This window comes from Micromys minutus (assembly GCF_963924665.1).
Source record: "Micromys minutus genome assembly, chromosome: 2".
Classification (NCBI taxonomy): Eukaryota; Metazoa; Chordata; class Mammalia; order Rodentia; family Muridae; genus Micromys; species Micromys minutus.
Genome location: NC_137971.1, coordinates 726,756 through 870,934, shown reverse-complemented (window position 1 = coordinate 870,934; position 144,179 = coordinate 726,756). Strand labels below are relative to the sequence as shown.

Sequence of the window (144,179 nt, the reverse complement as noted above, 5' to 3'; positions counted from 1 at the left end):
TGGACCACCATCCCCTAGACCCTCAGAAAACAGCAGGCCTCCCAGGGACAACAACCAAACATGGTATAGAAATACCAGGCACATACCATCAAGGCTAGATGAGGCAACCTAGTAGGAAGAGAAGGGTCCCACAAACAGGCAAAAGAGTGAGAGACAGCTGCTACTCTCAGTGTTAGGAATCCCACAAGAACACCACACTACACAGCCATCACACATATGCAGAGAACCTTTATATTTAATGAGGGTTTATTTCTATTACCTTTAGATCTAATAGGTTCTGGAGCCATCTGTAGGATGTAGGATTATTAGGAAGGAGAGAAGTGCTGGCTCTATTCTGCTTCTCTATCCCTGTTAAATTATTGATTATAATCATAGCTAGGGAAATGACTCAGTCAGCAAAGTGTTTGCCTTTAATGCATGAGGGCTTAAATTCAATCCCCAGAACCCACATTTTGAAAATGTCAGGTGAAAGTGTCTAGAGAGAAAGCTCAGCAACTTAATGTGGTTTCTGTTTTTCCAGAATACTGGCGTTTGGTTCCAGGTAGTCACTTCCTGACTCAAAATTACCTATAACTCTAACTCAAAGGTATCTGACACCTTTTTCTGGACTCTGTGGGACTTGTGCATATGTGGAGAGAGACAAGAAAGAGAGAGAGAGAGACAGAGACAGACATAGTCACAGAAACAGAGACAGAAAATAAATATTTTTAAATATAGATTAAAAATAAACAGTGTAGTCACATGCCATTGTAATCCTTGTACTGAGGAAGCAGAGAAACATGAAGCATTATCCAGCCAGCTTAATCTACTAGGCAGGTTCTAAGCCAGTGAGAGACCTTGTCTCAAGGCAAAAACAAACAAAACAAAACACATAGTAATGGAGCCTGATGGACAATAGCCAAATTTGTCTTTTGGCCTCTACATACACACATGCATTCATACCCAGGTAAGTACATATGCACACATAGTTTTTAAAAATTTGCAAATCAACATTATATGACACAGGGTCATTCTAGAATCATGGAAGACTTACGCTTTCAAAGCAGGTTACAAAGGGGGAAATTCTGTACATAACAAACAATCCTGCTATTAAAATTCCCTTTCTATCTTTACATCTATAGCAATCTATCTATCAAGTGCCTACAAAAATGATAGTGTATGCTATATGGCAAATTTAGAAAGTAACTGTACTAGTGTCTGTTTAGAAATATTTACTATCAGAAATCTGTTGATCCTAATATGATATAAGCTCCTAAATTTATTTTTTCAGTTTTCTTCTGATTCAATTTATTGAAATCTTATGGTTTCTGTTATACAAGTCAGACCTGTGATCTTTTTAGTCTTAGAAATACATAGAATTGTAGTTTCAACAAAGTGTGTTCCCCAGCCACAGACTAAGCTGAAATTTGTACTTTGTGTCACCACCGTGAAAGATATTTCTGATCTTTATACACAGGAATTCTGTCTTCGTCATTTACAAACTGTCACACGCCATTGTGGGTTCTGGCGACTGCAATATGTGTTTTTCTGAACTTTGAGGCACTAATCATATTGTAAGAATGCCCCCACTACACATGCATCAAGGGGCATGTCTCAGATACTCTGTACTTAACAAAATCCCAGAAGTGCAGAAGGGGCTAGACAGTTCTGTCAAGATTGTTTGTTCTCCTCCTCTGCCATTTGTAGCCACATGGAGTCTCTTCTGTGTGAACAAAATGATGGTGAACAGCTCTGACCCCAGACACTGCCTTCAGAGCCATGCCAAGATGATGAATGAGTAGACCCTTTGGCATTAAGGAGCTGACTCAGAAATAATACATGAATTAAACAGCACTTTCCACTTGGCGATGTGTGTCCACTCTTGACCCTCTGTGTGTATGTATAATTTATATTTATATTGCTGCTGATGTTTCAAGATAAAAGTTCAGAGGACACTTTCTTTGCCGGACTTTGTGCTTTCAGCAGTAGCCAGATTGGGTATGGCTTTATTAAAATTACATAGGTCAGGAAGACACCATCCAAAGTCTCTGCCATCCTTCCCCACAATACATATTATGTGTAATCAGGTCCAATAAAGCTCCTGGCCCTTGCTGGTGATGATTTCCTGGACTTTCTTAGCAGATGACAGGTATCTATGGTTTTGCTTTTAGTCCATTGAATTTATATGTCTGGAGCAAGAAAGGGGATATTTTAAACCTATTTAACCAGGTCTTGAGTTTTGGGTCAGAGATGTATGGTAACTCCCACACCAGTCTACAAACATATGGTGTCCCAGATGGGAGTAATAACGACTCTCTTCTTATTTTCAAAACTGCATTATAGAAGACGTCTGCCAGCTTCCTCCTCAGTGAGTTTAATTCACACCAATATTTTAAGGAAGATTAGAAAAGGGGAGGGGAGGAGAAAGAAAACCTCTCTAACAGCACATAAAGTCCAGCTTTCATGTGCCCCTTGTACAAAAGATTCAGAGATAATTATAGAAAATGTTGGCTTATTTTGTGAATCAAATCAACTATGTATCGTGACCCGGGCAGAAGAGCAGCATGTGCCACAAAAATGCATATTTTAGCCCCAAAATAAGCATCACTACTGATCCTTCTCTTTTAATCCAGCTGCCAACACATCCCATAGTTTTCCATGTTTCTATTTGCCCTCACTTGGAATTTTGGCCTTGAGAGAGAGGCCAAATCTTCCCCATAAGCAGCAACTGAGCAAGGGAGCCATGCTGACAGCCATGACTTGGTATTGCTTGCTTTGCCTTGGAGATGGTTCTCACCACACTGACCAAATTTGCTGGGGTTGTTTGGCCTCCAAAAGGTAGCAAAAAGGGTAGAGACTCAGCTCCTTCCTGAAAGGAGCCCTTGAGAGACTGACCCCAGAATCACAGACCCAAAGCTGACAGGTGTAGAGCCATGCTGCTGCTGTCTCCATGCGAAGAGGGGAAGAGGAGCAGCAACCCACCCAACAGGACTGAGTACTGTACTCCTCAAAAGAGTGTTGGAGGGAATGAGGTGGTTTGGTGGGTAAAGGCATTTGCCGTCAAGTTGGTTAACCTGAATTTGATCTTTGTAACTCACTTGACAGAAGGAGAGAATCGGCTTCAGAGAGTTCTCTTCTGACCACCACATGCATGCCATAGCTCACACATGTGCACACACCCACACATATATACATAATAAGGGATAGGATGGGATAGGATAGAATTAGAATAGAAGCAAGAGCTGCTGGTTTTGTTCAGTTCTGGATATTGAACCCAAGGCTTCATGCATGCTAAGCAAGAGTTCTACCACTGAGCTCTAGCTCCAGATAGGACCAGGCATTTTGTCTCTTGTTGACTTATTTTCTGAGAGGTTCTGAGAACGAGCACCTGGCATGTAGTGGGCTCCTCCTAAATATTCACAAAATAAATGACTAAATAGTGTCCAGTTCTTATCAGGGTCCTAAACCAGCTGAGCACCAAATGATTCTGCCATATAATAGACACACACACACAAACACACACACACAGGCATACAAAGACAAACACACACAGAGACACACACACACAAGCATAAACACACACTGCTACCTATAGACACACAAAAACACACACAAACACATACACAGACACACACACACACAAACATATACAAACACTGGCACACATAAACAGACACACAAACACACACAGCCACTTACACAGAAACACACAGATGCACACACATACACACACACACACAAACACAGACACATACACAAACATAGACACACACTGACACACACGAACACATACAGACAGACACACACACACCCAGAGACACATACAAACTACACACACACACACACATAGAAGCATACACAGACAAACACACACACAAAGGCACAGACACAGACCCACCCCCCCACAGAGGCATACACAGACATACACACACGCAGAGACACAGACACACACACACACACACACACACACACACACACACACCAGTGATATCAGCTCAAGCTAATGAAAAGAGCAGCTATTATTAAATTATTAGTGCTGTGTGTATGTGTGTGTTTGTATGGTGTGCTGGATTATACATGTCATATGTGTAGTGTTCTGAGGGCAACTTTTTGAAGACTCTCTTCCTTTCACATGAACTTTGGAAATGCAACTCAAGTCACAAGATTTGTGGACCAAGAACTTTTTTTTAACCCACTGATTCATGCCAATGGCCCTGGAAACCCACTTTAAAAAGCCAAGTGTGTGGCACACACTTGTATCCCAAGACTTGAGGAGGTGGAGACAGGCAGATCCCTGGTGCTTGGGGTTCAGTGCTTGTGTGCGAGTCACTGTCTAAAGATCAATGGAAAGAGCGATTGCTTACTGCTTTAAAATAATTGTTTCTGTTGCAGAGGACCTGGATTTAGTTCCCAGCATCCAGATGTGAGCTTACAACATCTGTGTCTCCGGTTCTATTTGATCTGACACCTTCTTCTGACTTCCACAGGCACACAAAAGGTGCACATTTCTAGATGCAGACAAAACACTCATAAACTTCGGTTAAAAGCAGTGGCTGCTCTTTCAGAGGTTTCGAGTTCAATTCCCAGCAACCACATGGTGGCTCACAATCATCTATGAAGAAATCTGGTGCCCTCTTCTGTTGTGCAGGCATATATGCAGGCAAAACACTGTATACTAAATAAATCTTTAAAATAAAATAAAATAAGTAAAACTAAAAGTATTTTTAAGAGGATGGTATCTAGACAAAACCACTCTTAGGCTTACATATGCATGTGTGTGTGTGTGTGTGCGCACAAATAAAACTTAATTGCTTCCTTATATTACCTTAGTAGAGGAACTTAATGACTGAATTTCCAGGAGCAAATAGCTTGGAACATTAGCTTTCTCTTCTATAAACTGAGATAACCTTGGATCTATCTACTTCACAGGGCTTTCTCATACAAAATTAGGTTGGGGGACAGCAAACACTGCATGACAATAGGGATGACTTTTCCAGTTTGGCCCACTGATTACACCAATGATAATAACTGCAGTAAAGTTTAGACGGGGATGCTCTCTAGGAGAGTAGACATGCTCACAGAGATGAGCAAAGTGGGGTGGAAGAACATAGAGGAGCAGTCAAGAAGAAAGCAGGCCAGGCTGAGGCTCGTCCCACAGGCTGCACTTCCTATAACCAGTCCATGTAGAAGATTCTAGCGCAGCTTACAGAATTCTGAGGGACACAATTGTCGGTATCTAGAGAAGTCCAAAGCATGGGTAGATAAATCTCCTTCCAGCGTCAGGCACCTGAAATCTGGTAGTTTTAAGGAAAGGAGCTGGCACGTTCCAGGAGGGCTGAGATAGGGTTCTGTCGAGTGCCAAATATGCACTGGGAATCAGAGAGGGCAGAGACTGAAAGAACAGATGGACAGGCTTATCTGGATAGGAGAGCTCAGGACTCACTGGACCTGTGCACTCTAGGCATCAGATAGAAAAACCCACTAGATCCTCAGCAAGGCACTGAATACACAGGTTTCAACCACCCAACCTTGAGTCTCCTGCGCATCTTAGGTGGAGCACTCCCTTCAGGCTCTGACCTCTGACTATGCATAGCCTCTGTTGGCCCGACTGACCCACTCCAGTCTCCCAGTGGAAGAACACTAAAAGCAGCTTCCTTTCCTCAGCCTGTTACTTGAGGTCTCTCCAGCCACTGCTATGAAAGGCCTGAGGAGAAAATCTAGAGCTGTTCAGGGAACTTTCTAGAAGAGAACGGCAGGAGAAGGTTCTGACTCAGAAGGAACCCATCATGTACCCAGCATGCCCAACCCACAACACCTTAATTTTTCAACATCCTTTGAAAGACGCAAATAATTCTTTGAAAATTAGAAAATATTACATTACCCATACCCACTATAAAATACTTAAATATAAGGGCTTTTCCAAGGATTTACAAGGGATAAGTATGAAATTTATTAGATTGTCGGGTGAAAGCCATAATGGCTAGGATCTGAAAGGACTCCAAGGTTCCATGCTATAGACTTGGTCATCAGCCTGTGGCATTATGGGAAGATGACACTTTAGGTAACACCAGCCACTCTGGAAAATAAGTATAGAGGTGCCTCAAAAACCTAAAAGTTTACCTATTATATGACCCAATTGGGCATTTGCCCAAAAGAGTCCAAATCAGAGATACTTGCATGCCTGCCTTTATTACAGCACCATTCACAATAACTAAGTTATGGAACAGGCTAGGTGTCCCTCGACAGAGGAATGGACAAAGAACTCATGGTATCTGTACAACTCACAGACCATATGAAACTGAACAAGAGGAAAGACCATCATGTAGATGCTTCAAACCCACTTAAAATGTGAACAAAATAATCACAGGAGGCAGGGGGAGGAGGGGCCTGGGTGGGAGAAGGGATGGGGAGAAAAATAAGGAGGAATCAAACTAGGACAGGGCAAGAGGGATGAACACAGGACGTGGAGTTAAACCTGAGCTTCAGACAATGTGAGCTCATCATATCCACTCCATGGTGCCCAGAAAACAGGTTGCATGGGGTGGTTTTCCCCAAAATTGTTTGCTTAAACCGAATTAGACATCATTTCAACTCATCGATCAGTTTACTAAATTATGAAACACTTACAGAGCAGTAGCTAGGTGCTGGGCATATCTCTATGCGACTTGGAAAAATCCTACCTTATCCAAAAGTCATCAGAATCCATGAATATAAAAAAGTCACGCATAACAGTCTCTCATCAGAATTTTACAATTGCTACAGTATCTTTATTTTGGAGGGTCAACACAAACTGGATTGGGCAGTTCTCGGAATAAAGTTTTGTATTTATAATTTACTTTGAGTATGGAAGTAGAATGTGTCCAAGGTTTGTTTTTCTTTTTTAAATGAAAAATCAGAAACGTACAAAGAAGGCAATAAGATTACCCTCTGAAGAGGTAATCTTAAAGAAATATATGAAATAAGGAGCTTTAATGTCTGCTCCTTCTGGCAGATAACACCCAGGTCCAGCCACTCTCTACCCTGAAAAAGTTTAGGATTTTGTCTACATTTTAGTGACTAATACAATCTCTCCCAATTCTAAACAGATTAAAATAGTTGTAATAATGTTGCAAAAAACCCTTCAAAATGTAAGTGAGGTTTGCTGTTTTATTTTATTTTTTTTTAGTGGATTTATCCTCTCCTTCCTGAGACCTTCATGTGTAGAAGCTTGACAGTGTACATTTTACATGAGAACTAACTAGACCAATCATGAGATTTTCAAGTGTACTATAAGACCAAAGTTTCACCTTTCCTTTAAATGTTTGGTGCACCAGCTCTAGATATGGAAAATTCACCTTATTTTACCAAAATAGAATGCCTAGCCAGGTGGTTGTGGAACATGACTTTAATCCTAAAAAGACAGAGGAAGGTAGATAGATCTCTGTGAGTTCAAGTCTAGCCTTGTTTACACAGCTAATTCCAGGACAGCCAGAGCTACACAAAGAGAAATCCTGTTTTTTAAAACTAAAACTAAAACTAAACACACAGAGAGAGACAGAAACAGAGAGACAGACAGACAGAGTCTAGAGAGAGAGAGATTCTAGAGAAAGAGAGAGTCTAGAGAGAGAAAGAGATGGGATGTATGCTAAACAGTAAATGGTGTCTGATAAGATTTTTTAAATCATGGCTGTAGAACATATTAAGACACAAAGATGAATGCTTGATCTGGTTTGGCTTATAGATTTTTCATTAAATTACATCTCACTACATATATTCCCGCAATGCAGCCATAAATTAGATGACAAGAACACATATTGTTCTTCTACCACTACAAGATTAGAAACAGAAACCTCTGTGAAGTACTTGAGCTTCTATTGTCTGCCCAGTCCTAGGCTAAGTAAAAGGAGCTTATAGGTTGGGATAAGGGCTTAAGATGATAAACACTTCCTGCAATTAGAAAGAAAACAAAGCAAGCCATAGTGGCTTGTTGTTTATTTATCATTTATTATAGTTATCAACATTTCAGGTAGGAGAGTACTGTCCTAGCTTGGTTTTCTGTTGTTCTGACAAACCTCCCTGACCATTAGAAACTTAAGAGAAGAGAGGACCTCTCCCAGCTTACACTTCTAGGTCTCACTCCATAGCCAAGAGAAGCCAGGACAGAAGTTCAGGGCAGGATTGAAGCAGGAACTGGACCCAAGAACTGAAGTAGAAAACTTGGAGAATGTTATTTGCTGGCTTGTTCTTTGGTTCTCTGCTCTGCATTATTTTAATACAGTCCAAGACAATTTGCCTAGGGATGACACCACCCACAGTGGGCCAATCCCCCTCATCTCAATCATTTGTCAAGACAATTCATAGAAATAGCCATAGGCCAATCTAATCTTGGCATTTCCCAACTGAGACTCCCTACGATGACTCTGGGCCATAGAGAGTTGACAGCTCTCTCTAGTCAGGACAGGAAAGTGGCTGGGTTTAGGCAACATGAAAAAAATAATAGGCCCAAAGATGAAAGAGAAGCAGAGCGGTCGCAAAAGAGTTTACAAATCTGTTGTCTGCCAGGTAGCAATCTCAGGGGTGGTAGGAATTTCTGTGTCTCCTAGCAGGTCCTCCATAATCTCACAGGTGAGGAAGCTGCAGGCTACACTAACACTTCTCCAGGTCAGGTAAAGAGTAGTATCCAGGTAAGCCTTACTCTGGAGAATAACAAGAAGTCATAAAACCCTGGAATGTAGGGCTGGAGAGAGATCTCAGAGTAAGCCAGCAGGGAAGCTACCAGTTTCTTTAGGAGAAGAAACTCCAAAGACGTGAGTGTCTGAGAAATAAAGAAGCCAGTCTTTTCAGACAAAAATCTGCATCTAGTATCATTCCTTGAAAAGCCTAACTTTTCTCCCTTGCATCAAAATCAAAATTGCATCTCTGCTCAAAAATTGATCAAAACCAACTGAGCACAAACTGTGAATCTACTTTAGAGTTCTCTATTTTGTGCTCAATTGAGTTTTACTTAAGTCTTGTTATAGCTCCATGTTGTAAAATTAGGAAGTGGGAGCCTTTTACTCATAAACTTACAGCCTGCATGTGAGTGAAGACAATTATGAACAGATCTGATACAAATCCATAGACTCTCTTAAAACCTCATGGAGTCTTTCTTCCAATGTTAGTGAACAAGTCAGGTAGTCCTTGAACATTAACTTTAAAAATAATAACGTCATGTTGCAAAGGCAAAATCCTGGGGAACCCTTCTGAGTATTTGAGTTCCTTTGCTTTTCCTTATGAACATTAAAGAGCCCTGCTCTCTGGCCTAGGAGCAAAGGCTCTCCAACTTCTGCTCTGATATTGGAGTGTGAGACATCTCTCCATCCATTCCTCTTCTAATTTTCCCCTTTCGGTATTTTGCAGCTTTCAATTCATGGGTCTTATGCCTTGCGTCAAATACATGTTCAAGATTCGCTATTGCAGATTCTGAGAGGACTGCTGCTGGAATCTCGGGAATGGAAGCATAAAAGGCCTTAGTTTGTTTTCTAACAACTCAAATTACAGGGTAGGAATATTAAGGTATATTTTTAATAACACTGTGAAGGGAGGGTGAGGAGGAGAGAGAGCAGTAGGAGCCTACCCTATTTCAATTGAGAGGTGCTAGACAAATAGTGAGAGGGGAAAAAAAGAGGTGTTTTTTTTTCCCTAAATCATTTCAAAGGAAGGAAAGGCAGAATTGGTAATGGATTGGATAAAAGAGGATGAAAGGGCTGGGAGAGTCAAAGACAACTTCAAGGTTTCCAGCCTGTGATGTTAAATAGCTCGTCCATGGTGATTTTTATTTGGTTTACTTTATCATCTGGACACACAAATGGGATTTCCCCACATCCAGCTATTGTAGCTCCCTACATTCAGATTTACTATTGAAATTCCCTTCTATCTCTTCACACCCTGTTAGTGAACAGGTAGTATTTTGATGGATGTTACATGATCAGAGAAATCCCAGGTTTTGGTGGCATGTGGAACACAGCTCCCTCTAAATCCGCACTTTAATTAATCATCCTTAATATTTAAATTAAAATCTGTCTATACGATCATCTCTCAGAACACTGTATTTTTACGGCACTGTTTGTTCAGAAATTGCTAGCCCTCTACAGAATTTTATATTATTTATGACATTTAAATTTGTGATTTTTTTTTACCCTCTCTTTCTATCCTTTGGCTTTCTTTTGAAGTCCATTAAACCTCCTTAAAAATATTTATGTGTGTTTAGTTAACAAAAGCGCCTGCAAGTCGAATCCATGCTGGGAAAAGGTTCAGGTAAGCTCTCTATATAAGCTTACAGACAATTGTGTAAATCTTCAGCCATTAAAGAGAAAGGAGGAAAAAAACCACCCTCATTACACCACTGTCATTTGCTCTTCATTTCCTGCCCTCTTTAGCAGCATTAAGATGGGATGTAAATTTGCCAGTTAATGCTGTTAGAAAATGGATGGTTCAAGGAGGGCAGGAATTAGAGATCAGTATTAGGTGCCGATAAGCTCCTTTGCCACCGCAGTGGCGGCTGCTTAACATTCATGGGAAAATCATCATCAAACAGCGTTATCACAGCTCTGTTGATGGCTGAGGAACTTCATCACTATGATAATTTTTTTTATAGCTGTGAGCCAAAAAGCTCCCTTTTATTTCTGCTGTCTCGAGCTGTGATAGAAGCCTGTTTATATGGGGAGAATACAGCAGGCCCTGGGCTCCACAGCCTGGTTTGATTTCTTCTTCCCTCCCCTCTGCACCCTGCTCCTGTGTGTTGCACTAAACAGCCCTACTGATAAAAATACATACATAGAGAGGAAAATGGAAGTCCTCCAACAATCCTTCAAAGCAGAACAGATATTTTTATGATCAGTAATTCAAAGTTTGACAAGTAATGCCATTCTGTAATGAAACTGTCATCCATTTTATTGTGGGCAAAATGTTAAGTCTGTAAATGGAACGCAGAGGGGCTGGAGGCAGGTGAAAGGCAGGGAAAATAATGCCTGGCTTTGCCTACCTGGAAAGCAACTGTTTTTTACTAAGAAGCCCCCATGAATATATTTCACCAATGGGCTGAGTCCACCAAGCCTCTTTACCTGTAATTATTCCTTCTGGAGTCAAACAGAGTCATCTGGAGACCTAGTCTTTCTTGCTTCCTTTTGGCTCATTTCTATTCTTGGGTTTGCAGTGTTTGGGGACAACATTGGATGTGTTGCTCAAAACTTGCCAATTCATCCTGAGAACACATAATCTTAGCACACATTTGGAGATCTTCACTTATATTCAAGATAAAAGACATTTCTTTCTCGAAGTGCATAGGGGCCATGTTCTTCTCAGGTCGATAAGGAAACCATTCAAAGAATATTTAAATTTATTAAGGTGCTAAAGCTTATGCATCTTTGTAGCTCTGACCTCATTTTTTTGGAGGCTTAACTGTCTAAGTGTTCCCCATCCCCCTTGGGGATGCAGCTAGAAGATGTGGTGCTCAGAATCAGTCTTGTATTCCAGACAAAAAAGAACCATCAATTAAACAGTGTGGATTTGAATCTGGGATTTATTGAACTACTTTGGTAATTTACTTTTCACTCGAACTCATTCTATTTCTTTCCCTGAGAGCCAACTTCTAGTCCTGCCATGGTGGGCTGAATTATGCTTGGAGTTTGGAGATAAGGACTTTTGTCTATGAGGCTCAGCTTAGAAGTCCAAACTCATTTCCCAGAAGACTAGAGTTTGAATCCAGTTAGGATCCTGGAGGTGAAAGGCTACCTTCCTTATCACTTAAGTATAGCTATTTAAACATAAGTTTAAAAGAGATACTGCAGGATGGAAGGACATCGTTGTCCCTCTAAGGATAATCTTGGGGACAGCTGACTGGCTGTTCCCTGAAGATCAGATAACCCTCTTCATCCCCAAATAGCTTTGGCCACCTCTGACTTCTCAAGATCAAGAGCCAAGGATGCTTCTCCATTCCAAGATTTTCTGGTTCAAGCTTGTTTGGAAAAAAAAAAAAAAAAAAAAAAACTAAGAAGGTATTTAATTTTTATGAGCACATTCCTTGAGCTGACTCTAGGTTTAAGACTTAATACTGAGGGCTTCCCTTTGTTGTTGAGAAAGAAATCACAGATCTCCACTTCCCGAAAGCTCCTGGAGCTGCTTGGGATTCTGGCCTATAGCATGGCTTCTATACATAGCCCCTTCGAAAACATGCTGCATGACCCACAGGAAATATTCTCTTGTGACCACATCTGGAGGGATCCTCACACTCTCCCCCCAACCCATCTCTCCTTCGCTCCCTCCCCCCCCATCTCTCTCTCATGTTGATGAAAATCCTGTACACTTATCTTCTTCATTCTATGCCCATTTACTGCTGGTCTCTCTGCCATCATGTAAGTGCTATGAAGACCACATTTATGATTTTTTGGTCTTTCTTTTATTCTCCCCCACCCACCATCTCCAGTGTCTAGAACTGGGGTATGCAGAATAAACAAATTCTCATCCCAAGAATAAGCAATGCAATTTACAATGCAGAACTCAAATTCCAAGAGCAGCAGGGATATTTCAGGATATAAGACGTGACCTTTGTTTTCTGGGTATGTTAAGGAAAGGTGGAAGTTGGTTTAACTCTGAATATGCTCTTAAAGAGGCAGATTCTGAGGAAGATGTGCTCCACTTATTCTTGAAATGGAACAGGCTGAGGGGAGTCTATGGGCTTGGGGTGAAAACTGCATGCCAGCAGTTACAGGAAGTAACATGTATTTCCCTACTTTGTCAGTTGTTTCTGGGGATAAGTCATCAGAGACTCCCCATTGTGGTTATAAAGACTATATAACTAACCCATGAGTCGTCAATGACGTTTCTCTGGCAGATGAAGAAAGGGCTTTGTAGGAAGCCACCGCATTCGCCATTACAAGATGGCGCCCAGCCCAAAGGGAGGTTGGCCAGTTTTGAGATAAACAACCTAAGTACACATGCACATATGCCTGATTTGCTGACTCATGTTGACTCATTCTCTAGTCCCGAGTATGCTAATTAGGACACACAGAATGCACCAATCAGGTAGCAACACATTCCTCCTAAGCATGTATAAGGAGGGTTGATTTCTGGGCTTGGCGTCTTTTGCAACTGCAATCAAACCCACAATAAACACCTGTAGAAGGATCCTGTTGTGGTGCGTCTTTCTTGCTGGCGAGATAGGTGATCGCTACAGGGCTTCTGGGGAAGAGGGCAGGTGGGAGTGCCCACTAGCATGGTTGACAGGAAGTTGAGTTCCCAGAAGACCTGAAGTCCTTACTATGTCCCTTACAAAGGCTTCAAAGTGGCCCTTACAACAGACATAAACTAGGTGGTTTACATTTAGCAACACCGAAGTCACACATTTTCTGATTCAGCTCATTTTACACTGACAAGTATAAAAAAGGTTTTCAGTTCACAAGAACAAATGACAACAACCATCATTTCCTTTGGCTCTTTCAGCATCAGCAACTCTCCGGCTCTCCATTCACTCTTCTAAGTCTATTCATCTTGAACAATCTTCCACCCCCCCTTAGAAACAAAAAAATCACAATAATTAATGTATTAGTAACTGGGACCCATAATAAAGTTAAATGTATTTGCACAGCATGTAGGGCTGTGACTTGGTTGTTAATTAATGCACCTTACCTAATTTTGACTCTGGAATTAGGGATAGTAAATCTCCTAAGAATTTCATTTATTTACTAGACAAATTTGTGCAGATATGCATATGCACTGGACAGATTTATAGCGGATGTCAGCTTTAATTCAAACCTAAAATTTTACAAGTACACATACACACACACAAGGTATGATAAAACCTAGAGCCTCACAAACTAACCCAGTACTCACTCAGCCCTGATCTTTATTTTCAAGTTTCCTGTGGCTATCAGAACTTCTAAAAATCACAAAGATAATCTAACCAAACCTGAGTTTATGCCAACTGAAAATGAATATAATGAGTTTGCGTTCATTGAGACATTTTGATATGGGATTCTGGCATGGATTCTCTCACGTGAGTCTGTTTATTTTTGAGCCTTTAAGAAAATGAAAATGAAAATCATTATAACCTGACAACTACCTTTGTCTCTGGGGTGTGAGAAGACAGTTCACTTGAGGGAGGCAGCCACAGGCACAAAAATGATTGTTTGCAAGGGGAAACCTGAAGTGGTAATTTCTGAAATTTCTGGTTGTGTCATGTGATGCAGACTCATGTGATGTTTTGCTGAAGCAGACTCATAAAAGAACACATGATGTGTGTGTGTGAGGGGGGGTGTGGAGGGAGGGAGAGAGAGAATTTGTAGGATTCAAAGGACAGTGACTGTGCACTTGCATAGCTGTGCACCAATTCATTGGTCTCAAGACTTGGCTGATCTTCACTTCATTGAAAGAGTCATAGCTGAGGACTCCTGCATTCTGGCTGGTTCTGGTTGCTCCTGCTGACTTCTGCTGATTCATCAGAGGCTTGGAGGTTTCTGCTGGATCCTGCTGCCACTGCTGATTCATGCTTGGTGACACTTTTGAGCTGGACTATTGGTATCCTGACAAATAGAGATTGGAGTCAGCCCAAAGAACTATTTTTAAACAAATCCACACCCCCTTGTTTTATTTACCATCCTTTCTCCCCAACCTTTTGAAGGTGGGATGAAGGGTGGTTGAAGCATTTGAGAACCCTTATTAAAGTAAGTTTTGAAAAATCTAAGCCTACAGAAACCAGCTTTCCAGATTCAATTCTGTTTGGCCTGTTGCTTCACTTGGATCTTTAGGAAGATCCCTGGCATTTAGGGAATGAGTGTGTGAATTCACCATTGATTATTGAATGAACCATGTGTTTTGCTATTTAACCTAAGATATACAGGTTTGGTATCGCTCATTTGGCAAATGCTTACTTAGCATTCATAAAACTCTAGGCTCAATTCTACACAAACCAAGTGTGATGACAGGCACCTGCCATCCTATTTCTTGGTTGGTGGAGGAAGATCAGGGATCCAAGGTAACCCTCAAATACTTAAAAGTTCAAGGCCAGCCTGAGATGCATGGGGTTGAGGGGAGTGGCATACAAACAATTAAGATGTTTAAACAAAATGAGCTCAGAAACTCTCCCCTTTCTGATATTATATAAAATCTGAAGATATTCTCAACTGCTGCTAAGGTAGCAGAATAGGCTATCCAGAGTTTATATGTTATTTCTGAAAGTGGCAGTGTCAAGGGCAAGAACCTTTAAGAGTTGATTGGATCATGAAAGATCTGCCTTCTAGAATAGACTAATACTGTTATGAAGGAATAGGTTTATTATCACAGGAGTGGGCTCCTTGTAAGAAATAAATGCATTTCTTTTCCTTCTTTTACACACTTGTGATACAACACAAAAGCCTTCACTGACTATTGCATCGCTATGTCAGATGTTCCAATGAGAAATACAGTTCTTTTTCTTATAAATAATCTGTGTATTGTATTTCATACTAACATTTTAAGCCAGATGAAGACAGTTACATGGATATGATTCTGCTAAATCATTAGAATGATTTATGTACTTAAAATTTTTTTATTATTATTTTCATTTATGTATCTATTTGCTTGCTGGTTTATTTGTTTATTGAGGATGGATGTTTATGGTTCTTTATATTCTCTTACTACATCTTGCCATGCAGATAAAACATGTGGCCCGTGTAGGGCAAGTTCACTAGCCAAAGACCCTAGGGGCCATGAAAGCTGACTGGACAGCACACTGGATTACTGCACTGCACAGGCACATCTGCCCCTTGATGGAGCCAGAGACTGCTGCTCTCTCAAAGTTTTGCCTTTCACTCTGGGCCTCACTAGTCAGAGCCCAACCAGGCCACAAGAAAACATAAAAATATATCTGTCATCTCTCACAGTTCACAGAGCAGCTTCTACATTTCCTTTGTTACACTATGAATAATTCCAAAGCTTCTCCAGTTTTATTAAGAAGCCTTTCCCTCGGTTTCTCTTTGTTCTTCTCATCTAATCTCTTAATGGAAGTTGCTAATTAAATTCCTATAGCCATTTTTAACAGTGTTTTGAATAGCAAAGTCTGTCAACTGCAGAAAGTGTATATTCTTATCAACACGCTTGTTGCCTGGAGGAGCAAAGGCCTTGCTGACAGATGGCTGCCAAGGAAGGCCCAGCAGGCCTCACATCTGCAGCACCTGTCAGCAGGAGCAACCAGAGCAGAGCAGGACTGGAGAGTGAGACCTGTTTGGGCTCAATCAATGGAAGCCAGGTTGCTAGAATGTCTGTGAATCTCAAGTGGAATGCAGCAAATTCCAGCCAAGAATCCCGAGCATGCACTTGTAGGTAAGCATCCTCAGAAGCTGTCCCATTAGCAGCCATGTATCCCTAGAAATCTAAGTGGTGTCAAATCTCTAAAGGAAATGTAAAAAGTAGCTGAGCATCTGACATGTATGCCAACATGTTCTTTTATTGGACACAAGTTATCAAATTGAAAGGTCCATTAAATCTCCTTGTCACTCTCTGGTAGAAGGTTCTAGGGCTTCCAGGAATGTAGGGGGTGAGGAGAACTATCTTTCACATTGAATGTAGGGGGTAGGGAGAATTATCTTTCACACTGAATGTACATGAAAGTTAAGCATTTAAATGTTGCTCTCAAACCCATCCCAATTGTACCCCTATATAGATAGTTATCTACTACATAGTACCTTGCAGTGAAACATCCTCAAAAGTGATTCACAATAATATTACTACCAGACTGGAACTTTAAAGGAAATATTTGTGTTTAATAAAATATTGGTACCTGCCCAAAGCAAAACACACACACACAAACACACACAAACACACACAAACACACACACACACACACACACATACACACACACACACTTTTGCAATGAGGATTTTTTTCCATATATAGTGGTGATTACCTGGCTCCACAGAGCAGGCTAAGCTCACTATCATATTTCACAGGTCATCAGAAGTGTGTGTGCATATGCCTGCTCTTGATGGTATTAGAAAATAAAGAAGAGTGAACAGTGATTGGAGAAACTTCTGAGGAGAGAAAGGGACAAATCTATAGAAAAATAAACGTAAAGTTGAAGTAAAACTGAAGCTCAAAATAAATGCAAATGTGTCCCCCAAATAGAAGCAATTCCCAGAGAGTACTAAATGTAGAAGTAAAAGAAAGAAGAGTTTCTATCTAAATTACCAGGAGGGTTGAAATTTTAACTTAGTAACTATATCTATCAAGAAGAAATACATTTGTGTGCAAGTATGCAGATATGAAGATGTACCTTGCTCCCTGATTCATGACAAAAAACCCCACAGTGCCCACTAACAGTTATTGAGAAAGCATGGAATTAAGTCGATCACTGTACATTGTGTTGAAAAGTTCCTCAAGATATGATATTAATGAGTCAAAAGCAAATTGTAGAAAAGTCCTAAGTAAGGTGAAGGATGCCTGGATAGATGATAGATAGATAGATAGATAGATAGATAGATAGATAGATAGATAGATAGATGGATAAATGGATGGATGGATGGATGGATTGATAATGGGTCGATGGATACTAAGAATAGGTAGATTTTTTGATAGATAGGTATGAGTGGATGGATGGGCAGATAGTTGATAAGTGAGTAAATGGGTTAATGGGTAGATAGGTAGAATAAATGGATAGATAGATAGATTATGTATGTATGTATATTTGGATAGATAGATAGATAGATAGATAGATAGATAGATAGATGATAATATAGATGATGGACAGATGGATACATGATAAATAAGTGAGTAGGTGGATGTTTGGATGAATAGATAAGCATGGTGGATAAATAGATGGGAGTGTGGACAGAAAGTGTGTATGTATGTATGTGTGTGTGTGTATGTATGTATGTATGTATGTATGTGTGTATTTGTGAATGCACATACAGCTCTAAAATGAGACCTAGCAAATTGCTTTGAGATTTTGGACATCAAGTGATTGCATAACTAATTAGGGTACAGGTGGTTGTTGTATATTGATTTCCCCCAAGATAAAACTGTTCATCTAGAAGAGGAGTTTGTTAAGACATAGGTTGTTAAAAGGAATGTGAAATTACAGGATGTCCTAAGAACATTCTGTTCTGTAGGAACAGTAATTAAGCGCAGGAAATAAACAATTTAAAGACATCAGAAAGTCCCTCAAATGACCAGATTTGCTAGGTCCTTACCTCCCCAAGTATATCTAAGTAGTTAGAACTGCTGAGAGGTACTCTTAGCTCATACATGTCAATACCTAGAAGAGGCTTAGATAGACTACCTGTATTGCCTGAGAGGAGCAGAGACCAGACTAAAGGTCTAGAAAAGAGGCTCAGATGTACTGAGCCATCAGGAAAAGACACTTCAACTTGTTGAACTATCTACCAGTAGTGCAATGTGCTTCAGCTTTTCAGCTTTCATGAGCTGTTACCCATGCTGTGATGGGCTTTTGATTATTCAGATGTCTTCACATTATTTTAGCTCCTGTAAGTTACTCCAATAAAATTCAAAAGTTGGACATTTGTAATATGCTTCCTTTAGACTGCCGTCATGTTCCTATCTGAGTTGAGAAGATATTTGTTATTATATCTCTGGGACTGCTGTCACATGACAAGAATGGTCACATATCACACCCATCATGCACATATAATGGCTATTAATATGGCATGCATATGATTCCATACATTATTGCACAAAGAGTGAAAAAGATTGGGTAGGCATGCTACTCACCTTTGTGTTCACAAGAAAGAGAAGGGAAGTATGGAAAAGTAACACTGGCAGTTCAGTGTAGGAGGCACACTGATAGAACAGTGACAAGGCTAACTTAGCACCCTATCCCCTAGAAAGAGTCATAACCTAGATCATGAAGGGCTTCCCCAAAGAAGAAAGAACAACTAAGCTGAACTCTGCTTGGATGCAGGAAAGCAGAATTCAAGGGGCAGGGATCCAGATGGCAAATATGAGGTACAAACTAAGAGACTGACCAAGAAAGATCCTCTGATCAAGAATTTCCTTGTAAGCCAGGTAGTGTATTAGAGCTCCAGCTATCTCCAACTCTTTCCATTTCCAGTCAGAAACTGAGCACCCTGAGAATCCCTGACTGTCATGAAAGAGACTGAGAATCTCTTGGAAGGCTGAGTCTTGAGTTGGAAGCCTTCCCTGAACAGTCTAGCATGTACTCTGCATCCAAACCTCCTTCATTGTCTTTCTTTCTACCAACTATGCACCCTGATGACCTAGACAGGTGGCCAAAAAGACTGAGGTAAAGACAATAGAACAGACATCCCTGATTTATCTCTCCACAAAGTTCAGCCAACAAAGTAGTGACTCCTGCTAGCTAACCCAAAAGTGAACCAGTTGCCCTTCCAAATCAAGTATATAGATTTCCCAAATGCTATCAAGGGACAGGTAACACACCAGTAAAGCCAGGACACTCAAGCTACCTGACTCTGAAGTAGGAAATCTCATATTTCTAATAACACCGCAGTTCTCAGCATGTTTTAGACTTGGTTTTTTATACATGCTCACTGGTATCTGAGAAGTGGTGCTTTGGGCCTGACACATCTCTTGCAACTTGCAGATAAACTCTGCCTGTGGCTGTTTGTGGGAAAATAAGGGCAGACATACCAACACAGCCAGTTCCTAGACAACACACATTAACCAATAGCAATGAGGCTGAGTGAAGTGTGGAAGCCTGAAGATGAGTTGTCAGCAGGCTGTTCTTCCCTCCAAAGGTTCTCAGGGAGTTCTCTCTGCCTCCTGGTTTCGAGTGGCTCTGGATGCTCCTGAGTTGGTGACCTCATAACTGTGACCTCTGACTCACTTTCTTTCCTTCTGTGCTGTGGTCTGCTCACACTTCTGTCTCTTAAAGAGACACTTGTCATTAGAATTAGGAGTTACCCAGGTAATGCCAGACAATACCATCTTGAGATCTTTAATCATATCTGTGAAAATCTGTCTCCACATCTCTTGATTCTGGGGTCAGGATATGGCTATACCTTTCAGGAAAGCATAATCTGCCCTTCCAGCAGACACCTTCACTGGTTTTCCAACAACTTACATGTCGAATCTCTTCATGGGTTCAGTCAGTCTGAGATATCATCGGTGGCCTGCCATCTAGTTTTAATTAGAATAGTTCATTGATGTTTCTTTTCCATTCAGCAGTGGGGCTTTGAAAGTAAGGTTCTGTTCCCTGATTGGAAAATTGTGTGGGAAAATCTGTTTGTCCAAAGTCACAATGGAGGGGTCTCTAGGAAACAAATAGGAACTCCCACATAAGATTTTAGAGGACACATGTTTGAACTTAATTGCAGGCAAACCATTAGGTAGACAGCAATCTTATGAAGAAGGAAGTATCAGATTTATTATTTGTGTCTTGTAATTTCTGATTCAGTACAAACCATTGGCAACGTCACTCTCATTGGACAGAAGAGAAATGATTATTTATACCTCTTGGTATTCTCTGTTTACATTATACCTGGTTCAGTAGGCATTTTGCCTCTGTTTCAAAAAAGTATGATATACTGGTCTGTCATTGCTCCAATGGAAGTCAAATGCTCCATACATTTAAAAACAGAACATGAATTTGAACAAATTTTAGGAGGTGTTATCAAAAACATAGTTGAGCCTTCTGAATAAAGAAATAGAAAAGACAGGGCAGTGTTTTCCTTAGAACCTAGGTTAGAGAAGAATAGAACTGGGACAGGGCAAGGGAGGGTGTGTTATGTGTGAGATTTTGTGTGTGTGTGTGTGTGTGTGTGTGTATGAGGCTGTGTGGGTATATGTGAGGGTGTGTGTATGTGTGTGAATATGTGAGTGTGTGAGGGGGTATGTGTGTGAGGGTGTATGTGAGGGTGTGAGGATATGTGTATTTGTGAGAGTGGATGGGGTGGGGATGTGAAAGGTTGTGGGGGTGTGGTCTCTGTGTGTGTGTTTATGTGAAGGTATGTGGTGTGTGTGTGTGTGTGGTTTGTGTTTGAGGGTATGTGTGAGGGTGTGAAAGTATGTGTGAGGAGGGGTGTGTGTGTGTGTGTCTGAGGATATGTGTGAGGGGGTGTGTGTGTGTAAGGATGTATTGTGTGAGAGTGTATTCGAGTGTATGTGTGTGAGAGAAAGGGTGTGTGTGAGAGAGAGGGTGTGTGTGTGTGTGTGTGTGTGTGTGTGAGGGTATGAGGGTGTGTGTTGTGTGTGTGTGTTTGTGTGTGTGTGTGTGTGTGTGTGTGTGTACTCTAGACTCACAAGGTTTGGCTTGCTAGGTACTCTGGGTACCTGTGAAAATCTGTTATGTAACATACACCCCAAGAAATTGTGAAGTCATTCAGACAATGGTCAAGCTTGGGATGCTCCCAACTCATGAATATTCCAGATAGCCCATTTTCTTCACCTTCAGTAGAATCTGATACTTTTGAATAGCCTGTGAGGTGTCTGAGGCTTTATCTGAGCCAGAGCCGCTGAGCTGAAAGGAGCTGTGAATGAATGGGGAAATCATTCAAAAAATGCTTTCATTTGGTTTCAGAAACACTTTCTTTGTTTTGATGTGCTCCGAACACCATCTATTTGAAGTCTGGCTCCACCAGAGTTTTTATCTCCAAAGCAAAAGAGAGAGGAAGAGAGAGAGAGAGGTAATTTAAAATAAATAAGCCACCCCAACAAATATAACGGAAAGACATGACTGCAAAGATTTGCCCATTGTGAACACAAGCAACGCCTATATAAAGTCCTTGGCATGTAGATCTTAGCCATTGCTCAACTTCCTTTGTTCTTTAAGGAAATGTTCACATCTATCCAACTAAATTAACATATATTATCACGAATGTGCCGTTCTCAGATTTCCTGAGCTTGCTTATCACTCGCTGTCTTTCTGTTGCTTTTGCTCATGACTGTCTCTCTGAAAACAAAACAACCTTATTCACACCAATAAGTGTAACAGGCACAATGGGAGAAAGTGACTCCCTGTTCTTATCAGAGTGACCCTTCCTCCCTGGACCGGCCCCTCCTTCACTTCTCTGGAGTCAACATGTCTGAGAAGTTGATGCTCCATTAGTGTCCCTGCACCCATCTGTCCTCCTGTTTCCTTTGTGTTCTGGGGACATTTGGCGTCTCAGGAAAAAAAGTCTAGCTGTACTTTATCCCGCCCTTGACAACTGTGTATCTTGTTTAAAGAGACTCAATATCTCAAATATCACACTGTGGTGCCCACAGAATGAGATGGCTGAGGGGAGGGGGAGGGGGATACCCTACGCAGATGGTTCCTGATACTTAAATAAGGAATAAAATAAGCCCACTGAAACTTTCATTTCAAGCCAGAGCCCCTTTGGAAACGTTTGGCCAGATCCCAATAAATAGTTATTTGTAAGATAGGAGATAATTGCCTTTGCACACATCCCCACACTTGGGAATGGATCCATGTGATAAACACCTGGACGTACACAAGCTTGTGGTATCTGGTAGGATGCAGAAAATCTGAACCCATTCTAATTCAGGCTATGGAAAGATTCCTCTCAAAGGCTCCTTTTATTTCCAAGTTTAGGACCCCAAGTCTACACAGAGAAGACATGTCAGGATTTCCTAACTAGTGCCAATAAGATACTAAGGGGCTTGACTTTATTTTACTTTTTTCATTCTTTCATTCACTCACTGAGATCCAGATCTTTCTGTGTGGTTCAGGCCATCCTCCAACTCACAAGCCTCCTCTTCAGCCTTCTAAGATGCTGGGATTACATAGTATTTCCTGTACTCTCCAACACCCAACTAAGAGTATTGCTTCTAGATTCAGCACTTGAACCAACTTACTGCCAACAATGTTTTGATTTATGTGGAAATTGGGTTGTCTACTGGGATCAAGAAATTGTATAAGAACAACTTCATTTTCTGACTTATCTGGCAAATTTCTGTGCATTACTGGAGTGGCAGGTGCTGTACTCACTGCTTGCTAGATGATCCTTGATTATAAGAACAATCTTCAGATTTTCAATATCAAAGCTTACCATAAGGAAACTTACCTCTGTCTACTCTTAATTTTTCTTACAAATTTTAGTAGTCTTTGAAAAGCAAAATATTGGGATTTTTAAGACCATTGCATTTTAATGTACATCAAAAGCACATAAGGGACCAAATTCCATTTCAACAGGGACTACCAAACACCTAAGCTCTGTTAGAAATAACCATAATAAAAACAGACTTTGATATATACTGGATTTTTACTTTGCATTTTTAAAAGACTTACTTATCACTGGGCAGTGGTGGCACATGCCTTTGAACCCAGTATGCAGGAGGCAGAGACAAGCAGATCTCTGTGAGTTCAAGGTCAGCCTGAACTATAGACAGCCAGGGCTATATAGTGAAACTCTATCTCAAAAGGGGGGGGGGACTTTGTCATTTTTTAATAGTGTGTCTTTATGTGTGTCTCTGAGTATGGTGTGTGCATATGAATGTAGATGGCTATGAAAATCAGGGTGTTTGTTGTTTTTGTTGTTGTTTTTGGATCCCTGGGAGCTAGTTAAAGGCAGTTACAAGCTGTCCCTAATGGATACTGGGAACTGAACTCAGTAGTCTGCAAGAACAGTACACACCCTTAACTGCTGAGCCATATGACCAACCTCATCCATCTCTAACATCTTGGAGATACACCTGACCCCATTTATCATTTTCCCCATATTCGTTCCTTTCTTAGGAAATTCACAGTATTCCACTGGAGTTGGGATTCTCTGGTCCCATTTCCTTCTTTTCCAAAAGTTAGCTTATTCATGTGTTCAAATATAAGGGCAAGTGAGTCCTCCATTAATTCTGCCCAGTATTCACAGAACAACATTTGTTACTCTTGTTTAAAACTAGAAAGTCAGTTCTAGATGCTGGCTAAGATTCCATTAACAAGAGGGTACAAATCCCTGCTGGAACTAACAGGCAAAATGTTAGCATGCAGAACTAACAGTCTGAAAAATGACTCTGAAAACAGCCAGTCATCACTGCTTGGAGACTGAATCTCTTCCTCGGCGCGACTTATTTGTATAGCCTGTGTAGGACAGCTCGCCTGTGGGACAGTGTCAATGTCCCTCTGTTTCTTACCTGAACCCTTAAGAAGACCAGCATGAGAGCTGGGAAGGTTGTGCTGCTAGTAAAGTGTTGTTCTGGAGGCATGAGGACCTGAGTTTGATCTGCAGAACCCCTGACCCCTGTTGAAGAAGGAGGAGGAAGAGGAGGAGGAGGAGGAGAAAGAGGAGGAGGAAGAGGAGGAGGAGGAGAAGAAGAAGAGGAGGAGGAGAAGGAGGAGGAGGAGGAGGAAGAGGAGGAGGAGGAAGAGGAGGAGGAGGAAGAGGAGGAGGAAGAGGAAGAGGAGGAGGAGAAGAAGAAGGGAGGAGGAGGAGAAGGAGGAAGAGGAGGAGGAGAAGAAGAAGAGGAGGAGGAGGAGGAAGAGGAGGAGGAGAAGAAGAAGAAAAGGAGGAGGAGGAGGAAGAGGAGAGAAGAAGAAGAAGAAGAGGAGGAGGAGGAGGAAGAAGAAGAGAAGGAGGAGGAGAAGGAGGAAGAGGAGAGGAGAAGAAGAAGAGGAGGAAGGAGGAGGAAGAGGAGGAGGAGAAGAAGAAGAAAAGGAGGAGGGAGGAGGAAAAGGAGAAGAAGGAAGAAGAGAGGAGGAGGAGGAAGAGGAGGAGGAGAAGAAGAAGAGGAGGAGGAGGAGAAGGAGAAGAGGAGAAGGAGGAAGAAGAAGAGGAGGAGGAGGAGGAGAGAGGAGGGGAGGAGAGAAGAAGAGGAGGAGGAGGAGGGGAGAAGAAGAGAGGAAGAAGAGGAGGAGGAGGAGGAGGAGGAGAGGGAGGAGGAGAAGGAGGAGGCGGAGGAAGAGGAGGAGAGAAAAAAGGATACCAGCCAGCCCACCTAACTCAGCAAGCCACAGGCCAATGAAAGACCCAGAAGAGATCAAATTGACATTCAGAGGTTCTAGGTCCTCTGCATGTATGTTATGGCTGTGCAGCTTGGTGTTTTTATGCGACTCCTAACAGTTGGGGACAGGGGCTGCCTCTGACTCTTGCCTGCTTTTGAAACCCTTCTCCTCCGACTGGGTTGCCTCATCCAGTCTTAATGTGAGGGGTTGTGACTAGTCTTATTATAACATGATATGTCATGTTTGGGTGACATCTCTGGGAAGCCCTGCTGTTTTCTGTAGGGAACTGGGAAAGGGGTGGCTGGGAGGGTGGCTAGGAGGGGGGCTGGGAAGAGAAAGGAATTAAAAAACAACAACAACAAAATAAAAAAAAAAACAAAAATAAGGTGAACTGCAATCCTGGGGAGTAACATTTGAGACTAACCTCTGGCCTACACACACACACACACACACACACACACACACACACACACACACCACACACACACACACACACCAGAGAGAGAGAGAGAGGGAACAGTGGGATGCAGGGAGAAGGAGGGAGAGAGGAAAAGAGACCAAATTGGGGTTATTTTGGTGTTTGAACCCTGCAGAGACTATGCCTATGGCAGAAGCAACCATAGAGCATTCAAGAGAGCTTTGGTGTAAACCTTCTAATAAGTAAGGCTATGGGGGTGAAGGGAGGAAAGGGAGAGGGGAAGCAATCATGAGGATTCAGCTCACAAAGAGACTACAGTCTTCCACATTATCTCAAAAAGGGGGTGGGGTGCAAAGCAGAGCAGCAGTCTCCCTATCAAGCAGGCAGATATTAGAGTACATTAGCACAGCCATTTATGTGCCTGTAAATATCAATAAAGTATGCAGTTTGGCTTCACTTTCACCTAAAGAAGGGAGACTATCCTTTTCAGAAAATTTCACAGAGATACTCACCAACAAAAGTTCAGTAATTTAATCTCCCTTAAAGTTCAGTAATGTGAAGTTCAAAATTGCAGGTTTTAAACTAATGTAGCAGATAAGTGGCAGTGGCCAAAGCAAAGGGGCCATTATTAGGTAAGTCGATAGTCCGCGTTCCCGTTATCTGTAATGGAGAAGTGTCTCCTAAAATGCCTGTGATGGGTTCTCATCTGCATTAATCTCGAAAGTCAAAAAAAATAGAGGCATTCTTCTTAGGCTTTATCTGCTTCCAGTGTCTGTCTCTGTGAGGGCTGATTTCTCACTCCAGAGGCAGCTATGCAAATTTCTCTGATACTGATGACCAACAGGTGATATTTTGTTCGGATACGTGAGGTGAGGTGTTGTCTGTAGATTGGACGGGAGTTATAGACCCAGAGCCTGGCAACCTTCCTGTCTTACTTCTAGACAGCTCTAGGCCTGAGGCTGAGTGGGGGTGGGGGTATGTGTACGTGTGAGCGCATGCGCAGAATAGAAAGCAATTGATGGCAGGTTTCTCTCTTCTCATGTGTCACACTGTTCCCAACTTTTCCTCAGCACAAGTTCCCTCTTGCAAGGTGTCATGATGCTAATAGAGAGACTTTGTAGCACCTCCCTCTTTCAAATTTATTCGCGCAGGGCCACTTATCACTGCTAGTGATTTGAAACTTCTATTTTTTTTTTTTTTCCCAGCCAGAGTGGCAGTCTCTCTTTTCAGATTTGCAATAAACATGGTCTGCAGACTGTTCATTATTCAAAAACATATTAGGAGATAAAGGTAAAACTTACTGAAAGTGATGTGTTTCTTTTTCCCTCTTAAAACAACATTAACAGCTACTTTGAAAAATGTATATTTAGGTTACACTGCTTCATGTATTCTAATTTGACATGAAATAATTCCCTTTCTAAAATACATTGTTACAGCTCATGTCTAAACTGAGTGTAAGATCATCCCAGTGGGATCTAGTAGGCGGGCTGCAGGTGGATGAGGAGCTGAACTGACTGTCACTTCTCTGTAGCCCTGGCTAGCTCTGGTCTGGAAACATTTCCATAAATGAGTACACGAATTTGCAAATTGTCTTTTCCATATCCAACTGACTTAATCTAATGGGAATGATCTTTGGCAGATACATTCAAGCAGGATTTTCATGTTTCTGCAGGTGGAATGACTGTAGACTGCCAAATAAAACATTAGTTTCCTTTCACCAACTACCCAACCTGGGATAATTCCCCAAAGACGTCATAAGATAGAAGAGAAGGATCAAAATAAGGACACGCCCTCAAGAACTAACACTCTAATAATTTTTATGAGGCACTTAGGGTTCCATAATTTCTTGAATTCAAAAATTGTACCTTCAAATGAATAGAGAATTCTCCAAGACACAACAAGTCTTTCAGTTAATGACCATCCAAAGAAGGTACTTTTTTTTTTCTCTTTTAATACTGTGGCCAGCAATCCACCATTTACTCAGAATAGTTTAAGAATATTCATTCAGTCTCTTAAGTTAAGAGTTATTGTTCATATTATCTATAGACTACCACATTTGAAAAAAAACTCATTAACTTAGACCAAATTCTGAAACTAGTCAATAAACTCACCTAAAGTCCGAAATCTATCACTTTGCCAAGTTAATGCCGAATTCATTGTTTAGCATCACATAACCCTTTCATTGTTTAAAACGTGAGCTTGAACCAACCACATGCTGCATTTCTTAGGGTATACCTGAAGGAAGAAGATGCCTTTTTAAACAATCTGGAATTTTTGCTTACTATTGTCAACTGTTGCTTGACAATGTAAAAAATGCAGCAGGAGAGGGATCAGCTATACTGGAGGTGGAATGGCGTGAAGGTTGTGAGCTCCAGTAGACATGTGGAGTAGCACATATCTAAAGGGGAGACACCTCAGTGTTTGTACAGTCGAACAAAAAGAGGTCCTGTTGATACAGGGTGTGGGAACCAGCCTCAAGGATTCTGACTCAGTGGGCTCAGGATAGAGTCCAAACATTTGCTCTCTTCTCCTTCTTCTTCTTTCATGTAAACTCATGGAAATGGAGGCAGCATGCACAGGGACTGCACCACTATGCACAAGATGGGGTTCTAGAGCTGAAAAGAGAAGTTGACACATCTCCGACCCTTAACCCAGAAGCCATGTGTGCTTGATAAGCTACTTGCAAATGAATATATAGCTTTGTCAAGGGAGTCCCACTAGGGTTAGCAAACTACTCTTTTTTTTTTTTTTTTTTTTTTTTTGAAGATTTATTTTATGTCTGGGTGCTCTATCTGTATATACATCTGCATGCCAGAAGAGGGCATCAGATCCCATTATAGATGGTTGTAAGCCATGTGGTTGCTGGGAATTGAACTCAGGACCTTTGGAAGAATAGTCAGTGCTCTTAACCACTGAGCCATCTCTCCAGCCCCAACAAACTATTCTTAATAGTAATATGCACGACCATCAGTAGATGGCCAACAGAAGACAGACTAACTAGCATCTTTGGAGGTTCCTAGTCTCGTAAGATCATGTCAGGGCTTTGCCTGTTTTTTGTTGTTGTTGTTCTTGTTTGTTTTCCTTATTATTTTATTTTATTTTTAGCATTTTTTACCTCCTTTTACTCTATGGGTCCTTTGCATATCTAATGGCTTCTAGTTTAGTGTTTTTATGGGATTTCTGAGTTTACAAATGAGTTCTTCATCTATGTATGTTTATTGTGCCTTTTCTTGGGCTTCTTTCCCTTATGTTTGTTAGTTTTTGTTTTATCTTATCTTATCATTGTCTCTTAGAAGCCTGTTTTTCCTTTTCTAATGAGAGACAGAAAGAGGATGGCTCCAGATGGGAGGGGAGGAAGCTGGGAGGAGCAGAGGGGGGATAAACTATAATCAGAATATGGTATGTGAGAAAAATATATTTCCAATAAAAGGAGAAAAAAGAAAAATTGCATTAAAAAAACAATTTTCCAATGATACTGAATTTACTGGTCTGAAGGCTGTGTTTGTAAACCAGTGCTAGAGAGTTACATGACGGCAGGTAGTCTGTTAGGTAAACGCATTGGTTGGTTGGTATATCAGTCAACTTGACTAAATGTTTATAAACTCAATATTTCTGTTCACTTAAACTCCCTTTGTACTTCTATAAATACAGATTGGCTTGACTGAGCCTATTGATCAAATGCTTAAACATTTTTATTTTATATTGCACTACCTTGATAGGGAATTACACAATTTTATCCCACAACCACAGTAAGTATTTCAGTTACCCAGCCAGTGGTTAGCAGATGAAATTGAGTTCATAAACACCTGTATCTTTTACAGCTACCAGACATCAGACTGGTTCTTCAAGTCTACTAAATGAAGCTAATGATTCGAACCCCAGTGGATCATTGTGAGAATTATAAATATGCTATAAATATAATCCCTTTATTCAGTAACATTTTAATAAATATAAAAACTATAGATAACACTGAGAAAGCCACAGAATTTTTTATAAAGATTCAACTCCTCAATGTGAATATGATAACCTTTTGTGAAGTATCAGTTAATTAAGAATATGAGAATTGATTTAATTTTCTGATTAGCAAGATTTGAGTAATGCCTATCTCTGATTCTGGTTAGAGTTCTTTTCACACCTTGTCTTATGAACTTGCACCCATCTCCAAATATTCATCACGGATGCATTAGGGTCACGCCCTCTGCAGAGCCATCTCTTACCTTTGTTTGTTACCAGAGCCAACAAATTAACTTTAGTTCCAACTTTTTTTAATACAAAATTCTTATTTCATGGTGCCCTTTTTTGCCACATACAAGCAAAATCTAGCACAAGAAAAAATTCTAGTTAATAGGTGATATATTTAGTTAAAACCTAGTAAATTGTAAATGTAGAGTTCCGCAGGGAGCGTTGGAAACATACAGTTGCTGTTTGGTAAGCATAGAGTGAGTCCGGACACGGGCAGATGAATAGATAAGAAGACTCGGACCTTCCAGGGACCTGGAATAGATAAGACACAGGACCTATTACTGCTCCAATAGATTCTCATCTTTGTCTTTGTCAATGGCTTTACTAAGTGGATGACTTGAACTTCAGGTTATTTCTGACACAGGTCCATTTTTGGTTCCTAGATTCCATCCTAATTTTATGATTACAAGGAAGTGCTAATTATCCAGAGAACAGCTTATCTTTGACGCCTTTACTATCCTGCAGTATCTCATGGTCATGATCTTAAGTGAGCTGAACTCTGGAGAGCTGCCGAATTTCTGAGGTGATTCCAGCAGACAGATGGCTTATATTAGATGTGAATATATTCATGTAGGATATTTTTTAAAAGTCACTCTGGGTACATGGAAGTAGACAAAGTAAGCAAATAGATATGTGCCCCCCAAAAGCTGCATAAACCATATGTGTGTGTGTTTATATATGTGTGTGCATATATAAATTTTGAAAAGATTTTCTTATTGTATGTGTCTGAGTGATTTACCTGCATGTATGTCTGTGCATCATGTGCATGCCTGGTGCCTATGGAGGACAAACGGATGTCAGATCACCTGGAACTGGGGGTACAGATAGTGTGAGTTGCCATATTGGTTCTAGGAATCAATTGGCTCTGGTCCTATGGAAGAGAAGTCAGTGATCTTAATTGCTGAGCCATCTCTCCAGTCCCTATAATATTTTTAATAATGGGGAATCTAACAGACCAGTGGCACTTCCTGTCCCTTTAGAGGTCCAGTGTCTTCATTTTGTTTTGTTTTGCTTTGTTTTAAGATAGAGTTTCTCTGTGTAACCATGGATGTCCTGGGACTCACTCTGTAGACCAGAATGATCTCCAGTTTATGATATCTGCCTGCCTCTGCCTCCTGAGTGCTGGGATTAAAGGTGTGTGCACTACCGCTGCCCCAAAGTGTCTTCCTATCTGTTCACGTGGCGATTAGACCCAGACTCTTTTTGTGCTTGCTGAACATCAACCAAATGATTGCTAGTATTTGGTGACTCTGGCACGCACTCTCCCATAACCTGGGGGTACAGAGAGAAACAGATGAGATCTCTGTTCTCATAAAATCCTTCTTTTCTAATGTGGGCTGACATAATCAAATTGAGAAGCCAGAGAGTGACTCTGAATCTTCTGTCCTGTGGAGAAAACCAAATAGCATAATATGTCAGCTCAGAGGTCTATAAATTTGGCCTGGAGTCAAACCCAACCCACTGGCTGCTTTCACATGGCCATGAACTAAGGATGGTTTTTACATTTGAACTTCAATCTCTGAAAAGAATTCCTTTTCTTCCCGATAGTGGATCTATCTTGAAGAAGAGATGAAAAGTTCTGTTCTACACTGAATTTCAACAAGTAATCATGCATGCTTATGTCTGTGGTTGCCATGTACATACCTAAAAAATACCAGTCTTGCCTCTAGACCTACTTTGTGTATATAGTTATTCCTCTGTTGCTGTGGTGAAGCACCATGACCAAGGCAACTTATAGAAGGAAGGGTTTATTTGGGCGTATGTTCCAGAGGGTTAAAAGTCCATGGCCATCATGGTGAAGCACGGCAGTAGGCAAGGTGACCACTAGAACAACAACCTGAGAGTTCACTTACATCCTGATGTGCAAACATGAGTCAGAACGTGAAAACTAGAAACAATGTGAGCCTCTAAAACATGGAAGCCCATCCCAAGTGACAGACTCTCTTCAGCATGGCTACACTTTCTAGATTAACCCAAACTGCACCAACAATCAGAACCAAGCATCCAAAGGCCAAGACTATGGAGGGCATTTGTTCAAACCACTACAGTCATTTATTAAAAGACTGCCATGTTAATAACCAGCCCCAGCAGCAAAGGAAGGCTTCATAGAACAAGTAACATTAAAACTGTGGCCCACCTGATCAAAGGAATTATGGGTTCTTGTGTAATTTGGACAAAGTTATGGGGCCTCTAACTCCCCTTTCCTCACTTGTAAAATATCTCCATTGTAGGTCTGTTTTCCCACCAACTCCACATAGAGTTCCATTTTCCTGGTAACTGGACATGGTATATCCTTCATTTTCACCCACTACCCACCATCCCTCAACCCCAGCCATCCATACAGAGAAGAGAACCGTAGAGATGAACACACAACTCCACCTTTGCACATACTATAGCATATCAAGACTCAACAGAAATCCCACAAATTCAAGTTTCTCCATTAATTTCCAATATATTTACATGACCTTCAGGAAGTGTGCAGACATCTACCAGAACGCAAACACCATTTTCAAAACACTACTGCAAAACAGTCCACCCTGACTTGGAATGACTGTGTCCTTTCAAAGTCTGTACGAAATAATATGCAAGGAGACAAAGCTATTTTACCAAGCAGACAGATATTCCAAATTACTAGCTCTTAACAAGCATGGTAATACATCAGTCAAAAGCAATAAATTTAAACTTAATGAAATCTCAATTTGCCTACAGTGCATTTCACTTTGACATTTTCTATATTGCCATGGTGCTTTGATAAAGTTTTTTTAAAATGCAAAGGAAGTGTCTGTAAGGCTAAAGACCAGACTTGGTACCATTGTGGCTTAGGCAGCATTACAGCACTTAAGTTGCATCGCTCCATGCCCCGTGGCAGCCAGTGCTAACACTGGTTCAGTTCCCATTATCATCCCATGATTATGCATTTTTACTGCATTTAACTGATAATACAACTACCAGCTCACCTTAAAAGAATTGGCTTGGAGGTTTCATTGCTTTCCAAATGGAATTCATTTGACAAACAAATGACAATTAGCCTGGTCTCCCAGTTCTGGATGCTTTTTGATTGAACCTAGACCAATTTACCATTTTTAAATGAGTTTAGACATTTACATTTAAAATGTCTAGAGGAAATTAGCCCAGGGACATCCAACAGCCAACAAGCTTTTTGAAGTTGATTACTATTTGATCTAGTACCCTCTACCTGTGCATTTTGTTCCGACTTCAAAGTTTGGGAATGTAAATGTCACCTCACCTCAAAGCACAGGGAGAAACTTAAAAGCAGCTTGGCTCATTATGGTATGCAAAGGAGCCCATATTTTAATATTCGTTTAATGTGGTTAGTTAGCTTTAATGACAGCGGTGTGGCACTTTCATAGTTTTGGGGTCCAAAATCACCGATTGAAGTTTCTAGCTGCTACTTCTATTTTTCTGCACAGAATAGAACTGCACCTTTGAAGGACAGACGGGCTCTTGGCTGGATCCTTCCTGGTGAGGACTCATGATGGCGAGTTCCAGATGAGGAACTCACCCGTGTTGGTGAGGGAACAGGAAGCCAAGCTATCAGAAGCTTTGGGGGTCTCTAGCTGTCAGACAGTGGATTCTGTTATGTTTTAAGAGCGGGCCTTTCACCCACTGGAGCTGAGAAAGCTTCTGCTAATTCTGGCACAACCATACTGTGCCGATAACCTGGCTACATTGTTCAACTGCAGGAATAAAACACATCAGAGTGTTCTGCTGCTGTCTCACTACCACATTCTGAAGATGTGTATCTACGACACACTCCAAGGGACATTCTGAAGGAAGAGTGGATGTCCCAGAACTAAGCAGTACCGTGTGTAGTCACGGCTTTCACGAATCAGCCTTGAGAGAGTGTGAGCACAGTTTATAATGCAAGCTTTGTCTTGTAGTATAAGACTCACACCACGTGTTTTCAAAATATCTTCAAGTTCAAAAGAGTTTGCCCATGATGACACCTTATAACCACAGCACAGGATCGATAGTTTCGAAAACATATCACAACCTGACACTAGACATCACAGAGCAAAAACATAGTGTCAATGTAAAAACAGACATTTGAACATCAGTCATGGTTGCAAAAAATCGCAGAGAAGAGCATGACTCCAGTAAATAACTATCTTACCCCTACCAGGGTGAATATAACGATAAAATAATTTAAAAGTAAAAGTCTTTTAGAATAACTTCAGTTTATTCCTGAAGACTTTAAACTTCCCCTGGATCTTTCCCATTGAAACCCTGATTATTTTTTTACTAGTTCACTCCCTTCCCCTGTTCTCCGATGGTCCCTGCTCATTTTTTTTTCCTAATGAAAATGGTCTTTGCCAAAACTCCAGGGAAGAAACTGTTCTGATTTCACATTTAACATGCCAGCCCCAACTTCTCTTACACACTCAAATATCCAAACTATGACAGAGAAGCATCAAGTCCTTCTGTCAAGAACTCTTTCTTGCCTGTTTTACTTCTGGTGCAAAGAGGAATTTTTATTATTCTCTTTTCTGGGCCCTGCAATCCTGCATCTTCTGCCTGTGGCTTTGAAGTGCCCAGAGCTGCCTCTTGCCTTAGTACAAGCTTAAGCTATATTTTGTTACCTCGCCTGCCCTCTGCTGGACAGAATGAGGAATGCTTACCAAGTCGCTCAAACACAGCCACAAGGTTTCTAAATACCCAAGGATTTCCAAACAACAGACAGGGAAGTAACAATCAAAAAAAAAAAAAAAAAAAAAAAAAAAAAAAAAAAAAAAAAAGAACTGATGCTTGTTTTTTTTTGTTTGTTTGTTTGTTTGTTTGTTTTGTTTGTTTTGTTCTGATCATCATACCTGCAATGTTTGTATTTGAGAGGCAAGAGGTTTGTTGTGGCTTTGATGTCAGCCCAGCTACACAAGCTCCAGAACCTGAAAAACAAACAAACAAAAAAATCTTTTTTCTTTTTTTTTTTTTTTTGCCAAAGACTTTATAAACACACCTTTCTCATCTGTGTATACTGGTTCAACACCACCTTACTTTTCCTGTCTCATCTTTAGGTATAACTACTTTGAAAACAAATTGGAAATAATTTGAGTGAAACCCACAAAATTATTTTAACACTTGCATCTCAGACATTCTACTGCTGTTACAGACCCTTGCCTTGGTGCAAATGACCTAGCAACAAGGAAAAATCTACTACCCCAAAAAAGGTGTTTCTCACAACATCCAGATAGCACTAAAATATTACTCTCAGTAAGATCACAGAGCCATACTGTCTGAGTGCAAAGCCTTCTCTGGAGCTATTGATGGGGCAACAAGTTAAATAACTTTTTTATGTCTGTGTTTCTCTTGCAGCCACAACAGTGTTTGCCTTCACAGTTGCAAAAATTTAACCCATTAACACACATGAGTGAGTGCTTTGCACATTGAAAATATTCACCAGTGTTGGGGAGTATCCTATGAGTAACCCAAAATTAATAGTCACAGTGTGGTGGGGTAGAGAGGAGAACAGATCTTTCTGGTTTTATTTCCCCCATAGAATTTTAACATTTATTCCAATGGGATGAAACCTACATCTTCTAAATTAAGAATGGGCACATTTCCAAGGAAAGGAATATAACTTTCAGTGGGAGATTACTTAGAGAAATACCTTCTCTACCTCCTCTGGCAGCAAAAGTCTGAAGCATGCAATCGATCACACACTTTATCTGATGACTCCCGAGGAAAGAGCTGGCTTGGCAGGAGTTGTTGATCTCTTCTTGCAGGACCGTAAGGGAAGGTTATTAGATAAATAGCTTCAACCTATTAGACACACATTAAAGAACCGTTCACTTGTCCATTCGGGCACTTAATAAACATTTAAAATGTGCCTATTCAGTGCCTGAGGACTCTAGGCTAAGCAGAGAGAATAAAGATGTAACAAGGCAAACATGGCTCAGGGCTGCAGAGCTGGCACAGCACTTAAGATCAGTTCCTAGCACCCACATCACAAGCAGCTACAACTGTCTGCAATTCCAGCTTTGGGGTATCGATGTATCTTCTAGCTTCTTCTATGCGTGCACACACACATGTGAGAAGGGGATGCTTTCAGATTCATGGGAAATATCAGTAAACATATATTTAAAGTAAAGAGCCATGTACAAGAGGAAGGCCAGGAGACAGCAAATCTGTCTTTCTTATAGAGAGATCTCTAAGCTTAAAAGCAGCAGCTGACCCAAAGGTATGACAGAAAAGCTATAATGTACTTGGTGTCCAAGGTGAGCAGACTGTTCATTTAAGAAACCAGTGAGAAGGCTCGGTGGGTAAAGTGACTGGTTGCTAAGCCTGATAAATCTGAGTTTTATCCAAGGGAACTACATGGAGGAAAGAGAGAACCAAATCCCACCAATTGTTCTTTGACCTTGACATGCACACTGTGGCACACCACATATACACATCACACTCACACACTACACACCACACAAATATACACATATATACCACACACTACACACCACACACACACATACACACCACACACATGTAGTACACACATATGCACACATACCACACACCACACACACACACTTTACACACATACACACACACTGTATACATATACATATACACTACACATCATACACATACACATACCACACACATATACTACACACGCACCACACACATACAAACACACACCACACACACAGTACACAGTACACCACACACACACACACACACTACACATCATACACATACTACACATACCACACACACTACATACCACACACACACACAACATACCACACACACACTGCACATAGCACACACACACCATATAATTTAAAAAGAAAAAAACCATCAACTGGAAAAGACATATTTGCCCACCAAAAACCAACAGGGATTTAGAACATCTATTCAACAGTACCGCCAGAGTGAAGCACCATGGCCTTGTGCTCGGCTTCATTTGTATGAAACAAAATTACATTTTCAGTGCTCAATACAACTCCATGCCGCTGTGGGTGCAGAATATCCTTGAAGGGTTCTCAGAATGAAAGTGGAAGGTAGGCATGTGGAGGTGCTAACTCAAACACCCTTAAGGACCGCTCAAGAGTGACTGGGGATATTGCAGCTCTTCCAGGAGATATTTTTCTCTGCTGAGAAGTAGAGTCTCTGTAGTATAAAATGCAGATGTACACAGTGTGCACAGTATATAATGAATCTTCCCTCCTATTAAATCTTCCAAATGGCTGAAGTGATATGTAGAAAATAATTGCACAGGGCCTATTAGGCCAAGATACATTGTATCTGTATAAAACTTCAAGTTAAATTATTAGAATCTGTAGCATATTGGATTGTGTTTTTCTTTAATGAATTTCCATGGAAGGAAACAACTTGAGGTTAACATTTTTGGGTCACAGAAAAGTTCACAATGATCGCCCTTTTTTTCCCATTAATGTGTGTGTGAAACCTCTATTTTTAGTAATAGACATTCTACTCTTGTAGATTTTTCTCACTGCCTTCTCAGTAATCATTTTTAGGTCAAAGTTATAAACACATAGCTTCGTAAAAATGAGATACATATGAGAATAGTATTGTTCAAGAATCTAAATTATGGATTAAAATCCAGCTGTTTCCCCAATACTTTGTATATATCCATACATGTGCGTGCACGCGCACGCACACACACACACACACACACACACACACACATACACACACGTGTTTGTAGCTATGTTGCACACATACCACAGTAACAATGCAGCACACAGATAATAGAAAATGGTTCCAGGGATAAAGAGCTAAACCAGTGCTCAGAGCACTGTCAGCTCTTGCAGAAGTTGGACTGGGTTCCCAGAATCTACATGACATCTCAAAATCATCTATAACTCCAGTTCCAGGCGATTCAATGCTTTCTGTTGACTTCTGTGGACACCAGTCACACATGTGTTACACAGACATACATGTAGGCAGAATACTCATACATGAAAAAGAAAAATATGGCTAAATTGATAATTGGGGTACATGAACAAGAAAAGTTTCCTTGAATTTAAAGAAAAGGTATTTCAATGATTCTTTTAGACAAAAATTCACGGAGCTGAAGATTCTTGTAGTTAGAAACCTCATTAACCTATTGACTACTGACTATGAACCTAGAGCAAAAAGGTTACTTGGCAGCTATAATTTAACGTAATATAATTAGGAGGAAAATGTAAGTTCTTATTAGGTCAGTACATCACTTATTTTAGTACATTTTCTGTTGAGTTTCTCCAGAAGAGGTTTTAACAAGAACCAGAATAAAATATTCATTTTTTTTATAAATATATATAAGGGACTGGAGAGATGGCTCAGTGGTTAAGAGCACTAACTGCTCTTCCAGAAGTCCTGAGTTCAAATCCCAGCAACCGTATGGTGGCTTACAACCATTCTTAATGAGATCTAATGTCATTTCTAGTGTGTCTGAAGACAGCAACAGTGTACTTAATATATGATAAATAAGTAAATATTTTAAAAATAAAACAAATATATAATATATGCATAGGTATATTAGTAATAAATTTATTCATATCTATTGATATAAATATATAGATATAAATCTATGCATATAATAGAGACATAAACTTATATTAATCACATTGGAAATAAAATACCCATGCATCTTAGGAGCCCATGGAAAATGGTCCAAAATTATTATCTTGGTAGTGAACATACTACAATAAGAAAACACCACTTAAAATGAATTTTAATTGCCTCTCTCCATCTTTAAAAGTCACAACCTTGGGTCACAGGATATTGCTCAATTGTTCAACTGTTGTTCACCGAGCACAAAAACTCAAATTTGACCCCCAGAGCTAATATTTAAAAAGTCACATGTGGTGGCACAGACTTCTACACTGGGTGGGTCCCTGAGGCTCACTGGCCAGTCTAGCCTATTTGGTGAGTCTGCCTGGGGGTGGGAGTCAGGGGGATTCTATCTCAATGAGCAAAGTAGATGGTATTTGGGGAATGACACCTGAGGCTGTCTTCTTGGCTTCCCCATGTGCACACACATGTGTACCCAAAAACACATGTACTCCCACACAAGCACACACAGAAGTCAAAACCTGAACAACCTGAGTCTATAATCTCACCAGGAAGGCCAATCATGGAAGTAGCTTTATGCCTGTTGTGAAACATTAGACTTCTCTTGAGCATTAGTCTTTGGATTACATTGAATACTCTTTCAAGGGTCATTGCAGCCAGACAGTTACTTGCCTGGAAATAGCAAGGTATTTTCATCTGCCAGAATACATTACACTGGATGATGTGATGGTAGAGATTAGTGGAATTACTGTTTGGTACAACTAATTCTTAAATGCAGATAAATTGCCCCTAAGTTCACCTGGGAAAGATCCACAGAGAAAGTTGCCATTCATCCCCTTAGTGAGACTGCAGTCCCCTCTCCCAAGGCACATGTAAGTGAGACTCAGGATCTCTCAATGACAAATGTCTTTTCATGTGAAATCACAACTCCTTTCCCTCCCCAGACTAAGTTGCTTCAGATTGTTGTCTCTTCCATGGGACAGGAAGGGAAACTAATCTATAAAACACTGAGACTCAACTCTGGATGCCAAACCCTGCAATTACATTGTGCAAAGGGACTTCATGAATAATTCCTGGGGTATGATCTGACATTAATCTGGATAGTTAATACAGAGCTGGGAAATTGCCAAGAAAAAAAAAAGCTGACTGATTTCTTTATAATAGAGCACTTTTGGGGAGAGGACTCAGTCTGTTCTCTAAGCTACACTTTCAGTCCACATTGAGCACTTGGCTCTCATCTTTACATATTGTGTTTCCGTTTTAAGCTGGAGGCCTGAGTACTGTCAGCAACGGATTATGTTAGAAAGTGCCAACCAGGCAAAACAGCTCAAAGCATTTCCCTGTAGCTCAGCTGTAGATTTTAGATGATGTCATCATCATCATCATCATCATCATCATGATTTAAAGAGCCTGCATGTATCTCTATACACCATGTGAGTGATGGGTACCTGCAGAGACCAGAAGAGGGCATTAGATTTCCCTGGAACTGGAGCTACAGACATAAGCCACCACTTGAGTGCAAGAATCAAACCAAGGTCCTATGGAAAAGCAACCAGCACTTTTTTGTTTTTTTGTTTTTTATTAGATACTCTGTATTTACATTTGAGATGTGTCATCCCTTTACCTCACCCTGCTCCCATCCCCCCTCCCCTCCAGTTGCCTTCACAAAGGTGCACTCCCTTCTGATCCCCCTTTCCACCCCATTGCCTTGTCATTCCCCTACATTGGGAAAACATGCCCTCTCTAGAACAAAAGCCTTTTCTCACACTGATGCCAGACACTGCTATCTTCAGCTACATATGCAACTGGATCAATAGGTCTCTCAAAGTGCTCACAGAGGTTCGTGTTTTTACTCCATGGGAGTTTTGGTGGGTTTGGTTGGTTGATAATGTTTTTATCTTCCCATGAGCAACCAGTGATCTTAAGTGTGGAGTTAGTTATCTCCTAAATGGCTTTGTTGTAAGAAAATCAAATTCAGTCCCAATGCCATAGCTGTGTGTAGCGCTTGTTCCTAGGCAGAGTATGAGCTAAAACCTTGGTTGTTTTCTCCCTGTCCCTGTCCCAGTCCCTTTCTGTTCTCCTGCCTCCCTCCTCCCCCTCCCACTCTTTTGTAACCCAGGCTGTCCTTGATCTCAATATGCAGTCAAGTACAGCCTTTATTTTCTCATTCTGTGTCTACTTCAATAGTCCCAGGATTATAGATATGACCACTGGGTCCAGTGGATGTAATACTACAGATTTAACCTAGGGCTATATGCATGCTAGTCAAGCACCATGTCAACTGACCTACAGGCCCAGCTGAGAACTAGGGTGGGTAATCTCCAAAAGTGTCCTTTGGTCAATATTGATATCTTTTCTCAAAGACAACTAGATAAATGGGAAATTCTTGGTCTTTTGTTAGTTACGAAAGTCCACTGATTCAAGTGTGCACCTCTGGGCGGGTTAGTTCATGTTCAGTATCCTCATAGAACTTCTGAAAATAAAGAAAGCCAAGAACAGCATGTTTTCTGCCCTAGGGATCAGCTAGAGATCTGTGAAAAACTATCATTTTTCAGAGAAGAAGACACAGACTAGAAAGATGACTCTGTGGGTAGACATGCTTGCTGTGGAAGCACTGAAAGCTTCGTTTGGATCCAACCATCTACAGAAAAAAGTCAGATGTGGTCACGAGTGTCCATAACTTCAGCGTTGGGAGGGGGGTGGGGACTGGAGAACTACTGACCGTTAGCCTAGTTCTAGGTTCAATGAGACATGCAGCAGTGCAATGAAAGACCTGTACATGTGTATACGTGTGTGTGCACATATACACATATACCACATTTAAATATGTGTGTGTCCTCTCTCATACATAAAAAGAAAGAGGAAAAGGTGGGGGAAGAGGAAGAGGAGAAGGAAAAGGAGAAGGAGGAAAAGGTGGAGGAGGAGGAGGAGAAGGAAGAGTAGGGACCAGGATATAACCCAAAGATGGGATATCTAAAACTCTGAGCAGTGAAAGATGTTAGAACTTATTTACAGGTTTCATTACTAAAAGGGAAACAAACAAACTGCCTATGTTTATGTTTCCCATCATAGTTAAGTACTTAAATACAAATTTGCTACTGAATATTTAAAGCAGATACGCTAAGTTACAAACCAAACCAATCATTTGTGTCCTGGCCTGTCATCAACAACCAATTCAGCTGCAGCACTGCAGAATTAAAGATCAGCCTGCCTAGTGACCCTTAGAGATGTTCTTGCATTGTGTGTTAACTTGTCTGCGAGTTCTCCTTCCTGAACACAGATGTGCCTTCATCAAGTAAGAACAATGACGGAGTGTGACTTGGTTGGTAATTTGTCCATGGCTGGAAAATCCAGGGTGGCATGGTCAGAGCCAGTAGCCGAGTTAGGAGATCTAGAAATGAAATCAGACAGACAAGAGCAGGGGTGACCTTTAATGGTCAAGATTGGAAAGATGAACGGTTTTCTGTGACCTGTAGAGACCAGTGAGAATGAACAGTCAGGCATTGGGCATCAGTCCCTAAGATGTTGCTACTTTCACAACCTCGAAGACATTCCACTCAGCACCACACGTGAGACCTAGGTGTGGTCCCTGCATTACCTAATCTGGTGTCATAACAACTCCAAGTGCACCCTATCATCATCTCTTCCACACACATGGCCCAGCCAAGGCTTAAGTCCCCAGTAACCTCTTCAAGGTCATGTAATTACTGACATTGCTCAGCATGCACCCACACACAAGCACTGCTGGTCAGAACAATTTTCCTAACAAAATTATAGAACACTTTAACAAGAACAATTGCCTGTAATTTCAGCTCAACGACACCCATAACCTCTTCATACTGACTTTCAGGCTGTTACTCATGTGTTACATAGCTGTACCACAACTATTAAACAATTTTGTGACACACTCTTTTACTTAATGTTACCAATTAAATTCTTTCTTTATTGTCGCATATTAGTTATATTTTAGGGTTTCTTAAAGATTTGTTTCTTTTTATCTAGTGGAGTGTGTGTGTGTGTGTGTGTGTGTGTGTGTGTGTGTATGTGTGTGTGTGTGTGTGTGTGTGTGTGTGTGTGTATGTGTGTGTGTGTGAACATGTAGAGGTCCCTGGAGATTCAGATGTTTGTGAACACTTGGTATGGATGCTGAGAACCAAACTCTGGTACTTAGAAAAGCAGCAAGAACCACAGAGCCAACTCTCTAGCTCTTACCATTGTGAATCGTAATAATTTTTGTTTACTTTCAACTCTTGTCTTTTTTAAAATTTGCTATAAAACTGTCTCAATAGACATGCTCCATGTTTTACTTTATAGATAATGTTTTTTTTTTTTTTACTTTTTCCTTGTTTCCTCCACGTTGATTCTCAAGAGCAGTTGCCAGAGAACATGAATATTTTGTAATATTGGGATGTTCCTTAAGCTAATTTTTACCAACTCTAAGAATTATTGTTTGCCAGTTTCAGTTAAAAAGTATCCTATGATCATCCCCTGTTAGGTATACCAGGTTTTAATAAAGAGGCATAAATGATACTTTTCATTTGTATATTTAATTATAAAACATGCACTTTCATATTTAAATAGTTGGAGAATGTTTTTGACCTACTTATTAAACAGAATCTTTATATTTACAAAGTTGAATAGGGTCATTACATTTCCAGAAAAATACTATGTCTTGTTACTTTTATAGAAATCTATTTTCTAACACACTTTTAAATTTTGTTTTTATTTTCCATTTTCATTGCAAGATTTCTTGCAGTGCTATTGATTTATTTAATATTTATTGATTATTGATTTATTTCTGTTGCCTCCATCTTTAGAATGCTTCCACTCTTCCAAATAGCTGAGATTATATTCAATTTTTGGTCAGTTTTTATTGATTTGACTTTTGGTTTTGCTCAATCTTTTTCACACATAGAGGTTACTTGGGGCATTCAGGATGGAAGAAGTAGTTTTCCTCACTCTCAAGTTTTATGAAGTAAGTTTTCATTTCCCTATTGTATGTGATGCTTTATGGCATATTATGTTTTTATGTTTAAACATAAAATCTGAGAGGGCTTCTTTCCTGTTCCACAGACATAATTCAATTCTTAGCATTCTAGTCTCGAAAGAAAATCTGTTGCTTTTATAGTATGGCATTTGATATACTATATATTTGTTAGATTTGGCATTTATAATAATATTTTAAGGGTCATATATATTTACCCTTTCCAAGTGAGATAAAATTATTTTCAAAGTAAGTGTCTGAAATCTTAAACAAAGATCTTTATATCCTGGTGTTGTCATAAAACAAACCCACATCATCCATGCTCATTTATTCTCACCTTTACAAACCATTTGTTCTAAACATTTCTATTACAGGTAAACAATTTTTCACACAAAGATCACTAATTGTTTTTATTATGCACTTCTTAGGTTTGTATATGTCTATACCTTCATTTTCGATGAGAATATTTCCCAATAAAACTGATTATATGCTGAAAATGTCATAGCAGAAAATCAATTTTATATACCTAACCTGTTGAGCTCCTTAGCTTAGCCACACTGCCCACTGTAATATGTTGCTCGTCTCTCTTGTTAACTGGAGAAACCAAATAGAGAGCTGTATCTTAGTCATGGTCCCCGTTATCCACAAAGAGAGCACACTATTACATAGTCCAGGAAAATACTAAAATTCAAAGTACAGTTTATATAAAATATGGTTTTACATCATCACAGAGTAGAAAAGTAGCAAGCCAAACAATCCTGTGTCCCTGGGAGTTGCAAATGAACCTTTCACTTTGCCTTTTAATTGTAGCAATTTTGTGCATTTATATTTATTGTTTTTATATAGTCCAGTCACTTTGAACCACATTCAGTAACCATTATTCTACATACACACTCACAGACACACAAAAACACATACTCAAACACACAAAAACACACTCATTTTCACACACACACTAAAACATAAAAACACACTCATGTTCACACACACTCAATCACACAAAATACACTCACATTCACACACACTCAAACACAAAAACACACTCACATTCACACACACTCAAATACACATTCACACACATACATTCAAACACAGTCACATTCATACACACACATTCAAACACATAAAAACATACATTCACACACACACACACACACACACACACACACACACACATACACACACACCAAGCAGAATGACTTTCCTGACAGAAGGACAAGTGCCTGTAATTTCAGTACAATGACACCCATAATTTCTTCAGACTACCTTTTACCTGTTACTTCCTTCTATCCCTGACTACTTACTCACCATTATAAAAATGTTCCAATCAAGGAACTCTTTCTCCAAGATTGGGTAGATAAAGAGGAATGACTTAAGGTCATAGCATGATTAAAAGACATTGCAATAAACCAAGCAGATAGATTAACTTACAGTGAGGTAACAGTGGAGATGGAAACTGGCAAACCAAATGACAGGCTATGAGATAACATTTTAACTGACTTTACCCAACTCAGAGGCTCTGCTGTGCTAAATAGCTCAGTACATCATTCTATCACTTAACTACCTGCCATTGTAGACATCCCAAATTTTATCCTTTGGGGGGCATTCATGACTATTGGCATTGTTTTTTTTTTTTTTTTTTTTTTTTTTTTTTTTTTTTTTTTAGCATTCTTGAAGCAAGAAAAGCATATTTCCCTAAAGGAAATTCACGAGAGTTCCTTCAGCTTTCTTTCAGAACACCCTGTCATTCCATGCAGAGCAAGTCAACAGAACTACCTGCTGAACAAGGTTAAGCTGAAGTGAGAGGCAGTCCTACCTGCTATGCTGTGAGCCCAGTGTTTGCCCTTTATCCATATATGTTGATGAAAAAGAAACCACAGCAATAGAGATTGACACATCATGTTTTGAGTAGTTCCGTGTCTTGAAATGTGTTCAGCAAAGATCTTGGAAAGAGAAAATAAAGACCTCCCAGCATTGAAAAGTGGTGAAAATGTAACTCTAGTCATATGGCCAGTGTGAAATGGACATATATGTAACCAAGGTCAGACTAATTTAACAGCCAGTTTTATTGTTGTGTGCTCTTAAGTAGAAACAGACTCACAGAACAGTCGAGGAAGAAGTGATTCTCAAGACAACTAAGAATGTGCACAGACACTGACCAATGGGGACCCTGAAAGGTATGAAAGTTATGTGATGACACACTGCCTATATGAAGTCTTTGCACGTTGCAAAAATTCATATAAATAGTGTGAAGCTTTAGAATGCACAAGCCATATATTAGATCTGTTTCAAGGTATCTGGGAGGAAATGGCCCAAAGACATTGGAAGTTGGGAATTACATATGTGCCACTCTTGTCTGATTCTACCAATACAGCAGGTGACCATAAATTCCAAAGCTCTGACTTCTGTTGTTCAGCAATTGCTTGGGCTATTGTCTTAGAAGAATCATATAATCCTTTCAGTTCCTCTATTTTAAAAAAGCTTTGCTTTAAACGAGACATCTATGTATTGTTTCATATTCTGGGGGACCTTCATTGTACTGTAGATGCTGACATAGACAAAGATGTATACATAAGAGCTGTATGCCGAACCACTGGGGATTTACAGAGTAGGTTCTACACAGGCACAGGAGACAATAAGGCATGTTGTGACTGCTCTGTGGGGCAGTTCAAAACCAGGTAGGTGAAAAGGACTGGAATGAGGAAGAAGAGTAGCCCTACTTGAGGAGCAAGTTGTACTCTAGTAAATACTTAGAAACAAGAAGGGTCCCCAGACTGTAAGAATGTATTTGTCTGTCATTAATCATATGTTAGAGCACAGTGCTATGTGAATGTCATCTCTGCAGTTCTCAGTGGACTTTTCAAAACCAGATACCATAATATATCCACTCTTCTCCTGCTTACCAAATAAGTAGGTGAACAACAACTTTGTCATCTAAGTACAAACGCACTTACTGTATTTGTGCATAGAGGAGAGGCTGGCTTCCTGTGCCAATGTTAGTGAGGAGCAACAGGGAGGACAATACCCAACTGTAGAACTATTTGGAAGAAGGATTGGAGAAAGAGTTCCTAGAGAAACAGTCCCCAGGAAACAACCAAAGGCTGAGACACAGGGCTCACTAGTTGGACATCAAAACTGAAGGGGTTGTCCATGAGTGGATATAAAACACAGAGCTGGGGAAGAAGAGCAGATTTCCCAAGGTGGCTGAGTATATGAATTACAGTGGGCTTTTCTGGATGGCCTAAGACACACTCTTTGGACTGAGTCTCACTTCGGGGTTTCTATGGGATATAATATCTGTCTGTCTGTCTGTCCGTCTGCCTGTTTATCTGTCTATCATATATCTAATCTTTATCTTAAATTCATTTACTAACAATTCAGTCTGTTAGCATCACCAACTTTATATTGATGGATTTGCAGAAATGAAAATAAACATGACTAGAATTAGTAGAGCAGAATTGTGCAAAGTTAAATCCCATGAACCTTTCCACTCAGTAATTTTACTCTAGTCAGTCATTGTTCAGTGGTCAAGAGGCCTCCAAAATAACAATAATGGGTTTGGTAAGGAATATAATGAGGTGATAGCAAATGCAGTTGAGCTTCCCATCCTTGGACTTTTGCACTGTACCAGGATCATCTACACTGAAAAAAATCCCGTGTATGGTTTCCTTCCTCGAGGCAGCCCCTTCCAAGATTGATTCAAAAGTAAGAAAAAATTCTGCCTATATTTCCTGCTAGAAACATAGAACCAAATGGGTTTTCCACATGGTGAGTGGTGGATGTCTTTAGGGGACATTTTGCTAAATCTGTGCATAAAACAAGAGTTAGTTTTTCTTCTATAAGACATATGGAGGTATGAAACTATGGGCAGTAGGTTAGTGGCTTAGCCACGCTAAGGCCAAATTCCAACACGCTTTAGTTTTTCCCTCATGACTATGACATAGCTCCTATGGCTTTGAGAACTACAATCTTGTTCAAGCAAAGGTGAAGAAAAAGTGTTTAGTTCCTTCTGACCCTTCTCTAGGGAAACAAGTATTTTACTCAACACTGACTATTCCACAGATCTCTAAAAGGACTTTTGGGCTTTTGTAGGACAAAGAAGCAGGAATAGGCTTAGGTGGTCAAATAACAGTAAAAAGGAACCCTGCCTTGACTCTGGGGAAAAACCCAGGGATATGATACTCATTGGTCTGTACACAGGCAGAAACTTGTGCTATTCATGAGCCCTAGAGAAAAGCATTCAACTTTCTTGAAAACAGATTTCTTCTTGTGCAAAATGTGAATAATAATGGGAGATGAGGAGCAGAGATATGTGACACACTGAATATGACATGCCTTCTCTGAGTATTCCTGTTGAAGTTATACACTTAGTATAACTATGCCATTTAGATATGGAGTCTTTGGGAAGTGGTTAGAATTAGATAAGGTCATTAGCATGTAACTTTCAAGATTGAATCTTAATGGCATCATAAGAAGGGAAAAAAGAAAGCATTCAACAGCTGGTTCAGTGGATAAAAGTACTTGCTATTAAATCATGAGGACCCGAGTTTGAATCTCCAGAAACCACAAAAAGTGTTAAATGGGCATGTCAGGCAAGCATTTATAACCCCATCAGTCCTGAAGAGGAAATCAGGGGCAGAGACATGAGAATCCAAAAAGACTCATGTGTCATCTAGCCTGAAATACACAGTATAAAAGAAAATAAATAGACTATCTCAAACAAGAAAGAAGGTGAGGACCAACTCTGCCCCAACCCCTGTGTTGTACCTACATTACTACATATGAATGTGCATGCATACACACAGAGAGAGACTTAGACAAACACAAAAACACATACACACATATAATACAAACTCACACACACACATACTCTCAAAGACCCAGACATATATTTACACCCATATACACGCATACACACACATGTACAGACACATATACACACAAACATACAGATTCAGACACACACAACATGCACACACTTAAATAAGAAAGAAAGGATGAACAAGATGAACAGGAGGAGGAAGAAGAGGAGGAGGAAAGAAAGCAGAAAGTACACACAGAGCCTGTGCTGCCTCTGCCTTACCATGGATGCTCTGACCATCTGGACTCTGCCAGCAAGAAGACCAACACCAGATGTGATCCTGCCACCTTTGCACCTTCAGAACTATGAGCCAAAATGAACTCCCATCCCTTGCAACTCAGTGTATGGGGTTGTATCGTTGACAACATGGCAGAGGCTATTAAATGAAGAGGAGCAGTTACTATTGGGGATGAATTTTCTGTCACTTAGATAACATCTGACTCATTTAAGACATGTGATTTCAGAACCCAGGTTCCAAATTATGCACCACTTGTGTCTATGTTGAATCTGTGTCTCAACAGAACCGTTGCAGGGAGACTGCAGCAGTGATGGTTGCTGCCTGGACTGATCAGGACCAGTGAGCAAAGAGTCACTATTCCCAGCTGCATTTGTAAGAGAAAGTAGAAAATATGGCAAAAGGATACTTGCATGGACACAAGGGAAGACCACTGTTCTGTATCTTAAAGTTGTCCTTTCTTTCTTTAGATTTTAATTTTTAAAATCGACCCGAATAATGTTCAGTCCTAGATGGAACACATGAGCAATATCCAGAAATCCCTTCCTTTAGAGAAATATGCCACATCCAAATTTCCAATGAGAAAATCTCCAGAACTCAAGGTGATTAAAATTATTCTCAGAGATGAACAATGGCAGGACTGATGGTCTCAGTGTAACGATCATCTATAAAAAATAGTCTTGGAAGGCTGTTGATATGTCTTCTGCTTAACGACTGGAGTCCTGTGAACTCTCCATAAGGATTAAAGAGCATCGTGCATGTATGTCATGCAATAGTCAGACCCAAATATGAGCTGCAGAAATTAGGATAAGCTATACACAGATGTTTAAAATTTACCAGAATGCACGCACATGCCAGAACTTGAGGGGAAAAAAATGAAAAGAAGTAATAGCATTAGAATTCTTCATTATTTATTTAAAAAATAGTTTCTACACAAGCCAATTTAATATACACACAAATAGCAATGACTTGTCCAAGGAAATATTGAAGTCCATTAGGATGGCATGTGTATAATCTGACTCAACAAGTCAGGATATATTTTCTGGAGAACATAATATCTCTGCCGCATTGTGTGAGATGAAGGTTAGATTACATTTCTTGCCTGTGCAATAACTCCCACATCATAAATTCTGATGAAATTATATCAATATACAAAGCAAATGGATGTCTGACCCACCATCATTTTCTAGCTCTCAGAGAGAGAAGCTGACACACAGGCAAATCCCCAGCCGCTTGGAGCAAAGCTCTGACAGCCTGCCTGAGCCTGGGAACTGTGATTAACTATCTTGACCAGGAGGGGCTGTTAGAGTTTGTGGTTTCTGCTCTGAATACTAAACTTGGGCATACAAGAGTCCTTATTGTGGGGAGCTCTTGGAAATGGGAATACAAAATTGCTTTATATTTGCAGGGTTTGATTGCCTTGGGTGATGCAGTCCTAGCTGGTGGGCCTCTAGCTGCTTGTATTTCCAGATTATAAATCATTCCCTTGACAGGGCATCTGCCTCAGCCAGGTCTCTGTTTCGGTGGCATCGTTTTCTTGTTTTAGATTATAATTTGCAACTGTTCTTCTGATCTGTTCTTATAGATGGCACATTTTGCATAGTTTATGAGGATGGAGTAAAGAAAAATCAAAGCTAATAAATGTCTCCCCGACTTTTTTTCTTGGACGTGTCAAAGCATCTGTGGCTTTGAATTCTGAGAGGACTGGGTTGTGGATAGAAATGGATGGAAAACGCAGAAGCTGACAAATGGCAAAGCTCTACTGACCAGTGGCCTGTCAGTTACCTGATCCTGGAAAACAGGACGCCATCTGCTTGGAATCTTTGTCAAGAGACTAAGCATTTGTTGCATCCACACATCATAGAAAGGGAGTCTAAAAATGAGTCTCCTCTTCCCCCTTTGAAAACAAGGGTGTGGAGCAGAAGCTTTTCAAATGCCCTCCAGCTCTGCCATTTTGGGTGTACAGTGTACTCAGGTGACAGCTGTGAACAGATGCTGCCTCCTCACTGCACACATCAAATATAGATCTAGACCTTTAAAAACTTGAAGTCACTTTTCTTCCTCGAGACCCACAGAGGTCCATAGCTAAATTCATATCTCAGTTTAAATATTTCTGGCTTCTCCTGATTCAGCCCGAAATTTCCGGTTGCTGTCAACACAGATGTAGGAAGATATTAAACTGGATGTCCAACAAACTATCCACAAAGATCCTGTGTGGTACCTCCCAGTGATGCTTTCTCCAAGTTGTGTATAAAATAGTCTGTAGTTTAAATGTCTGTTTTGCAAAACAGCAGCCAACAGAGTGGGAGAAGATCTTTACCAACCCCACATCAGATAGAGGCCTAATATCCAAGGTATACAAAGAACTCAAGAAGCTAGACACCAGAGAATCAAACAATCCTATTAAAAAATGGGGTACAGAGCTAAACAAAAAGTTCTCAATTGAGGAATATCGAATGACTCAGAAGCATCTAAGAACGTGCTCGACATCCTTAGCCATCAGGGAAATGCAAATCAAAACAACCCTGAGATTCCACCTCACACCAGTCAGATTGACCAAGATCAAATATTCAGATGTCAGCAGATGCTGGCGAGGATATGGAGAAAGAGGAACACTTCTCCACTATTGGTGGGTTGTAAACTGATACAACCACTCTGGAAATCAGTCTGATGGTTCCTCAGAAAACTGGACATAGTACTACCTGAAGACCCAGTTATTTCACTTCTGGGCATATACCCCAGAGACCTCCAACATACACCAAAGACACATGCACCACAATGTTCATAGCAGCTCTATTTATAATAGCCAGAAGCTGGAAAGAACCCAGATGTCCTTCAGTAGATGAATGGATACAAAAAATGTGGTATATTTACACAATGGAATACTACTACTCAGCTATCAGAAACAATGATTTAACGAAATTCTTAAGAAAATGGATGCATCTAGAGAATATCATCCTGAGTGAGATAACCCAGTCACAAAAAAACAGACATAATATGCAGTCACTGATAATGGAATACTAACCCCAGAAAGCTCTGAACACCCCAGAAACAACTCACAGACCATATGAAGTTCAAGAAAAAAAAAAAGAAAGAAAGAAAGAAAAGAAAAGAAAAGAAAAAACGATTATGCTCAATCCTTACACACCAAGAAAACTTTGACTAATTCCAGGTTACATCCTGTTTTACATGTACTTTATGTTCATTGTAACTAGTAAGACCTTAATGCACACTATAAAACCTTTGAAAAAAAAAAGCCAAGCACTGACAAAAATGTATTCGTATACTTTTATAAAAAAAAAAAGTATACGCTCACATTGTTCTAGAACATGCCATACAGGCTAATGAGGCGAGAAAAGATATTAATGGTCATGCTCATTCCTGGACCCTGCATGCTACCATGTGTGGCAAGATGTGCCCATTGGTACAAGCATGCTACCATATGTGGCAAGATGTGCCCATTGGTACAAGCATGCACAGCTGTAATGAGAGAAACCAATGCTTTCTAATTGAATATAAGACCTGCCTCACAGGCAGGACTTCAGGGGTGGTACTGTAAACCTGATGGAAAACCTATGACTATGGAGTTTGTAGACTCTTGGGGGAACCTAGTGTTTTGTAATGGTCATGCTGTCAAACTATCAACCCTATCTGTGTTAAGATTTAGAAAGGAAGTTCGTACTGTTGTCCTCCAGATTCAGCCTTTCCTAACAAGCAAGTTACCACTCATAGGAAAGTTACAAGATGAATGAGACACCATTTCTAGGTTATCTAAGCAGGGAATTGTCAGGAGAACTGAGGGTTTTTTTTTTTTTTTGTTGTTTGTTTGGTTTTGGTTTTTTGATGGAGCTACCTACAAGTCAGATAGGCAGCTGCAAAGATGTGTCTTTCATGAGTCTATCAATGATACTGAGGTGGGCTTTTGGTGATGCAGCTGCCTCTCAGTCACCCATATTTATGTAAGTAACCCCAGTAAACTAATTAATTCACCAAGCTAAAGAAAAAATCTCAGTTTTGAAAGAATCTTGATCCAGAAATAAGACACTCTCTTTAGCTCTTTACTGGGATCCCTGGGTTATTGATTCCTTCAGTTCTTACCAGATCCATGGCTCTGGAACATTCTAGTTACCATAATACCTATCAGGAACTGGGGGTGACCGAAAGTTCAATAGTACCTTGACGTGGTTTTCAAATTCACCAATTCCAGCATTTTTCTGAACAATTATTAACCCCTCTCCTCACCACCTAAGAGACTACTTGTAGATATTTTAAATGTATCCTAAATATAATTGTAATGTTACCAGAGGAATCTAGTACAAGAGTCATGTTGGAAACTGAAAATGATTGTTCCTGAGCCAAGTCAGATAAACAAAGAAGTCTCATCCTGGCCCCACATACTCCACAGTGATAAGTTTGACTCTATGCTGGAGTGGCTAGGGATTGGTAGTTACTGAATACTGAAATTGATTGGGGAGATTGTCCCTAGTTCTAGTCTCTTAAAAACTAAGAAGACTTTATAAACAATGGCCCCATTTTAAAGATGAGAAAATGAGGTCAAACAGAACAAGATGTCCTGGCTCAGGTCATTGAGACAGTAACAGAACTCACATTTAATGACGTTGTAGATTTCATGCCTGTAAACATACCCAAGGAATACATTTTCTCCGGAACCCACTCACACCTCTGTCCCCACAATGTCTGTTTTCAGGAAGGGGTTCTCTTCTTGCTGCATGTGAGGTCCTCTGCTCCTTTCTGAACTTCTTTTCTATTCTGTCTAACATACAATTTTCTTCATTATGGTCTTGAACAACCTAGAGTTATAGCTTTGTGTTTGGTGCTGCTGTGGCTCAGTGGTAAGACGAGCTTGGGGTCACATTGGGATGGCTCAGAGCTAGCTATGTGTAACTTCAGCTTCAGGGAATCCAATACCCCCTTTCCTCCTTGAGCACCTGGATATGCATGCACATACCCACAGAGACACACACAGGCACATAGTTTAAAAAATTAATAAAACTAGAAAAAGAACCATACAGTTCTAGAGTTTATCTACCGAAGGACTGCTTATTAGATTTCCTTTAAAAAATAAGAAAGGGCCTTCTAAAAATAATTTTCACTTTGTTTCTCTAGCTAAAAGGCAGATGTCATGAGACAATACCCCAGTATAGTTCATATTTCATAAAAACAAAAATGAAGCCTGAAAGAAGTTATCAAATGTCTCTAATATTAAGTGGTTGAAAATACTTTTAAAAACTGAGTGGGGAGTGTCAAATAGTACAACATTCAGAAGTAACCATTCTGATAGCAGTGATCTATTCAGATACTAAGAGCCTGCTACTCCACAGATACCTATCTGGCTCTTGACCTATTTTATGGCTCTTGGCTTTGGGATAGATTGCTCTTGTTAGAAACTAGGTGAAGTTTTATATTATTTGTCTCGTTATAGTGAAGACTCAAAATCATTAGTTCACAGACTCAGAAGCTGAGAAACTAACCCAGGTTTACTAACTTATCAAAGTTGAAGAGAGGAACTCTCTTATACGTTGGTTCTGGGGCCTTGTATAAGCTTTCAAATGATATTCAGGGTGATCCATGCTTTAGTTTCCTATCCCACAAAGCACATGACATCTCAGGTTCATTACACTCCTCTCAATTCACATGTGGTGACTACCCCTTCCTCACTAGCATGAATAACAGAACCAAGACTGAGTGTCAGTAAAAGCCCATGAATCCTCCAGACTCCAGGAGTGAGCTGTAAGGCAGCAATACTCAGAAGGCAGATACCCACCTCCTGACCCACCATGGACACATGGTTCCCATCTGAATTGCCAGCCAGCACTGGACCCAAACAAGCAGAAACTTTGCTTGTCCATGGGTCCAACCATGTACCTGCATCACATCAGTTTCTCACATGCTGCACTCAGCCCTGAGTTCATCTTCACAGACCAGGAATGGAACAGCTTAGCTTCCTTTTCTATAAATCCTCAGGCCCCATCCTGTGCTTATTTGGAGCCAGCCAAACCTTGTTTTGTATTCAGGGCTGCTTCTGGCAAAATTCCCACTGCAGGACTCCAGCGCTGACAGAGGTTAATGGGTACCATTAGCCACTCTCTGCAGCCTGGGTTTGATCTTCTTGGCACCAGAAAATTCAGCTTTTGCCCTTTATCTTGTTATCCAAGAGGCTGAAAGCCCAGGACAGCCAAGGCTGCAGATGCTACTCCTCTGAGGTTGGGTTGCACTGGAAAAGGAAAGCAACCTAAGCAGTATGTGCTTCATTCCCCCTCACCAGCCAGCTGGCCTGTTGTTGAAACCAGGACCAATAAGAGATCACACACCAGCCCGTGCCTGGCACTGCTTTGAATCCCTCCTCCTCAAGAAAGCAGGAAACAGCAAAAAGGTGCAGGAAAAAATGAAACAGCTTTAAAACCTTCCCTGAATCCAAAGAGGTCATAACTCTCTTGCCTAAGTCCCCAGAGGTATACCCAATACGGGCACATAGGCTAATGACTTTATAGGACAATTGTCAAGGTAAACTAGATATTGGTCTTAAAGATGTGCTTTTTGGGAGTGTACACTTCTGAGATTCACTTGGGAATTCCTGACCCTTAACCCAAGACCCCATACCAAAAGGTAGAAACAAGGAAAGCATACAATATACAGTCATAATACTCTTGAAAAATGCCTCAAGTCACCCATGAGGCCCAGCCCTTGCCCTCAGACCATGGCTCAGTAGGCTAGGCTGTATTCCAGCAAAGAAATGAGATGCTAATTTTTTTCATAGCAGATGAGAAATGGTAGCTAAAATTAGGAACCTAAAACTCTTGGTAAAAGAAGTAAACAGCTAACATCACTAATCCCACTGAGGACACCACGGCAGATAAACACAAGTGGGTAGCACTCAGCATTGCTGTGCTAACTGGCTTTCCATGGGGAAACCTGCCTCCTCTCTCCTGCCTTTTCTCGCCAAGCATAGAGCTGAAATCAGCTCCTATGAATGAGCATAAGAAAGTCCGACTTTTGAGGGCTTTTAGAATCTTCATTTCTTGGCCATCTTACCAAAAGCAATCTACAGATTCAATGCAATCCCCATCAAAATTCCAATCCAATTCTTCATAGAGTTGTAAAGAGCAATGTGCAATTTCATCTGGAATAACAAAAGACCTAGAATAGTGAAATACATCCTCAACAACAAGAAAACATCTACGGGAATCACTATCCCTGACCTCAACTATATTACAAGGCAATTGTGTTAAAAACTGCATGGTACTGGTACAAAGATAGACACGTGGACCAATGGAATAGAATAGAAGATCCAGAAATGAGCCCTCACATATTTGGTCACTTGATTTTTGACAAAGGAGCTATAAACATTCAGTGGAAAAAGGACAGCCTATTCAACAAATGGTGTTGGTCCAACTGGCACTCAGCATGCAGAAGAATGAAAATAGACCCTTTCTTATCTCCTTGTACAAAGCTCAAGTGCAAGTGGATCAAAGATCTCCACATTAAACCAGGTACACTGAAACTATTAGAAGAGAAAGTAGGGAAAACCTTAGAATACATAGGCACAGGAGAAAATTTCCTGTACAGAATACCAATGGTTCATGCTTTAAGGTCAAATATCGACAAATGGGACTAAAAGAGATTGTAAAGTTTCTGTAAGGCTAAGGACACTGTCAAGAAAACAAAATGGCAGCCAACAGATTCCGAAAAGGTCTTTACCAACTCCACATCTGATAGAGGCCTTAATATCCAAGGTATACATAGAACTCAAGAAGCTAGACACCAGAGAATCAAACAATCCAATTAAATATAGAGTACAGAGCTAAACAAAAAGTTCTCAATTGAGGAATATCGAATGACTGAGAAGCATCTAAGGAAGTGCTTGACATCATTAGCCATCAGGGAAATGCAAATCAAAACAACCCTGAGATTCCACCTCACACCAGTCAGAATGGCTAACATCAAAAATTCAGATGACAGGATGCTGGTGAGGATGTGGGGAAAGAGGAACACTTCTCCACTATTGGTGGGGTTGTAAACTGGCACAACCACTCTGAAAATTAGTCTGGTGGTTCTTCAGAAAAATGGACATAGTACTACCTGAAGACCCAGTTATTCCACTTGTGGCCATATACCCCAGAGACACTCCAACATACAACAAAGACATATGCACCACAATGTTCATAGCAGCCCTATTTATAATAGCCAGAAGCTGGAAAAAACCCAGATGTCCTTCAGTAGATGAATGGATACAAAAATTGTGGTGTATTTACACAATGGAGTACTACTCAGCTATCAGAAACAATGATTTTATGAAATTCTCAAGAAAATGGATGCATCTAGAGAATATCATCCTGAGTGAGATAACCCAGTCACAAAAGAACAGACATAATATGCAGTCACTGATAATTGGATACTAACCCCAGAAAGCTCTGAACACCCCAGAAACAACTCACAGACTGTATGAAGTTCAAGAAAAACAAAGGCCAAGAAAAAAATCATTATGCTTAATCTTTACACACCAAGAAAACTTTGACTATTTCCAGATTACATTTTGTTTTACATGTACTTTATGCTCATTGTAACTAGTAAGATTTTAACGTATACTATCAAACCTTTAAAAAATCAACTATTGACAAAAATGTATTCATATTCTTTTATGCAAAAAATGCTTTTGAAATCTGTACATTTATCTCTGTTTTTTAAAATAAAGTTGTCCAATTTAAAAAAAAGAATCTTTGTTTCTGAGTTTAGTTGGGAAGCAAACTCGACTTTCTATCTAGAAGTCCTACCTGGGACTGTGGGAAATGGTTCATTGGTGTTCTTGTCACGCAAACATGAGGATCTGACTTTGAATCCCAAGAACTCACATAAAGCTGACCAGAGTAGTGTATATGTGTAATCCCAGTGTACCCACAAGGAGATGGGAAGCAAAGACGGGAGAAGATGAATAAGCTTAGGGACAAACTATTCTGGCATACACATTGAACAAAATCAAGAAGTTGTAACTCAAATAATGTTGGACTTTGGCCTCCCCACATACGCTGTAGCAATGGGCACACTCACGATTCCCTGTGTGAATGGATAAACACACATAAAATTGTTTCACAAATACTCCAGGCCAAACCATTTCCATCTACATTTAAGTGGCAAAGTCCAAGCTACTCTGAAATAAATAATCTGTTTGTAACATGCAGAGGCTGGGGTAGGGTGGGAATGGGAAAAGCAGCTGGAATGAGAGCTCCAGGGAACTCTCACTGCAGCAGGCAGCCTCAGTGTAACCAGCTCTGGAATGGACACAGTGACACACACCTTGATGAAAGGGCAGCATCAAGTTAATTAATTGGCTTCTTCAGAGTAGAAACTGCCGTTGTCTTCAAAACCTTAAGATGAAAGCCGTGAAATGATGTCGTCGGTTCATAAATTGTTACATCAAACGCAAGATGCCTATAAACCCGCAGCAGGTGATTATCATAAAAGTAGCACACTGTTAAAACTCCCAGGGAGAACCAGGTAGATTTGACTCTAGAAAAAACAGCCTACAGGCCCCTGAGCCCCAAAGAGCCTCCCAGGATCCAGCCAGCACCACCCTCCCTGACATGTGACAATAGCTCTCAGCTCCTGTCTGGGTACCTTGTCTCTTCTGGGTGTGCACACAGGGTAGACTCAACTCTCACCTCCCAGCTTACCAGGACAAGAATTCCAGTTTCCTGCTCTGATCTGTGAGGCCTGACGCCAGTTTCTTAAGCCTTTCGTTCCTACCCCAGCTTCTATTCCTATCCCTCACCCTCCAGCTCTAGGCTCACTTACCATGACCCACACCATCCCAGCAGGTCATGCCACAGGCCTGGGCTCGCTGTCCTCTCTCTGGAGCTACTTTACAGCTGTATAGCCCAACTCTGTGTTTTGCATTGTTGCTTCAGACACATTTTCTGATCATCTGGTTCAAAAGTACACCCTACATCCCACGAATGCTATTCCTTCCCATGAACTGTGTTCTACACATTTCTTTCCCATCTGACCCATTGCTGATTCTTCTTTTATTTTTTTCTTTTCTTTTCTTTCTTTCTTTTGTGTCTTCACTGAGGCAACAAATCTAAATCTTTAGGATGTACTAGGGGAACTAAGTGGCTGGTATATACATTGATGTAAAGCATATCACAACTTTCAAAGTCACTAGTTCTACAAGGTCTCTGCATAGGAGAAAGCTATGTTACATCAGGTGTACTTCAGAACAAGATAATCTGGGGTAAGTAAACACAGCATGACCCTGCTCATTCTAGCTCTCAGGGAATTGCAAGAGTTTGTGAGGGATATCTGAAGGATCTTCAGTGAACAATTAAACTCCCTCAATAAACAGGGTTTTCATCCAGGAGAAAGCGGCTCACCATAGAGAAACATTAAAATACAGAACAGGACAGGAGCGGCAGAAGAAACACCTGTATGAAATAGTGGCTAGGCAGCTGTGCGGTGTGAAGTGACTAGGCAGCTGTGCGGTGTGAAGTGACTAGGTGGCTGTGCAGGAGGCCATTGTGTGGCATGAGGCTGTGTTCCTAAATGGAGTGGGAAGTAGATGAAAAAGAAAGAGGGAAAGAGAAGGGGAATAAGATGCAGAGGGAACTCTAGAGCCAAGAAAGAAGGCCAAGGTTGTTTGGCTGCCCCTATCCCTCTAGCAAATAAAAGAAAACTAACAAGACACAATAGTGACCAAGAGAAGAGGCTTACAGTGGGGGTCCCGCACAATGTGCACCTCTAAAAGAAGAAGCAAGTCAGAGGTAAAATATACCCACAAAATCCGGCGAGAAATTCAAATGACATTTCACAGTGAGCTGGAGGAAATGTGGAAAGTGGCAGAAAATTGTGAAAATATCAAATTCAGAAGTGAGGTTATAGAAGCCAAGGAAAGTTGGAAGGAAAACAATCAACCACTTTATAAATGAAGAGCAAGCTGGAAAGGGTGCAATGGAGAGTGAACATCGTGTGCACTGCCTTGTGAACAGTGTGTAGAGTGTAGTGCAAAGTGCACGGAGGTTACGGAGTGCTCACAAATGGAACCTAACACAACTGCCCTCCAAAAGACCCAACGAGCAGCTGAAAGAGTCAGATGCAGATATTTGCACCCAACCAATGAACAGAAGCTGCTGAGCCCTGTGGGTGAATTAGGGAAAAGCTGGAGGAAGCTGAGGAGGAGGGTGACACAGGAGGACCAGCAGTCTCAATTAACCTGGACCCCCAAGATCACTCAGACACTGGATCACTAACCAGGTAGCTTACACCAGCTGATATAAGGTCCCCAACATATACAGCAGAGGACTGGGTTCAGTCAGAGAAGATGCACCTAACTCTCAAGAGACTGGAGGCCCCAGGGAGTTTAGAGGTCTGAGTGGGTTGGGGACATCCTCGTAGAGACGGGGAACAGGGAGGAGGTATGGGGTGTGGAACAGTCAGAAGGTGGACTGGGAGGGGAAAAATCTGATTGTGAAATAATCAATTAATTGATTGATTTTTAAAAAAGAAAAGACTGTGGTCTTCAAACACCAAAACAGGGCCTCTCAGAGTAGCAGGGGACTGCAGGATACAGAAAAATAGCCCTGGATCAACTTAGACCTCAGAAGCAAAGCCATGAGCAAAGTCGGTCCTGTCAAAGGATCTAAGACTCAGTGTGAAAACTTCCACTGTCCATCCTTCAATAATCTGAGCATCAGGAAAATGGTCTCATTGAATTGAAATACATCAAGTATATTTAAATCTACGTATTTTAAAAGTGCAAAGTAGGATAAATTAAAAGAAAGAGGGCTAGGGAAATGGCTTAGTAGGCAAAGTGCTTGTACAAGCACAAGAACTAACCAGAGTTAGGATCCTCGGTACCCATAGGAATGCCATGCAGGTATGGTGGCCTGCCTATGACTGCTGAGCTCAGAAGGCAGAGCAGAAGATCCATAGGCCAGTCTGGCTAGAATAGTCAGATCAGGAAGCGCTGTGTCTGATGAGAGATAATGCCTAACGCCTCAGTATTATATGTATGAAGGACAATCAAAGAAGACAGCTCTCTCTCTCTCTCTCTCTCTCTCTCTCTCTCTCTCTCTCTCTCTCTCTCTCTCTCTCTCACACACACACACACACACACACACACACACACACACACACACGAGGGAAAAATTTTTAAAGAAAGAGAATGGGAATCTAAATGGAAAAGAAGATTTAGCAAACAATGTGTGCTTTTCTGGAAATTAACAGTGCAGACCAAACCAAACCCAAATAAATAAAAGAAGAAGCTTAAAAAAAATAAACCCAACACATTTATGAGAAAAGTAGAAATTTTAACAGTCTCTTGATATTTGATAGTAAGGAAGTAGAGTGCATTGATTTGAGTGTGGTATGCTACTGAAGAATTAATGTTTTTAAAATGTTTGTATTCCCAGCAATGTAAAAAAACAAAATGTTTTGTTTTTTTTTTTTTATCATTATTAAGTGTGGAGTTTATTCTAAAATACTGTAAGAGAAGAAAGAAAAGTAGGTGTTTCTCCATTTCGCCCCTTTGTTTATTGTTTGATATTTTGGAAATTTTCCAAACTACCTTAAAAATATTTGGGGGGGGGGTGGGTAGGGCTCGGTGGTTAAGAGTATGTGCTGCTGTTGCAGAGAATCCAAGTGTGGTTTCCAGCTCTCATATCAGGCATCTTGTAACAGCCTGTGAGTCTAGCTCCAGGGGATCCAAGGACCTTTTCTGGCCTCTACAGGTACCTGTGTTCACATGCACACAACCCTTGTGTAGACACACACAAAAATTTTTATTTTTATTATTATTATTATTATTATTATTATTATTATTATTATTATTATTATTATTATTATGAGCATGCATGTATGTTTGTGCTTCATGTACCACCATGGTGCCTACAGAGACTAAAGAGGGCATCAGATCTTCTGGAAGAACAACTACTACTCAACTACTGAGCCATCTCTCCAGCCCCATACACATAATTTTAAAAATAAAATAAAATTTTTAAATCTTACGTTAGGCTACTAATCCTCTGAGGATGTTAGAAGTGTGGTCCTAACGTTGTTCAAGAGGCAGAGAAGAAGGGCCCAGGTGGCCAAACACTAGCCGTGCTCAGGATGACGACATTCTGGCCACTTATGTTTATGTTTATGTTTATGTTTAAGGCTGTCAGTTAATCCCCTTTCATTTTTACCCTCATTCAGTATGTTTGGTTTATAGAACAACGAGTTCTTATTTGAAAAGGTTCATTTTACGTTTTTCTCATGATTTCTTTCTTTTCTTCATCTTTTCTTCTTCATTTCTCGGGTTTAGCTCGGTTTCCTCCAAAGAGCCTCTAGCAAACTGGCTACTAAAATTTGGCAGCTTTATTGTTGAATGCATTCAATTATCATTTTTTAAGTCTAGCACCGCATTCCTTTAATGATTTAGGACCTTGCACGGTTTTAAATGTCTCCCAAAGCTTTCGTTGTAAATTGTACTAAACATCAAAGGAGGTAGCGATGCCCAGACGCTGCTTACCGCCTGTGAAATTCCCAGCATTAAATAGGACAGACAGCCCTCAACAGAGCCAGGCAGAAGGAAGCAACCTGCATTCTAGATGCTAATCCACAGCCAGCTTTGGGTACAAAAAGAGGCCATAGAAAACTTCCCAAATGGATCTTCTGCAGCGGTTCCTCTGTGCGTTCAAGTGCCACCAAGAAACACTGAGATGGTTCTGATGTCCACAGTGGTTGGCAGGATCCCCTGCGGCTGCCACTGGCTCAGAGTTAGTGTTTCTGAGTTTCGGGAGCATTTTAAAAGAACAGGCTGTGAAAACTCCAGTCAAGTCTTCAAATCCTTTACACACTCTCATCAAATAACAGCAAAATGAACGTAGCTAGACATTACCACTCTTTACAAAAGGCATCCTGCTGTGATGTCTTGCTCCTAGGTCACAATGTTCCTGGTGCTTCTACCTCAAATCTTTTGATTTTGTAATATTAGTGTAATTCTTCTAGGGGGTGGAGATGAATAGGGGAACTAGAGGTAAACTATTTATATTGTTCCCAGGAACTGACGTCCATCACTAAGACTCTTGGCTAACCAGTTTAGTTAGGCTGGCTCAGGAAAGTGTTCCTGGAACCCTCCCGTCTCCAGCCCCCCCAGCTCTGGGATCTCAAGCATGGACCACCATGCCCAGTTTTTTACATGGGTATCATCAAACCCAGGCCCCCAGGCCTATGCCACAAGCACTTTAACTAAACGTTTCCCCAGCCCTGGCTATTGCTATAGTTCTTTGAGGGCTTATTCTAAATATGCATATTGTATGTTGTCAAGCAATGCATTTTTAAGGGAATGAAAAGCAATCTCTATTTACCCCACACCACCATTAATCTCTCTTGGTTTGTATCTTTCAATATGGATGGGTCTTCCACTTACACAAATATCTAGTATTATCACCCCAATAACACTAGAGGGTCTGTTGTGGGGAATCCTGCAGTTCCCAGATGACTGCAGAAAGGTTCCTGCTTTCTCTTCTAGTACTGTAACATTTTCCCTGCCATTAGGCACACTTCCCTGACCATCTCCAGACCTTTGTTTAGCACAAACCACACTATACCTAGGCCTCAGCTCTGGGGACAGCTATGCAGCCAAGAGTCCCCTTGATTTACTTCTGAAAGACCTGTCTCCTAGAAGATGAAGCCACAATGTGGAAAAGGTCCTTGGAGCCCTAGGCAAGCGCATCCTTCAATCCCCTATGGCCAGCCTGTCAGCATGTGGACTTTGACTAAGTCTCTAAAACCTCCGTTGATTCATCTTCAATATGGAGATAATGAAGTGCTACCTCTTTTGACAGCTTTGAGAATAAATAGGAAAAGTGTAAACATGCTTGGAACAGTAAGGAACAGTGAGCAATGGTCCAACATGCGCCTACTATTCATTATTAGCATCATTCATACTGCTATGAGATCCAGGACCCCCCTTGAGACTTCATACTCTCCTCTCCCCTCGGAACCACTTTGGAACCTGCCATGATCCTCCTGGCTGGCCTTTCTCCCACAGCCTTCTCTGTGTTCACACTTCTCCACCATTTTCTTCTACAAAGCCCACACTCCAATACCCTGAGCAGGTTAAAAACAAACCAACCAACCAACCAACCAACTAACAAACAAAAAACTGTAGCCATCAAATGTATAACAGGGTAGTGCCACTCAGACAATTAACCTAGAGCAGGAGGTATACAACCTTCCCCTTGTCTTCCTAAAGGGAAAAATCCCCTGGCCCTTGGCTGCTAGCCTTGCTTTTGCTCCATAAGGCTGGGATGGTGCCAATCAAGAAGGTGAAACACCAGGCCATTCTGAGGCAAAGAAAGCATGAGCACGGGAGAAGCTGGTTGAGGGCAGACTCAAAGAGCAGATTCGGCAAGAAATTGGGGTTGAGGGAGGAAAAGGACACAGGACATGTTAGAGGCAAAGATATGCAAGGAAGGCATTGAGAAAGAAATACAGGCAGTTGTAAGCTGCCTGACACGGGTGTTAGGACCCAAACTGTTCTTCTTTAAGAGCAACAAGTGCTCCCAACACCTAACTCATCTCCCCAGCCCCCAGGGAATCTGACACAGCTGGTCTCCACTGGTACCTGCACTCACATGCACATAACAACTCATACACATAATTAAAAATAAAATAAACCTGTTTTTAAAAGAAATAAATCGCCCAATGACATATACCTTCTGCTGACCTTGTGAGAAAGGTCTTTGTGGAGCTGCACAGAGGAGCCCAGAGTTGGACAATCCAAGTTGCACTTCTTTTGGATCCTATGAACAGGAAAGCCAGAACTGAATCTGGTTATAATCACAACAGCATGTAGTGTGTGGCCTATATCCCAGATCCTAGGCTATGAGCCTCTTGTACAGTATCTATAATCCTCACCCAAAGCATAAAAAGTAGCCTGGTGTCTTTCTACAGCCCCACCAAGTCCTAACAGACTTCTAGAGAGCATCACTAACACTTTCGTTATATCATTATAAATAAGCATAATTTATTATACATGTCTGTGCAAGTGCATGTGCCCGTGAATGTACACAGAAGACAGAGAACAATGTCTGGGAGTCTTGCTCTATCAGTCTCTGCCTTATCCTTTTGAGACAGTGTCTCTCATTGAACCTGAGCTAGGCTGGCAGCCAATAATCCCCACCATTCTTTTGTCTCAGCTCCTTTCACTGAGCTCACGGGCATGAGCATGGTCTCAATCAGCTTTCATCATGGGTCGTCTGGATTTGAACTCAGTTTCTCATGCTTGTGTGGCAAGCAGGCTTACCCACTGAGTCATCATCTCCCTAAGCCCTGTGAACCCAGCTATAAACTTGAGTGGTGCGTTGAACAGAAGACAACAAACATAGCACTTTAACATTCACCGATGTGCAACCCTCAGCCCCTTGGAGTTTTACCCCTACCTAAGGATTAGTAGCAGGTGTTTTTGATTGTGCCATTGTTAAAGTTCCATATCAAAACTTTATATCCTAGTCTCCAAATGAGACTCGAGAAAATAGTGTGGTCTTTTTTCCAAATATTTTGTTGTGTGTACACACTGGCAGAGGGAGAAAAAAAGGAAGGACTTAAGGAGACTGTTTAAGATTTTAGCGCAGCTACTTAAAAATAAGTACATAATGTTGTTTGATTTTGGAGAGGCCTGGAGGAATGGTAAACAAGGCATGCAGCCAGCCCTCTTCGTGCCGAACTACCTGGGAAAAGCATTGTTTGTTCACAGCAAATATGTAACCACAAAACACATTAAAATGCAGAAAAATCATCTGACCAAACAAAATCATGATAAATCAGCTTGAAACCTGTTGCCATTCCAGGCTGTTAAATATGCTGAAACGGGAGGGGAGAGGGAGACTGAGTTACTCACCAACTTAATTGTCCACATAATTAAAGGGGTTGCTGCACTCTGATTTATAGGTTGGATCTTCTAATTACTTAGCTGTAGCAATTAGGATTTTCTTTGTATTACACTTCTCCAGGCCAAAGATGCCTTCTATCGCTTGGGCCAGATTTAGGACAGGCAAATTCTGGCTGTGAACCCATCCCCCAAAGCTGCTTCCTCGGCTTGAAGCTGTTCCCAACAAGAGATCTTCAAGGCGAACCTAAAGCCACTGGGAGAAGCTGAGAGGACAGTCCTTGTGGTGACAACAGTCTCTCCTTGAAAGCCAAGTTTGCCTTGAAATCCCCTGCCACTCCAAGAAGCCCAAGATCTCAGAAGCTTGTCGTTCTGTTTTCACTCAATGCTGACCGCTCTTTACTCAGAAAGATCAGGAAATCTGGGAGTTTGAACAAATGTTTGTCAGTCCTTTTTAGTACTACATTCATTTCTTCAGAGTATACTTTTAAGGCTGGGTGGTAGTGGTGGCGGCGGTGGCAGCGGCGGAGGCTCGGTCAGTAAAGTGCTTGTCTTGCAAGCATGAGGAACTGAATTCAATTCCCTGAATTCAGTGGAGAAAAAAACATGCAGGTATGGTAGTCAGTGGTGCGATATGGTAGCACACACACACACGTACTCAAACACAAAACACACACACACACACAAGCTCACACACACACACATAGTGTGTAATTTTAAATAAAAGGCTTTCAGAGGCTCTCTGGCACTGATATGTGTTCCTAAATACTAAAGCTATATGCTCACAACTCAGCACAATGGGCAAAACCTGTGGGCTTTGAAGTCAAAATTCCAGGTTACAATCAAAAACTAGAAATTTACTAATTCTGTAGCCTCAGAGATTTACTAGTCTAAGTTTCTTAGCTGTAAAATGGGATATCCGCACGGGGATATCCGCCTCAGGAGTCCTTAAGAGCAAACGTGACAAAACTTTAAAGCAAGCACTTAGCAAAGCACTCAACATGTGCACTATTTGCAGTGCGTCTCATATCTTGCCCCACGAACCACTCTTGCATGAGTGCAGCCAATATGTAAACATCTAGTGACTGACCCAGGAAGCCATGTTCTTTTCATTACCCTTTCTTGCCCTCCCAGGACTTAAACCTTAAGGGCCTAGGCACACGAAAGCCATTTATCATGTTGGATGAGAAATATTCAACTTTTTGAAGTGTCAGAAGGCTTGGATTTAAGCTTGTGTAAATCAGTTTTTGGATACCACAGGGCTCTGAAGAACACGCACACCTGAGTCTCTCGGCTTGTAGGGGCGCCATGTGGCTAGAGTGCCTCCCATCAAGGGAGCAGAGGGCTCAAACAAGACTGTGAAGTGAAAGCTCAGTTGCGCCCCCCAGAGGTGATGTGGGAAACCTGACAAAGATAGCCCTGAACTAGACTTCATGTTGGCTGATCTCAGTGCTGGTTCTCAGGACAGAGAAGTTGACCAGCATAAGGTTCCTGTTCTCAGTGACCTTTCAGCTCAGCAGGGACACAAACTATTGAAGCCAGCACAGGTTGGTGCAGCTGAGGGGTGGGTGTAGCTGACCTGCTTGGTTTATGTCCTCCAGAGGAGTTGGTACGAGACAACTACAGAGGGTTTCCAAGGTCAACAAGGAAGGACTCTAAAAAGATGTTATGAACAATGCCCAACAACTTTATTAATCACAGCTATTATAGATTCAAACTAAAAAAAAGTCTTTCTTAACATTTTTAAACCATATTTTTTTCTTTTTAAACCCAATCTGAATGACTTCTCCAATATGAAGGCACCCCTTTCAAACAAAGTTCAATTAGTTAAAAGCAGGACAGTGGCACCTATGGAACCTCAAACAATAAAGAGCTTTTAAAAGTCTCTTGGCAGAGCATGCTCAATGCATATAGGCCTAGTCCAGGTTCCACTGCAATAGTCCCAACAGAAGATTTATACAGTAGCTCATTTCCTAAGATGTGACTTTTTTCCCTTCTTCTGGAGGAAAAAAAAAGGCAGTACTGGAAAACAACATGGTACAATGGCACAAGGGATGAATCAGTTTCCCAGCGCCCATCCACATCCCCTGATCAGAAGCATGAACATAGTGTAGTCAGAAAGATAATGCCTCTTTAGAACTCTCTCTTCCCCCCTCCCTCCCCCTTCTTCCTCCATCCTCCTCTCTCTCTCTCTCTCTCTGCCCCTCCCCTCTCTCTCCCCCACCTTTCTCCCTCCTCCTCTTCCCTCCTCTTCCCTCTCTCCCTCCCCATCACTCCCTCTTTTCTTCCCCCTCACTAAACAACATTTTCTTGTAACAAAAGTTTGATCACAATTACAAAGGGAGCTTCCCCTCAGGATATGAGGAGACTTCATCTGGGATAACCAACAACAACCATCATCCTTAATTGCTGAAAAAACAAAACAAAACAAAAAACATCCAACTCTCAAAAAAAAAAAAAAAAAAAAAAAAAAAGCTTACAAGCAACATGGACTCCAGTGTCTTCCTTCACCAAGGATGCTCATGCACGTTCTGCCCTCTGGTGGCTGATGCTGTAAAATGCACCTAGAAAGCACATTCTAAGTAGAAATGGCTGACATTTCTGCAACTCAGAGTCCTAAACCATTCAATTTTGAAAAACAGAACAGATGTTCTGTTTGCTAGCCGATTACCTGAAATTCTGACCCTGATTTAAATAGCCATAAAACAATTAAATTATGTTTAACTTTACTGTCTGGCTCTAGTGACTGCCAATGAATCACACTGAATAAGGAACTTTTTATAAGGAACCTCGGTGTTCAGTCTAAGGATTCTTATGGAATGGAGTCAGTGTTAGAAGACTTGGCTAGTGCAGATGGGGCCCTGGGTTCAATTATCAGCATCGAGGAAAAATGGGAAGGAAGGGGGGGGAGAGAAGAAAGAAAAGGCAATAACACAAGAGAAAACGTTGCATGCAATGACTGTAGTCTCTGCTCTATGGGAAGCTGGGGCAGGAGGATTGCTTCAGCCCATGAATTTGAGGCCAGCTTGAACAATAGAGTAGCATTCTATCCTTCCTCAACAAAGCCAAACAAACAACAAAACCCAAGCAAACAGAGACTAGTAAGATAGCCCCACAGTTAACAGCCCTTGCTGCTGCTCTTGCAGATATGATTTCTGTTCACATATAGTGGCTACAACTCCAGCTCCAGGAGGTCTGACAGTATTTCTAGCCTCTGCAGATACATGCACATGAAAATACACACAGAAACACACACATACACATAAAAAAGAAAATAAATCTTTTTTTAAAAAAAGAAAGAGATAACAAATAATAAAGAAAACACAGGAATATACCATTACCAGAAAAGGATGGTCAACTGGCCAATATATTGAACAATCTATTAATAAACAAAAGGAAGATCAAAACCTCAACTAGATAACAATCAATTTCCCTCATATTGTTATTTTTAAAAGTAGTGATACCTGATCCAGATGAAGACAAGGATGTGAAGAAAATAAAAAACCTCTACCAGACCGGTGAAAGGGATCACTATAGTTGTTTGGTTGCAGTGTGCTGGGAATGGAACTTAAGATCTCCCTAAACAAACATTCAATCACTGGGATACATCCCAAGCCCTTTTATAATTTTTTTTTTGAGATGGTCGGATTAAGTTGGTTAGGATGGCCTTGAACTCATTTGGTAGCCCAGGCAGGTCTTAACTTAGGATGTTCCTGCCTTAGCCTCCTTTGTAGCTGGATTGACAGATTTACATGGTGAGGCCCATCTCACTGGTGAAAGTTTAAATTGACACAGTCACAATGAATATTTAATGAATAACTAATTAATAATAAATAGCCAATAAATATCTAATTGCTATATCTAATTGGCATCATAGAATAAACATATAAGTAATATCTGTAAAGTTAATGACACACATTCTTTCCAGTACAGCTCTCCTGAGTCTAGAGAATTTTCTGCTTCTCTACACTTGGGAGCATGTTGACAGTAATGAGATGGATGGGCTGTTACTGAAGTAGCAGCTTCTGCATGGTCCAGAGCCCATGCCTCAGCCTGGTAGATGAAAGTAGCATGGCTTCCGGGGTTATAGCGCCTGCAAGCACTTCTGTGTATGTCTGTGAAGACCTCCAGAAGTTATAATTTGTCAGGAGCCTAGTCTGTTCCTTTGTCAGTGGAGATATGGATAGTTTTGTCCGAAGAGTATTGAGGAAATTAGATGACAGATAAGATATTTCTCACAAAGCCTGGCACTTAGTAGGTGGGCAATAAGTGGTCCTACTGTTTTCATTACCACTATTCTGTCTATTCCAGGGATTAATAAGAATTTGTCACTCAGGAGAATTTTTTTCTGCCTGGAGCACAAATGTACAGAAAGAATGTTCCATGGCTTATTCTAAGAATGGTCAGAACAGTATCCAAGGGTTCCAGTTTGGAAAGAACCTCAGGTTCATCGACAGTTTTGTCAGTTAAAAACTAGAGTCTCACACTAGGGAGATGGCTCAGGAGGGGAAAAAAATCCCCAGAATTAGTCTAGCTAATCAAGAGACCAGATGTGTTTGTATACATCTGTAATCCAGCATTTCTGTTGTGAGATGGGAGACACTGTGAGATGAGGAGAATTCCTCCAAGTATCAGTGAATCACAAACTGTCTCAAACAAGATGGGACACAAGGAATAGTACCTGAGGTCATCGACTGACTTCTACAAGACATGAGAGCACATGTGATGCGTGTGCGTGTGTGTGTGTGTGTGTGTGTGTGTGTGTGTGAGTGTGTGAGAAAAATAGGGGGTGGAGAGAGGAGAGAGAGAGAGAGAGAGAGAAAAACAGAGAGACAGAGAGAAAGAGAACAATCAAGTCTTGTCAACCCCAAACCATCTTCCCCCAGAGCCACAGTGGGGGTCCCTCACAGGAGCAGTGGCCATCCATAAGAAATATTCACTTAGATTTTATAACTCTCTTTCACTAGGATGGCTTCCCAGCTCAATGCTCAACCTTACTTTGGCAAGGGCTCCTCAGAAAGCTGGTGTCCCACAAGCCCATATGATTGGGAAGAGAAGAACATTGTACCAAACTAAAAGAGATAAGACTGGGACTTAGCCATTTGGTGGAAAGTGAAGATTTCCCCCACCATCCAACCAATACAGCACAAGATAGGCCACTGTGGAGAGACATGAGCTAAAAATTTCTTCAGCCTTCAGTGCCTCCTGTGAATCAAGGCTTTTATAAAATCAACCCCCCTTTAAAAAGCATTTTAAAGCCACCTTTCCTTTTGCCTGTCTGTGGCCATACTGAAAGTCAACACAAGAGCTAGTCTTAATTGGAAAACATCGTAGTTAAAAACACACAGTGTCTTCTTACAAAGAACCCAGATGTGGTTTCCTGGAACCACATCAGATGGCTCACAACTGCCTGTAACTCCAGCTCCCAGAGATCTAACTCCCCCTTCTGTACTTCAGGGGCACCTGTACTCACATGCACATCCCCATACACAGACATATAGACATGTAAGTAAAAATTAAATTAAATTAACTGAGTGTGGTAGCACATGCCTCTATTCCCGGCATGTGGAATGAAAAAACTCTCTGTGTTTGAGGCTATACTGGTCTACTTAGGAAATTCCAGGCTACCCAGGATATTGTGAGACCCTGTTGATAGATAATAGATAAATAAATAGATAGTAGATAGATAGATAGATAGATAGATAGATAGATAGATAGATAGATAGATAGATGATGGATGGATGGACGGACAGACAGTTTTTACAAACCTAAACTATCTTTTATACTATTTAATGAATATTCTTCTTAGAAATCACAAATATCTACATAATGAATACAACTTTACAACTTAAGAGGCGTTCTCATCTGCACTCCCCTGAAAGGTTCCTGTCCTCTCTGGCATGGCCAGCTTCTTATGATGTTTTATAAAAGATAATTTATTTGGGTGGGTCTCCCTTTTACTTCATGTGAACATGAATTAGAAATGGAAGCTTCATTAAAATGGCCTTAAGTTCAGCTCATTAGGAATTAATCATCTGCAGTGATTGCCTTGGGTGCTAAGATCTGAAAATTCTAGAACTTCATCTTTGAAGCAAAGTTACTCCTTTTTCTTCAAAGCTTAATTTATTATCTTCCTTTCCCAAGAGTTAGGCTAGGGTACTCCTTGTGAGAAAAAGACTCTGGGACTTTTTACCCATATCCAAACAAGTGTCTTACTCAGTGTTCTATTGCTGTGAAGAGACACCGTGAGCAAGGCAACCCTTATAAAGGAAAACATTTCATTGGGACCAGATTGCTGTTTCAGAGATTTATCCATACCTTCATGGTGAGAAGCATGGCAGCATGCAAGCAGACATGGCACTGGAGAGAGAACTGAGAGTTCTATCTATACCTGCAGACAGCAGGGAGAGAGAGGGAGAAAGAGAGAGACAGAGGGGGAGGAAGAAAGAGAGAGACAGAGACAGACAGAGAGAGAGAGAGAGAGAGAGAGAGAGAGAGAGAGAGAGAGAGAGAGACTGAGTCTTATCTCAACATTTGAAACCTCAGTGAAACACTTCCCAGTGACACACTTCCTCCAAAAAAGTCACATCTACTCTAGCAAGGCCATGACTCGTATTCTCTGTCAAGTAGTGCTACTCCCTAATGAACAAACAAACATTTAAATATATTTAAAAAACAAAACAAATAAACATAAAAAATGGCTCTGGAAGCCATTCCTGTCCAAACCACTACACAAAGGCACACTGGAGTTCTGCTGGCCATTGTTTCTGGTTTTCACTTGAAGGGCAGCTGAAGGGATAGACTGTAAGAATTTTACACTGCATGCATACTAGAAAAGGAAGATGTTTGACAAGCAAAGAATTGTACCAAGTCAAATAACTTTGCATATATGTTAATGGGCTGGAATTGTGCTTCTCAGCCATAACTTCATATAACAAAATCCTAAATGCTGTAAATTATTCAGTGATAGATATAATACTGAAGGTATCAAACAAAGTTTATGCTCTCTAGGCCCTAAGCAGGTGTTCCCAGTACAGCATGTACCCTAAGCTTTATGGCTCCTTGGGTCAGGCCATAGACACTTGCATGGTAGTGGTGGGGGTTGTACATATGTGTGTATGCATGTGTATAGACATGTGTGCAGCATGTACATGTGTGTTCTGGTACAATGTCAGGTATTATTTCTAAAGTGCAAGTCACCTTATTTTTTGACACAAGGTTTCTCCTTGGCCATTTAGGCTGGTAGACTAGAAAGTCACAAGGAGGCTCCTCTCTCTGCCTCTTCAGCCTTGAGATTGAAACTACCCTGGCCAGTTTTTTTTTGTTGTTGTTTTGTTTTGCTTTGTTTTTTAATGTGAGGCAGCAGAAATCAGGGAGCAGGAAGTCTCCAGAGTCTTCCACTAGCCCAATCCTGGACTTTGTAGCCTCAGGTCTATGAGAAATAAATGACTTGCTCATGAGTTATATGGTATGTGGTATTTTGTTCCTGAATTACAGAGAATACATAGCAGGGGGTGGGGGGTTCCTGGTGGTTCCAGGCAGCTCCCTGATTTGAAGTGTTGTTTATAAAGACATTTATCCTACTTACAAGGACTCAATCTGTAAATTTATGTTAAGTTGATATGTGTTTGGACAGTGGAGGTAAGTGGAGAAAAGGTAGGAAAACGGAAGAGGAACAGAGATTGAAAAGAAGAAACCAAATGGAGCTGAGGAAAGCAGACTTAGATCCTGGTGGCTCTAATCAGACATAGGGAGATATAAATATTTAAAGGGATGCTATAGGTCTTTATCTTATAACCAAGGGCAATTTGTATCTTTGTCTATTGGATGTAGTTTTATTGTGTAGAGGGTTTGTGAATCAAGACTCTATTATATAAACCCAGTTGAAAGTAATGGGCTTAGAAGTAATGTTTGTGATGGGCAGTGAAGGAAAGAAGACTCCAGGTTGGTAATTTTACCTGGGATTGAGGCAGTAGGGCAGGTGGAGTGAACAGCCTGGGAAGGAATTGTGGTGGGGAGGGGTCATGCGGACTGAGCAACAGAGTCCATGCGCACAGCTCCATACTAAAAGCAGTGCCCGCAGAGTGAGACCGTGGGGGCCGATAAAGATATAAATAATTATTTTTTAATATTTACTGCAATATCAATCCTCATGGTGTCTCAAAGACTTCCTCTCCAAATATCACCGCATTGGAGAGGAGAATTTTACATGTGAACTAGAGAAGAAGTACCCTCAGATCATGCATGGATTCATGGTAGGGTCTTGGCTGAGGGGCCGCTGGAAGAGTCTCCTCTGGCAAGGAAAGGGGATGAGCAAACGGCTGAGAGTAGATCCCAAGTCTCCAGTTTCTTCCTAATCATCTCACAGGGGGTACCACTCCTGTGAACTTGTATGAAGAACCTAATTGCCAACTGGAGGGTTAACACACAGGGAAACTGAATAGTGAAACATGCCTATGGGCTAGAGAGATGGCTCAGCCCACCATGTTCTTGCACACCTCCTGGAAACTAGGACCTGACAAGAGGGGCAAGGAGTGACCACCCCTCTCTGGTTACCCATACCTTCCCATGACCTGATTGTACAAAAGTCTATCTGTCCAGCTACCCAGCATATTCTGTAATTCTGTTACCGCCCAGAAGAGCCCCTGTTTTCCATATATCTTTCTTTACTCTGCCCTGTGCATCACGTCCTTTTTCTGGGGGGATAGAGTGGGTTTTCTGAATGCTGTGATCGATTTTAGGCTGTACCATGTTCATTAAGCATCACCATCTGGAAAAGAAAACAAGAAACTGAGGCTTGATCAGAAGGAGAAATCACACACTTCTAACATCTGGGATGGACTTTTTAGAGTCAGCCCATTTGTAGTAGAGGCTGGACCACATCCTCCAACCTCAAACACTGATTTCGGGTTGCCCAGGAGAAAGGGACAATCCTGGCTATCAGCTGGAGATGGTCTGCTGACCCCACTGCCCAGATATGAGCAGCACATTCTTCCTAGACAAGGGTCTTGGTAGCCTGCATTCATGTCTATCACCTGTCATCTCAGCATAGACCCTTGATGGTCTTGACTTTACAAAGCTCCCTGTGTCTCTGGTCATTATATGTAGACTTGTTCTTGACTTTTAGTCAAGATGACAGCTCCATCCTGGATTTGCATTTCAAGCCAGCTAATCAGCCTCTGAACATTGGCAAGAGCTGTGGTCACCCCCACTGTCCCTAATGTGATCCATCCCTCTCTACCCAATAACCTAATCCCACCTCTGTTCACTGTCCCATCTCCTAAAAGTGTCCTACCTGCCACTTGAGTGATGTTTATTGATCTTCCTATAAAACCCCACAGAGAAAGGAGATTAGAAGAGGCAGTGCTTTGGGCAGTGGGGCAGTGAGCCAAGAGGGATCATCAACTACATGGGAATACCCAGAGGGCAAGCACATTGGAGAGTCAGTGAATAAAAGGATGGGTACTGTGTACCAATATCTGCAGGATGGTCCCAACTCCTTGCCAGTATTGCTGAAGGTTATCTTAGCGAGGAGATTCAGGGGAACTGTGGCGTGCTGGAAGTTACAGAGGAGTGAAAAACTAAATATGTATGTGTATCCATTTCCTGAGTGCTTAAGCAAATCCTTGCTGTAGTAGGGATTGCTTGCTCTTCTTCAAATATTATTCTTATTTCTCAGGTAAGAAATAAGAACCAACACTGTTCTGGAAGCCTTTAACCTCTCTGCCAGCTTTTCTCTTTCCCCATCAGATTGCTGTCTGCACTTATTTTTAAAATATTTATTCTATTTTTTATTAGACATGGTGGCACACACTTTTCATCCCAGTACTGATGGGGAGGGGGGAGATGAGGGGTCAGGTGGAGGCAGACACATATCTAGGAGTTCAAAACTAGTCTGGTCTATGTAGAAAGTTACAGGTCAGCCAGAGTTGTATAGTAAGACTCTTAAAGATTAGATAGGTGATAGAAAGACTGAATATATATGTACAATTTCCCCAACCTCAGTTTCCTCCTTATATACCAAGAGAAAAACAAGGTGCTGAGAGACAGCCCAGCACGTTTCACATCACTGCAAAAACCTAAGTAACTAAGTTCAGATTCCTAGCATGCACATAAAAAGCCATGCATGATGGCAGGTCCAATGACCCCAGGACTAAAGTAGCAGACACAGTATGACCCATAGAAATCTTCAGCCAGCCAGCCAGCCAGCCAGCCAGCCTGCCAGTCAATGAGCTTCAGCTTCAGCGAGAGAACCTCTCTCAAAAAATAAGATAGAAATCAATTAGATTCTCAGTGTTAACCTCTGATGTCATCACATACACATACCTGCATGATCACCCATATATACTTGTGCACATACACAGCATATATACACACATACTACACACAAAAAATATAAATGAAAACAAAACATAATCACCTCTTACCCTAGTCTTCTGTGATTGACATCTCCTTCTCTGATTATGAATTTACTCTGCATGACTCTGGTATTAGGTTTATATCAAAACCAAATGTCATTGGATAAGATTTCAAAGGGTTGCCCAGACTATTATTTTTATTGCATCAGTTTCTTTTTAAATCAATTAACCAGAAAAAAGGAATATGGGGAAATATTTTGGTGCCATTAGGAACATTTGGAGTTGTTGGGGTTTTTTTCCTCTTTATAAGAGGGTTTCTTGTAATGAGATTTGACCTGGTTGTTATTTGTGTGTGGTTATTTGCTGAACACTTGTGATTTTTTTGTAGCATGGAATCTATGAAATTGGCCTGTTTCTGGCACAATCAAAGGAATTCATCATGATGTAACACAGAATCTTGTAACCCTATAAGGTTACATTAGAATACCATAGCTCACTAAAGAGCTTAGGACAAAAGGTGCCAGAATGTTTTCAGTCTTTGTCCTCCATCTATATATAGCTTTTTTGACCAGGAAGTTGGCGTCTCAGGGTAATCACCACACCCTCAATAGATACTTAGCAGCACCAGCAAGCACACAGTGAACATCTGTCCTACACCATGCAGGGGTTATATGAATCAGCTAAACCCTTCTAGGGATCCCATCAGAAAACTGAAAGAAGTGAATTTCAAAATGGGTTCAAGGTCATACAACTCCAGGTTTGTTTTTTTTTTTTTTTTTTTTTTTTTTTGATCCCTATTTTTAGGCAAAGCATGCTGGGGCATACGTGTGTGATACAAGATTCTAAAACCTAGAGAATAGTTTGAACCCAGTACAAGGCTGTCCTGCGCAACACAGGAAAACCCTTACTCAAATAACTAGGTATATGATGAATTGATGATGGATAGATAGATAGATAGATAGATAGATAGATAGATAGATAGATAATACATGTGTATAGTATATGTTGTCTGCAGCTGAAGACTGAGATATATAAAAGATAAACAGATACATACATCTATACAGACATAATACACAGATACATACATAATGGATAGATAGGTAGATAGATAGATAGATGATAGATGATAAATAGATATAAATATACAGATTCAGATAAATATAGATGATAGATATATATATAGGATATGTGTGCATAGTATATGTTGTCTGCATCTGCAGACTAAGGATATATAATAGGTAAGTAGATAGATGATAAATATATAGATAATAGATGATAGATAGATGCATACATACATAATACATAGACAGACAGATGGACAGAAAGACAGACAGATGACATACGTGGAGAGATGATGATGAAGGGGAGAGAAAAGAAAAATGAACCCCTGTTGCTTTTCTTCCAAACACCTTGTTACATACTCACAATAGTATCAGTATAGGGTTCAATGACTCAACAACTCAAAACATTCAAAATTGAAAGATGTTTTCTGGAAGAACAAAGATCTAAGGGACTCTACCCTTCCCTAAAACACATGGCAGTACTATGTAAGTACTTATATACAAGCCTTGGGTCTGACTGAGCCTTTCTCTTCACTGCACAGCCACCTGTCCCTGGCTTCTTCCTGTCACGCTGCTAGTCCATTGCAAGAACAAGAAACACCTGTGTCAGAAACGCCTGCCTTCTTCCTGCGTCTTAAAGAGAGCTTCCAGGAAACTCACAGGGCTACGCCTCTGGGACAGGCCTATCAAGAAACCTGCACTTGTCTTTTGAGATCTATTCAGTTAGCAGATGAGCCTTCCCCGAAAGTGGGCCATTGCTAAGGAAGATAGACATTGTTTCTCAAAATTACCTCACTGGGTTCTGCCTAGTCAGTGCTGTGAAATACCCTAGATCTTAGCTAACTTAAAAAAAAAAAAAAAAAAAAAAAAAAAAAAAAAGAGTGAAGCTTCTCCCCTCCCCCAACTATTCACCCAACATCTGATGGAATGAAAACTCAAAATCCAGCCCCAGCCTAAAATATCTCCCCCATGAAGGAGCTGTGTGGTTTAGGAGCTCTGCCACTGACTGCATAGGCAAAAATGCAGAGTTTGTCTCTTTTGTCAGTCTGGAGATAAAATCCTATTCTTTGTAATCCCTGAAGAAACAAATCAAATAAACTCAGGCTGAGCTAACCATTTTCAATCCATCAAAGCAATCAAATTCTGTTTACCTGAACCGCAATGATTTCTAAAATGTTATTAAAAAGTGAAATGGAGTTTAACTATTCCAAAAAACTGAAAATGATGTGCAAACACAAAAGGGATAAGATTTCTGTAATTATGTAGACACAAAGTCGGTGCCATCATTTGCAGTACAATACATTGTAGCCATGGCATATAAAGATAAAGAGCCCTTTGTCTAACAAGGCTGCTGCAAGTGATGCCAACACATAATTAATGGACAAAGTCTTCAAAGGGGTGAGTCTTCATTTGGTTAGTTTTACTGCTCTTCCGAGCAAACAATGATTTTATAATTTAATAAACCAATTAACTGATTACGTATCACCCAAAATATTTATATATTACCCATACCATCCACTCCAAAGTTCTCATCCCATTTCTTAACCTGACGGCAGCATAGAAAATGTGACTAATTAGTAGATTTGGCACATATCTAGCTGGCAGGTGCTTTTAAAGCATATTCTTCAAGATTCTTGTCTAGGGTGCTCTTGGGAAGAGTTTCAGCAACAAGAATCCCTCTATTTCTGGTGTCATTAAGAGCTCAGAAAACACATTATTAGTTTAGAACCACTTTAAAAGAAAGAATAAATGCTGCTGGTTCATCTGTCATTGGCTTTTAGCTCCAATGAGAAAGGTGGTGTGCTTTATCAAAACTGCTGCACCAGCTCTTGACAGAGATATTCCAAGAACTTTAGGTCTCTACCGTTGGCTGTGTGGTGACAGAGGTGTTTGCCACATTGAGGCTGAAGGTTCTCGTGGATTTTCCATTATAAGCCTCTATTATCAGGTAGAGAAAAGCCAGCTGAGAGAAAAACATCCAGGAATAAAGATTGGCTTCCTGGTAAATGGCTGGAAGTTTCAACCAAGGGACATTCTTTCAGCACTTTAAAATAAATGTGAAATCATTCTGACAGGTTTTCGGTAGCAGGAATATATTTCAATTAAAGCATAGAAACTGAGTCATTTAAGGGAATTTACCCAACTCCCTAGAAAAAGTTTTTTTTTTACTAGAGGTAGCAATGCATTTTCTGCTCTGGCACCCAAAAGCAATGTCTGATCTCAATCCTGAACTTGACTTCCAAGTGTTCCATAATTAGTTACCCCAACCTGCAAGTCACTGGTACCCAACAAAGCAGCCATGCACTTGTTCGTGGACCCACAGTATAAAAGCCTCAGAAAGCAGCCAGAAGGGTGTGATAAATGTGATGGATATAATAATCACCCAGTCCACAGGCAAGGCATTCTAAATGATTTCTAGAAGCCAGTCTCAGTGCAGTGATGGGCAAGATCTGAATGATGGAATGGAGTGATGTACACACACCCAAGATGTGGTCAGGGCCTAATGAGAGACTGAAAGGGCACCAGGGAAAGAACATGTCCATTCAAGCCTCCAGAGTCCTTTAACAGGAGAGCAGCTTACACTGTGATGGCTGTAGGGTAGCAGAGGAAAGTTAGAGATGCACAGGAAGCCTTTGCAGGGCTAGACGTGTTGTAATGAAGAGTTAAAACTTCAGCATGGGAGGAATAAGGGGGAGCTATGTGAGATGCAAAGCACAAAAGCACAGACAGCCCATGACTATGTTTGCATCCTGCAGATGCATGACTATGCTTTCAAGCTCCTCCTCCACCCTATACTATGGTATTCCAGCAAAACGGCAGTATTGGTTTATAGTTAATTTGCTAATTCAGTAGTTGGTTTACTTTTCCCAGGGGAAAAATTAAGTACTGGGCCATTGGTGTGAGCTTGCCGCCGAGCACCAAGCTTCCAGACTACTGCACGTGCTTTTCTAAAAGTGAAGAGAGAGATCAGAAATATCAGTAAGAGTCAAACACTGGTGTCCCAGATAATTAGGGTACAGGCAAAAAGTTCTGCAAGCGGTGTTTTGCTGTGAACCAAGGTGACCAAAGACAGTTCAGGGGTCAGCATTCTCTGAGGTATGCAGTCACAATGACATGGGTAAGGGCAAGGTGGAAATACACACGGGGCACAATGGAACCGACACCAGCTAAAATAGTGAATGACAAGAGCAGAACAAATGATTCTACCGTTACGAGTACGTTAGGTGCAAAGCAAATGACTTGTGACCCCCACTTTGTGGGTGACTAGATGTGACAATGATATAACCCACTAGTACCACCAATGCCACAGGGAAAGTCATGAAGAACCTCTTATCCTCATGGCTCTAAGCTAAAACTCAGTCTTTCCCCTACTTCCCCTGCTACTCTCCATTGCCCCTCAGTGCTGAAGAGGAAGGAATGACCAGAGGTACAGATGGCAACATGCTCCTTGAGGAAAGCAGGGTTAAGTACGAGTCAAACCTCCTGTCTGCCTCGTGCTGCTACTTAAACCCTGAAACTCGCCAGCCCTTGCCATCTCAGATGCTGTCTCTGAGCACCTCCATATACCAAATAACCTCCTCCACGGTCCTCTGAAATTCAGGCACATCTTCTCTGGGAAGCCTTGCGCAACTACCTACATTAGTGGGCTTCCTATTACTGCAACAAGTACCTGAGATCATAGGCTTTAAAAAAGAATGTCTTTTGATCGAGACCTTGGGGGTTTAATACGTGATCCAGTGGCCTCATTGCTATGGCAACGTGTTGCATCATGCTGGAGAGCATGGAGTGGAGGGATGCTCACTTCATGCTGTGTTGGAGTCCCACCATCCCCTTTGGGTCATGTCCCCAGTGATGAAAGACTCCCTGCCCTAAGCTACATCTCTCAATATTCCTGCTGTCTCAGTTCTTTGTTTACAAGTTTCTGATCAAGAAGGGAGAGACCATCCTCAATGATCTTTCAAGCCTGCTAGTACCTAACTAGCTACCTAGCACTTAGCCCTGTGGTTCTTAAATTTCGGGGTATATGGGAATCCCTTGGTTAACGTAGATGGCTGGACCCAGCTCCAGAGTTTGTGATTCAGCTTGCCTTGGGCTAGGCTCAAGAATTCCCGTTTCTAAATTCCCAGATCACATTGACACAGTCTGTTCAGAGGCCATTCTTTGAAATCATTGTCCTAGACTGTGAATGGGAACCTTGCAAAAGAACCTGCAGATCAGCTCAGGCACTTGGTACCAGACTGACATGCATCAGCTAAGCAAATGCCAGATAGCAAACCAAGGTGAAATCTGCCTGCCACCTGGCCCACGATGCTTCACCTGGAGTCGCAAGCACTGTAGTAAGACCCAAGAGCCAGAAAAGGTCAGGTCTGGATTCCTGGTATCAACCGCAGGAAAAGTTCCCCACCTCTTCCTTTGAGATGGTCTTAGCAAGAACTTGAAAAGCAGGTCAAAGGCAAACTGAGTTCTGACTCTGATTTCACAAAAATGGGTTTTCAAATCAAATCTGACAAAACCTCTAGGTTCATGGGCCTCATTTACCCCTACCCAAGTGACCTCTCCTATTAAGAAAAGGAAAAAGCTTGAAAACCCTCTTCAACATCAAATAGCAACTTAAGAGAATTTTCTGGTGATTTAAATTTAAACCAATCAGAAACATCTGGATTAAATTTTACTCAAATTCTGCACAATCTAAACAATTAAAGTGGGGGAGGAGGTACTTGGCAAGTTGCCCTTTGGGTTTAATCAAGCCTGGCACATTGTTAAATTGGGCTGAGGTGTTGATGAGCTCTGGGTATGCCCTAAGTCCCTGCTTCGCCACTGTGAGGGCTCAGAATAATATGGAATTCTCACAGTTGCTTCTCTCAGGACTTCTGGCAGGACGGAGTTTACATCTATTTTCTTCATGGCCCCAGAGGACAGCTACTTCTCAGTTTGATGCTATGGCCTAGTCTGGTGCCTGACAGCAGGCATTATCAAGAGTATTCCACACCCTGACCATGGTGACTAAGGACCAGTGGTACATGGTGAGAGTAATGCCACCGGCTGCTATGGCAACCCAGCTCTGATGTCTCTGTGGCTTTTCATAGATTAGTAGATGTCTTCTTTGTGCTGTCTGAGTTGGATGATCCTGCAGATCACTCTCCTCTAGTCTCACAGGAATCCGGGCTTCTGTAGTGGGAACTCTCCATAATTGCGGAAGAGGAAAAGAGGAGAGGGATCAATATCGTTTGAGAGATATGCAGCGTGCCGCAGGACTGCCAACCAGCAGGCTTCCACCTGTTCTTCCTCTGTGAAGTAGGCTTTTTTATTGTGCACCATTATAGAATGTAGGTAAGAGTTAACATTTGGCTCCTAAAAGTGGTTTTGCATTGTCTAGTCACAATGGTACAACTGGAAACTTGGCCCTGAGGTCTCACCCTATGCCTTGCAGAATCAGAAGCTGTATTTATTCAGTGAGCAGCCTGGATGTGTGTGCTGAGTCACTGCCACCAAGCACCCAGCCCATAGTAGATGCTCAGTGAAAATTAATCACCATTAGGACCTAAACTACAGCTGCCTCCCTAGGCCAGGAATTACGGAGCCAATTAGCCACTCAACAGCAACATCAAGGGAGATTATCAGATCCGAAAGCTGGCTTCTCGTCTCTTGGAACAGTGACACTTCCTACTGATGTCCTTTCATGAAAGGGTGGAGAGGGGGCTGTTATGTTAACTGACAAATCAAAGCAAGTCAGGATAAAGACTGCAATCATTTTATCCCCATTATCCTGAGAAATTCAGCCCATATGGCAATCTGCCCTCATCATTACACACTGATCACAGACCCTGCCCGTTACCTGGGATCAACCCAGGGACATGAAAGGTAGGGAACAGACCCAGATTTCCAGACAGCCTGTCACGGAAAATTCCCATTCTTAGGGTCTGGGGAGGGAAGGATTTGGATTAATGTCAAGTAAATCATTCACCCCACCTCCTGGTCAAACACATTTCCATGCTTCCTGCCTCCCAAGGGCAGCACTATCCAGTCTGCTCCTTCTAGAACGCTTCTGTTCTGCAATGAAGGGGAGGGGCCTCTTTTGGCTAGCTGGCTAATTTTCATGATTACACCAAACTCTCTGCTGAAAGCAGCATTTACAAAATGACTGAATGATCAGGTGTTTCTCTCGGGCCCTCTCACCAGCTTCATCTCCCTCTGCATAGTCCTGGCTGCCACACAGGACACTGAGGAATGGATCACACACTCCCTGAAGCTCAATCTTCCCTCAACGACGTCACCTCCTCCACACAGATCAATATAAGCCAGAAGATGCCTTGTGCAATCTGCAGTCTAGCTTTCCTCTCTCCCTCCTCTTCTCTGCTCCCACACCTTCCTCTCCTTACACACACACACACACATACACACACACACGCACGCACACGCAAAATACTCAGAACATTAAAGAAAGCTGTTACACTAATCTGGTGCATCTAAATGGGCAATATATATTGAATCCATGCTCCATTGATCATAATTATTGCAGGGCCCTTTATCGAGTAGCCATCTTAAACCATTATTTAGAGATCACTTTGCTTTCCATTACTGTTGCTATATTGCAAAATTCACAGGGAATTGGATGCCTGGTGATAGAAGGGTACGCACAATATTAGGCAAGACTCTGCCTTGTCATCCAGGAGTGTTTTCGAATGGGGAGACCTACTGCCACAGTCAGTGAACTTTTGAAGAGCCCCATCAGCTTTATGGTAGAAAAATAAATCCTCCACCGGGTCTGGTTTTCTTCCTTGGCTCTGCAAACAATATCACCATTATTCTTGCCTTATGATAATCCACAGTAAGACCCTAGACATACAAAACCCCTGGACTCACACCAGGCTTTTTGCAGATGAAGTGTGGTCACTGAAAAGTGCCTTGAATAAGGGATCTGGCCTGTGGGAACAAAAACAAGGGCACTTTATCTGCCATGGCCCAGCCCCCTCCACAGGAACTTTATAGCAAAACCCTGACTCCCTTAGTCTGGGAAGAAACCCAGCCTAACAATGCTTGTAATGTTTCAGCCACTGTCTCTTTCAGTGCTCTGACCCACCCCTGCCACCTACTACAGGGTACACTCTGCAAAGTAAGGGTCAGGAATGGGCTTCCTTTTTCTAAGATTTATTTATTTATTATATATAAGTATGCTGTAACTGTCTTCAGACACACCAAAAGAAAGCATCAAATCTCATTATAGATAGTTGTGAGCCACCATGTGGTTGCTGGGATTTGAACTCAGAACCTCTGGAAGAGCAGTCAGTGATCTTAACCACTGAGCTATCTCTCTGGCCCCAGGAATGAGCTTCATTTTTTTTTTCTGAAAACAAGCTTTATTTAAATAAGGACTTAAATACATTACATAACAGTAAACTGGAAGGGAAAAGAAAACCAAAAAATCAGTTTGTTCTTTCACACGGCACTGGGCAGCGGCTCATGTTGAGTTGAAGCTTCCACAGCTAGCCACACGACCAATGCATTTGTTCCCTTACCCTTCATGTTCCAAGATCCCTTGGCTAGGATAGATCTGATTAAAAAGACTACCCTGGTGGTGAGCTGATGTCCATGACTTCTCTGGAAAGGTGGCCCTTCCTGAATTCTGCCTACCTGGTCAGACACCAGGAGTTCTTATGGGCGAAGACTCTCTCTAGAGACACTGGGGCAGTGTTACCCATACTCTCAGTCACCTGGGCTGTTCAAGTGGTGACACTCTTCTAGGGCAGGGAACACTGGAAAGGGGGTCTGAAGGAACTTGTGGTCAGACATAGCCTCCTGTGATTTTGGGGTTCCTGGTTTGGCTGAAACCTTGTTATTGCTTTGTCTCAGGGTGGACACTGCCAGGGCTTAGTGCTTGACCTGTTAAAATGAGGGACTTCAAGACTACACAGCATGGCTCTTTTCAGTTTATTGCATGAAGGAGTTACACTAGTCCAAGTTAAAAAGCAGACCCCAAATGATTACATTATACAAGTTGTGAGGTTTTTAAACTTGTGACAAGGGACAGAAGGGAAATTCTACTCATTGCAAGGAAATCCTCACTTAAGCTTCAGAGAGCCACAAGCACTTAAAACCAATGAACCTTCAGCTGATCGTCCTTAGCCAGTCCGATCTCTATCAGGAACTGGCATATGTTCTTGCGATGGTCACCCTATAGCTGAATTACTTCTCCATATTCTGGATGCTCAATCACAGTACCATTGCAGGCAAATTTCTTCTTAAACGCCTTCACTAGTTTCTTTTTATCGTAATCATCAGCGATCCCTTGGACAGTTGTAAGGGTCTTCCTGCCGTTTCTCTGTTGAATTCTTATATGGATATAATCCTCAGTGCCAGCAGGAAGTAGGTCATCACCTTTACCTGCATCAGCAAAGGGGTCGAAAGAGTGGAGGTTCTGGATAGCGGACATACGATAAGATTCCTTTTCCTCGGTGGAAACGGCCTGCGGAAGGCGGCTGCGGGAGAAGGCTGGCGGGGGGGACGGAGCGTCGGGAAGCAAGGGGGCTCGAGGGGGAGGCAGCTGAGTCCTCGGCGGCGGCTCAGTGACTGGAGGAATGAGCTTCTTAATGATAACAAGGCAACTTCATAGCCTTGAACGATGTGGTTATAGCTACAGAAGCTGGTCATCAGATTAAGTGCAAAGACTCAAATCCACAAAGCTTCCTGCTCTCCTCAGGGCCACAGGCAACACGTATGCCCTCAGCTAGGTTTCGGCTTTAGTAGAACTGAGTCTGAGATGATGACCAAACCCAACCTTGCAGGGTAATAGGACCACTCAGATCTGGTTCACTGAGTGCTCCTTGTGAGTCTGCTGCAGAGAGGATCTATTTTCACAGAAAGCTGTCCCCACCCTGGATCCAGACCTATCTTTCCAATGATTTCCTGTGGGAAGTTGACCTCTTCCAGCCACATATGAGATCCCTCAATTTACTGAACCTAATACTGTCTCTACTCCATAGCATAGAAGCAAGGGTGGGTGGAATAGATCAAAGATGGTTCTGTTTTCAGGGGAAAGACCAAAGTTTGAGTCAGAGTGACCTGAATCCACCCCTGGCTCTACTACTTTATAGTGGTGTGATTGTCAACAATTACTTTTACATTCTGGATTGTTTCCTTATCTCTCCATAGTATGAGAGATTCCTACATTGGGGAGTTGTTCTGCAAACTAAACTAAATAGTCTGTAGGAAATGTGTCAGAGTTGCTGATAATTAATAATGATGTTGGGTTGGCTGGAGTGAGATTGTATTTGTCAATATTTTACCTTCTCAAACTGGCAATTTTATATGGGTGTTCCATCCCCAGCACCACCAATCAAACATCGGTTCCTTGCAACAAGGTTCTCATTTCATGACTAAAAGCTACATAGGAGCTCCAGAATTCTACTTGGCATTACAAGCAGATACCTGAATTTTAAAAATCATAGCTCCTAAATGGGAAAAAAGAAGCAATAAATATAAAGAAAATAATCCATAAAATAAAATTTCAATATCCACAATGTTCAAAAAGTTAGTGTTCTTACAACATAAAAACCAGAAAAAAATGGCTTGCCACCAAACCTGGCAACATGAGTTTGGTTCTTGGGACCCACATGGATAAAAAAGAGATTAAAAAACCAACTCCATACAAGTTTTCCCCTGACTTCCACAGATGTGCAAGCACACACACACACTCACACATACACACACACACATACACACACACAAATACATATATACATACATATATATATATAAAATATAAATTTTAATGTATACTAAATCCCACCAAATAAGCATACACATACACACATTTTTAATGTGCATTAAATCCCACCAAATATACACACACATACACACACACACACACACACACACACACACACACATACACGACATAGCAAGATCTTCACAAATGAAGAGACAGCTCATAACTTTATACAAATGTTGATCATCACTAGCAACCAATGGAAAATCAGCTAAACTAAATGGTCTGCTTAATTTATTTATTGGATTAATGTAGATTATGTTTTAAATTAATAGCCAGAATTAACAAATATATTATGTAGATATCCTCATATACTTTAAGTAGAAATAGACATTAAAGATTTTTTTTCAGTGCTAGAAAACAAGGGCCTTGTGTGTACAAGAAAAGCACCTGTCACTTGGCTACACACAGCCCTAAGGTAGTCTTTGCAAGACAACTGAAGCTTTGGACTTGACCCAGCAAAACACCTCTAAAAGATAACTAAGAAACCAACTAAGTTAGTACAATTCTCACCTCTTCTAGAAATAAACTACTCAAAAGATGACTAATTAAACGTGTCTACCATATTAGAAAGCATGAAAACAATCTTTTCCGATCCAAAGTAGGGGAAAGTCACTAGTAATTAAGAAGATTACAGTTAAAAGCAAATGGCCGTGAAAAAGCTTTGCCTCACAGCCCCAAAGTGACTAGTACAAGAAGGCCAGAATGGTGCTCTAGAAGTTACACCTTCTAAGAAGACTCCAGAGTACAGCGATGCCAATGGTCCAAGCATCATATTAGGAACAAGCCAAGGTTTAATAGAACACTGCTTAGTGAGAAGAGGGAAATATACTGTCTCAAAGACCAAATGATCCACTTTCCCTACGTAATTGACATATGCATAGAAAACCCCTCAAGGGTTAGCCCTAAAATATTAACAATGGTTTTCTCTAAGTACCCAGATTATGGGAGTTTTAAATGTTTTATGATGAACATGAATTATTTATATAAATTTAATTAACTGGCATTTCCTCCTCTAATTAGCAAATTTCATGAAACCCATATGCATCTGAAACTTCTTACGTGGCCTCTGTTCTCACTTGAAGTCACTTGTAGCCAAACTTAAAATAGCAGCGCCTCCAAAAGAAATAGTTAAAAACAACCTTAGTGAGATGCAATTTGCATACCACACAATTCACTCATTTAAAGAGCATACTCTAGGGGCTGGAGAGATGACTTAGTGGTTAAGAAGTCTTGCTGTTTTAGCAGAGAATCCGAGTTTAGCTCCCAGGACCTATGTAAGTGCTTAAAACTACCTGTAATTCCAGGGTATTCCATGCCCTCTTTTGGCCTCCTGGGAACATCTGGCTACATGTGTGAATGCATAGAAATAATAAGGGTAAAATAAGGCTTTTTAAATAATAAGATAAAGTCCACACACTAATGGAGTTAATCACAAGGTCGCAACAATTTTAGAACACCATCTTTACTCCAGGAAGAATCCCTTAGCCCCTAACAGTCACCACCCACCCCCTCAACTGCTGCCTCCAGCCATTGCCAACTGCAGGTTTCCTTCCTGTTTTTTCCCTCTTCTGGCATTTAATTTAAATGGAATCATATAAATGTAGTTCTTGGCACCTTTTCAAACAAAATCTATCATCATGGTGGAGCAATTACATACTCTTGGTGGTTGTTTACACCCTACAATGGCAAAGTACTGGGGTCTAGCCTGGGGAAACTCTCATATGTAAAGTAAGGGTCAAGGGCTTAATGTATTCTGTCACAACAGCTCAAGATTGGATTCTTAGCTCTGTTTTGACTGCCATAAATCTGCCTCATACATATGAGGAAGATTATATTAGGATTTTCTAGAAAACAGAAACAATGGTATAAATAAAATAAAAGGGGAATTATTCGTTTGACTTACACAACAGGGGCCAGCAGGATCCTGAGTTGCCTTCTTATGTTGGAGTAACTTTGTATAATTTGATCAAAGTAATTCAGTCTCTGAGGTGCTATAATTTCTCTTCTTACTAAGCATTGTGCTCTTAAACTATTTCACATATACATGATGCCTGGACCATTGGCATCACCATCCCTTGGGTACTTTTAGAAACTCCAAATGCTCAAGCACCGTTTTTGGGCTTCTCATATTAATCATTGTTAAATATTAACATTGGCTGTCTGGATACTGGAGCACCTGAGAACCTTGCAGCTTCTCAGTTCATGAGGCTATATGCCTCAGAAGTTCCAATATGGTGTGGAAAGCCTAGGTATTACTGAGAGAGTTGCTGTCACTGAGTTCATGCTGGAAGTCTGAAGGAGCTGGAGTTTGATGTCAGTGATTGACACTCTCTCAGGAAGAAGTGAAGATAGTGACACACTCATTTTCCTCAGATATCTTCTAATCTAAGTTGGCACCCCACCCCTACCCCTCAGTTAATCCACTCTGGAAACTTCCCTCACAGACACAACCATGGGGTGTGTCTCCTCAGTAGCTCTAAGTCCCAACAAGTCAACAGGACCAACTACTACAAAGACACCAGGCAACTCTTCCACAAGGCAGCCATAGGATTCTACCACTTCCTCACCAAAGCCCTTTCCTGGTGGGCAAGGCACATGACACCTTAGAGCTGCCAGAGAACTTGTAGAGTCTCTAGAACAGTGTCTGTTGCCAGGTAAATACCCAACGGATGATCACTCTTTGCACTAGTGTGCTAGTTCCCAAACTCTCTATGCCTAGCAAGGTTTATTAGTCATAGAATTCCAGTGTGACCACTAAAGTAGGTGCCTGGAAAAGACCTGATAAAGTCTTCTCTTTAAAAAAATAAAAAACTGCTTTTTTCTCCTCTCAGAGGTTGGAAAGGCAGATGGAATAGAAGACATTTGGCCAGCTCTACTCTGCATAGTCACCTCATGCCAAGAGTTTAGCATTCAAGGAGATTTTTGTCATATCAGCAATCACAATACCCACAAAAGTGTTCACTGGACAGAACTACCTGTATTTACACCCCCCAAGAGTTCTCTGCAATTGTCACTCAATTTGAGACACCTACCCAGGCAAAGGGTGTGTCTGTAGGATTCTTAACTGCGATGTTTGGGCTTGAGATCCAGGAAGATCCAGGAGCAGGTACACAGCCAAGCACCTTGATGCAACAATCTGCCTTAGCAGAATGCTGCTGCTCACTATACTGTGAACAAGATGTAAGAAAGCCACTTGCTGTTTATCTTCTAGGATTTTAGAGTTCTTTCCCTTTATCCATTATTTTTGTTTTTTCTCTAATCCTAAGGCATCACGAATCTTAAATTTTAAAATCCAACCTTATCAATAAGTCATTTTCATTAACAACAATGTGTGAGTTAGATTTTTTCCTACACAAAACTATTTATTTGATGAAAATATGTGAAGTATTTAAAATAGTTAAAATAGTGTAATTTCCATTACTATAACAAAATGTCTGAGACTGGGTAATTTATATTCTTTAAAAAAAGTCAGATTTTACTGTACAGATTAGAAATTCTAGACCAAGACAAAAAGACAAGATCAGGACCTGTGTGGGGTAAACAATGATTTCAAGGCCAGCCTAAGTAACTTAGTGAGACCTTGCCTTAAACCGAAAGCAAAAATAGAAAGAGCTGAAGACATAGCCCAATGATAAGAGTACAGGTTTAGCATGCATGAGATGCCCTAGGTCCAATACCGGTAACGAAAACAAATTAGAAAACACAGACTAGAGGCTAGAAAGTCCAAGAACATGACCCTAGGATCTTGCCAGCAGCTGTTAAGAGCCTACTGGTGTAGCACCTCATGAGACAGACCAAACAAACAAACTCAAGTTCTTCTTCCTATTCTTAGAGAGCCACAAACATCATCACAAAGACCCATCATAGAATCTTATTTATCCCTAATGATCTTCCCAAAGATCCCCACCTCCAAGATCCCATTAACATGGGAACTTGAAGATAAGTTACCAGTTTGGGGAACTTGCAGGGGACACTTCTGGGAAAAAACTGGTCCCAGAATATGAGAACTGGCCATAGATGTCATGAGACTGAAGAAAGAGGCAGACAGATCTGGGATTGCACCAATTGTGATTTGGGGTTATGAGGAGAAACTTGAATATAGATGTGTGCCTGAGTCAGCAGGAAGAAACTCAAACCCCTGGGATTTGGGCTGGGAGGAAGAGGCTTACAGGTCAAGAGGGGAAAATGACATCATCCAAGCCAAAAGTATCTCAAACTAATATCAAGGATGGTAAGCATGTACCTGGTGATGCCAGAGTCTAGCTCACAAAGGTCTACATTCCACTCTAATGGTTTAGCTCATTTATCTACTAACTAAGCTATAGAGCTGTTAAGAAAACAGCTCAGGGGCTGGAGAGATGGCTAAGTGGTTAAGAGCACTGACTGCTCTTCCAAAGGTCCTGAGTTCAATTCCCAGCAACCACATGGTGACTCACAACCATCTGTAATGGGATTGGATGTCATGTTCTAGAGTGTCTGAAAACAGCTACAGTGTATTCATGGACATAAAAAATAAATAAATCTTTAAAAAAAAAAATCTCAGAATTACTCAAGACAACCACAGTGGCCTTGACTCAAGATGGAGGATAGAAGTCAGAAAACTTGACTTTCTTCATGTGTGGTGGAAGGGTTGGCCATGGGTGCACAGTCTAGCAGCTAGGATTTGTTCTAGAACCTTGTCTCCTCGGCACTTCCCTTTGGCTCCTTTCTCTCCATAAGCTCCACTGAATCCATCAGGTTCTCCAAGCTCTTGGGCTGGCTCAGCTTTCCTCTTTTGCCAGGTAGAAAAGGGAGCATTCCTGGGTGCTCTCTGTGTCTTCTCTTCTCTCTCATCCTTCTAATGGTCATAAGTGTAGATGCTTACAGATACTAAGTGACTTAGTCTGAACACCCAGGAACCCATGCTAATGGGTTCTGATAGCTGATACATCACAAGTAAAGCCTAGCCATTCCTCTGGGCTCTGTGAGCCAAAATAATGATAGCAACACATCCCAACACAATATTGAATAAATTACCAAGAGTGAAGCCATTTGGGAGCTTGCGGCAAGTGGCTTTTTTCATGCCTCAAGACCTCTGAACATGCCACATAGCTCTTTTTAGCAAAGGAAATGTAGACTCTACTTTACAAACACACACACGCACACACACACACACACACACACACACACACACATACACATACACACAATCATTCTCTGGTATGGTATAAATTTAAAAAAAGAAATGGTTACATAATTGAACTTTAAAACTTCAGATTATCAACATTATATGGTTGAATGACCAAGATTTAATTGTTAAAAAATATTATGCACTGGAGAGATGGCTCAGCAGTTAAGGGCATTTTCTGCTGTTCCGGAGGATTTAAGTTTAGTTCCCATCACCCACATCAGCTTCAGGGAATCTGATACCTCCAGCTTCCACTAGCACCTGAATTCATGACCACACATAACACATGCCTATATATAGTTTAAATTAAAAAAAAATATTAAATTCATTAATCAGTTGGTCTTCGTATGACATTTGGATAATTAAGGAAATAAAAACATGTCACTGTTCTCCTTGAGCTATTACAGGGTGTGTTGGGGTTTTTGTTTTGTTTTGTTGTTTTTTGTTTTCTGTCTTTTGAAAATTTTTTAAAATATGAAACTCAGTAATACATAATTAATATTTTAAGATCTCTTTCTAGTAAGCTTCTCCTTTCCCAGACAACAAAGATAGAGAAAGAGAGGGGTCAGAGAGGTGAGAGAGTTAGTGAGAAATAGAATGTTTAATTTCCATAAAAGTTCTTTGTAGTATGCATTTTCAAAAGTCTCACCTGAGGGGTCAGTGATTAAGAGCCCTGGCTGCTCTTGCAGATTTTTGGATGCTAACACCATTTATTGTGAACTTCGTGAACTACTTGGTGCTGGTGTTCAAGTTCTGTCTGAGTGAGAGGGGTGTGTACATGCACATGGAGAGTGGGGACTAGTGTCAGGAACCATCTCTCACCTTTCTCCACATGATTTTTGAGACAGGGTCTCTCACTGAATCTGGAGCTCACTGGCTCAGATGAACTGCTTGATATCTTTCTGTCTCTACCCTCCACCTCCCCTCTGCTGAGATTACAGGCACACACCACCATGTGTGCTGAGGATGTGAACTCAGGTCCTCATACATGTGTGGCAAGCACTTTACCAACTAAACCATCTCCCAGCCCTTCATTTTATTTATTTAACAAATACTTAATACGTGCCAAGAATCTAAGGATAACTACTATATGAATCAACAAACCTAATCTGCATCTCCACACTTGGTATCAGTTCATAATTCTCATTTTTTCATAGGAGGAAATATAGACACCCCATGCTTGCTGCCTCATATATAGGAAAGGTACATGTTGTGGTTCGAATAACCTGGGAAGAAAGTTTCGTTGAGGAATTGTTTGGATTGTGTTTGCCTATGACATACCTGTGAGAGATATTCTAAATTTAGTTTATTGAAGTAGGAAGATCCACCCTCATGGGTAGCACCCATCCCTCATCTGGGGTCTTGGACTGTCTGTATAAGAGCAGAAAAAGCCAGGTGAATGGCAAACACGCAAGCATGTATTCTCTCTGCTACTGAATGAGAGTGTGAGTTGTTTCACACTCCTCCTTGAGCGGCTAATCCTGGTTGTCGACATCACTGGATTGACAATCAGCTAAAAGGTGCCCCTGGGCAGCCCCTAAGAAACTTTCTGGTCAGATTATTTGACTTGGGAGGATCCATGCCTGAATGTGAGAAGCCTCTTCTAGTATCAGCCCAGAAAAAGAGACACAGAAGGAAAAGCTTTGCTTTTTGCCTGATTACTTTCACTCTTACTGGAAAGTCCATCTGTGCTGTTGCTTCAGCATTCCTTCGCTGGTATAACTGATACTGAAAAAGAACCTGCTTTTTCAAGCTTGCAGTGTAGACTCAAGACTGGCTGTTCTCCAGAAACTGTGTGCAAGGGTTCAGTGTCAGAATAGGATTTTCTGTCAGGCTGTTACCATCACACCAACAACAATAAGACTGTGACCATAAGTGATGTACAGACCGTATTTAGAACTTAGCAAATGGCCATCCAAATGGAAGTACAGTTAAATTCAGCTTCAGCATGGATGTCTCTGAAGGAGGAACAGTGTGGTGCTTTTGATTAACAATGAGCTGATGAGATGAAGTTCACTTCAGCCTTTTACACTGTTTCTCACTCAATTCAGGAAACTGAGATGCTCCAGAAAAGCTAATGTCTGGGTAGGTAGAATCAGAAATGCACCTGCTGGGTTAGACACAAAGGCCAGTTCTCAGATTTGAGTGGCTCTCTGAATATACTTACTTAGTGGAATCTAGACCCAAAGATTAATCCTTTTGCATGCTGGAATCATTTACACAACTTCTTTTTGATCTGTTGAAGGTGGTTGTCTTAGTCAGGGTTTCTATTCCTGCACAAAACATCATGGCCAAGAAGCAAGTTTGGGAGGAAAGGGTTTTTTTCAGCTTACACTTCCATATCACTGTTCATTACCAAGAGAAGTCAAGACTGGAACTCAAACAGGTCAGGAAGCAGGAGCTGAGGCACAGGTCATGGAAAGATGTTGCTTACTGCCTTGCTTCCCCTGGCTTGCTCAGCCTGCTTTCTTAATAACCCAGGTTCACCAGCCCAGGGATGGCATCACCCACAATGGCTTGAGCCCCTCTCCCTTGATCACTAGTTGAGAAAATGCTTTACAGCTGGATCTCATAGAGGCATTTCCTCAACTGAGGCTCCTTTCTCTGTGATAACTCCAGCTTGTGTCAAGTTGACACAAAACCAGCCAGTACAGTGGTTTTATGAGCAATAATTGCTGTGGGTAGACACGTTTGCCCATATGGGATCCTGTTTGGCATGGCTCTGAGATGCAGCCATCTGCCCTCCAAGATTCCTATGCATACAGAAGTTCTGATCACAGCCAAACCACAATTTTATCACAGTGTCCAAAACCTCATCAACCAACAATAAACAGTAGTGTGTGAATATGAAAACAAATCCACCTCCAAAGAGAATCAATGGAGAGAAATAGACAGTAGAGAGGTGAGGGGATGATAGCTTCAGCAGCTGTTTAGAGAAGTCAGAGAGAGGTAAAAACATCATGGACTGAGCTGGACAGGACAGGACTATGTAGTCCTGTGCAGGAGAACTGGGGATGTGGCTAGCTGCTAGGACTTCTGCCGCATCACCCGAGAGGCAAAGGATTTGTCTCTGTAAGGAAGGCAGGGGGCACTGGGGCAGTGTCTTTATTATCGTCCTAAATGCACATGGCTATGCATCCCTTGGTGGGATTTCTGTTTCTTCTATTTAAATAGAATGGTCTAGAAGTAATTTCTCTAGCTTATAATGCCCCTGCTCTTTGCTGTATTTCATGGCTGAGTTTCTCCTCCTGTGTGAATCTATCCATCTCCTAAATGGCCGATTGCTCTGTTCCTTCATTCTCTTTATATCTCATGAACAGCAAAACTGCAGAAAACGCATTAAAGATACTTAAAACTGCTCTCATCTGCTGAGCCTATCAGACTAACTATACTTTCCCTCCTGCCTCCTATTTAAATAGTACCTCAGAGCATCAACAGTTTATAAGCAGACACTGTTCAGCCTTCCCTCCCCAAAGATGGGAAAGAGCATTTGTGTATGTGTCACTGTCTACATGGGCTTCACGGTGCCTAAGGAAAGACCTGTCTGTTCTTCAGTCTCAGAGATGGCATATTAGGAACACAGGAGCTAATGGAGGTAGGGAGGGGCATTGCAGACTCTTCATGTCGATGGGCCCTGCATCTAATCTCCTGTAAGTGAATTTTAACTACAAGAATTAATCTTTCTTCGGGAAGAAAAACAAATTATGAAGGACTCCAGATAGATTTTTTTTTCTGATAGGGTGTAGAGGAATGGGATGGAAGAAAGCAGAAGAGGAGAAAAGAGGGGGAGAGAGAAACAATAACAGGCCCCAACTATTTTCCTCTTCTCTGGAAAATGGTACACAGGATACCATTCCAGTTCTGTATCTGATACCTTAAACCGTTTATGCCATGTATTATTGTCTTAGTTATTGTTCTGTTTCTGTGAGGAGATATCAGAACCAAGGCAACTTATAAAATAAATCATTCAATCTGGGCTTTGCTTACAGTTTCAGATTTAGTCCAGGACCATCATGGTAGGACACATGGCAGCAAGCAGACAGTCAGGATGCTACAGTAGTAGCTGCAAACGTATGCCTGACCCATAGGGTGTAGGCAGAGAAAGAGGCAAAGAGATGGAGGCTAGTCTTGGTGTGGGCTTTTGAAACCTCAAAGCCTACCCTCAGCGACACAGCATCCCCAATAAGGCCACATATCCCCCAACAAGGCCACACCTCCCCAACAAGGCCACACCTCCCCCAACAAGGCCACACCTCCTCCAACAAGGCCAGGCCTCCTAACCCTTTCCAGACTGGGGATCAGGTATTCAAATATCTGAGCCTATATGGGTCATTCTAAGTCCAACAACCACACTTATGGCATCACTTTTCTTAAGAAGCCTCTAGACACTTCTGAGAAGAACATGGTTTTTACATTATTTTCTAATGACTAGGCACCGTGGCTCCTAACATAAGGCCTCAGGTCCTCAACACATGAGCATCTTCATAACATGGTCACCATGTTCTCCTAAAGCACTAAGAAGTAAGAGAGGGGCAGTAGTTGCGGTGATTTCTACGACCTAGCTTATAAAGGCACACACATATACCCACCGCTTACATGAGATGTCCTACAAACTCCTCAGCTTGTTTTCTCTTAATGCTCTCATGTCCCCACCCCTCCCTTCTGTTTCCTCTTTCACCCCTCATAGAATCTCCAAAGTTGCCCTTCTCCCTAAGGACATACACATATACACAGCTAGGCAGGGGTGAGCTCTGACCTCTGTTTTCATTTATTAAGAAGCTTTAGGGGAGGTTAACCAGTACTTGCTGGTGTAGAAGAACCAGTAGATATATTTTTCCCCCAGCCCAAGGAGGAAGAGCCAAGTGTGTGGCCTTTATTAAACCCAGATACACAGAGCTTAGGCTTGGGTGTCATCTAGGTTCATGTCCCTTGTCCCAGTGTAACCATTAGTATTACTGCCTACTCTGTAAGATGTCCTTTGGGATGGTAAGTTATGTGGTCATCTCTTTCATAGTCTAAGCTAGTTATTGTGATCAGAATGGACCAAGGCTCTTAAATGTCAGTGGTGGGGGTGAGGTGTGGAGCAGTGGCTCAGTGGATAAAAACACTTGTCACAATAAGCATGAAGACCTGAGTTCATATCCTAGCATCTAATAAAAATAGCAGGGTGTAAGCTGGTGTTTTAGCATGTCTTTAATCCCAGATTCCATAGGCTAAGGCAGGTGGATCTCTGTGAGTTCTACACTATACAGGTCCACACGGTGAATTCCAGGCCAGCCAGGGCTGTGTATTCTCAAAACAAAACAAAAACAAAAAACCCTGATGTACCTGTAACACCAGTGCTATAGGAAATGGAGACAAGAGGATTTGTGGAGTTTGCTGTCTATAAGCCTAGTGAGAGATTTCATTGCCTTCTTCTGGCCTGTACACATGCATGTGCCCTTGCACACACAGGTATGTAAACATCAAACGTACAGGTGTGCAAATCCCACAGGCAGTCACATTCATCGCCTCCCCACACACACAGGTTACATAAATTACATACACACAGAGAGAGATAGAGTGAGACAGAGAGACAGACAGACAGATAGACAGAGACAGACAAAGACATACAGAGAGAGAAACACATACACACATACAGAGAGAGACAGAAAGACAGAGAGGCCAGTGTTACCGACAGTCCAAAAGCTATATGAAGAATGGAGGTAGGCCGGCACAGGCACTGGTGTACTCATAAACCTGACCATTAGAAACAATTAGGTGGTGTGATACAGACTGTGAATCTCTGAACATTTCCATGGTATTTAACATTCTTTGGCATTTCAATGACCTTTTATGAGATATAATACAAGCTGAAGGACTCATTTATTCTACAATCATCTGATTTTATCCCAAGGAAAATGAGAGTGGAAGCAGGTGCCCTAGGCTGAGCCACAGATTGCATTTCAGAGCCTCTCAGACTGACACTAATTTCGGCCATTTGTATGAGGCACTGCACCCTCGCTCCTATCAGAGTATCCATGTCAGCTCAATTTTCAGAGCAACTATAAGGAAACATTGACCGGCCACCGATTACAGTGATGTAATGAAGCTGTGAGCCAGTAATTATTCTGTATTACCCTTATCAAGTGACATATGGTCCAGCGTTGTCACAGTGAGGTCCTGATGCTGGATTGGGATGGAAGAAAATGGCCACAGGTGCTATTTTAAAAATATTATCAAGTTCCCAAGTAACATAATTTTAAAAGAAATTGTACTTAAAAGCTACCTGTACTGGCAGTATGATCTTTTGAAAGATATCTGGTGGAGAATGAAGAGGAGGATGAGAAAAATCTCTCAATAGCATTTTCAAGTTGCCCATTGCTCAAAGCATTCTGGGCCACTTGCTTAGAAAGTCAGCACCGTTGCTCGAGTGGAAACCTAATCCAATGGGCCCTTAAGAGTTCCCTGGGTGTGACTCTCACAGCAAGCCCTGCTTGGATTGAGACGACCTTTTACATGGTTATGGCAACTTTTGAAGAATTAGGCTTGGCCCTGTCCCATACTGAGCACACCTCAGGGCAGTGAACCAGACTGAGCTCAGTATTAGTTAACTCAGTATTAACCACCTAAAGCAGAACATCACTTCTTCAGAGTGCGATGTTTTAAATGAGTAAGTTTTGAAAATAAGCTGCAATTGCCAGGAAAGATATGGATGTCTTGCTTTGCTTGTTTCTGTCACAAACACACTTATAGGCATCATATTCATACACTACCTAAGTATTTGTGGATATACTTTTATGTGCTCACACACACACACACACACACACACACATACAATGTATATCCCCACAAAAGCATAAACATAAGAACTTGGGTATTAGACCATACAGGGTTGGTCAGACTCATGGTTCATGAAATTTATTATCCTGTAGCTGAGAGCATTCATTCTTATCCTTCTTTTCTTTCTTTATTCCCATTGCTCTTGAGGATAGTCCATTTGTCTTTGTAGGAAAGGGGTAGAATATTTAATAGCAAAAGCTCTGAGCAGGGCTTTTTAAAAACTCACATGGGCATCTAGGATATAGCTTAGTCAGTCAAATGTTTATGGAGCATTCCTGATGGTCTGGGTTCAATCCTCATTACAAAAACCAGATGTGCTACCTAACCCTTATAATCCAACCCTCAGAAGGTGAAGGTAGAAAGATCAGAAGTTCAAAGTCATCCTCAGCTTTGGTAGAGTCCAATGTTAGCTTGGTCTCCTTGAAATCCTGTTCCCCCCACCCCAAAGCAACAGAAACAACACAAAAAGAACTCACACAGTACTCTGGGTCCAACAGTACAGCAAATGTGCAGTAAGACTCAACACAACATTTTGCATATAAATTATAGGAACATTTTTAAGGCCGTTGGTGAAATAATTTTTCTATAGTTGTGCAAAGATTACCATGAACCATACGAGTCAAAGAACAAGCTTTAGCTGTCTGGAGTGCTAGAGGTGATAATAAACTAAGCATGATTTCACCTTGTAAGGATACTCCATCATCCAAATATCACCCTTCTCTTTGAATGGGGACTGATTCATTGTGGGACTGGTTGGATTGGGGCATTTTCAAATTTTCATGGCATAAAACCACTTTCAATTTCCATGTACTTTATCCATGTGCAGGAGCTGGAGAACCCACGTGAAAATCCTTCACTGATGGGACAAGTTAGCTGACCTCTTGGAACCTCTGTTTCCTCATCTACTAATTAAGGCTAATAGCTGGGACCACCCTGAAGAGCGGAGAGCACACAGGCAGCTGTGCAGCAAGCACTTGAAAAACGTCAACTATTATTACCTCAGTCATTTCATTTCAACTTTTATCACCGCTTTGTATAACAAGCTTTATAACAACAATAGAGGACTTCTAGAGGAAAAATTCAGACTCAGAACTAAACATTTTCTGTGTTCTATTTCATGCATATATAATTTTACAAATATGTAATCTTTTCATATTTAAGTGTTAGTTAATATCCTGGTTGTTTCTCTTTTTTTTCTTACAACTTTGAATCAAAAATGTTTTTACATTGTTTAGTTTTCATGTCATTACTGAATGATGTTAATTTATCATAATTTGTTTAACTGTTCCCATATTGCTGGTCATTTGGATTATTTTCATAGACATAATTTATAACTATGTTACTTGTATTTTTAATCTGTGTGTATTCTCAGCCCTTTACTTTTGGAATGTAGCATTCCCTTAGGTCACTTTCTACTCTGCAAAGTAACATTTCCTTTAATTTGTCTCAATTGCTACTAAGATCAAGTTTCAAAGGACTTCCTCCCTCTGGCTGCTACTCTCTAGGTCTCAGATAAAGAACAGAGCCTAGGGAGGAGGGTAAAGTAAGTCTCCTGGACCTTTCTAGGATCTGTAGATAATATTCCCTTTGCCTTTTCTATGTGCCAGGCAAGACCTACCAAAGGCCAGTGTTGCTGGGTCTAAAGCTAGATTCTTCCCATCAAACAGGAGTTTGAAAATCTGTCCTGCCACCATCAGACCTTGAATAAGACCAAGCCAGGGAGCTGGGAGATGACTCAGTAAAGTGTTTTGCAATGCAAGCATTAGGACCTTGGTTCAATCCCCAAGAATTTCCCTGGCTGGCCAGCAGAGCAAAATTATCAAGTTACTGTTGGTCCCTTTCTACTCTTTCGGCTAAGACTAACACAATGGATGATGTCTAAAGAGTAACCCTTTCACCCCATTCTTAATCCAACATTGTTATGGTTCCCCAGAGGTGGGGGACTATGGTGTACAGCTTCACAACTGCTTTGTGAGACTCTAACGTACATGACATGACTGAATGTGAACCACGGGTTCCTGACCACTGGAAACTGTAAAATCAAAAGACATCATGGTTGTGCACCAATTAAAAACAAAAAACGTGCTGAGGAAGAAGGTCCACACAAGCGACCGAGAAGAAAGGGTAAATGTGGACTTGGAGCATAAAAAGGACTTGCAGAGGATAGAATGGAAACTGGCAGGAAAAAGGAAGAAGTGTGTGGGAAGCTGAGTTGCATCACAGAAAGTTGTGGACATGCTGTCTAAGGTAAGTTTCCAAGAGTCAGAGTAACTACCATCCACATGTCTATTCTTTGGGGATTCTAGATACTTCCTAAGTGCTCATTAGCTACATGTGGCTACCACAATGATTTTTGTAAAAAGAGAGAAGGGGAGGAAGGGAGAGAGAGAGAGAGAGAGAGAGAGAGAATGTCTAATACTATTCTAGATGATGTTCCTATTGTTGCTGTAGTTGGTTGTGTAGTTGGTTGCATCTCCAGAGGGGCCCAGCTCTGCCACTGTTACCTCCCACAACTGATTCTCCATTAATTTCTGGTTCGCTGAACATACAAACCGGAAGTCATATACAATACTTTGATATTTGTTGTTCTTCCTAGCTGGCCAACTGTACAACACGTTTTCCATGACAACACTTGACACTCAACATCCCGTCACATGTAAGAGACCAGCTCTGGTGAGCTTTTCTGTCTTCCAGGTTGCCTTCATCTTCCACTATTTCTTCATCCCCAGAGGACTTGTTGGATGTCAAGCAACTTTCTTTCCTATGATCCCCATGAGAATAAGCTCAGAGTGTAACTTACACTGCCTGACAAGCAGCATTTCTTCTGACACTCTGGTCTCAACATTCCAGCTGACATACAGGGCTGGCTTTCTCTGTTGACCTTTACCCTTCCCAGCATGGTTAGCTCATTAACCATTTGACTATTACTATAACTTTAAATCAGTCACCAGAAAATTATTCCCTTGCTGAGGTAGGTGTCTGGTGTAAAACTCTATCTCTCCCTTAGCTCAGGTAACAGGATATTAAAATATTTGTATCAAGCATGCTGAAAATCTCAGCTGTCAGAAATAGCATTTGGTGTAAAGTTCAAAATGAAACAGACAGTCCCAGAAGGACAATTTTGAAGAATCTGCTTTTGTCAAGCCTGGATGGAGGTAGAGGAGAGCGCAGTAACAGTGAATGAGAGAAATGAATGGGGTTGGGAGTGGGGGGTGACAGGCAGGGACAGCAAATGCTCTGCATTTGATAGAACTGTGTTTTCACATCCAGCTTGTATGTAATTCACACATAGTAACTCACAGAAAGCCTACTAGCAGGTGACAGGTCAAGTGGCCAGTAAGCCAAGGGGATTTATTATCTAACTGTCCACCATTAAAGCTTCCATTTCCAACTTAATTCCAGACAGGAAAAGAAATAAGATGTAAGGAATGAGAAATAAGGGGCGATTCAGAGAGGCGGAAGTGAAGGGGAAGGCCAAAGCAAGGGGAAATGAAATCTGTCCCGTCAGCAGTGCATTTGCGTTCTGTGCTTTGTCTCCAGCTGGGGATGGCTGAGGGCCTGTGGGTAGGAGCTGAGGCTGGTGCGCGTAGGAACACTGGCACCAGAGTGTGCTGGACAGCCATAGTGCTTTATTCCAACAGATACTAAAATAGAAAGTTGGTATGAGCCCTTTATACTCTCAGATTCTCCCTTGTGTTCCTGGTATGGGAATGTGTGCTAGACACTTCCCAAGTGCTCAATAAGTGGCTAGTATATTTTTGGAGGGGGACATGGGGAAATGTCCAGTACTATTCTAGACGATGTTCCTGTTGTTGTTGTAGTTAGTTGCATCCTGATCTGGAATATGAATTCCCTCTGTACAGGCAATGCACCCTGAAAGTGAGAGACCAAGGCCTTTTTATTCACTCTCTGATTCTAGCTGTTGGGCAAGTGATTCGTTGTTCTTAAACTCATATGCTCATCAGTACAACACAGAATAATTCCTGCCCCGTGGATTTTGTGGAAGTTAAATGAGGTCACTTACAGCAGCAGCAGCAGCTAGTATTCACAGAGTCTAACAATATCAGTGACTGCTATTTTGATGCCATTGCTATTGTCAAGGCCAACACCATTATTTTTAATTTTTAGTACTATTGTTTTTTGTTGTTTGTTTTTTGTTTTTGTTTTTTGTTTTATTGGTGTTCTCCCTGTTAATGCTGCTGTTGGGACCAAAGGTAGAAAGAATTGATTTGAGCTGACAGTTCCAGAGAGAGCATTCCATAATGGTCAGGGAGGCATGGCAGAGCGTAAACCTAAGCAATAATAATACAACCCCACACAGGAACCTAGGGGGGAGAGCCAGAATTGAGGCAAGACTATATAACCCCCAAAGACCACCCCTCATGACATACTTCCTCCTCCAAAAAACTTTTACCTCTTAAAAGTTTCATAACCTGCCCCTCCCAAACAATGCCACCAACTGGAGATCAAGTACTCAAATACCTGAGCCTAAATGGAACATTTCTTATTCAAACGGTCACACCCTTGATTCACAGTTCATTGTACATGTTTATTGACTATTCTGACAATAAGGTTTTTGTCTGAATCAAACCTTTGTCTTCTGAGATTATTGTCATCACACTTAACAGAGTTTGAAACTATAGATTTATAGATGCAACTATTGGTTTTTAATCTGTCTTATTTTAATCTATCTCTCAAAGCCTTCAAATTACATTGGATGTGTGTGTGTGTGTGTGTGTGTGTGTGTGTGTGTGTGTTTTAATGGGCGAGAGTGCATTGTGCGTGTGAGTGAGCATGTGCTAGTGTGGGAACATGTGCAAAGTCAGTTGTCATCCACAGTCACTCTCAAACTTATTTTCTCACTAAACCTTACTCACTGGTTCTACCAGGCAGGCTGGCCAGGAAGCTCCACAGTCGGCCGGTCTCTGCCTTCTCAGAACAAGGATAGGCACCTGTTTGCTTTTTCTTTTTTCCATCATCCATACTGCTTCTCCCAGTGGCAGTTCCAGAGGAGAAAAAAGTTAAAAGTTTCTACTGACAGCTTCTGGTGAAAAAAAAAAAAATTCTAGGGCTTTGATTGTCTCATTTGAAACCACATGCTCATATCTGAACCAATCACAAGTGTCTCTGGGTATACGGTTCATTCTAATTGGGTAATCAGGGACCGATTCCACCCAAAAGTAGTGGGAGGCTAGATAGAGTCAGTCTTCAGTAGATCAAATAGAGCAACAGAAATATTGTGGGATTCCCTTCAGAGGAATTACCCCAAGGAATACTGAACAGACAATAACAACAATAATAAGCCACCCCATTGTGTACACCGCACGGAGAACAGATAAACACTGCAAAGGGCACAGCACACGATTGTAGAAAAGATATTCTCTGTGTACCTTTCTTATCTCTTCAGTGCCTTTGTAAAGGCATGATAGCGCAGAAACTGAGGCAAGATTCTGTCCCAGTATCACCCAGTGCTTGAGCAGGGCAGTGTGTGTCAGTGTTTTCTCTCCTCTGAACATCTGCCCTTCCTCCTAAACCAAACTCAGAAGCAATTTCTTCAGCAACAGGTCTTGAGATTGCTGTATTAAATCAGAGCTCATTAGACACATATGTATGGGGTGTATATATGGGAATATGAAAATGTATATGCTGATGTGTAGTATTTATGAACACATGACATCCTGGCACTAGAATTCATGAATGCAAAAGAAACAAGACCATGCCCAGAATTAATACACACACACACACACACACACATATACATATGTGTGTGTGTGTGATATATATATATATGTGTGTGTGTGTGTGTTATAATGCAAACATATATCCATATATGTATATAGAGTTCATATATAATACATATATGTGCATGTATATACATAATTGTCATCACTCCTCCTATATCTTTTAAACTTCTGTGCTTGTCACATCACAAAAACTGTGGAGGCAATAGGACTCTTCCACTCTTATTTATTTAAATCTGTGTAGTATGAGTGAGTTTATAAATTGTGTGTGTGTGTGTGTGTGTGTGTGTGTGTGTGTGTGTGTAAGCAAGCTTTAGCTATCCCTCAGGAGTTTTCCATCTGTTTTTCCTATTGAAGTTTACTCAGAAATATTGGCTGGGCAGTGGCTGTGATGAGACTCTAGGGCTCTTTGTGTAAATTGAAAAACCTCCTGAGCTTGCTTCTGTTTTTGCTAAGGGAGTCACACTAAATGTGATAATTCTTGAGAAGCATCCTCACTGTCAGCTTCTAATTGTGCTTGTTCATAAGCAGCTGAATGGGAATGGATCATCTCAATTCATCTGTGATTATAGTCACCAAACATAGAAACATCCCCACCAGACCAAAATAGAAAAACCTCACCTTTAATAACTTCACGTGGAACAAAGGCTGGGTCACATGTTCCCAGAGGGAAAGTAGCATCTAACATCCACTCCCTGGAGCTTCCTCTAATAATGCAAAGATATGTGTGATCTGAGGTTTGCTTTCAGGATACATTCTCTAACAGCCAAATCTGAAACACCTTCCATACCAGCTTCCTAGATGTATGCTGTGTCCTCACCTCCCAACCTCTGTCAACAACTGTGATTCTGAAATCAGAATTAAGCCAACTAACTGCTCATACTATACGTACATTTATTAAAGTTTTTTTAGATAATTCTTTCCATAAGTAAATTTCTTCTCAGTTCCTGGGAATTTCATCTTTGTTTAGAACTAGAGAAGAAAAAAACACTGAGGTATTTTGAAATTATTTACTCCCTGCTTGACTTGCTAAGTGGGTAAACTGAGGCACAGGTGATTAAGTTCTCCCAACAAAAACTCTAGGGCACACAATAGATACATAACAAAGCTTTGCTGAATTGAGCTGAGCTGAATTTTGGTCTGGCATTATTGTCTGCATAATTGGTGGTTTGCAATGAAAAAGAAGTCAATAGGCTCTGACATCTCAGTCATGGGAACTAGTGTATGGCAGCCACTTATGAGTGCACCAGGCCAGAAGTTACCCATCCAGGCTCTTCCTAAATATACCAGCCAAGCAAGAACCAGGACAAAGACTGGAAAGTAAAGGAGTGTTTTGATCCCAATGCTTGTCCAAGATCTAGAAAATTCTTTGAAAGGAATCTTCCTCCTGGAGTTCTTCCTACTCTTAATCAGCTTTCTAGTACTATAACAAATACGGGAAAATAGCAGATTTATAAAGCAAAAGGTGACACAGGTATCAAAGAGGCTTCATCTGCTCAATGCTGGGAATCTCTACTCCTCCCCTCCTCTTCTCCCCTTCCCCTCTCCTTATCCTCCCTTTCCTTCCTCTACCCCAGCCTTGGGTTTGCCTAGGAAGACATCTTAGAATTCCTTCCTTTCACACATTCTTGTTCATCTGAGTTTGAGACATGTAGTGCCCATGTAACTTCACAGGGCATTTGTTTTGCATCAGTGTCCTCTGGATGTCACCACCTTCAAGAAGGAGAACTGCATATGAGCAAGAATTCCCCCAGAAATTATCTGTTGGCCAGGGGTGCTTCAGGGTGTGCTGAACACACAAATCCCTGAGACTTCCTCATCAGGATATTCTGCAGAGCCACCACCCAGAATAAGATTTGATCTTTGGAATATTTAGGACAATACACTGTGTATTATCTCAGCAGTGGGGGTTGGGCTCATTTTAAAATTCAGGCAGACCTTAGCAAGGTGAGGCTGGCTTCCAAGGGTCTAAATACATGAGACCAGAAGCCTGCTAAGGGACTCAACTCAAGAAAAAGAATCTAGGTACATGGTATTACGTTGGAAGGGGGAGTCCTAACTCAGCATTCTGTGACAAGTGTCCTACTTAGCTCCTTCTCTGAAACAGTTATGAGTGAATGAGGGTTCAAGAAATTCCTCTCCAGCCCAGAGAAGTGTTACTTCACTAGAACAGAATATGACAATCAACTTGGCAAGCAGAGAGCCTTGACTCACGAATCCACTCACAGGCAAAATATGCCTCTGTCTACAGATGCATCCTGAAAGAATAGCAAATTGCCACCACCAAACATCCATATGTGATACTTTTCTCAAACTAGCTTTTTAAAAATTCCTATTGTCTTCTTCTGCATGAGGAGTTTGCCACCAGCAAAAATCACTTTTGGACTGCAGATAAGCCCAATGTGCCAGTAAGGAACCCAAGGAGGCCTGTGTTCAGAAGGCCATGGAAGCTAAATTCATTGGATTCTGATGCCAGAGCCATTTGTTCCCAAAACCCATTGCTCTAGTGGCTGTACCAGCTGACCATTCTCAAGAGGCCCCTCTCGATGAAGTCCAGACCCAGAAATCTCCTTCCTCAGATGAAATCCTGTTCTGACTGACTTAGTTTTCTGTACAAATTCTGTAAGTTACATGTTTGGGTCATCTTCACTGTGGAGTTTAACAATTTTGTGATAGCACTGACTATTTTACCTTGTCTGGTTTCTCTGATTAGATAGGCATAAGCAATCACTTTTGTTTTATGCCCTGAGATACATAAAAAGCAACACTTAATGCCTTAGATCTTTTATGCACGTCTTCCTCTCAGCCTGGAGTGTTCTTAATAGTTAACATTAGCTGAGCATGGACCATGTACCTGGAAGTGTGTCAAATGTTACAATACTCTTAGAAAACAGATACTGCTATGGGTCTGAGTTTATTGGTTAGAGAAACTGAGGCAGAGAATAAGTGACTTCACATATCTATCAAACAGAAGTAAAGCTCAGTATGTCTACCTGATACTAAAACTGAGGTCACAACAAAATACATTCAACAAAATATGTTCAGCAAAATAATACATCCTGACATAATGTTCTTTAAGCCCATGCCTGCAGCCAATCACTGGACCTCCACCTTGCTCAGGAATCATCTCCTTTGATGGGACTTGGGGAATGTAACAAGATCCTGTTAAGTAGCCCAAGTCAACCTGGAACTTAAGATCATCCTGCCTCAACCCACCAAGGGCTGGGACTGTAAGCAGGTGCTCTCACATCCAGCCCGGGGTCACCCAATTTACCACCACTTCCTGATTCCCATGCAGAGAAGGCTCTTTGGCCCCATGAACACATTGCTTCCTTCTGTTTGACACTAGGACCTTTCGTTATCATGACTGACCTTCATACCAGACTATGAATTCCTCTTAGACAAGATGCTCACTCTATGGTTTCTGGATCAACCACTTACTTGGAGAAAGGAATCACAGATTTAACGTAGCACTGTTGTTTGTAGGAGAGGGGCTCCCATACACACACTCTCTCTCCTTTGATTCTCTCTGCATCCTGAGGCATGCGATAGAACATTCCCAAAGCAACCCTCGAGACCTCATCTGTTACCTATGCAATTAGGCTTATTGGGCATTCTCTACAAAAAGATTACTTCACAATTTCTGAGCCTGCCTCAAAACAGCAGATTAATTGCTGTTTTCTTCACCCTCTTCATTCAAGCCTAATGATCCTCTTCTTAAGACCAACCCATTATTACTGTTATGAGTTCAGCTCATTTGTTCAGGAAAGAGGAGCCACAAACTCTTTCTCAACATATCTAATTTAAATGGTCTTCTCTAAATGGTAGCTATGACTCGGTGACAAGATAGTACATAAGCTCAGATTTTCTGTTGTTGTTAAGTACAAATATTTTGATAAGTGCAGCTAATATGAGATATTTCCTCCTAGCTGGATATGATACACATTGAAATATGACACTGGGACCATCTGTTCATCATAAATATAAATGAAGTGATAATGAGCAAATGTGTTAAGGACTATCAGGATGATTGCGTTCTGGTAGTTTAATTTGGATCTTCATTAATCTAAAAATAAAACAATCTACAAGTGACAAATGAACACATTTTTACTGATACTCTGCAAGTATCTTTTAGGCTACGGACTCTTTTCTACCACTTTGACCGAGAAGTGGATGATGGAGGAAAGTTGTGTAAGCGCCCACTTAGATTCCTGCTTCCATAGGTCTGGGTCACATCCTGGTCGGCATACCTGGCTATGAGATAGGAATACCAAAGGCCTGTGGGCAGGCACTTCCTCATGCCAGACCTTGGCCAACTTACTTTTCTGAATCAATCTCCAGTTCCTTAATTCCCAAAGCTGCATGAGATCTGTGAACCAGCCCTGGCCTGACATTCAAAGAGCACTGTGTAGTGATACCAAGCAGTTGTCTGAAGCCAGCACTGCGTGGGCAGGTACTGAGAGTTTAGATGGCTCTTATGGGAAAATATCATTTATTCATTAATATTTCCCTCTGTTTTATTTATCTGCTTTTAATTTTGTGTTTGTGTGTATTCATGTGTATACAAGTATGTGTGTGTGTATAGGCATGTGTGTGTATGGTTGTATGTGGGGGGGGGTGTACAGGTGTGTTCCAGTGTGTGTATATGTGTGTATGTGTGTATGTGAGTGTGTGTGTATGTGTTGTATGTGTGTGTTTGTGTGTTTGTGTGTGTATGTGTGTTTGTGTGTGTGTCTGGTGTGTTTGTGTGTGTGTGTTTGTCTGTGTGTGTTTGTGTGTGTATGTTTGTGTGTGTATGTGAGTGTGTATGTGTGTGTATGTGTGTGTTTGTGTGAGTATGTCTGTGTGTATGCTTGTGTGTGTGTGTATGCGCTCGTGTGTGTGTGTGTGTGCTTGTGTGTAGTGGCCAGAGGTTGATTCCAAGTGTCTTTTGCTATGACTTTTAGCCATTTATGTTGATTTTGTTTTATTTTTTTAAGCAGGGTCTCTCATTAAACCCAGAATTAGTGGTCTCAAGTATACTTGCTGGAGAACAAGTCCTGAGGATCTTGTCTCTATCACGCCAGCACTAGGCTACATACACACATTGCCACACTCAGCTTTTACATGGTTGCAGGGAATTCAAACTAAGGGCCAAGCTTACACAGAAAGCCCTATACTGAGCCATCTTCTCAGGCCGTTTTACACCTGACGAAATAAGCGGTCTGCCAGACTGAGGTCCCACCTGGGCAATCATGTCCTTCAACTTCATAGATGTTTGCTGCTGGTGTTGTTATTTAACCCCCAATTCAGAGGAAGAAAAATCCTTTATAGTCTCACTGAAGCCTACACAGCCAAAGCAAAGCAAAGAGTGGGGGCAGTGTGGCTACAATGGAAGCCTGCCTCAATGGAGTCCTCGGCATGCACAGAGTTTGATCAGGGCAATCAGGTTTGTCTATCAGTTTCCTTTTCCCAAGCTCTGGAGATCATTTCTCCCCATCTCTTGGGATCATCGAGATCTGCCTGCCACTCCACTCTCCCAAGGGAGGCATAACTTCCATGTGACCAGCCAGGCTGTGTTACTGTGGTCCTCAAAGTCCACATCTCTCCCTTGGCACTTTTGCCAGGCATCTAACTCCTCCTTGTGGCTGGCCTGTCTGGTGACAACCGAATGCCACCACTACCCCCATCTTCAGCTGCTCCTCCAGTACATAAACCTCAAGAGCACCAAGTGGGCCTCACGATCATTTTTTTCTCTCCCAGTAATTGGGGCTTCCATTGTCAGGAGCCCGCTGTGTGCCAGACATCACTCCAGACAGCTGGCAAGCTTTGTGTTAGTTAGTTAGTGCTCAGGCTACCCCTCAAGCTGTCCCCTCTATTGTACAGACTGGGCCGAAACAGCTTTTGTGTTCCAAAGCTCACACTTCTCTTACCTGTATCAGTTACTTTGCATTGTGGCCAAATCCCTGACAAGAAGAAAGTAAGAGAGGGGAAGTTTATTCTGGTTCACGGTTTGAGCGGACGTGGTCCATCATGGTGGGGAAAATGTGCAAGCAGGTAGCTCCATGGCAACACAAATGTTGGAGGTTGGGCAGCAGAATGGGATTGGTGCCTGTACTCAGCTCACTTTCTCCCATTGTCTCGTTCATTCCATCCTTCCTACAGGCTATGGGATGGTGCCATCTTTATGCAAAATGGATCTTTCCCACTCTGCCAATGGTTTCTGACACATCACCACAGATACCTAGACATGTTCCTCAATCGACTCCATGATTCTAATTCAAATCCAGACAGCCATGAAGATTAACCATCTCTCCAGTTCAACCAGCTCTTAAGGTTGCCTGCCTGGAGGTTCTTCTTGAACACTCCCCACCTTCCCTCTCCTGTTTGCCCTTGTTTTGGATGCCAAATTCTAGTTTGTTCCTAAGCTCCAATCACCTTATCCCCATCTTGATATTTTACTTCAGTGGTCACCCACTAATGGGACACCCACAAATGAATAGCACAATGAACCACACAGTACATCACAGGGTTTTATCAGGATGATAAAGCATGGTAGCCAAGCACAAGGATGCTAGGAAAGCATCTCATGCAGACCTGAAACTCATGCCATCTATGACTCCCTGAACAAGGAGCTTATCCTGTTGAGCCTCCTTTTCAACATCAATAAAATAGAAGCAATGGTAGCCACATTCAGTGAGTTCATACATGTGTATTTCCCAGAATAGTGTCTGGAAAGTGTGGCAAGAGACCAGTGAGGAGCCAGGGTTTTTATTACTTTTATGTTTACATGTGTGGGTGTGTCTGTGTGTGTTTTGGGGAGTGTGTGTGTCTGTGTGTGTACCTCAGGAGGTCAGAGTCTTCAGATACCCCTGTAGTTAGAGTTACAGGCATCTATGAGCTGGATGTGGATGGTAGACATTAGGTCTTCTGGGAGGTCAGTAAACACTGTTAACCTCTAAGCCATCTCTCTGCCCCTTGTATTTAACATTTTTTTAAAAATATATTCCTTTAAGAGTATTGGAACAGATAGAAGAGCCTGCCCTTGCTTCTTGATAGGCCAGTCCAGTAAAATTCTTGGTATAGCCAAAGAGTGCTTAGTCAGAAGCCCTAAAAAAGAACATAGATCTGAATGGAGCCTACTCCTATGTGACCTTACCCTTCAACCACAAAAATCTTTCTCCAGCCCAGAGTTAAGAGTCTGGTTGGTGGGCCACATGCTTGATCTTTGCAAAAACCTCAAGAATCCTTTCCTTTGCTGGACATTCTATAAGTACACAATTAGTTACAGGAAACAGAACAATCCTACTACTTCTATTAAAACTTAACCACAAATACTTTTCCTCATACACTCATCTCTTAGTGGCTCCATTCCCTCACCTAATAAACAGTGTCTTCTCTGGCCTGTCCCCATTTCCCCTATGGAGCCCTCTTTTGGGTCTTGACTCAGAGGCCATTTCTTCTATTTTCCTAAGACTTGCTATTTGTCACAGTCCTAGTCAGTGGCTCTATGCCTACTTTCCACCTCTGAAAGCCCATCAGGTTCTTTGCCTGTGTGTCTATGTAACTCACATATATACTCCGTATGCCACTCTAAACGACTGCCACTCTGGCACAATGCCCAGCAGTGCCCCTGATGCCACAGAGCCTTCATAAAGAGTACAGACTCACTATACACTTTAGTGGATGGGGAAAGAACCATCTCCCACTGATGCTTAGATACAATTTGGAACTTGAATCAGGTTCGTGAGTTACAAAACCCTCTGAAAACTGTCCTGTGCGTGTATTTCTAGCAGAAATGGTTCACAGCGCACTTTTCTCAATTTAGCATGGGATTTTTTTTTTCCCCAGAGTGCTTTTCCTCCACTCATCATGTATGAACAAATAGCTCTATGATCTATGGAAGAACTGTACTCTGGAGTCCAAAATTATATGGTCAAATAAAATACATCAACTGTTCGGGGAGACATCCAGTGCTATAAATAGCTAGTTATTCTATTAGGGGTCTGTTTACTTGGGAAAAAAAGCGCAGATAATGCAGTCACAAAAAACACAACTACTGAATTCAAAGATGTTATCCTGTTCCTGAATGAAGAGGCATATTAAGGAAATAGTATGAAATAGAGTAAGTTTTAATCACTGTTTTTCAAGGGTCTTTTTTTTCTTTTTCTCTTCTTTTTTTTTCAGGATTCTTCATTCAATTCTATATTCATTAAAAATGTAATCTGAAAAAAGATGCTGTGAACAAATTAAAAGGGGAGAAAGCTGGTTTAATGATCTCTTTAAAGTTTGGTTACTCAGCTGAACCTTGATTCCCACGTCCACTTTACTCATTATCGATCCTGTAAGATTCCTTTGTAAGGGCTCAGCACACTTAGATCTTGAACAGAGTATCTTAATGAGGGTGGAGTATGGCAATTATAGTCAAACTCATCTCTTTAATATAAGCTGTTTACCCTGTAGAAATTGAGTGATCTCAAAAAAAAAAAGAAAAGAAAAGATAGCAATTTTGCTGAGCCTTCTCTACAGCTCTACATACAGACACCTCCCTTATCTTTTTTTTTTTAATGAAAAGTTCGAGACGTTTTGAGGTGTAGTGAAGACAATTCACAACCCACTGTTCCAACTTCATGTGGTAATTATGCCTCCTGACTTGTGAACACAAGTAAAAAGGACATCAAAAGTTTTTACAGACACAACAGTTCACTGCACTATTACAGACTTCTTGTTCACATAAATCAGAAAGTTGGATTCAAGGTGGCTGCTTCAAATAGAAAGCTGATTACTCATTTGAAAAAGGTAGTGTTCCTGTTTTCTGCAATTAACTGCATTCTTGAAAAGCAACAGGCATAGAAAAATCACACGTCTACGGTGATTTTTTTTCAAAGAAAACAATTAGTACCCATATCAAAAAAGCTAATTCAGATTAATTAAAGAACACCCACATCAGTTAAATATAATACTTCCTCTTTTACTTAACCCACTGTGTTACAGTGCGCTGCTTAAATGTGTTGGGCTTCAAGATAATAAAGAGTGGCAGTTGAAGGATTTGGGGCTCGGAAAAAAGTTTAGGGTCTGTAGCCATTTTAATTGCACATAATTATGGATAAGGAAGTGGAACAATTTAATTTCTGGGCTTTCATGCTATTAGAAAGCTAATGGAACAGTATCAGAATTGGCTATTTAAGTAAAATTGCAAGAAGCTGGTTTTCATTCTGAAGCAGAAATGGAAACTAGATAGGAGGGTGAATATTCATTCCAGTGTTTCATTTACATGATCTAATGGTAATTCAAAATCTACTGGAAATTATCTATGGAAAGTTAGAACAAATAAAGTGAGCATACCTTTGAAATATTTGTTTCTTTTCTAATTTGGTAAGTACAGAAAAATGTATCAGAGACAGAGTCTGCCCCTGTGTGTGCCAAATGAGTCTGGAAGACTCAAGACACATGCAGTGGTCTGAGAGGAAGCTGTTGTGCAAGAGGTCACAGTGGGAGGGGATGCTAACTTTTAGTAACTACCTTTTATTATTCTAGAGTATAATTTTCTAAAATGAGGGCCTAGGGCAGTAGCTCAGTGGGTAAAGAGCTTGCCCACAAGTGTGAGAACCTGAGTTGGGACCCCCATCACCTATGTAAAAAGCTGGTTTTGGCATTGAGTACCAGCCCTGTGCCAAAGAGATTTGGAGACTGGCAGATCCCAGGGTTCTAGGGAAATAACAAGCAAAAACAAGTGTGTGTACAGGCATGTGTGTGTATGTGAACGTGGAGGTCAACACCACACATTTCCCCCTTAATTATTTTGAAAATGGCCTTTCTCACTAAACCTGGAATTTGCTGATTCAGCTACAGGGACTGGCTGGCCAGAATCCTGGGTCTTCCTGTCTCAAAGTCACCCAGTGCTGGAATTACAGGCAATTACAGGCATGTTCCACATTACTGTCTTTTGTTTTTGTGTTACTGCTGGGGATTGAGCTCAGGTCATTATGCCTACACAGCAAACATTTGTCTGCAGAGCCCTCAGCTTAGCCCTCCTCTCCATTACTATTGTAACTTTTGTAGGAATTGACCTGCCAAGCCTGAAACATGTGTTGTCAGAATTTACCATCTTACAGTAAGCAATGAGCACATAGTGGAACAGTATGGGGTTCTGACACCTTCTTTGGGGCACCCTTGCTGCACAGGAGGAAGGCTTGTATGAAGATGTGGCCCACTGAAAACTTCCAATACACATAAACATTTCCAAAAGATGTTTTTTTTTTTTCAATATTTGAATGTTGTGGAGGTAGTTTATAGGAAGATACATCTCTCTCTCTCTCTTCTGGGCTTGGAACAAAATGGAACACACGCTAAATGTCCTCTCTCAGAAGACCAGAACTTTTCAAATGCTAAACACTAGGACTCTCTGCTCCAAGAGCCTGAAGTGTCTCAAGGACCTAAGAACATTCCAAGGTAGGAAGTGCAGATCCATCTCCTAGGCTTTCTGTCATTGATGCCAAGAAATGATTTCTAACTGAGGATGGGTGGACCTCCTATGACCTCAGCTTCCTAAGGGATACCCTGTTTGTTGAGAGGCCCTGTGTTCCTTGGTGGGTCAGTCATTCTGATGCTTTTTCTGTGGAAGGTAGAACAGGCTGTCTGAGTGTCTGGGAATGCAGAGCCTTCAGGACACCAACTGACAACAGGCTTTTTACTTTGAAACTGAAACCAGTTGGTACAGACAGGAAGCTACTCTAAAAAGGTAGCAGCATAAAATCTTTGGAGCTCTCTGACCAACCTACCCAGTCAACTGGATAAGCTCCAAGCCAATAAGAAGTCATGTCTCATAAACCAAAATGATGATACCTAAAGAATGGCATCAGAGGTTGTCCTCTGGCCTCCATGGGCATGCACACAAATGTATACCTGTACACACATATGTTTATACATGCACACACACCGACATAGAGCAAATGTCCCAGGCAAGCAGAAAAGCTTATAAACAAAAGCAAGATAAAAGTGAGGTGCTCCTGAGAATGTTCAACTCATCATAAAAGAGGAGACTCTGAAATATGGATAAAAATTCATCTAAAATGATTCTTAAATTAGTTTGCTAATGCTTTTAAATTCTTGTTCTGCCTTGAAGAAATTGACTCTGGCCATGATAGGGACTTTCTTATGGGCTTGCAAAATGCAAGAAAAACAATATAGTATTCAGTCATACACACACACACACACACAGAGAGAGAGAGAGAGAGAGAGAGAGAGAGAGAGAGAGAGAGAGAGAGAGAGAGAGAGAAGAAAGTCCTTGTTTTTATGTCAAAATATTGGTGAATTGAGCACATTTATGTTTTAAATAAAAATAAAATAAGTACGTCATGTTTTGTAATTTTCACTTTAAACAATTAGATGACTAAAAACTATTTTAAATTACATTAGATAAAAGGATTCACACTGATAGGCAATTGTGGGGGGTAAACTGTCTATGAAGAGAATACAGAATGCAATTTGTTTATTTTTGAAACAATGAAACATACATCACACAAAATACCCCAAGAAAACAACTGAAGTGTGGTTAGTTTATATGACCTATGGCATCAAAAGTATTACCACTGACGTCTGACCAGTTCCATCTGACCTAAAACTACTTCCCTACAGAAGCCCTGTCTGAGAATGCCCAATACCTTATCTGAATCAGGAATGTTGGTTTTCATTTGGGGAGACATATCTAATGTGTCAATCTTCTCAGATATCATTTCTTTGTGAAGCTAAAGGCTAGACTGAAAGACACTTCATATGAGCATAGCAAAGAAATGTCAGGTGAGGGAGGGTGGCATTGCAACCAAACAATTGCAAAATTAAAAGTGATTTTCCCATTCGTCAGTCCTACTAAGTGACATGATTTACTAAACATGCCAGAGAAGGTTAGCCCAGAGAAGTTTACGTGGAGCTTGCAGAGAGACACACATATGGAAGCTCATATGTAATGTATGGTAGCAATACGAACTTGGAAAGTGACCAAATGAGACATGTTCATGGAGACATTTTCCGTATGATAACAATGGACTATGCTTAATTTGAAGCTGAGCGGTAACACTGCCTATTGTTCCCTCAAAGGCTTTAGAAACAACTCACTTTCCCAACTGTTAATATTGCTAGGATAAGATCTTATCCTTAAGTTCTCTTCCTCTTGGTGGGTCATTTAATTATTTCTCATCTCCACAAACATCTGTTCTGATTCCATTTCCACCCAAAATCTCCTCTTGTTCTTTCTCTCTCAGCTTCAATTAGAAGTTTACTCATGCTGGAATCTTTGCTCACATCTTGGACCTTTGCAATTAATTTTAATCAGGCTTGTTAACACTTTTTTAATATGTAAGAAATAAGCAAATATGTAACTAAAAAGCCGTTTATGTCTTTTACGAAGGTAACAAATATGCAATTAAAAACTCCTTCTCCTGGTGACTTTGCAATAAATTAACTTGTTTTGTCATTATTGTGCCTAGATAATGTCATTTACTCTGGAGTATTGACAGTCAGATTTTTTTTTATCCTTGGCAAAATTAGCAAGTAATATTAAGATCTAAGAAATGACAATTAGTTTGTGAATTAGGTGGGATATACAATGTGTTAATTATTGAGGGACCAGGCTGCATGCAATTAAAATTTAGCATCCAGATAATGATAATGGAGAAGGCTTCTGAGCATCTAATGAAGTTGAAAATGCTCATTACCAATAAATTAATTCTCAGTTGCTTAACCAGTCTTTAAAATGTCTGTACAAAGGGGTAGATCATAATAATCATTACTGTTCATAAATAGAATGACAGAAGATCCTGGAAGCCTGTAAATACCATCATTTTACTGTTGGAGATCACTGCACAGCCAGGAAACCTTTGTGGAGACTCAGAGACATGATAGCCATGGAGATATTTGCTTTTTGGAAAACATCCCTTCGAGTCTCTAATGCTGAGAGAATGAACTGAACAGAGGAAAGAGTGTCAAGAAACAGCATGGGTCAGGATATCCTGTGTTTGCTCAAATGGATCCTGAACGTTTCTACGACTCCATACCCTTCTCCCTACAAAGAGAAAGTGCATTTCTCTCTGTAACTCAGAATCTCTATTCCACACTAATCTGTTGTTACAAGGACCCTGTTGTTCTCGAGCTGGAGAATCAACCATACGTGGTGTCTTGAGGAAGCCTCAGTGTTCCAAGTGGTCAAACTTCTGTCACATTCTATTACAGCTGTCCTACTACCGCATAAAGTATATGTTATATTTTATTCAGCCCCTGCAACTACTGAGGGCTTCTTATGGAAGACAATAGTAGAGACTGTGGGTAAGACCTGGAATTCCTCTGGTGCACATAAGAGAGGATAGTGGCTTCTGTCATAGTAGAAGCATTGGAGAGAGGGGAACAGTAAAAGGATCATATGTATATTTTTAAGGTAGATTTGATTCCAGGGATTGGCAGTAAGAAGTAGAAAAAATGTGCTTTTATTGATGATTTTCCCTCTAAATAATGTTAAGTGGAAACCCAAAGAGTCCTCTTTGGGGACTGAGAAGATTCTGGCATCTGAAGGAGATATAAATGAGGGTGTGAAGACAACCCTGGAGCTCAGAACTGAGATTTGATTGAAGGTATCACATAAGCAATCATCAGCTCCAATGATTCTAAACCCTGGAATGGGCAAGCAAACCCAAAATGGGAAAAATACAGGGAGAAGAAGTTCCAGGAGCAAGCAACTCCAACACTCAGAAGGAAAAATAGAGGGAGATTAATAAAGAGCAACCAGAGAAGCCTATACTCAGTGTCATAGGAACCAAGAAAGGAAGGAAGCTGAAAGGGGTTAGATGATCCTCACCTGGGGCATCTTTGTAAGATGCATTGATGGGAAACATTCCAAAGTCCTATAAAAAGAGAATGCAGAAGCAATGTGTGACCAGTCCATACAAAGGAAAACATCATAGCTGAAGAAAGGACATGGGCTGGAGAGATGGCTCAGCAGTGAAGAACACTGACTGCTCTTCCAGAGGTTCTGAGTTCAATTCACAGCAACCACATGGTGACTCACAACCATCTGTAATGGAATCTGATGTCCTCTTCTGGTGTGTCTGCAAGACAGCAACAGTGTACTCATATACGTTAAATAAATAACCCTTAAAAATAAATAAATAAAAAGGACAGACATGGCATGGTTCTAACACTGCACATTTCACAGCTCAGGTGAATAAGATTCTTTAATATTGGTGCAAAGAGGGGGAGAAAGTATGTATAGAATTACCTTAATATACACTGGATTTCTCAAAAGATAGAAAATAAGATGACTGCCTGCAAACCAGACAGTTTTGTGACTCCATAGTCGAAGCAGAAGGAAGATTTTTCTGAATCTTAATGATGCAGATTTTAGACATTTTAAAAAAGATTTGCTTGGTGGGGGGTGGTGTGTACAGAGAAGGCCAGAATAGGGATACAGATGCACTGGAACTGGAGTTAGAAATGACTGGGAGCCACCTGATGTGGGTGATGGGAACCCAACCTTCATTCTCTATAAGAAAGCAAGTACTCTTAACCACTGGGCCATCTCTCCAGTCCTGGCTTTTAGACTTTAAATTTTGTATTTAATGCACAAAGCTACATATGTGGCTTGACTAATTAATTAACTGCCCAATATATTTGTAGGTAAGCACTCTCTACTACTGAGCTATATCCCTAGCTGTAAGAAAGTATTATCTCTCATCATTTCTTATTACATTATTTTTGTTGTCTTGAAATTCCAAACATTACACTATGCATGTTCCCTTAAGATATTTCCTACAGTCATTTGGATAATTCTGTGTTTGATTGGATTATAATCTAACTGTTCATTATAGCACATTTATTAACTCTTGGACAAATCCATAAATATCTACAATGTATCTTAATCACATCCAACCCAAAAGCCCCCATACCACTTCTCACTCCCCCAAAACATCCCCAATATTTCCTCTTTCACCTTAATATCTTCCTTTTAAATAATTTAATGACTCTAATTAGTGTTGTATGTATAAACATTCACCAGAGCATGGTCAACCAACTATCAGTGCCAAGAAATCAACCAATCAATCAATCAATGCCAAGGAGAAATAACTCCTCATGTCAAGCAGCCATCAGTTGCCAATCACTCCTCAGATGGGGATGGAGGTTAATGAGCCCTCTCCCAATGATGATAAAATATTAACTAGCTTTGTCTTGAGAACCAAATGACAACAACTGCTTTGAATTCATGACCACAATGGCCCTTCATGTTCAAGACAGAATCTCAGAGCATTTTGCCTATTCTTAGGTTCTTATGTTCTTTCTGCTTCTCTTCTGCGATGTTCTCTGAACCTTGGAAAGATGGAGTTGATAGAGATATTACACTATGGCTAAGCACTCAACAGCTACTCATTCTCATCACTATGACCAGTTATGTGTTTCTGCATTGACTACTGTGCACTGCAAACAGAAGCTTCTCTGACTCAGGTTGGGAACAGCACTAATCTATGAGTATGAGCATAAATATTTAAAAGGCAACTTGACATGGTCATTTAAAAAGCAAACAAACAAAAACAGTAGCAGGTACTCCCTAGGTCCTATGACTTCTCTAGCTGTGGGCTTTGAGCAGGTTTACAGTACTAGGCATGAACTCCATCCATTAGACCAGGCATTAAATTAAATTAAATTAAATTTAAATTAAATCAGATCTAATTTTAAAAATATTTGTTATCCCTATAACAATCATTCCATTATTACACTAGTAGGCACCTCTCACCTGGCAAGTTGGTATTATGGCATGTAAGATTCACTGCTGGGTAAGTTCACTGATGACCCTTCTTCCCCAGTTACCTGAATAGCACCTTCCAACATGATGGAAGCTGGTGTGCATGTAGAAAATTCCCAGGCCAGTTCTAGCTTGATTTCTCTTTGTCCTAAAACTAAAAAAGTGCTGCATCTTCAATGATAGAGTCATATTATTAGGTATGAGGGATGGCCAAGAGAAATAGCCTCTAGGGCATCCCTGACCAATAACTCATTGGTACTAGACCCTAGCTATGCCACACCTAACACTGAGATTCTCATTTGATAACCTGCACCTTTTAGGAGAAACATTGTCCACCCATGCAATGAACTCAACATCCCTGACCTTTTAGGTTATTTTTAAATTAGCTTTCAAAGCAGTGTTTTTCTATAAGACGTTTTCATATATTCTTAGTACTAGACAACCTACCCTGCACCTCCCCCACACCACTGTCTCCACACTCCTGTTCTTGACCAAACCTTAACCCTCTGTTGTTCTGCTCCCCTTTACTTTCATCTCACATGTGTTCCGCTATCTTCTCCCACTTTAGGCTTCTTCTCTCCCTCCTCTCTTAGATCTTTTCTAGCTTTCTGATCTCAACAAGCACCCCAAATAAAACATAAATCTAGAAGTTCAAAGCCAGCATGAAGGCATGTGAACACATAATATTTAACTTTTTATCTTGGATTAACTAACAGCATAATACTTCTAAACATTTTCCTACAAATTTCATACTTTTCATTTCTCTATATAGTTGAATAATATTCCTGTATGTATACATACCATATTTTAATTATCTATTCATTAGTTGATAGGTTCATTAGATGGCTGGTTCTATTTTCTAACTACTGTAAATACAGCAGAAGTAAACATGGATGTACATATAACTCTGTAGCAGGATATGGTGTCCTTTAGGACTACGCCTAAGAGTGGTATAACCTAGTTTTAGCTGTTGGAAAAACCTCCACATTAATTCTCTAGTAGCTACATCAATTTTTGTCGCACCAACACTGGACAAACAGTGCTCTTTACCCACATACTCACGAGCATCTGTTGTCTTTGTTGTGTGTGTGTGTGTGTGTGTGTGTGTGTGTGTGTTTTGATGACCACCACTGTGACTTAAGTGAGAATCTCAAGATAGTTTTCATTTACACTTTCCTAGTGGCTAATAGTGATTACTATTTTAAAGTGTATTAACCATTTGCGTTTCTTCTGATGAACAACTCTCTGCTTATTCCCATAGCTCACATTGTTTATTGAATTACTTGCATCCTTGAAGTTTAGTCTTCTGAGTTCTTTATATATTCTAAGTACTAATCATCTGTCAGATGTCCAGCTGGCAAATATTTCCTCCCATTCTGTAAGCCTCCTCTTTGCTCAGTTACATTTTCATTTCTGTGCAGGGGTTTATCTTGCCAATCCATGACTATAGACGTTTCTATCCTTTATTGTCTTTCTGATTTCTCTCTTCAGTATTTTAAAGTTTCTCTTATAGAAATCTTTCACACCTTTAGGTAAGTTTATTCCGAGGTTGGCTTTCTGTTTTCTTGCTTTGTTTTGAGGCTTTGGTGAATTTAATTGTTTCTCCATTTTCTTCTTAGTATGTTTTTAATATGGAAGCAGACATTGATGTTTTATTTCCTGTAGCAGTTTCAGAGTTTCAGGTCCTACGTTGATGTCCTTGATCACTTGGAATTGATTTTTATGTAAGGTGAGAAATGAGGATCTAGTTACATTTATTTATTGACCTGCTATCGATTGATATAGATAGATATAGATTAGATATATATATGTATAGATGACATAGATATAGATAGATGATATAGATACAGATATAGATAGATATAGATATCCAATTTTCCTGCCACCATTTGCTAAATAAGCTGTGTTTTTTTTTCCTTTAATTTATATTGTTTGGTATTATCCTACTCCAAGCTCTAAAGAACAAAAAGCATGACAGACTTGACGATCAGATCCATGAGACAATGCCCTACCTGATTTGATGGGCATCCCTGAACATGCACATCTGCACTGAAAAAGCACAAAAAAAAAAAAAAACTACCTTTCCAATGAAAGCCAGAATAAAAGTTGTGTTAGCCAGAAGGCCTAATAAGCTAATTTATATTTATTTGCTAATGTGAATCGTTTTGGTCTAATAAAAATATTATCAAACAAATGGGATGCTATGCTGGGAAGATGACCTCCCACTTTGAAAATAAATGTCAAGTCTTTGCCTCAACATTTATTCTTGGTAAATGCAGAGTGTCTGCCTTGGCATTTAAATAGCAGCAGGAGAGCTTAGTTGGGCCTAAGGAGGGCTTCAGAACAAGCTGGAGAGAACAAATGACGTTTGTTGACTAGTAAGAAATTCAAAGTGTAAAGCCAACTACTGTATATTCCCAGGGGTGGCCTGTGCAGGAAGAAGAGAGAAAAGTGATTATCCAGCCACTTGGATTTGCTTGTACATTTGAGCCAGAAGAAATGAATCTCTTGTATTCATCCAGGGGTACAGGAAGACACATACATCAAAGAACAGAATTCATTCTCTTTGTATGCTCAGAACTCAAGTCTTTCAAACATCAGCAGTGCTTGCATGCCCTAGACAGGATGTCTGTGCAGGATGGTTCAGGAGAAGTGAGTTTTAATATTTATTCCCACATCTTTTTTGCCTAGTGCCATTAAAATAAAACTGCAGAATGCACTGATTATCTTTACCACAATGATAATTAATGTTTTTTGTTAGGTTTTAGGTAAGTATCATCTGTACACATGATGCCAGGTTCAAAATTCAACAAGTAATTACATGATGTACATGCCAGTACCCAGGAACTTTGATCACCGCTGCACACATTGTATATTGATTTTCCACCTGAATCTCAGAACTGTGGCAGCTTCACAAAGCCTTGGTTGTTTTGTTGTTGTTATTGTTAGTTTGGTTTTTGGTAGATTTCTGACTTTCTTCATCCAGCACAAGAGCAGATTCTTGAGAGCTACCAGTATAAAGTGATAGTCATGGCAACTCTGGAAAGCCAGCCCCACACTAGGGTTTTAAAAGTATTGAGTTAGGGTCAAGGGACATATAATTAAGTGTTCAAAAACACCTTTCAATTCTTCCTAATCCTATATGTGCTAGACTATCCTATGGAACCAAATTTTAGGTGTTTTTAGGCTTTATGGCACTTGAAAAACTATAAATAGTTGGATGATTAATAAATAGATAGATAGATAGATGATAGATAGATAGATAGATAGATAGATAGATAGATAGATAGGTAGGTAGGTAGGTAGGTAGATAGATAGATAGATAGATAGATAGATAGATAGATAGATAGATAGATAGATAGATAGAGATGACAGACAGATAGTAGACAGACAGATGAACATATGGTCAGATAGAACATGGAGTGAGGCCAAAGGTCTTCTAGTCTTATCTGCAGGAGCTTTTCACCTTGATTTGTGAGATGGGGTGTTTCAGCTAGGATGAGTCCTAGGATAAGTATTCTGCAAGTCCCAGCAATCCACCTGCCTCCTCTACAGCCAGGTATTTGCAAGAGTTCTGGGATATCACATTGCAGCCCCCATTCTTTCCCCCAACCCCCACCAAAGTTTACTCTGGGAAATCAATGGATTTATTGGACTTAAGTACAGAGCATAGTAAGGGGTTACTTAGTGAGGTATTCTTCCTCATCTCAACAGACAGTGCCTGAAGTCTTCACCCAACAAGAATAAGGGCTTCTCCATAGCTCCATCTGGAGCCTCCCTCTGCTACTACTCATCTTTTGTCTTTCCCTGAAGTTGAGCGCAATTTCTTACTTTTAAAAACTATTTTAAAAGATGAGGCTGAAGAAGTGGCTCAACAGTTGGGAGTGCTTGCTGCTCTTACAAAGAGCCTAGGTTCAGTTCCCAGTACCTACATGGTGGCTCACAACTATCTGCGAGTCTAGTTTTAGAGGATCCAATGTCCTATCTGTCATCTGCAAGCACTATATACACCTGGTGAACAGACACGATGCATGCAGGGTCTTTAAGCCAGTAGACATCATATTAATAGTTGAACAATTTAAAATCAATACTAGTTGAAAAAGGAAAGTGAGTTTTGGTGTAGAAGAGATATTCATTCAAGAAATCGTTTATTAAAGACCCAAACCGTAAGTTAGGGAATTGAATGGGAAAGTGAGAAAAATTACTTATCTATTTGCTATAAACTCTGTCCTCTAAGACTTTTTTCCCATTGATCATCCTCCGTTTCTGTCTTTCTGTGCCTCTCTGTATCTGTCTCTGTCTCTCTGTGCCTCTTTCTATCTGTCTCTGACTTTCTGTGTCTCTCTGTGTCTCTCACTGTCTCTCCCTCTTTCTCTCTCCTTCTTATTTTATCTTGATACAGGGTCTCATTATGTAGACCTGGATGCCTAGAACTCCACACACAGTGTTGGAATTAAAAGCACGTGCTACCACCCATGGTCCTTGCTCTCTCTTACATACACAGAAACATTTGAATGACTCGGCAGTTTTGTGATATATCTTACTTTAAGTTTCTTAGAGACACACTTTTGGGGCTTGGAAGGAGTTTCTATAGATAACAACACTTGCTATGTGAGACCAAGGATGTGTATTAGAACCCCCATAATACACACAGAATTTGGCCATGTCTGGATATGCCTAGAACTCCAACATTTATGGGTAGACACAGGCAGGTTTCAGAAATTTGCTATCTAGACAGCCTAGTCTACATGGTAAACTTCTAATGAACAGATGACCCAATCTCAAATAAATAAGCCTGAGAGTGATAGAGGAAGACATGTCTTCCTCCATTTTCCATATACCCACAGACTTGTATTATACCCCATACATGTATACCATACGCTATGTACATGCATGGATACATATCATCATCATGATACATAATTCACTGTTCATGTCTATATTCTTTTTGTTCTTTAAAATCTTTATTTTGCAAAAGACTCCATAATGACCCTACCAAGGTCATTATGCAATAAGGCTGTGTCTCTGGCATGGTAGAATCTGTACTTGTGCACTGGATCCCAAAATAAACTTGGTCGATCTTATCTCCAACTGACTTTCAATATCTCAGAATCTCCCCCATCAATGCACCCTTGTTTTTCAAATCATTGACGGACTCATAGTTTCCCTTGCTTGATGGGATGCCAGTACCACTGTGCAAGGTGCCTTACAGAAAAGGTGTGGCTATGCTAGTCAGCCCACCAGCTTCCTACCTGTACCCCATGCCCACACCCACTACTTATTCACTGTGTGATGTAGTGAAGCCCTAGCCATCAGGCTGTGGATGGACACAGAGGAACAGGAAGCAGATTCTTCCATCTTATGGAATGTCAGGGTCCTGACAGAGACAAGACTATATGTATAAGAACACATCAACACACACATTTCATTTTATATTTCATTTTAATGGTCACCTTATGCAATATTCTGCTTTTTTATATTTTTTTCTCTCTTTTGGTCCTTTAAAACTCATTCTGCCCTGGCAGGCAGGTAAGTACCCGAGCACAAGGATGGGATTCTTCTGAAAGATTCTCTTTGGACTCAATTTTAGACAGGGGAAAGCGGCCTCGGGAGCAAGAGAGTACACAGGAAGTAGGTAGTGCTCTGGAATGAAGGGGGTGATGTAATTCTAACTTATCAAAGGGAGTCAGAGGTAGCATATATTTCTGGAGAATTGCTGCTACTTCCAGCTGAGTACATGCTAACACCTTTAATTTAATGATTAGTGTCATTTCATTGAGAAAAGGATGGCTTTTTGTTGTTGTTGTTCAGTGGCATAAAGCTGACACAAAATCAAGAATGTGGCTCCTGGAAATATTCATAGAATTTTCTTTATATATGACATAGTTCAAGAGTTGGGCAATAAATTTCCTCCCTAATGAGACACCAAAAAGAAGGCGAACATTTGATGTTACGCCCAAGGAGAGCCAGTTGTTGAAGATTTATAGACAATCTGTGAAAAGACTGTCTGTTCCTTCCAATGAGTTTTTAATTTGAGTTTGATGGTCTCCAGGTGTCTGAGTTTGCCTGTGACATTGGATGCATTAAACTGCAGTAATAGATGTACATGATTCTTCCTTGAACTATTTCAGCACAAGCATATAGAGGGGCTGTTCGTGTCAGCTCTGTTTGCATACATGCATACAAGATAGTAGGCAAAGGCAGGCCTGGATCCACCCACACTAGCAGATGGTGTGAAAAAGAATTCTCCTTTCTACAAGTTTTTCCACAAAAAGATGGCCTCCATGGAAGGACTTCGGTACTGCCTGGCTGAGCCTGTGATAATTCACACTGTGATGTTCAGAGGCCTGCCGGTGAGCACTGGTCCTTGCTGGAAACATCTTGGGTCTTCCAGCAACAAGGCACCTAAGATTCATTTGCTGAGAATATTCAGATCAAACTTGTCTTGCATGGGATCCTTCTGGAAGCCTGTCTGTACTGCTGCTTATGATGGGTATAGAAGGCATGGTAAACTTTTTTCACCTTTGCCTTTATTAAGAGCATGAGGTTGGGATCTTTGTGTAGCTCCATTATAGTACACTAACTATCAAATGGAGGACCAATGAGCAAAAGCTAAAGAACTTACAAATAAATGCCCATCATGTGTGTAGTGTCCACAAGGAGACAAGCTTGTCCATCATTCAAGCTCAAGTCACCTGTTACAATCAGCATGGAGTTCCACATGCCTGGAAGAGCAGGATACGGCTACTCTGGCATCTCTTAGACAAAGTGGTCTTTTCTCCCCACCTTAGAGCTGTCACTCAGTCACTCCACTCTGGTCTTCTGGGGAGGGGAAAATAACCCAGAAGACATAAAAGGGACAAAAATGCAATGTAGACGTGAACCATGGCTACCCAGGTCTCCCACCAGACTATCTCTTAGTCCTGTGGTTATTGACAAAATAAATGAAAGCAAGGATCCAAAGATAGAAAGCCAAATGAAGTTATTCTATAATCTTATCCACAGTGGTGGTAATGGTATTGGCCATGATGTGGAGTAGTGAAGAAGTCAGTGGTGATGGTGATGGTGGCAGAAATGGTAAAGGATTAAAGTGGTGGTGCTGATAATAATGTAGTGAAGTTGATTACAATAGTTATTGAGTGGTAGTTATTGAGGGGCTTTCAAAGATTCTGCTTGGGGTTTAATAATAAGGACATGGAGATATTCATAGTTTAAGGCTGTCAGCCTTTTGCTGGGGAAGTCTCTCATCTGGCCTCTAACTTATTCCGACTTAACCACATCACCATGTGGTTCTCACTGCCCACTGCCCGGATCAATCCTGTTTCCCTTCTGCTTTCCTTCTGTGTGTTTGCTAGCTCCTTCTGAGAGTTCCTTCTGCCCCAGCTCCAGCCACCATGTCTTTATTCATTAAAAGCCACATTCCTTTCTCATACACAAAGGCTGTTCGCATAGTGGGAGAGGTTCTACAGCTCATGGATTCTGAGCAGCAGCAGCAGGGCTGTGCTGGTCCATATTTTCATGTTGCCTTTTGGCCAGATTGAGAGCATGACTTTCTGTGACCTCACCATACAGGTCATGGGCCATGGAAATGACAATACCAAATATGTGGTGCTGCCTGCACAGTTACCATCCCTACTTCCAGTACCTGGATATGGTACAGATGACAGGGGGCATAGCTGAGCATAGCTGCAAGTATGATGCTTTTATGTCTTCCTATTGAGTGTAGTCCCAACAACCCTGATAAAGAATGCTGTTGCTTCGTGGAAATTATGATTAATCCTTCTCTTAGGTAAATTTGGACCAAAAGCCAACTGGACTACACAGACATTTGGTCAAACAAAACCAACAGTGATTCCTCTAGGGGAGAATGTCAGACGACACTCAGAAGCTACAAAGTAGAGAAATATTCACAGAATGGCGTTTAGCGATGGTGTTGGTATGTGGTGCTATTTTCCTCCTGGTTTTTTTTTTTTTTTTTTAATCTACTAGAAACCTCCAGAAAATGAACAGAGGAATACTCAAGACAAATTTTTTGGTTCACTGTTCCACTTCTGAACAAAGCTTAGACTTTGGGCCTGTCAATCCTGGACATGGCCCATCTCCTCTGCTTGCAGTTGGGCAACATTGTAGATGTTGGTGCACCATGAATCCAGACGATGTAAGAAATGACAAGTGCTGGGCCACCACTCTCCACCTCTCCTTTTGTCTAGACTTACTTAAAGGAAAAGTTCAGACGGTGTAATACCTGGGAATGCTTCTATACTACTTCCATAAAAATAAGGTTCTTTTAAAGAATTATGACATCATCTTCCACTTCTAATCTTTTAAACAATATTACAATTATAGAAAGGATTCTATCATATCCCTAAATATGCTAATAATAATTTCTTAATTTCATAAAATAATCAGTATTCTGATTTCATTAATCATCATGTAAGCCCTATTTTTTTTTTTACAGTTTATTTGGACCTATGTCAAAATAAAGCCCTTATGCTGTGACATTGGTGACAATTTCCTCTACCCCTCCAGTCTCTTTCTAATCTATAGGTTCCAGCTCTGTCCCTTTTCCTATTCTTGCAAATCCCATTTGAAGAAGAAACGACATTAAACCCTATGGAATTTTATAAGCTGTTTTTGCTGGTTGCATCCCCTTCATCTCCATCTACTCTTCGGTAAAAGTTATAAGTGATGGTTTTCTAATTATATCATTATCTTCTTGTTTATAATAAAAGAAAAAACAAAGAGGAGCTTTAAGGAAAGGTTTGTTTGAAAAACTTTTTGATGATCCTATCATCAAGCCTCAGACCCCTGAACTGCACAGTAAGAGATTCTGACAGGATTGGGATTTCATACCCTATTTTCCAGATTCCTGATACTTTCTTGATGCCCAGGGCAGCCAAAGGCTCTCCAGACTACACTCTCCAGAGAATATCTGCCTAGAAAATAAAGTTCCATGGAAGATTTCATTTGGGGAAAAAAATGGTTTTTCTACTGTCACAGATCCAAAATGGCCTCATTTTGGATCTTCATTTCCTTCCTTCACTCCACCTTTGATATGCACACATAGCTACACCATGTGAACATGCAGTCTCATCCACGGTAGCCACATGTCTTGCTTTGGACAATGGGGTGTTAGAAATACCACACAGAGACATCAAGCGTTATTGTACATTGGAGCTCTTGGCAGCTCACGAAAGTAAGTGCTCTCTAAGAAGCTTTGGACAAGCTGAAGGAAGAGGTATTGATGATCCAGTCCAACAGCCTCAACTGAGGTCTTGTCCATATGAATGACAGCTAGTCGGATCTACATGATTCAGCATTCCAGATGAGTGAGTAAACACAGCCCAGAAGCAAACAGCTCAATCTACCTGAAAGCTCACTAGCTAGGTCAGTGCTTCTTGAAGCCAACAATGCTTAGAGCTGTTTGGGTTTTGTTTCTTAGGCAACAGTAGAGGTTAGAATTGCTAATTTTGTTTTACACGGCATCAGGGACAATCTCAGATACCCTCTCTCTGGCTTCGGTTTGTATGGATAAACTGTCTCCTTCTGTTCTTTGCTGCATCTGAAAGGAGGGAGAATCAGTTTCAGGAAAACTGACTCCACTAACATCTCACCTTACCCACAAACAAGCAAAGATAAAGCAGGGAAGTTCCCTCTGCCACATTGCTAGGAAAACCAGGCCCAGGATTTCCTGTTTACAGACAGAAACATACATGTAGACACAGATAGGCATACACACACACATACAGGAAATAGACATATGTACACAGGCAGGCAGGCAAGCACATACACACAGACACATAGACGCATACAGACACACATGCATGGACACAGAGACAGACAGAGAGAGAGAGAGAGAGAGAGAGAGAGAGAGAGAGAGAGAGAGAGAGAGAGAGAGAGAGTGTGTGACAATTAAACAATACACATAGACACAGATACACACACACACACACACACACAGCTTCCTTCCCCTCAGGCAGGCCGCTGCAGCAGCAACAGCAGCAGCAAAAGCCCTTATGCCATCTACTGGTTACATTGAGTATAGGGCCCTGGAAGGTTAAGCAGAGCTCAGGTTAAGTTGCTAGAGCTCCAGGCAAACACACTTCGGCAGTCCCTGAACTGTGAAAGGTGCTGTGTATCTGAAGATAAACAGGGGACATGGAGAAGTGCCTACCTCACAGGCATTATAGAAACTAGTGGTCATGGACACAGGCTAGGAATTTTAGCAAGCTGATCTGGAAGACATGCCCTAGAGAAGTGACTCTGTGACATAGGAGGAAGCAAGAGGGGAGGCAGACGGCCTTCATCTTACCCTCAGCTTAGCAAGCACAACCAGGAGCTCCACCTAGGGACATTTTCAGAGTACAGGAAGGCCTTGAAGTATATGTCAACTGTCAGGGTACCAGCCTTCCTGAATATCCAGTGTGCCTAGCTGTGGGATAAGGCATAGATCTGAAAAACATTCCACTTAGACTTGAGAAAAAGTAGTAATCCTAAAGACATTTAAATTAGAATAAACGTGTCTGTGTTTTTAAATAGAATGCAAATTCTCACCGTTTGATAGACCAAAGGTCACTTCAAGTACATTTCCTACTTGTAGCACCATGTCTGGGAGGGACACTCATTCACAACTCCAAGGAGTTTCAGGGTTCTACATGGAAACACTGAGATCTTCCCAGTAATCAGAAGGCTGAATGAAGCAGTCATATTGCTGCAGGTTTAGGGCTAGCATGGGCTATACAATCAGATACCATATAAAAAAGACAAAAAAAAAAAACACCCAAAACAAAACACCCACAGTTATTATACCCCTAGCTTTGATGGTGTGGTAAAAAGTGTATTTATTAGGATGCTATGTCATGGTCCTGCCCCTTTATGGCACTGTTTACTCTAAGAGGCCAGATTCTCAACCTGCAGATAGCAAGCCTAGTCCTACTGCAAATAAAGAGTTATAGTCTTTATAGCTGTTAATTTATAGTTCTACTCACTACCACTGAACTCAACCACAAAGAATCGAACCCCCTGATGTCCCTTGAAAAGATTTAAAAGTCAAATGTTTCCTCTAAAGGCTCTTAGCCCCTCTTCTTTTACTTTTCACCCTCGAGCACTACAGAAACAAAGATGGTGGTGCACACCTGTGATCTCATCACTTTAGTAGTGGAGTTAGGAGGCTCAGACATTCAAAGTCATCTTCGGTTACCTAGTTTGTGGTCAGCCTAGGGCACGTGAGATTTAAGAGGGAGAGATAGAGAAGGAGAGGGATGGAAGGAGAGAGAGGGAGGGTGATAGGGAGGAGGGAAGGAAGGAGGCAAGGAAGGAAAGAAGTAAGGAGGAAGAGAGGGAGGAAAGAAGGGAAGAAAGGAAGAAAGGAAGGAAGGAAGGGAGGGAGGGAGGGAGAGAAGGAGGGAGGAAGGAAGGAAGAAAGAACAATGGCATAGTGCATATTCCTCTAGATACCTTTGTTTATGGAATAACTATGTTTTAAACATGATTATACTCTATTTAAAATGTTTTTTTCTTTCAAACATTGGTGTTGTATCTGTCAACACAAAGATCTACCCACTTCAGTCTTCCTAAGAGTCGTGTAGCAGTTTATTTTCTGTGCCATAATTTATTTAGATAACCCTCTATTGGTTTACATTTTCTTTATGCAAATTAATAACAATTTTTAACTCAAGCCAGAGAGATTAACTGTCTTGTGGCAGATAGCACAGATGCATGATCCCCAGACTCCAACCTCCTCTGGTCCAAGAAATCTTTCTCCAGGTCAATGTTCCCCTAGAGTTTTAGTTTCTTATCCCAGTTCCTGGGCAGGAGCAGGTTCCTCTGTAGGGAAGAACTCAGACCAGCTTTTGTCCCAGATTCCAAAGAACAAGGGGTGGCTGACAATCACAGCTCACAGAACACCAACCAGGTCCTTGCATTAAAGACTGAGTTAGGCATGTGCCTTATTACAGATTTATTAAGAACTTAGAAACAAAGAACATGAAAGGACTGAGGTTGGAGGAGGGGGATTGCTGTCTGGTCCTTAAGTCACTTTTTGATAATGAGTGTCATATATTTAAATGTTCACACATAATCATCACCTTGGCATTAACTATACCATCAAAGACAATCTGATTACATAATATGCTTCTTCATATAGCACCACCATGAACTTGTTAATACACATAATTATAAATGGAGAGCAGATTGGAGGTACATCCAGAAAAAGCCTCTGGAAATATGTTCCTGCCACTATTGCTTATCAACGTGAATGAGGCAGAGCTAAAAAATTGTCCTGGTGTGGCCACACTCTGTAATCATTGCTGGGCTGCATATCTTCCCACTTACAATGTCACCAAGGTCTTTGTGGCTCCATGTACTATTCAGGGTCCTGGAACTGGAATAGGCTGATCCCCTGCTGCTTCTGGCTTCATCAGAAAAGGGGTGAAGGGAGAGATTGGAAAGTACCTGGGTAGAATCCAGGGTCATGGAAACTCGGTTCCTACTAAGCCAGTGAGTGGCAGAGAAGCCATGATTGTGTGAATTTTTTCCTGCTAAGATAAGGACAAATCTATGCTCACCCCAGATAGGTCTTGAAGAACAGACATTGAAATTATTCTACCCACGTTTAGCTTGGTGACTGGTAAGTTTAATTGGGTTTCCTTGTAGTGAGGCAGGAATGAGGGGTTGTTCACAGAAATATGGTAGTAGGATTAGTGTTGGCATATTGGGGAGGGTATTTTATTGAATTTATGTACCTTTACCTCCCTTCTAACCTTTATTCCACCCTAAGCCCTTCTTACCATGTAGGAGAGAAAGAAAGGTCACAGGGAAAAGGGAATGTAGACCTCTCTGGGCTACTTCCTGCTGCTTAGGGGCATTGGGTTCCTTGATACAAGTCCAATTGCCATTGTCTGGATATCTCCAACTTCTTTGTCAAGTGGTCTTTTTGCTCAGAACCACTTGACAAACTGCAGGGACCACCAGCAACAGAGGGAGCAACAGCCACCACAGGCCCTCTCAGGATTCTTGCATTTATACCCTCTCTAAAGTCCCCAGGATTAACCTAGCAGCAGATGGCAATAATAACACCCCTACTAGTGCATGAGCCAAATCCTATTCACCTGCTGTGAAGCGGCCCCATATCCCACACCTGGAATTAATACAGAAATGTATTCACATAAAATAATTAGGTTTTTAAAGAAATCAAAATTTTCACCACAGATTGCTTACAGAGGCGTAATGGGCAATTCCTTCACAACATTATCACCAGAAAGTCTCCCTCCCTGCAACTGTTACCAGCTTATACATCCTCAGAAGAGAAAGGTTATGGCTTCCTGAAGTCCCCTGTGCTGCCTCAGGACAAGGGAATGTCAGAAGATCCATCTTGTGAGGGTCATGGCTGAGTACTCACATCTCTGATTTCAAGATGGCAGTGCTCACATCATGCCAGAAAGCAACATCACCTTTAGGCTGGATTTTTAGTCACAAGGATGGTGATAAAGGTAGTTGGGAAAATGGTTCCTTGTGCTCAGTTGGGGTTTTATTTTCTCATGAAAAAGGAGAGGGATGGGCTGGAGAGATGGCTCAGTGGTTAAGAGCAGTGACTACTCTTCCAGAGGTCCTGAGTTTAATTCCCAGCCACCACATGGTGGCTCACAACCATCTGTAATGGGATCTGATGCCCTCTTCTAGTGCGTCTGAAGACAGCTACAGCATACTTGTATACATAAAATAAATAATTCCTTTTAGAAAGAATTTTAAAGGAAGAAAAGGGGGTGGTTATATTTAAGTAAGTTCCCTTAACACCAAGATTCTGTGCATCACAAAGGAAAAGGCACACCTCTTAAACTAAAATGACCGGTGCTACATTTAGTTAGCTTACAACTGGATAAGGTCCCTCTCCCCAATCCCAAGGTGTCCCTTGGACCTTTCTGGTACCCTCTAGACCATTTCACCATCATCCAGCACAGCCATGATATGGTGCTTGTCATCTCTCTCCTTTCCCTTCCCTCCTACCACAGCAACAGATTTTCATACTTGGGTCCTCATAGCATCACATGACCAACCCCCCCCCATCTGACTTTCAGAGGCCACCTGAAACACTTATGGCTTATCATAGCAGAGCAATGTATTTGCCCAAAGTTTAAGGAGGGCTGTCTTAGTTAGGGTTTTACTGCTGTGAAGAGACACCATGACCAAGGCAACTCTTATAAAGGATAACATTTAGTTGGGGCTGGCTTACAGGTTCAGAGGTTCAGTCCTTTATCGTCATAACAGGAACAATGGCAGTATCTAGACAGTCATGGTGCTGAAGGAGCTGTGAGTTCTATATCTTGCTCCACAGGTCTCAGAAGGAGACTGTCACTCCCTGTGAGCCAAGCATTCAAACATAAGATCTATGGGGGCCATACCTATTCATACCACTGCAAGGGCTCCCAAAGAATAGCTGTAATTAGCCAACTCTTATTTCTGCTACCACAGTAGCCCCATTCCAGTCCAAGGGATCATCTGAGCAGCATGTCTCACCACCCCTTCCAGCTCCTCCTATTCAACTCCCTCATTCACACAGGTAACAAAGCAAGTATCCCTGAATACCTCAATGGGTGCACAAGGTCAAATGAGGATGTGACCCTCATTAATACCATTCCCAGTCCTCCAAAACTACTCCTGGTGAGTATTTCCTTATGTGTAAACAGTTCTTTGAGTAGAGCTGACACTGGGAGGAATGAAGGTGTAAAGAGAAGATCTGGCCTCCAGACCTCAAAACATTTCTTGTAGCCTCTGGTGTCCTTCAGATAGAACTTGAAAATGAGCAGAATGCACAGCCCACTACACAGAGTTCATCCCCCTGCCTCTGCACTACCATAGGGGCAAGAAAAGAATTTTTCACTTTCCAGCCTATTTCTTTGAGGGTCCACCTGTTCTATGAACATGGGCCCAAGGACAGCCTCCATCATGATTGAATGTCCCCTGTGATGACTATGTGACCACATGATGGCAGGCTGGCATGATCCCTTTCTTAGCAGCTCTAATTCTACCTATAAGTTTATACGTAAATGTAACCCACTTCACCATGCTGTGCCCACAGCCTTCTCTCTCTCTCTCTCTCTCTCTCTTTCTCTCTCTCTCTCTCTCTCTCTCTCTCTCTCTCTCTCTCTCTCTCTCTCTCTCTCACCCCTCTTCTCTCTCTCTCTCTCTTCTCTCTCTTTCCTTTCTTTTCTTTTATTCAGTTTAGTGTAAAATAATTATTTTGAGATAAAGATGTTTACTTCTACTTCTGGTTTGCTTACAATATTTTAATAAGCATTTCTTTGCTATTTTGCTAAATGCTTCTGTATTGATTGTGATGGTTATGGTTTTTTCTTGTTCTATTATAACATGAATTCTACTGATTCATTTGTTGATATTAAATTTATCTTATGCTCCTGGATAGTCTTTAATCACATATAATATCAGTTTTATATTCAAAACTGGTTTTGCTTTTCTGAAGTTTTGATAAAGACTTTTGAGTCGGGCTTCATGAGTGATACTTAAAACATTTTTCACTTGTCATCATGGTTATCATGACCTAGTAAAACAATGTGGAAACTATCCCTTCTTTGTTATCTAGAAGTTCCATGTAAAACACTTTTATATATATTTTTTAATATATAAAATTTTCATAGCAAAAATTATCAGGGTCATGAGTTTGCTTTGAGAGAAGATTTATCATTCTATGCTCAATTTTCTTATCAAATATAATTTTCAGATTTGGGATACCACCAGTTTGGATTGGCTGTGTGATATATTTTCATTAGCATTCCATCCAAAATATTTTCTGCTTCCCTTTGCTCTCTCTTGTTTGACTGTTGGTTACTTAAGAATATGCTGCTTGACTTTTACATATGTAGGAATTTTCAAATTATCTTTATTGATTTTTCATTTTATGCCATTATTGGCAGAAAAGTATACTCTGTGACTTTAATCATTTTTAAACGTGTTAAGACTTGCTTTATAGTCCAAAATCCAATCTTTGTTGGTGAATGTTGAATGGAATATATATTTGTCAGCTGTATATTGGCTCCATAAATATCAACTAAGCCACACTTATGTGTTAACTGAGTCTACCTCTGTTCTTAAGATTTGTGTGTGTGTGTGTGTGTGTATATGTGTATATGTGTGTATGTGTGTGTGTGTGTGTGCACAAGCACCGTAGGTACAGGTACCAACACAGGCCAGAAATGTCAGACCCTCTGGAGTTAAAGTTACATTTAGTTGTGAACTACTTGAGATAGGTGCTGGGAACCTGGCTTGTCTAGAAGTGTACCAAGTGCTCTTAACCACTGAGCCGTCTCTCAAGTCCTTGAGTCCTATCTTCACTCATTCTATAAGTTACTAAAGTTATGTTCAATTCTCTAAAATTTGCAAGTTGGTGTATTTCTTCTTTTATTGATTGTTTTCTCAATTCTAATATATTTTGAAGCTGTGTTATTGAGGCACATGCATTTAGGGATACTATATTTTTCTGTTAAATTGATTCTCTTTATCATTCAGTTTCTTTTATCTTTTGAAATGAATTTTGCACTGAATTCTATTTAACCTGACACTGATAAAACTATACTTTCTTTTGAGTGTTGTTTATATGGTATGTCTTTTTCTATGCCTTTACTTTAAAAATGCATGTGCATTTATCTATACAAATGTTGCATAACCATATACAATAAGTATTATATATGGTATCTTAAATGTTGAATGGTTTCTGGGTTGGTCGGAAAAGTTGACGAAATCATCAAAATCTCAGAATAGCTTCTAGAGACCTAATATATAGATGTTGAATGTGGTTAATAATTTTATTATTATATATGCTAAGTTAATAAAATTTAAGTCTCTTTGTAGTCTGTCGTACACACACATGTACACACACATGCACACATGCATACACACAAATGTAAATCTGTGACATATGTTAAACCATCACTCATTATGTTAATTTGCTTGGTTGTGGTAATTACTTTATAGTATACATCTAAAAACATGGCATTTATATCTCAAAGAGAGGCAAAATATAATATATAAAGAGATCTGTATAGCTTAAATCAATGTTATTCAAAGACCAATGGTGTTTGTGTGTGTATGTATGTATATGTATATATATATATATATATATATTTGTTAAGTATTCTAATAAACAAATAATAGATCTTATGTGCTTACCTTTTACCTATTTTTAAAGTGTGTGCGTGCATGCGTGCATGCGCACGCTTGTGTTTGCAGATTTGCTCACAACATCAGAAAGGGACATTGGATCCTCCAGAATTGGTGCTACAGTTAGTTTTGAGCCATCTAATGTGAGTTCAGGAATCTGAACTCCAGTCATCTGGGAAAGCAGCAAGCTCTCTTAATCATTGAGCCATCTCCAGCCCCCATAATCTTTTATTTTAATTGTGGTTTCCACTCCAATGTTATCTGATAGAATTCTGCAGTTATAAAAATGTCTTATACTTGTGCTGTCTGATTCAGTAGCTACAAGCCACATATGACTGCTGAATACTTGAAATGTGTCTAGAAATACTAACGAATTATGTTTTTAAATTTTGTTTAATTAAATTACATTTGAATAATGGCCTTTAAATAGTGTGATACAGCTTAGTTGCTAGAGTATGTGCCTGTGTGCATGAAACACACAATCTCCATCACCAAACCAAAACATAATTTTTTTTCTTTACTGGCCCAGCTGGACATCTAGAGATTAATGTGCACATCTGACTTATTAGAAAAAGCATTAACTGGCTCTTGTCACCTTGCAAAATATGACTTTATGGTAACATCAGCATCTATTTACCCTCTTCCTCCCTTTCATATTGTTGACATTATATCATTTTCTATATATTTAAAACTGAAACACATACTATTGTTTCCACCATTTTAAGCAATTAACATTCATTTCCATTCTCCTGTCGAGCTGTTTGTTCCTTCCCACAATTCTGTGCTTTCCACTTGGCCATCTGTTTCTAGAGCCTCTTGTCATCTTACCTATGGAGCAAATCTGCTGTCTTTCATATTCCCTCTGCTTCTGTTTTTCTTTAAACACTTATTTTGTCTGCATTTGTGAAAATATTTGGCTTTTATGCAGACATATATTCTAAATTGCTTATTGGTTCATTTTTTTTCTTTCTTTTCTTTTTTGTTTGTTTGGTTATTGTTTGTTTTTGAGACAAGGTTTCTCTCAGTAGCCCTGGCTGTCCTGGAATTCACTCTATAGACCAGGCTGGCCTTGAACTCAGAGATCCACCTGCCTCTGCCTCCTGAGTGCTAGGATTAAATGCGTGCACTACCACCACACAGCTTTTTTGGTTCATTTTTACTGACATCATTTCTTTTGGTTTCTAGTTAATATCCTGTCCCCCCACATATTTTATAGATTTTTGTTGAAAAAAAAACTGAAGACATTTTGTTTAGACAAAGCAAAAGATCACCTTGCTCTGTTGAGAATCAGTTCTAGAACATTTCCAGGGCTCAAGCACTTCTGCTTTCTTTCCAGAGAATGATCTTCCTGAAGCCATACTAAAACTGGAAACTGTTTATCCAACCTCTCCCAACTTGAAGGAACATGAATTCCAGTTTCTCTCTTCTCAGCATCTGAGAACATCAAATGTCTGCTCAGAAATTTAGAAACCCAACTACTGACACCTGACAGGTTCCTTGGCATCTGCTCTTTGTGGGAATCTTGAGATGTAGTCAGTGGCTTGATAACCTCCGTTCATTTTGGCCAAATTTTCAAAACTTTGTTGCTCAACTCTGACCTCTTTCAGCATTACTAAACTTCCTAAACCTTGACCTAGCAAAATCAGCCTCCTTCTCAGCTGACACCCAGTGCTCCGTTAAACTGGGGAATGTCCTGAGATGAGAAACTGAAGTAAACGAATAAGAATGGAATTTAACATCAAGTGCTGTACTTCTCTTGTTTTGCTGCTTTGATAGCTGCCCAATGCCTTCAGTTTCACACATGCACACAAATGCATTCGCTGGCCCACATGGTACACACACACACAAGGGGGGGGGGACTCATATCTATATAGTCTCATGTAGCTGAATATGAGCTTAAATTTCATATATAGCCAAGGATGACCTTGAACCCACCTGCTGAGAACTGTGACTCTGGATTGTATTATCACACTTAGTTTATGCATGGCAAGTATTGAACCCAGGGCCTCATACATGCTAGGCAAGCAGTCTACTGACTACGCTTCAAAATTACTCTTCTTCTAGCTTTGCTATTCCTGTCAGCTCTTCTGCTGTCCATGCTACTTGAGCTGGCACTAAAGCCCTCATCTTTTGTTAACTCTGTTGCCATAACCATAAATTCTGCCTTTAAACAAAATCTATGTGAGAGTTTTATACATATAGTCAGTGGCAGAATAATTAGTCCAGTGTTGGCCAGGATGAGAAAAAGTTCCCAGACTAACACAGAAAATGCCATATGTAGCTGGTTCTACTGTCTAAGACTTCTGCAGATTTATAAAAAGGGGGAAACATTGGTATTATACTTAAAGAAATCTCAGTTTAAATACTGTTCTGGCTTGCTTTCTGTTGCTGTGAAAAACCACCAGGCAAAGCCACTTAGGGGTGTAAGAATTTATTTGGCTTACAAGTTACATACAGTTCATCATTGAAGTTATGAAGTTCATCATATACAGTTATGGTGTGAGGATCGAATTGGACCTCTTCTGGGACCCCCTGAATGAGACTTAGAGAGGCGGTGACAGATGTGTTGGGGTCGCCCCACTTTAGGAGAGATGAGACCCTAAGCAAATTCTAACAGGAGATTATATACATTTCAAACAATTGGGGCAGAATTCAAACAATGGTAACTAGGCAGGGTACTATGTACTATTGATGTAGCCAAGCAACCTTCAAACAGAATCAGTGTACCATGTAACTTTGCAGGGTTGGGGGTCGGTTGGGAGTCACAGGTGGCTTTGTTTGACAGTTTGGCTTGTATCTGTTCCAGGAACTAAACTAGCTGTATTCTTCATGGAAGAGAGGGGTCCTTGTGCTTGGATATTTATGGTGGAATTTTCCCAGTAGCCTTAGATTGACCCCCAACTCTGGCTCTTTCAATGGCAGAAACCCAAGGCAAAAATCTGAAGGCAAGAACTGAAGTAGAAGCCATAAAGGAGCACTATCTACTGGGTTTTCGTCTGGCTTGCTCAGCCACCTTTCTTCACAGCCCAGGTCTACCTTCCCAGGGATGACATCAACTGTGGTGGTCTACAGACATGAGGCCAATCGGATAGAAGCAATTTCCCAACTAAGACACCTTCTTTGTGGGTGTGTCTGTGTTTGTGTCAAGTTAAAAAAGCTTAACTATGACAAATGCCAAGGTTCTTTCTTGTTTACTAGCTGTGTGGCCATAGGCACATGATTTCACTCCTCTCAAGCAAAGTTCCTATTTTGTGAGAAGCTGTTATAAAGCTTACCATAACACCCAGAAAGCAGGTCACACATTTTCCAGTATGTACCAGACAGCACTGTGGGTTTGGGGGACAGGGACATTTCCTCAACTTCTCTAATTCACTTTAGTTCCTGTCTCATGTTGAACATACAGCTGCATAAATAAATGCATTCTATTTGACTTGTATTTTCTCCACCAAAAATTTATTCATGGAATACTAAGGTCACAAGTTCAAGGCCTGCCTAGACTGCACACAGAATACAAAGCCAGACTGAGCAAACCGGTGAAACATTATCTCAAAATAGAAAGTAGAAAAGAGGCTCTAGGTGTAACACAGTAGTAAAATGCTTGCCTCACACATGGGAGAACCTGAACTCAAGCTCCAATACTTAAGAAGGGGTAGGACTCAGCAGTCCTAATTCTGATTCATCATTACTCTACAATAGCACAGGGAAGTCTAAAATGGTACTAAGAAGCATCTGGATTCCAGTTTCCATTTGTGCCCCAGAGATGACCCTATGCGAAGCTCTCCATACCCAAATACCACCAGGAGAGAGATAGCCCACCACAGCAAGCCCTGGATACCCCTAAAACACTGGAAAAGCAAGATTCTAATTTAAAATCATGTCTCATGATGTTGATACAGGAATTTAAGACGGACATAAGTAACTCCCTTAAATAAATACAGGAGAACACAGGTAAACAGGTAGGAGCCCTTAAAGAGGAAACACAAAAATTCCATAAAGAGGAAAACACAACCAAACAGGTGAAGAAATTGAACAAAACAATCCAGAGTCTAAAACTGGAAATTAAAAAAATACAGAAATCACAAAGGGAGACAACCCTGGAGATAAAAAAAAAAAAAAAAAAAAAAAAAAAAAAAAAAGATCAGGAGTCACAGACCCAAGCATTACCACTGGAATACAAGAAATAGAAGAGAGGATCTATGGTGCAGAAAATGCCATGGAAAACATTGACACAACAGTCAAAGAAAATCCAAAATGCAAAAAGCTCCTAACCCAAAACATCCAGGAAACTGAGGACACAATGAGAAAGTCAAACTTAAGGATAATAGGTATAGAAGAAAACAAAGACTTCTAACTTAAAAGGCCAGTAAATATCTTCAACAAAATTGTAGAGGAAAACTTTCCTAACCTAAAGATGTGCCCATGAACATACAAGAAGCCTACAGAACACCAAGCAGATTGGACTAGAAAAGAAATTCCTCCCATCACATAATAGTCAAAACACAAAATGCACAAGACAAAGATAGAATATTAAAACAGTAAGAGAAAAAGGTCACGTAGAATATAAAGGCAGACCTATCAGAATTATATCAGACTTCTCAACAGAGGTTATGAAAGCTATAAGATTCTGGGCAGCTGTCATACAGACCCTAAGAGAACACAAATGCCAACCCAGGCTACTATACCCTGCAAAACTCTCAATTGCCATAGATGAAGAAACCAAACTATTCCATGACAAAACCAAATTTACACAATATCTTTCCACAAATCCAGCCCTACAAAGGATAATAGATAGAAAATTCCAACACAAGGAGGGAAATTACACCCTAAAAAAACAAGAAAGTGATCTTCTTTCAACTAGCCCAAAATAAGATAGTCACATAAATATAATTCTATCTCTAACAACAAAAATAGCAAGAAGCAATCACTATTCCTTAGTATCTCTTAACATCAATGGACTCAATTCCCCAATAAAAAGTCATAGACTAACAGACTGGATATGTAAACAGAACCCAACATATTGCTGCATACAGGAAATGCACCTCAGTGACAAAAACAGACACTGCCTCAGAGTAAAAGGCTGAAAAACAATTTTCCAAGAAAATGGTACCAATATACAAGTTGTAGTAGCCATTCTAATATTGAATAAAATTGACTTTCAATGAAAAGTTATCAAAAAAAGATAAAGAAGGATTTCATACCCCTCAAAGAAAAAATCTACCAAGATGAATTCTCAATTCTGAACATTTATGCTCCAAATGCAAGGGCACCCACGTCATAAGAGAAACTTTACTAAAACTCAAAGTACATTGCACCTTATACAATAATACTGGGAGACTTCAATATCCCAGTCTCACCAATGGACAAATAATGGAAACAGAAACTAAACAGAGACACAGTAAAACTAACAGAAGTTATGAACCAAATGGATTTAGCAGATATCTATAGAACATTCCATTCTAAAACAAAAAAATATACCTTCTTCTTAGTACCTCATGGTAAAAGACCTCCAATTTGGGGAAGCCCCTCACTCTAGTACCAGGATAACGTGAACCCAAGAACTCGCAGAGAGCCTAACCTGCTGCAATCAAGCAAGAGGTTTATTTAAGGGGGCGGGGGAGAAAGCCAGATGACACATATCTCACACAGGAGATAGAGGAGTTGACCCCAAACTCAATTAGGGGGACATGTTTATAGGGAAAATTACATAGGCAGTTAGCAACAAGCACATAACAATTTTATTGGTTTATTCAAATTGGCACTCTCTGTCTGCTTTTGGATATGATTCAACTCCAGACCACTCTGTTTTGGGGCACACTGACCTTCATACTTGTTTTTCTCAGGACTGCAGTGTCAGACCTTATCAAGAACAGGTGGTCTGCGGTTTTTGTTCTCAGCCTTGAGACATACTTGTCCTCAAGGCAGGGTTAGTGGGGGCTAACTTGAAATTTTAACTCTTTCAATGGTACCTTCTTGAAAAACGATCATATAATTAGTCACAAAACAGGCCTCAACAGATACAATAAGACTGAAATAATCCCATGCATCCTATCAGATCAACCACGGACTAAGGCTGGTCTTCAATAACAACAAAAACAACAGAAAGCCCATATACATATAGAAGCTGAACAATGCTCTACTCAATAATAGCTTGGTCAAGGAAGAAATTTAAAAAATTAAATATTTTTAGAATTTAATGAAAATAAAGGCACAACATATCCAAACTTATGGGACCCCATGAAATCAGTGCTAAAAGGAAAACTCATAGCTCTGAGTCTTCCATAAAGAAATTGGAGAGAGCATACATTAGCAGCTTAACCACACATCTGAAAGCTCTAGAACAAAAAGAAGCAAATGCACCCAAGAGGAGTAGACAGCAAGAAACAATCAAACTCAGGGCTGAAATCAACCAAGTAGAAACAAAAAGAACTATACAAATAATCAACAAAATGAGGAGCTGGTTCTTTGAGAAAACCAACAAGATTGATAAACTCTTAGCCAGGCACAAAGACAGTATCCAAGTTAATGAAATCATAAATGGCAACGAAAACATAACAGAAACTGAGGAAATTTTAAAAAATTCATCATATCCTACTACAAAAGCTTTTGCTCAACAAAACTGGAAAATCTGGATGAAATGGACAATTTTCTACTCGGATACTAGGTACCAAAGTTAAATCAGGATCAGATAAACTATCTGTATTAGTTAAGATTCTCTAGAGTCACAGAACTTATGAGTAGTCTTTATACAGTAAGAGAATTTGTCGATGACTTACAGTCTATAGTTCAACTCTCCCAACAATGGTCAGCAGCAGTTTTGAATGGAAGTCCAAGGATCTAGTAGTTGCCCAGTCCCTCAAGACAAGCAGGTGAAGAGAGTCTTCCTTCTTCCAGTGTCCTTATGTGGGTCTTCAGCAGAAGGTGTGTCCCAGATGAAAGGTGTACAACCACTCCTGGATCTGGGACTTGCTTTGTTCCAGATGACCTTGAACTCAGAGATCTCCTTGCCTTAATGTCTGGGGATTCATAGCCACTATGCCTCAAGATCTCCATACCAAGATTCATGTCAGAAACTTGTATCATCCAGCCTCAAGATCAGGATCACAGGTGAGCCTTCCAATTCTGGATTGGGGTTCATTCCAGATATAGTCAAGTTGACAACCAGGAATAGCCACTACACCATCTAAACAGTCCCATAACTCCTAAAGAAATAGAAGCAGTCATTAAAAAAAAAATCCCAATCTAAAAAATCCCAGGACCAGATGGGTTTAGTGCAGAATTCTATCATACCTTCAAAGAAGATCTAATACCAATACTCTTCAAACTA

General features: G+C 40.8%; 1 protein-coding gene across 1 annotated transcript; it reads right to left on the bottom strand.

Annotated features, from left to right (window-relative positions):
• Positions 1 to 84,237: 84,237 nt before the first annotated feature.
• On the bottom strand, positions 84,238 to 84,980 carry LOC308416419 (eukaryotic translation initiation factor 1-like). Its single transcript, XM_080911404.1, has one exon. The coding sequence runs from the start codon at positions 84,850 to 84,852 to the stop codon at positions 84,595 to 84,597; it is 258 nt and encodes an 85-aa protein (XP_080767530.1). The 5' UTR covers positions 84,853 to 84,980; the 3' UTR covers positions 84,238 to 84,594.
• Between the last annotated feature and the right edge of the window lie 59,199 nt (positions 84,981 to 144,179).

Excerpts from the sequence above, each read along its gene's own strand:
- LOC308416419 (XM_080911404.1), bottom strand. The coding sequence starts at position 84,852 with ATGTCCGCTATCCAGAACCTCCACTCTTTCGACCCCTTTGCTGATGCA.